The 144179-nt window shown below is 32.5% G+C and overlaps 1 protein-coding gene across 1 annotated transcript; it reads right to left on the bottom strand.

Annotated features, from left to right (window-relative positions):
• Positions 1-41411: 41411 nt before the first annotated feature.
• Positions 41412-118205, bottom strand: LOC143640985 (cadherin-12-like). The gene is made up of 7 exons (XM_077108461.1): positions 118043-118205; positions 99385-99572; positions 87700-87953; positions 66737-66873; positions 49651-49772; positions 46069-46186; positions 41412-41668 (listed from the first exon to the last, which is right to left on the bottom strand). The coding sequence occupies exons 1-7, from the start codon at positions 118182-118184 to the stop codon at positions 41412-41414; spliced, it is 1218 nt and encodes a 405-aa protein (XP_076964576.1). The 5' UTR covers positions 118185-118205.
• Positions 118206-144179: the final 25974 nt, after the last annotated feature.

The following is a 144179-nucleotide window of genomic DNA, read 5'->3' as shown; positions in this document are numbered from 1 at the left end:
CAGAGGACTTTATTGATGGAACATGACCAAGTAATTCTCTTCTTTAGGGGATCTGAAACAGAAACTGTGAGGGGGAAAGAGTTTATGTTTCATGAGAGCTGACTTAGGTTAGGGACACCTGGCAGCTGAGCTCTTCTCTCTTCCTCTCAATGCTCTTGATAGGCCTGGAATTCTTGGGGTTCATACTTCCTGGAAGCCATGTGGAATGTAGGGTATACCACCCTATTTCTGTTGTAAAATTCATTGTCACATCATTAAATGAAGCTTATAGAGTGGTCATTGAGGGCAATGAGAGACCCAGCATTGAAGGTGTAACAAAGAGTCTCTGTCAAAGTTGCGGTAGACAACCTGGTTCCTTGTGTAACCTAGAATGAATTTTAGGGATCTTGCTGATGTGCTTAATCGACTTCTTATTTGCATCATATTTGGCACCTTTATATAGATTACTGATCATGCCCATAAATGACACATTGGGGTGGGTCCAAAGAAAGCAGCGCCAGTGAGCTTTCCATTTGGCTCAAGGATGAATTGTCTATGGTCTTACGCAGCACCAATGGATTCAGAAATGATATTGTTGGTAGCCCCAGGGTGTTGCACCACAGTTTCGCAGAGGGGCCATTCACTGTCTTATGCATCTCTGCAATGGGAGGAACTATGGTCATGAGTCCCTCTGTGGTGCCGAAGTTGTCATGGGTGACTATTACCATGGAGCTTAAGCAGTTGATAGTACAGTAGCCATTGTTAATGTTCTTGAAGTAGTTGCCTTACTTCTTAGAATTCACACCCATCACAAAAAAGTGGTTCTCAGCAAAAGATGCAGAGATGATGATGATTTGTCTTCATCTTGGAAGTGAATGGCAGTCTTCTCCATGGTAGTGAAGATACCAGTGGACTCCACAATTTTTTCAGCACAAGTACCATACCATGTGATGTATGCAGGATCTTGCCCCTGGAAAGTGAAAGTGAGTTTCTCATTGATGACAAGATTCCTGTTCTTGTATTGACTGGGCCATTAAAATTGGCATTGGTGGAATCATAGTGGAACTATATAGATCATATAGTCGAGGGTAATTAAGAGGTCACTGACAGAAACAATACCCACTTTACCAGAGCTAAAAAGGGTTCTGGCTACCAGAAACACAATATAGTTAAATTTGTATACAACTTTTATCGTAGTGTATTAGGAGCATAGATGGTTCTACATGTCTCTTAATGAGTAGAAGTAGAGCCAAAGTGTCATGATTTTCAAGAAGTAAAACTATAAGCTTTACCTAACATAAATATTAATAAACTTCATCATTGAATTTGAATATTTGAATATAATGGCATTATATAATAAATATAATTTTAAAATAACCCAGAACATCTACTAACATTTTTTTTTAATTTGAAAACTTTTTTATTAGTGCATATAATTATACATCGTAGTAGGGATTATTATGTCTTATTCATATAAGCACACAACATAATTTGATCAATCTCATCCCCCCAGGCTACTTGTATCTTTTCTTTAGTCAGGGGCCCATGAGGAACCCACACTGGTCTTTCTGATTTCCAAGTAATTTTGATTGTCTCAGTGGCCCTTTTTGAAAACCCAATCATGTCTATTTATTTCTTGATTTATCTGAATTGGTGCTGTCATACCTTGTTCTTGTTTTTTTAATCTTTTTTCTTTTCTAAAGCCTTGTCTAGCCCGAGTAGTGGGCGCGTTAGGACTGATGTTATTTGTTAATGTCAAACCTAATTGATCTAGGACATCTCGTCCCCATAAATTTATAGGAAGATGATCCAATACATAGGGCTGTATAGTTCCTTCACATCCTTCAGGATTCTTCCAATCTAATACCATTGCACTTCTATGGGGATTAGTCACCACTTCTAGGCCTCGAAGCGTTTGAGTGGCTTGTTGTAATGGCCAATGTTTTGGCCATTCATGACAGGATATGATGCTAAGGTCAGCACCTGTGTCCAGTAGCCCATTAAATTTATGCCCTTGAATATTTAGTTTTAGCATGGGGCGAGAATCTAAATTTAAAGACAGCATAGCCCAATCTACACCTGTGGAGCCTAATCCCCTGTTACCTCTTTCTACAGCACAACTGGAAAATTTATCATGTAGGCTGGGTACTATTAATGCTGGGAGCCATCAGCCAAGTAGGTATGACAATTTCTTTGCCAGCTTACTCCCATGCTGTCTAGTGGAAAGACTCTTGAAAGGTGACCTTGCTCAAGGACCAGGGCGGATCCTTGTTTAGGGTGTCCCTGGTTTAGCATAATAGATTAGTGTGTTCCCCCTTTAGAATAGGACGGTTTAGCATAATAGGAGATTAGGGTGTTCCCCCTTTAGAAAGGGCATATCCTGCTGCTGAGTTCCTCTTGAGTTCTTAGAGTCAGACAGTATATTTTGGGAGACAGAACCCCAGGAGTAGTGGATTTGGGCAGAGTGTGATTTTGGGCAGAGAACGTGGATTTCCCCAGAACGTGTTTGTAGACTGCCGGTGTGAGATCGGGAATAAAGAATTGCTGTTTGAATCTACAAGCTGTGTGGTGGCTCGTGATTTGTGCCCAGGCAGAGACTGCGGCATATTAATAACTGTGCTATTCTATCCCCTGGTGAAATTACTGATATACCTATTGGAGAACTAGCTATAATTTTTATTTCACCTTTATAATCGGGATCAATTACCCTGGAACTTATCATAAGTCCTTTTAGTGTAGAAGAACTGCGTCCCAATAATAAGCCTACTGTTCCTTGGGGAAGAGGTCCTTTTACTCCTGTGGGAATGATTTGAACTCCCATCTCTGGAGTTAGTACTGTTCTGACAGAGGCGCAGATGTCCAACCCTGTGCTCCCTCTAGTTTGTCTGATGAGGAATTTAATGGATAATGTGTCCTGGGCACTACCTTGATGGTGCTGCTGAGTTCCTCCATTGCCAGGTATATTTGTGGTTTGGGGCCCCCAAGCATTGGGCCCTCGAATCCATTTTTTGGCAATGGAGCCTGATGTCTTTTTCCACGATATTGTGGGGAAACACTTGGTCCTTGTCCGTTTTTTGATAATGGAATACCCTCTTTGGTGGTTTGAGAACGGCATTCATTAGCCCAATGTCTCCCTCTACGGCATTGTGGGCAAATACCTGGTATTCTATTCCTTTGATACCTAGCTTTGTTAAACCCTCCTCATATGGGGCAACTCCTTTTAAAATGTCCTGTTTGATCACAATTATAGCATGCTTTTGGCCTGGCATCTAAAGCCTGTTGTACTGCTGCTAAGACTTGTCCTTGTTCATTAATGTCTCTACATAATTTAATAAATGTGTTTTAATCTTTATGTCTCCATGGTCTAATGACCTCTTTGTGGCAACGATTTGCTTGGTCATAAGCCAGTTGTTTTATAAATGGCATTGCCTGTTCTGTATCTCCAAGTATTTTAGAAGCTGTTTGAATAAGCCTATCTACAAATTCAGCGTAAGGTTCATTAGTTCCTTGTATTACCTTAGATAATTGTCCTTGTAAATCTCCATGCCCCTGTAAAGTTTTTCATGCCCTAACCGCATCTACAGCAATTTGTGTGTATACACCAGGATCATATTTAATTTGTTGTCATTGACCCTCATAAGGTCCCTTTCCTAACAACATTTTTAGATTTTTTTTGAGAGTAACCGGCTGCTGCATTTTGCCTAGCTGTCTCTGTGCAAAATTTTTCATTGGCAACCTTCTATAACAAATATTGTCCTCCATTTAGCACAGATCGAAACATGTTAGCCCAATCTGCTGGTGTCATGTCCAGGTTGGTAATAGATTCAACCATACTTATGGTGAAGGGTGCTTGCGGCCCATAGGTTGTTACAGCCTCCTTTAATTGCTTCTCTGTTTTGAAATCTAAAGCATGGTGAATTCGTTGCCCTCCTGCCTGTTCAAGTACAGGGCATGCTAATCTTTGGGGTCCTGCCTCAGGATTCCGTCCATCAACTATGGGAGTTGAGGACCGCTCAGCTGTAGATGGAGCTGTTGGTTGAATTATGCCCTCTGGTGATAGAACGGAGTTAGTAGCAGCCTCCTGTTGTAATTCCCCACCTTATGGTTGTTTTTGCTCTAAGCTTTCTTTTTTCAAATTTTCCTCTGTCTGACTAGCTCAAGAGACCTTCTCTTTTGCTTGACCTAACATGTTTTCTACCATAGTCTGGACCTCTAACAATTTACTTAACAGTCTTTTGGTTTGTTTTTTACTAGTTTCTAATCTACTATAAAGGTAACACAACCCAATAAGATAGCATAAAACAAAACCGAAACACAATGAAACAAAAACAGAACAAAGAGTAGTTGTATCAATTTTCTCTTTCTCAGGGCCGAACAACTTCATACCTTGAGCCAACCATTTTTCCCAGTTTGCCTGAGAAAATTTTAGGGATAGGCAGCTTGAAACAAAAATAAAATGAATCAAAACAAGAACACACTGTTTTTTGAAATGGTCACACATTCTGTCGCATTCCCTCAGGGGCAAGCAATTTTACTCACCTCCAAGCTTCAGGCGGTCCCCATACGGGCCACCAATTGCCGCAGTCTGGCTGGGCACAAAATCATGAGCCACTCAAGCAGGAACAAACTTTATTTTTTGAAACCACCGCCAATGCTCCCTACGCGTCCGGGAAGATTCCCGATGGACCCACGCCACGTTCTCCCGGAACCCCAGAGGAAGGTCCTCCTCTGGAATTCCCCCTTACCGCACTTCCCCAACCAATGGGAACTCTCCAGGAGTCCTGTAACAGGCCGAGGTGGACATCAGGAGTCCAATATCCATATAAATGCAAATCTTAACATAATCATATCATCTCAATGGCTTGCTGGCGTCACCTAAACCAAAAATGCCATGCATTATATTACTTGGCTGTGGCTCTTAGCAACCATTCACTTTTATCTTTGACTTATTTTATCATTCAGCTCTTGATTTAGGACACCATCTTCATATTTTTTTTTTTTTACTTTAACATATAACATGAATGTGGTAATAAAATTTCAACGGGAGTAAAGTGATTTCCATTTTAATCTTCATTGCTTACTCACTCAGGTAAAATAGTTTAAAAATGCCAATTATACCTTGAATTCAGTAGTTACTTCCCATTGGTTCTAGTAAGATATCTTCATAAAAATCAAGAAAGTTTGCATTCTTTGAATTAATATGATTCCTTCATCCTGTGTGCTCAAGAACTCCTAAGGCAATCATCTTCAAAGTCTTTTCTCTTTTGGGTGGCTATATACACAGCATTTTATAGAGTCTGTGTTCAGTCTTTCTACATGAACCTAACAAAGTACTTTTTGCAATTACAGCCTAAGGTCAGGCTCTGGCTTTCTATTTAAACTTCCTGGAAGTTAGATTTTTATGAAACAACAAATCACACAATTGCAACTCAATCTGAAATCAACTATTTTGTAAGTATAGAAAAAAAAAATCAATTGCCCTGTAAGGGAGATGACAGAAAAAAGCTTGTATTTCTAATGTAATGAAAACAATCATCATGATACGTCATAGAGTGAAATAATTACAATAAAATGTATCCCTCTAGATTTTCTTGGCATCTGTTAGAAGAATTTCTAGTCATGTGTAGTATTTCACTATAATAAAATGGTTTTCAATTAAATAGTTATTTTCATCTCCTAAAGGCAGAATAATAAATATAATATACTATATATGTAACATAAGGTACATAAATCACATTTAAAATGGTACATAAGAATTTTGATATTAAAATGTATGTTAATATTTAAATATTTAATTTAAAATGCATGAGTTCGATTTATTTGTTTATTAAATAGTCATTTTTTAGTTGTAGCTGGATACAATACCTTTATTTTATTTATTTTTATGTGGTACTGAGGATCAAATCCAGGGCCTCACACATTCTAGGCAAATACTTTACTGCTTAGTCACAACTCCTGCCCAAGTTCAATTCATTTTTTTAGCTTGAAATAAATTTAGCATTTGTTTCTAAGAATACCCTACATAAAAAGTCATAGGTAAATAATTACTGGACAAAAAGCAAAGTAATAAATAGCACATACAAACGCGAATTTTTAGGAAGACACTCTCTGGAGTGCTATTTATGGATTTTAGTCTGAATATATTTTGTGTGCCCTTTTAAATTAATGAATAATCATTAATTTTCACTTACTTTCTATAATTTGCAGGTATGGGATGGATTCTTTTGTCACAAACACCTTCGTTAGAATAAATGTTTCTCGAGGGTTTCCATGTAACCTCAATTTTAGAAAATATATTAAAAAATAAATGTGAAAAAATATTATCCTGCAATGGTTTGCTTTCTCTAACATAAACAATATTGAGTATTTACTATATGATACTTGAGACATGCCAACATAGACTAGATAAAGTTTTGTTTTCCACATAGATTATTTTTCCTCTGGAAAATATGGAGGAAATAAGAGCCGCCTTCAGGGACTCACAGTGCAGGAAGTTCTGACTCTTCTAGAGTACAGCTAGGACATAGGGCAGTTCCAGGAGAGGCAGAACAGGTGAGGTCACTAGAAGGAAAAGCACAAAGGGAAACCTAGAGGGAGGGTTATGGGAGAAGAAATCAAAAAAGAGTAAAGAGAGCAGCAGCCAGAGAGCTCTCTGAAGTAAATTCTGCATAGCCTAAAGGAAAAAGACAAATCTAGATATCTATATTTGCTAGAATCAACTTGCATTTGATGTTATCTAATAGTAATATTTCTGATAATGACAGTACCTAAATATTTTCTTAAACATTATGAAATTATTAAGGAATTGTGGAAAAGTGCCATAATATAGGGGGATACTGAATCATGGCATTATTTCCACCTGCACTGAACTTAGAGGCTTGGGGTTCTCCAGTGAGCAATCTAGAAAAGACAGTGCTAAAAACTCTTAGTGGAACAAAGTTTCAATGGTGCTTACATTCTTATTCTCAGATGGAAGGTGAGTTGGAGGTGGTTACAATCAGTGTACTACAGACAAGAAGGCATCAGAATATAGGAAATGATAATCCATCTAAAAATTTGGTGATGGGCTTTTCTGTATAATTTTATCTTAAGTATTGTAGGAAGGAACACATGGAGCTTGGTTAACATATCTCAATTGTCCAATATTGGATCACTAAATTTATCACAGAATTGTGCCTAGAAGAGCAATCTCTGGCTCTGCTTAGGCTCCCCCAGGCACCAGGGATAATCCAAGAGAGAGTCTAAAACCAGTAAATTTAAAAGGAACCTTGAGATAAACACTGTCAGACCATCTAGATTCTTCTGGGGATATAGAGTAGTTTTCAGAATTCAAAGTTAATAAAGTGTAAACTGAAAGGAGTACAAATACCCAACTAGGAAAGAACCATAATATGAGAAGAGTTGTGTTATTCATTAGAAAATTCCAAAGTGAAGGATAATGTAGCGAAGGGAAACAAGTATAAGTCTAATTATAGGTATTATAGTAAAATTGGGAGATAAAAAAAATAATTATTTGTGAAATGAACATAATTATTTGTGAAGAAGCTGGACCATGCAGATCAGAGTAATAAAGATAATGGCCATCAGAGCTCCCCATCTTGTTCAAGAGATCTTAAAGTGCCAAGTTAGCAAAACCTACAATACTTCGTATTAATCCTGAAAGTGTCAGAAACAATCATGCTGTAAAAGTGGTAAACTTTTTTATTATTATAGTTCCATTATAATTATATGTAATATAGTGGGATTCATTGTGACATATTCATTTACACATGTGACAATTTGGTCAAATTATCTCCTGTACCTTCAGTTTTCCTCCCCTCTTTCCTCCCTTCCAAATTCACTCTCTCTAGTTTACCTTAGTACTTTTAGTATTATTATTTTAATTAGTTCATTAGTGTTATATACAAAATATGTATTCCTTGTGATATATTTGCATGTGGACATAGAATAATTTCTTGGATTTTGTTCCCTAGTATTCCCCCATGCCCTAACTTCCTCATTTTCTCTGAATTCCTTCCTCTTCCTTCTATTTTTGTGAGCTCACTAACTGAAGTAACAACATTTCCAGATCATGCAATGTTTTATCAGTAATATTGCTTCATATTTGGTGACAAGATACATTTGAAAGAGTCTAATTGAATCAGATCCCTAAAGATAAGATTATATAAACAAATCCATTGTAAACTATTTGACCTATATGATTGAAGACTAGAATTTAGAGTACATAGTGAAGAGAGTTGCAAATAAATTCAGCAAGTTTTCAATTTTTATTATAATTCATAAACCGTAAGTAATGAGTCAACACTGATAATTAGATTGTCAGGAGAAATTTTTGCATTACAGTTTTTTTTTTTCTGTCCATTGTCAATGTATAGCCTATTCTAAAGTGAACTAGTGAGACACAATCTTCACAACTTTAGTGGGATATATTTGACATGCCATAAATTTTGTCCTTGTTTTAAATGCACTATTCAATAAGTTAAAGGCAATGCTATATTCCATTATGTGTCATTGAACTTTTTAAGAAAGTCTGGACATACACAGTTATTAATGAAAGAGGAGAATTATACCTTAATTGAAGATGTAAAATCTTCTCGTTATTGTTTGAAGTGCAGACTGGAGTCATTCTAATGCATTTTTTTAATGTGGTACAATACTCTTCTTATTAAAAAGAATTAAGGAGAATCCTAAATCCTTTTTGCCCCAAGTTGGATCCACAATGATTTGTGATTTTACTCTCTGGTTTAGTGCCTGGTTATTGTGAAATTGAGTTGAATGCAGAACTATGAGTTTTAAAAGCCAAAGAAAAATCAATGGTAAGGTTAAATTTTTGTTATAAAATAGGACAAGTTGAATAATATTGTTCCTTCAATGGAAATTATTCTACTAGAGAATGATAACTGGGCAGAGTTAAGAGCAGACTTTGATCATTTCACTTAGAGAAATGGCAATTTCAAAATGAAGTTTAAGGATTTAAGATATACATTGTGAAGCAGGTGCATGGTATTCTGGTTTGAGTCCAGTGAGACAGAATACACTTGTAGGTAGCAAGATACACTAAGTAGATTCATTACTTATAAAGAGGCTGCAAGGGACAACAGAAGTTTAGGATTCATTGCATTAATTTAAGGTAAAAAATGTATGTACATGTTTAAAGTATTACATATTTTCTTTGTGATTCCATGACTATCTACCAGTTTCATGATTTAATCAAAGTAGTTAAATGATTTACCCTAAGTCCATATTTACAGATAAGATTTATGACAATAAAATTAATAGGAAAAAAATTCAGGAAAAAAAAATATATATATATACAAAGTCATATATAAGTCAGAGAGGTCATATGCAGTTTCTTTGTCCCTACTCTTATAGAAGTTAAAAGAAAACATCCTTCTCACTTCTTCCAAATGGCAGGAGCATATAAGAGAAATTCCTGACCCTGAAAGTCCTTTTGAAAAAAAGTTGATAAAATGAACTAAGAATCATTTACTTTTACTAAAATGATACAAATATTTATATTTCTCTTAAAAATCAAGGGAAGAAATTGCAGGTTATTGTGGATAAAAGTAATTTATGTTCATTAGTAAATGAAGTATAATATTCTTTATAAAAATACAAGGCATCTCAAATAAAAGTTGGAACACATTCAAAACCAATAGTCTTAGTCTATTATTTTAATTCTCAAATTAGTTAGAAATACTTGCACATGTTTTTGTATAATGATGACCCTCTTCTTCCACCATCCTTGCTATTCCCCTTGTATCTCCCTTTCCATCCCACCCCTATTCCCTATCTACAGATAATCTTATTCCCATGCTCTCCCTCCTTACCCCACTTTGAGTCATACCCCCTTATATCAGAGAAAACATTCAGCATTTGTTTTTTTTTTGAGATTGGATAATTTAGCATAATCTTCATGTGAATTTGGTGTCAACATACCTTATATGCAAACAGAGATCTGATAAATTATGGTATAAAGGTGTATTAAAAATTGCAATGCAAAAAAAATAAGAGAGCTCAGTATAATGGCATAATTTGGCATGAACATACTTTATATACAGAGTTATGAGAAATTGTGCTGTGAATGGATAATGATGAATGTAATACATTTCACTATTGTCATGTATGAAATAAATAAATAAAAAGATAAAAAAATACTTACACATGTTCTATTCCCTATGTTTCATTTTCAAGAGTAAAGTTGACAAGTGAAAATATTTATCCAATGTCACAATAAGATTTAAACCATTTTTCCAAATGTAATATGTTATGTTTAAGGCACTATTGTCGAACAAAATGTCTTTCAATAATTTTGTTCTCTAATACTCCTAGGTCTGCATAGCTATTGGCAAAGAGATGAATCACTGCTATGATGGACAAAACCCAATTTTTAATTTTATATTTTATTCATTTAAATTCAATTAGGCCCATGCAAATAATGCCCCCCATATGGGCAGCACAACTTGCACTTATAGATATGGATATTCTTCTGGACAACCACTTTATCTGGAAACCTGTGGCACATGCTATCAGTGTCCACTCATAGAATATTGTTCATATTGTTCCTGCACTTTCTGTATACTCTCACCCACAAATAGGAAAAACTGTAGGGAAGTTTATTTTCATGAAATATAGCCTTTAGGAAACAAGCAAGTGGATCGATAGGAAAAGACTATCATTCTCACACTGCAGTGGGTGTGGAGATATTCTGAGGACAATGCTATTACTGGTCTGAGGATCTGCAATAGGATTGAATCCAGTTGCTCACTCCAATTATTTATTTATTAATAGTCCTTATTCTTTTTTTTTCCCCTGGTATTCTTCCTTTTCTTAAATGAATTCACTCTTTCTTCTTACCAGTGATTCCTGGAATCATCTCTCATATAAATCCTTGCTTTAGGAATAACTTCCTTATTTACTCGAAACAGGATTAATAGACTGTCACTTCTATCTCTCTATATTCATGATATTCCTTCCTTTTCCCCTCACTAATACATTTGTGAGCCATGTCAATATTTTCATCACCATTGCTACTTAAATATTGATATACTGCCTGACAACATCAATGAATATAAATATTTAATGAATGATTGGTTGGGTAAGTGAATAAATAAATGTATGCATAATCAATAAAAAATTAAACAGAGTAAATTTCAAAACTCAGTGGTAGTTATCCACTTTTCTACTGCCTCTAAGCTGATGTCAGTTTTCCTTTTTCTTATGATTGCTAATTAATGTATTTGTTATCTACTTTTTATATTATTGGGTTTTGTGTTTTTATTTTCTTTTTTTCATATTTTCACTGTTCTCTCAAGAGAGTTTATGCACATATTTTCTTTGCTAGGTTAACATACTTAATCTAGGTCTTATATAGTGCTTTCTTCCAGTTTTATCCTCAGAATCTACCCTGTATTCACAACCTTCTGATTGTTTTGTTATCCAGCACTTTTATCAGTGCACAGTTTTTAACAAGCACATAAGCTGGGAATTGTATTTCCTTAGTTTTGCAAATGAGGTAAAACAATAACAATTTTTAAATTAAATGTTGAGAAAAAATTCAGATATCCTAATGTATCTGAGTCCCAATAGGAAACACACAACACATTCTAATTTGAATAATATTACCGAGTGGTTAACTGCAGAAGCACCTCAAGAAATAATAGTGCATAAACCTGGACCTGATCAAAATTGCTTTCAGTGTCCCTAGAGACATTTTATTGAAGAAATCTAGTTTTCTGAGTTTCTCATACAGGCAGAACCAAGGAAAAGTTACTCTCCCTCTCATTTCTCTGCTTTCTTGCAAGGGCTCCTCATTGGCCAACCCCAGCAGAAACCAGAGGACCCAGGTCTATTTGTCCAAACTATACATATTGCTCTGTCAGGATGGTTGAATAGAGCAGGAGAAGTTACAGGGTAGACCTGGAGTAGCAATTAGAAGACCTAATACATACTCATGAATAGAAAGCTCAATTCAAAGCTCACTCCTATTCAGACAATTTCTACACTTCCAGATCCCCGTTAGCGAATAAATAAAAATATTTTGTAGAACATCTTAATATTTTGATAATTAGTATAATAAAAAATGTGGTAAGAATATCTTTCTATTCTGCTTCAATCACATTTAAGATATTATAAGGAAGCTTACAATTGCTAATAGCATGCTAATGCTTAAAAATAAAAATACAGTTATGTGGCATTTTTAAAGTTCAGAATTAAAGCAGAATTAATAATTCAGGTATGCGATTGCTCAGTAGGGTGACTATATATAATAATAGCATATTGTGTATTTCAAATGGTAGAAGAAGAGGTTTCTTAAGTATTCATTACAAAGAAAAAAATGATAAATATTGGAGAGGGAGGGATATGTTTAATGTGATTCTACAATGTGTACCTATTACAAAACATCACTTGCTGAAACATTAATTGTGTATTTTTGTCTTTTTTAAGTATCAGTTCAAGATAAATTTATTTTAAATAACAAAATATAAGAATAGTAAAATATTTATGCAAAAGATCTAAAATCAGCATATTATAGTGATATAGTATTCATAACAGCACAATACACAATTGCATATTTATGAAAGCACTCTATGTGCCCATGAAAGGCAAATGAATTAAGAAAATGTGGCATATAAACACAATGAAGTTGTACTTAACCATAAAGAAGAATGAAAAGATGACATTTGCAGGTAAATTAATCAAACTGGATAATTTTGCTTAAAAAGTAAAGCAACACATATAATACCATGTGATAAAAACATTTTTCTACCTTCTCAATATCATATGAATATTTTTATTAAAAAATGTAAACTAATTCCCAAGTATGTGATATTTTTATGTTTTTACTGTATTATTATATCTTTGTTATGTAGTGAAAAATGAATGTATTTTTAAAAATCATTTTTGTGTTCCTGATATTAAAAAATTATAGTTAGTTTTTTGGCTCTTTTAATTGTCTACTCATTCAATATATTAATTTTTACTATGATCATTTCAGAAATTCAATTCTATACTAAATACATTCAAAGATTGAATACCATTTTCAGACATGGTAAAGGCGAGATTCAGTCATGCTAATATAGTTTGTTTAGTAATGGTGATGTTTAACATCACTGTGAATTATCCTAAGGAAATGTTAGGATAATATCTGATGCTTTAACACCTGCAGCTAAAATTTCTAAGAACAAGGCCATTGTCTCTTTAAAGTTGAAAAATATTACCTTTTTCCCCATATAATCTTATAAGTACATTTTCAAAAGCAATTTCAAATATTTGGACATACTTTTAAAATTTGTTGTAGTTGATAAAATACTTGCCAGATTCCCACAACATAGTTTTAAGTAAAATATAGAATTTATTTTCTTTAAAATATTGACTCGTACATAATATTTTTGAAATAAAGTTTTAAGAAATTTGATTGAAAAAATCCATGATTAAACAAATAAAACAAATAACAGTATCCTCAGAAAAATACAAAATAACTTATTTCTTAAAACATTAAATATATACTAACCTCAATATAAAAGTGTTGAGAATACACATTACTTTTAAAAAATTGAGTTTTATTTCTTGGAGAATAAGAAAGACAAAAATATGTTTGAATAAATCACACACTGAGAGTAGACCTTGTGTTAAATCCAAAAGGAAACTGATTTCTTCTCATGATAAAGGTCCATGTAATATTTATAATTCTCATCCATTCCTCCTTCTTGCAATAATCCTTGGCATCACAGTCTTTCTCCAAATGACTAAATGGTGCTGCATCTACCCTGAAAACATTACTGGCTTCCAGTTCAGCTGCTTGCACTCTGTTGTATTACGTTTTTCACCTATAAAGTCTGAGTCAGTTAGCATCAAACACACAAATTTCCTCATTGAGAAGGAACATTTAAATCAGAAGTGTAAATATCCCTTTGAAGGAAGCTCTGATTAAGGCAAAGCTCTTGATTAGGACTTATTTTATTAGTATTAATTGATATTAACATTAGTATATTACAAAATATTTTTCATGCATTACTTGACTTACAATATAAAGATTATAGTATATGTTATTATGAAATAAAAGATAAAACAATACTATGCTTATTTAAATTTTGTTTACTGTGGTCTTATTTTGTAAATTCCTCCTACAGGATGGTAAAACTCAATGTAAACACTTTTGAACTGAACACAGATTATGGCTAACCATATAATCAGACTTCTGCAAAATGTGGGCGTGTGCTGTGATATGTCATATTGCTTTTCTTTCCTTTAATATGAAGATACTACAAAGGCTTTTCTATGAAAATATTTTATTATAGGATTCTGTTTCTCCTAATGTTAAGTAAACTGAACTTTTCTAAGGCTGTGTGGTATCTTGGATGTCTTTGCAAGTTAAGTACATTCATTTAAAATGTTTTATAATTGTGTAAGTTATAGGCAATGAAAGGTTCTAAATTGTGCTATCTGTGTTTTCATTTAACAAGATATAAGTTGTAAGAAACTTTAGGAATATCAATAATTTTTTTGCACATCTGAGTCTCTCTTTGCCAAAATATCTATCATAACAAAAGAGAAATCTCTAAAACTTATGTAAGTAAAATTGTTTCAGTTTTGAAACCTAAAAAGAGCTCAGAGAATTGCATATTCTGAACATGCATCCTTTTAGTATACTCTACCATGCTGGGTCAACAGGTGGAAAATGGCATGGACAACCAGAATTTTCTCTCTCACAAATCACATTAATTTTGCAATATGTCTCTTTTCCTACAAAAATATGGTTTATTAAATGTTCTGCTAATTTGATTGGGGAAAGATCTGTAATATTTATTTTCCTATATGTACCATTGGTAAAACCATGCTTTGTCCATCAAAGGTGCTTAATAAATAATTTGATAATATTTTGTAAAGTGAGATTGAATTATGTGATAAGGCCTCAGGAAGTTCAGACGTTGAAACAATTTAAGATAATCAATGATGAGAGAATCCCCCAATATATTTTATTACACACTTCATAAAGTTAAAAAAAATAGTTTATATATTTTTTTCTGATGGAATCCAGATTCTAACACAAACATTTATTGAAATATATTTTCAAAATTCCAAATACTAAAAATTAACTCAGATATTGCTGTCACAAGTGAAATAAGAAGTCAATATTCTTACATGTGAATTTATTTTTTAAATTATGGTGCTTTTTTCAAAAATTGCACAATCTTAAATGATTTTATTTTTAGAATATTAAATATGAAGTACCCTTTGATATCCTTATTTTGGTAGAAAGATTCTTACTGTTATTTCTGACAAAAACACCCGTGAGGCATTCCTCCTCACTTCTACTCTGGCTGGAATCCACATGAGCATTAAGTGGGCTCAGAACTTCTAGATAGCACCATGATACTTATAAACAGGCTGAACATGTCAAAGAGTTAAATACATCATACTCCAGAAGTTAGTCTATGTTCTCAAAATAATATCTGGTACAAATACTGGGAACTGAGACTATTTCTTTTTTCTTTCTTCTTTTTTCTTTATTTAATTTATTTATTTACTTGTATTTATTTAAACTTCTTGTTGAACCTCCAGGGAAAAGGAGGTCAAAAATGGTCTCTTTGGAGAATCTTTCATTTGATTACCTTTTTAAACTGAACTTTTCTCTTTTTTTTTAAAGAGAGAATGAGAGAGGAGAGAGAGAGAGAGAGAGAATTTTAATATTTATTTTTTAGTTATCGGCGAACACAACATCTTTGTTTGTATGTGGTGCTGAGAATCGAACCCGGGCCGCACGCATGCCAGGCGAGCGCGCTACCACTTGAGCCACATCCCCAGCCCCTTAAACTGAACTTTTCTAAGGCTGTGTATTATCTTGGATGTCTTGGCAAACTTCTTATTTTCTCTAAATTTCAGAACTAAAATTGTGTTGAAGAATAATTTCCTGAATGTGTTTTGCAATACAACTTACTAAAGCTCCATTTTTCAGCATAATGTTCAGTTATAAACCATAAATAGAAAAGTTCTAACTGGAATTAGACTTAATATTCTCATTGCTTTGCTAAAATTTAAAGGCCCAGGTGCTGTTATTCTTAGATCCTATCACCTGAAAACCTATTTACCACTGCTGAAATCAAATGCAGAATACTTTTACTATCAAAATAGCACAGTTTATTAATAATTTTCTTTCAAATAAACTTCTGTCCCTGGGATATTACTTAAATACCAAATAATCTTTATTCAGAGCTTTAAAAGGCAACAAAAACACATTGAGAAATGGTTTATTTAGCACAGGTTGTACTGGAACACATACAAATAAAGTCAGCCCCTGGTTCTCATGCATTGCAGTAATTCCCACTGTTTCTCCTCATTGCTCCTATTCAGAGATTACGAACATGTATAAACTATTTTCAACTAATAAGATATTCTCTCTGGAAATGCATTGACAATTACAATGAAATATAAATATTAAAAACAATTTTAAAAACAAGACATGATTATATAAAACAGAGACTTCAATCTTTCTGTGTTTCTCTAATCCTCACTGAAGTACTTTAATCATGCTTGTAATCAAATTGGATGCATAAATTTGCTTTATCTATATACTCTATTTTCTATTCCACATCAAGTCACTCTTGTTTCTGGTATTTTCCTGCCGTTTACATCAATAAAATCCACACTCATCCCTGCGGAGAGCATTTTATTACCAAATACATCTAATTTTCTAAAGTGTAAACAGCTTTGTATCAGTGTTATCCATGCTGTCAACAATTAGCCTGTGAAGCAGCACTATAAAGCACATAGGGCTGATGTTGATCAAATTTCAGTACTTTGACTCAGGATATAATTTTGGAACTAAGTGCCTGACTTGCACTGATAAAGAAACACTATCCTTATTTATCAATGTCTATCTGAGGGGTCAGAATTCCAAATATTCTCAGATGGGAAGTATAGTAGTTAAGACTGGGAAAAAAGGCTATCTTTACTAATAATGTTAAAAATAATATGAGTTTCTTGGAGGTGTTACTCAAAATGTGAGCCCTAATGAAAAGGAACTTATGCTATTTAGCTCTAGTTAATTTTTCACATACGGTGCTGGTAACCTACAGCAGCATCATTTTTTCATCTCTATGTATTTTTAGGAGTCAGAAAATTTAAATTCTTTTCTGACTTCTCCAATAGTTAAATGTTAGCAAAAATACTGACAGTTCTCACAAAAGACTAAACACTATATAACTACTCTTGTGAGCTCTCAAGTAGAATAATAGTTTATTATTTAATACAACACATGTCCTTAATTGAGCACTGGTGGTACAACCAGTATGGAAAGTGGGATGGAGATTTCCCAAGAGACTTGGAATGGAACCACCACTGGCCCAGTTATCCCACTCCTTAGTATATAGCCAAATAACTTAAAATCAGCATACTACAGTGATGCAGCAACATTGATGTTTAGAACAGCTCAATTCACAATAGCTAAACTAGGTGCCAAACTAGGTGCCCTTCAACAGATGAATGGTTAAGAAATGTGGAATATATATATATATATATATATATATATATATATATATATATATATATTCCACATTTTTTATATAATGGAATATTACTCTGTCATAAACAAGAGTGAAATTATAGCATCTCCCAATAAATGGATGGAAACAGATAATACCATGCTAAGTGAATAAGCCACTCATAAAAAATTCATAGGTCAAATGTTCTCTCTGATACATGAATGCTAACCCACAATAAGGCAAGGTGTGGTGAGATGAATGGAAACTCATTGGATTATATAAAGAAGGATAAAGGGAAGAGAAGAGGGATGGGAATAGGAAAGACAATAAATAAATCAGACATAACTTTCCTATGTTCATATATGAATACACACCAGTGAAACTCCACATCATGTACAACCATAAGAATGGGATCCTAATTTTATACTCCATGTATGTATAATGTGTCAAAATACATTCTACTGCCATGCAAAAAGGGAAATTGCATGGAAATGGAAGGAGATCCTCAGTGTTATACAAAATTACATATAAGAGGTTGTGAGGGGAATGGGAAAAAAACAAGGAGAGAAATGAATTACAGTAGATGGGGTAGAGAGAGAAGATGGGAGGGGAGAGGAGGGGGGATAGTAGAGGATAGGAAAGGTAGCAGAATACCACAGTCACTAGAATGGCAATATGTAAAAACGTGGATGTGTAACCGATGTGATTCTGAAATCTGTATTTGGGGTAAAAATGGGAGTTCATAACCCACTTGAATCTAATGTATGAAATATGATATGTCAAGAGCTTTGTAATGTTTTGAACAACCAATAAAAAATAAAAAAATAAAATACAATAAAATAAAAGAGAAAAATTTAAAAATATATTTTAAATAACAAAACTAAAAAAAAAAAAACTTTAAATAACATAGAAGTAACCTTGTGAGTTTCTCTTATTTTACATACAGTATGGATCTAATCTTGTAGGTTATTTGCCTTGAAGTCAAAAGAGTATATCAAATTATGCACACCAGCAAGGGACATGTCTCTCTCTTTCTTTCTCTCTATCTCTCTCTCTGATTTCATTAAAATGTGAACGAATTAAAACAATGAAAAACTTTCTTTGTTTTAATGAAAATGGGTGAATGTAATGCATTAAAAATAAAATTGAGTCTGGGGTTGTGGCTCTGTGGTAGAGTGTTTGCTTGCCTGGACCTACACATGCAGGGCACTGGGTTTGATGCTCAGAAGCACATACAAATAAATAAATAAAATTAAAGTATTAAAACAGTTTATTTTATTTCATTTTAAGTCACATAAATTTTTAAATGAATCAATATTTTAGGAAAAGAGTAAGACAAAATAAAGCAATAATAAATTTTATAAACATCTTTTAATCAAATCAGTATTTGTTACAAAATTGATAGAATTCCTTTCACCATTCATATATAATACATTTATATATTCGTGCAACTAACATTGATATTTGTAATTATGAACTTAGAAAGACCTAAAGAGAAACAGAAAATTTGACTAAAATCTCTATCCTTCGCTGTTAAAGCACAAATAATTTAATGCGGTTAATCGAATGAATTTCTTATTGAAATGCAAATTTAAACTACATTGAGGACTGGTATTGTAGCTTCGTGATGGAATGCTTGCCTTGCAAGTATGAGGCATTGGTTTGATCCTCAGCATCATTCATAAAATAAATAAGATAATAAAATGTATTATATCCATCTACAACTAAAAGTATTAAAAAACAAACAACAACAACAAAAAAAACTACACTGAGATTTTTATCATAATCCAGTCAGAAATGCAATTATCAAGAATATAAGTAACAATAAATGTTGGCAAGGATGTGGGAAAAAAAGATACATGCATACATTACTAGTGGAACTACAAATTTGTGCAAACACTCTAGAAAGCAGTATGGAGATTCTTCAGAAAACTTGGAATGAAACCACATTTGACTCAGTTATCCCACTCCTCAGCATATACCCAAAGGAATTAAAATCAGCATACTATAGTGACTCAGCCACATCAATGTTCATAGCAGCTCAATTCATAATAGCTATGCTATGGAACCAACCGAGGTGCCATTCAACAGATGAATGGATAATGTGGTACATATATATATAATTTAATATTACTCAGCCAGAAAGACAAATGAAATTATGACATATGTCAGTAAATGGATGGAACTGGAGACTATCATGCAAAGTGAAATAAGCCAATCCCTGGAAAACAAATGAGTGTTCTCTCTGGTAGGTGGATACTGACTTACAATAGATTTGGGGGTGGGCAGGGAGAGAGGAGTGAAGTTCATCAGATTAAATGGGGGAGGGGGGATAGGAGGAATGGAAGATTGATAGGAATAGGAAAAACAATAGAATAAATCATACATAACTTTTCTATGTTCTTATATGTATATACCACCATTGTAACTCCACATCATGTGCAACCACAAGAATGGAAAGTTATACTCCATGTATGTATGAGATGCCAAAATAACATTCTACTGTCATGTATAACTCAGAAGAACAAATAAATATTTTTCAACCACTGTAAATTCCTAAAAACTCAATTTCAACTTTTTTAAGAAAATAAGGGATTAGACTTTAACAAATTAAAAAACTCAAAAGCATGGCACTGAGATTTAGCTTTGCCCGTTTTACTTCTGACTTTCCTCTCCCTTAGTTCTGTGAATAAATTCTTAGACTCTATTGTGATCAAGTAGCTATTTGTTGCTTCCAAGTTCATCAAAGTAAAGGGATTTTTTTTTTCATCTACCAAGAATCTCAGTTTTTTTTCCATGTATTTAGTCTTGTTTTTATATTTTAAGTGTTCTCTGTGGGGATCTGACTCACCAGACAAACAAAGCAAGGTTGTCACTGGTCTAGTGGGTGTGTTCGGTGACACCAGAATCAGAGGGCCAACAATGTGAACTGTATGTAATTCACAATTTCTTAGGAAGAATGAATGCTGACTGGGTGATAAACCCTTCTTTATTGAAAATATCTTATGAATTGCATATTTGAATAATTTGATAGGGAAATGGAAACTGAATAAATAAAAATCAGTGAATTATTTAAGTTTCTGAATAATTTAAATCCAAATACAAGTAAAATATGTCAGTCCTCCAATGAAAATTCACCATCTTCTTTTCACCTTCAAGCATGTTCAAAATGTCATTGAAAGTCTATAGTCATGCTACAGCTGTTATCAGTGGGTGGTGGGCTTACCACTGTAAATATGTCCCTACCTGCTGCTGCTTCTCATAGTGACTTAGATTTTTCTTTATTTTGGAGGTCATTTAAAATGTTAATTTAAAAGATATTTTAAATTTTATTTCTTGGCAAAATGTTGTTTTAATAATTTTCCATACATGCTATGAAAAGTTACATTTGTTGGATTTGAACAACAGTAATTTATGTTTGCACAGGTCTGGAGGAAGAAGTTTGATATTAGTTCCAGTAGATCAAAACTGAAGTATTGGCAGGGCCACATGCCCCCCAGAGGAAAAGTTGCTCCATTCCTGTTTGCCTTCTGATGATTGGCAACGTTTTTGGTCTGTTGGCTCCGTGCAGCGTTCAAGGAGAACATCTTCAGATTTTACCTTACTTTGTATTGACATCACCTTCTCTCCTCTGTTTATCAGACACCTTTTTTCCCTCTTTTATAAGGTCACATGTAATTGTATTTAGAAACCAAGCACAAGCTGAGATAATTTCTCTCAAAGTTCTTTTCCTTATCACATCATTTTGCAGGGAGACATTTTCTTTTTTTAAATATTTTTTTTATTGGTTGTTCAAAACATTACAAAGCTCATGGCATATCATCTTCCATACATTTGATTCAAATGGGTTATCAGCTCCCATTTTTACCCCAAATACAAGTTGCAGAATCACATCGGTTACACATCCACATTTTTACATAATACCATATTAATGACTGTTGTATTCTGCTACCTTTCTTATCCCCTACTATCCCCCCCTCCCCTTCCCTCTCCTCTTCCCTCTCTACCCCATCTGCTGTGGTTTAATTCTCTCCCTTTTTTTCCCTTTCCCCTCACAAACTCTTATATGTAGTTTTATGTAACAAAGAGGGTCTCCTTCCATTTCCATACAGTTTCCCTTCTCTCTCCCTCTCTCCCACCCCACTCGTCTCTGTTAAATGTTAATCTTTTCCTCATGCTCTTCTTCCCTGTTCTGATCTTGGTTACTCTCTTTATATCAAAGGAGACATTTTCTAGCATACCACAATAAAATCTGATTTATCAAATATCTGAATGTAAACCTTTGTAAATATACTATTATTGTCTGTAGATTTAAACATTCATATTTTCTTTTTTTTTACTAAATACACTCAAGCACTATGATTTTGAGTTATTTGAATATATAATTACTTGATCAACTATATGAATTAAAATATATAATTTAATTGCATATAATTGTAATATTTGTTTTTTTTTTCAAGATAATCTTTTGTCTTTGATTCTGCTGATGGTCCACTGCTCATTAAACACTTTCTGGACCTTTGCCATATGCTACCCTTAGTTCCATAGGTATGTGGTATAGCAGAAAACAAATGAATAAAAACAATAAGAAAGAAATTTTAAAGCCATAAAAACTTAGAAGTCTGTAGGAACAAGCAAAAGAGTAACTGTGAAGGCATATTGCCTCTAAATTGCTATGCAAATATTATATATTATTTAATAAACCCCGCACTAATCACATAGTCCCTATAGCTAGAACAATATCAACATATATCTTTGTATCATGCTGTTATAGAAGAAAATTCTCTAAAATGTAGGGGTTTAAAAAAGCATTTCTTCTGTCAGTCAACAGTGTGCCTTGGGCCAACTTTTGTGGTTGTTTGCTGGTCTTCTATGATTACTCAAAAGGCTGTGATCAATAAACATGGCTTGAGCTGTATGATCATGAGGGCCACGTTTAGGATACTCATGATTTTCCTTCTGGCCATGTGTTTCCGTAGGATCAACATAGGCATTCTCATAAGGTGAATAAATCCAAAGCAAAAATGGAACAGAGCATGCCCCAGGTGCAGTCACTTTTAACTTTTTACACTGCAAGTTTTGGCTCCCTATTTACCCAAATCATGTCACATGATGATGTCCTCAGGCAATGTTCAGAGCATGGATATAAAGAAGCATGTATCATTGATTATTGGTGTTATAATATTCTCCCACATTTCTTGTTTTTTTAAGCAATTTATGCAGTGTCTTTAAAAATGCTTGATTATTCCATACCCGGGACCTAAGGGAATCTTTAATTATTTACAGGAAAGATTTTATGCCCTTGAAAATGCTCAATTTATTAGTGTCTACAGCTTCATACATGAAATATTATTACATTGTTTTAAATTAAAAAGGGTCTTCTGTTTACCCTTTGGAAATTCAAAATATCACTGAACAAAATATTTGGAACAATGATATTACCACTGTACAAGAGTTACTAAATTTCTTAGACATGTAAGCCAAAAGAAACCAGAAAATGTGGATAGAAAACATACTTGCATGAGACTGTAGAATGAGATGCTTTCAAATAATGTACTTTCATAATATCTAACCAAATAGTTTCTTATTAAATCCTCCTCAAATTTCTCTCATATCTGAATGTTCTTGTTAAAATTAACTACCTGTTCATTATTTTCTAACATGCTAAATTTTGTGTTAAGCATAAAGAAAACAATTGAATAGTTTATTACTTCATTTATTCTTGTAAGAATTTGTTTCCTGCTTTATGGACAGAATACTAAGATAAGTCTATACATGCCATACTCTGGACGGAAAAGTAAAACAAATCCACATGCGATTAGTTAAAGAGAATTAGGCTACATAATAAAGTGAAAGTGTCACCTCATTAATTTTACAAAGATAAAATTCATGAATAATAATTATGTTTCATGACATTTATTGACTACTTTGCATGGATTTCAAGAAGGTACACTAAGCACTGGGAAAATGTGCAATTGATTAATCCACCATAAGATTAAAGAATAGAAACACAATTTCCTTCAGATATATAGCATATATACATACAATCTGATGGAATTCTTTTATTTTAATAGAATGGAAAAAATAAGAATGAGCCACATGTGGTGGCTGGAATGCCAGTGACTTGGAAGGCTGAGACAGGAGGATCCTGAGTTCAAAGCCAGCCAGCAAGAATGTGAGGTACTAAGTAACTCAGTGAAACCTTGTCTCTAAATAAAATGTAAAATAGGACTGGAGATGTGGTTCAGTGGTAGAGTGGTCCTGAGTTCAATCATCAGTATCAAAAAAAAAAAGGAAGAAGAATGACTTTATAATTTTTACATTTCCTTGTATAATATAACATCTCAGCCTACTAAATTATCAATAAATATTTGTTGCAAAAATAAACAAAATGTTGAATTATTGAATATAAAGCTACCTGCCTATTTAATAAAATGCTAAAATTTATAAAAATTATGACTTGAAATAGTTTAATATTGTTGTAGGCTATTTTTAAAATGAACCTGTTATCTGATTGGATAAATGAGTTTTGGTACAGCTACTGTGAAAAAAGTTATTTGTTTATCTAAAGCAAAACATTTCATATAAGCCCAAGAAAAAAATCATTCTTAAATACTTCAGTAACTTTTAGTGATAATCTTAGTAACCTGAGCCTGAAAACTTGCAAAAAATGATGGCTCTATTAAAGAAGCTTTATACCATGTATTTTTGTGTGTGTGTTATCTAAAGAAAAAACAATTGAATATTTGTTACTTATGTTATATGGATGTATTAAGACATGTACAGTTTTGTGTCCAAATTATTTATTGTTTATCCGGCCTAATTCATGTAAAGACATATAAAAATGCCATGATTTTTCCAATGTAGCTTCTTTACTGACTGGCACAAAATAGATACACAATGAATGGTATTTCTTGAAAGAATGAATAAATGACAATGACAGCACTCAAGAGAATATTAACATAATTCTGATAGTGATCTGAAAACCCTGACAACTTGATAATCAGCAAAATAAAAGATAGATAAATTCTTAGAAGAAAAAGATAAAAAAAATGTATAGTGACTTGAAAAATATCTTCCTTGGAGCTTTATCCGTTAAAATAATTTTCAAGAGTACAAGCAGTATAGTATGCATTGGCTCAGATACTATCAAATTGACACTACTGAAAATTGTGCAAATGCTATCTATAAGAGACAAGGGAAGAAGGATGAAGTGGGAAACTGTGGAACAAAGAGAATTACTAGTTACTCTATAAAGCTGCAAGTATGATTTTCTGCAGAGATTAGCTAGAAGGGTGGGTGTGTGCCAGTGAATGTAAATGAAACCACCAGATAATTTTTAAACAACTTCTATAACAAATGACAAGAGAAACCGGCCAGGGATAAGTAAGTGATTATCAAACTTAGGGATGTCAAGAAGAGACAGAGAAATGAAACTGGAAGAGCTTAACTAATGAAGGAAATTCAACAAAAGCTCCTATAAGAGTTTTCAAAATTATTAACTTTGAGGCCGTGGAAAATTGTATAACTTCTAGTGTCTCAGTTTTCACACGTGAAAAAAAAAATTAGACGTTCAAATCTGACCACAAACAAATTGACAAAACAGCATATTTTGTTTTTCCTTCAGAGTGAAAACTGAATCCTAAAGCAAGACTTTTGTTAGGGAAGAGGTTTGCCTGTCTAATTGTACTGATTGTCAATGAGAGTGGCTTCTTTTGATAGAAGGGTCCACTTCAGAAGTGAAGTGCCTGAGAAGGAAAGGAACAGGCATCAGAGCAGATGAACTTCTACATCTTTATGCAGAAACAATTCTTTGTGGAGTTTAAAACTGAGAATTTTTTTTCTGATCTCATTTTTATCATTTCTGTTTTTGTAAAACTGGGCTTTTATTCTGACCTTTGTTTTTACTGTTGCTATTTATATTTTACCTTTTTTAAGAGAGAGAGAGAGAGAGAGAGAGAGAGAGAGAGAGAGAGAGAGAGAGAATTTTTTAATATTTATTTTTTAGTTTTTTGACGGACACAATATTTTGTTTGTATGTGGTGCTGAGGATTGAACCTGGGTCGCACCCGCACGCATGCCAGGTGAGCACACTACCACTTGAGCCACATCCCCAGCCCACTGTTATCATTTTTATTGGAAATACTTTTCTCCTCAGAAAACTTGTCACGTAAGAGTTATGTAACTGTAGGTGCATTTTAAACTCAAGCTGATAATTTCCATAAGGTTTTTGTGTAGATTAAATGAAAAGATGGCAGTAACTGAAACATGAATGTTATTGCTTAATATTCATTCAAATAATTATTCCAGTCGAAAATTACATGTCTATATTTTAAAATGCATTTCACTAAGTCCTAAATATTTTTAAATTATGAATTGTGCTATTGTTTCTTTATGAAGTTTTCTTAGAACTCTATAAATTAATCATATTATTTGAATATCTACAAGGTAGCATTCCTTGAGAGATAAATTCTCTGAAACAAAATACAGCATACTTATGAGAACAAAGCTTTAAGCATATCTCTAATTTGCTTTGTGAATTTGACTTAATCTTTTCTAGCCATTCAGAGATGCCATAATGAGGCTGGATTTTTAAGGGTAATAATTTCAGATTTTCCTCATTTTCTATCTACAGCTGGAACATTCATATGCTGTGTGCATGATGTATTTTTATCATTTTAGTTTGCATATGACCTTTTCATTTTTCAAGAATTTAAAGGAGTTTATAATAAATGCTCATTATTAATCACTAATGAGCAAAGCCTAAGGTTTTTCTCTGCTCATTCTTTGTGTCCATAGTTTAATAATTTGTTGAGAAATGGCATCTTCCATGTTTTATTCCTAAATAACAACTTGGTATGTGATATTGCCATAATTGAACAAGTGTGTATAAAATAGCCAGCCATAATATACCAAACCCTACTTTCATTTCATAATGTTGAGGGGTTTAAGAACAGTACATCCACCATTTTTAATATTTAGAGGAATGTGTATATGTATATACACACACATAAACAATAGTATTTCAAAAATCATCTGAACAGGCTATTATAATTGAATGTTCAGCAAATTTTACTTGTTTTTTTCTCATGTATCATCAGCAACTCACTTTTATTCTAGTATATATTTAGGCAAGTCTAATTTTCACTTTTTATTTTAACTTTGCATTTTTGTATAGAGAAAATTTAAGCAACAACATATAAAAGTATATGTTGACAATGAATGAAAAAAACATTTCTGAACTACAAATAGAAAGAAAAATAGTTTGGAAACACTAAAGAGAGTAAACACCAGATAATAAAATAAAATTCTTTGTCCCAGAAAAGTACTTTGAAAAGTCATAGACTTGAGATATATTTTTAGTGAAACATTGATATTTAATCAGAAGAGTAGAGAAATCTCCTAGTCCCTCACACTCCCCAAATGCAAATGAACTGTAGTATAATATTTCATATATGCCAATTAAAAGTCATAGATGATCAGAGTAAAGAAAAAAGAAGTATTGATATTTTCTATATAAATACTGAGTATACATAAATAAGAAATGGATGCAACAAGATGTGTTTCAGATTTTGGTTTATTTTTTGTATAGTTGAATATTTGCATGTGCATAATGAGATATCTTGGGGATAGAACCCAAACCTAATCATAAAATGTTTCATTTGCAATTTATATTAATAATCTCTTGGTATTTTTGTACCATATTTTTAGAGTGCATATAATTTGACTGTGACTTCTTCCATGAAGCCTATTATGACATTTCAACTTGTGGTGTCATGATGGTAATCATAAGATTTTAGATTTTGAAGCATATTGAATTTGGTTTTTCAGATAACCTGCACTTAAAAATAGGTTTAAAATTATTAAGAGGTAAAAATAAAGAGGTAAATGTATGCAATGCTAGCATTAATCAAAAGAAAGCTGTAATAGCTATACAAAATTTAGAAAAAACTAATTTCAAAACACAAATTTTCAGGCATAAAGAAGGACATTTATCAGGTGTTAGGAAGGTATCAACCCTCCAAGAAGAACCACAATGATAGATAAGTGAATGAGGCAAAAGAAACAGACATTATGGGAGAGATAGAAAAATCCAAAATTTTATTAGGAACTTCCACATCTATTTGTTGGATAGATATTTACAAATCAAATTGGTAAAAAAGTCAGTGAAGATATGAATGAGATGTACCTACCTGTCCATTTTATGTAATTGACATTGAATATTCCATCCAAAGACAGTACCATGCACATTCTTTTCAAACAGGTATGGAACATTAACCAAAATAAACCATATTCTTGGCTAAAAACTTGCCCGAGCAAACTTATAAAATTAAAAATAATACAAAATAAAATGCAGAAGTCAAACAAAATATTTTCTAGATTTTCAGTGGAATTAAAAGTATAAATCACTTGAATCAAAGTGTGAAATATGATATATCAAGAAGTATGTAATGTTTTGAACAACCAACAATAAAAATTAATAAAAACAAAAATAAATAAAAGTATAAATCAATAACAGAAACTTGGAAAAAACTTAACTGTTTCTACATTAAAGATTCTTCTCTAAATAATACATAAACTAAGGAAGTTTTCAGAGAAGTTAAAAATATGTAGGACCCAATGGAAATTAAAATGTATCCTGTTAAAATTTCAGGGACATGGTGTAAATTCTCTCTTCAGAGAAAAGCATGTATAAAGTTGGACCACTGTGGAGTGTACCTGCAATCCCATCTCCACATAAACAGAGAAGGAGCATCAGGAATGCAAGAAAAGCCTGGAAAACATATAAAAACCCCACCTCAAAAATGCATATATTTAAAAACTAGTTAAACTGATGTTCTACCTAAAACATCATAGAAAAAAGATTAATATAAACCACATAAGGTAAAAGAAATAGTAACAATAAGAACAGAAGGTGGGAGTGGTTGCTCAAAACTGTAATGTAGCTACTAGGCATGATGAGGCAGGAGGTGCAGGAATTCAAAGTCAGCCTGGGCAACACAGTGAGACCCTGTCTTAAAATTTTGAAAAAAGGTGCCCAGGGATATCTCAGTGATAAAGTGCTCCTGAAGTCATTCCCAGCCCTGCAAAACAAAAACAACAACTATAAATAAAATAAAATAAAATAGAGCAGAAATAAATGAAAATAGGAAACAGTATAATAAAAAATCTGTTTCATTGAAATATATAAATGACCAATTTATTTTTATTTAGCAATCAAACTAACCATGAAAAAAGTAATAAGACAAAGATTAGCAACACCAGAAACAAATTAAAATTGATCACCATTCTTGTGAATTTGAGAGGCATAGAAATTATAACTAGTGAATTCTGTGACCAAGTCTAGGGTCACAAATTTTATATCCTTGATACCAGAGTTCTATTGTAAGACACAAACTAAAAACAAAAACAAACAAACCTCCACCTCACACAAGAAGAAATAGATATCCCTGCACCTATTAAATCAATTAAACACACAATAAGTTTATACTAAAAATGTAACAGGTCCTGATTATATCACTTGGGATTTCTTCCAAACTTCAAGTAAGAATAATACCAATTCTAAATAATATGTTTCCAAAATATACAAGGATATATAATACTAGCTAATGTATTTTATGAAGCTAACATTACCCTAATATCAAAACTAGAAGTGATATTCAAAGAAAGGAAATCCAGGTTATATGTATATAACAAACACAGGTGATTCATTTCAAGTCTGCTTCGATATTCAATATTTGTAAATGTTATCTACAATGCCAATTGATTTACCAAGAAAAATCATTATAATCATACAATGAAGAGAAAAAATATTGACAAAGTCCAACAATCATTCTCTATTTTTTAAAAAGTCTCAGCAAATTAAAATAGAAAGCAATATTCCTAACTTGATTTTACCTAAAAAAATTATCTAACATCAATCACAATACAGGAACATCTGCCATAACTATTTCTTCAACATTGCAGTGAAATTCTTACCTAGAACAATGAAATAAATAAAAGGATATATTGATTTTAAAGGAAGAAATAAATATTTGTTTATTTGAGTATGACATAAATGTCTATGTATAAAATTTGCAATGTACAAAAATCTCAAATGATTAGCAAATATAGCAATATTACAGGATGCAAGTTCATTTAGAATGAGTCAATTTCTTTCCTATATACCAGTGAACAATTAAAATTTTAAAAGTTTTATATGCCATTTACAATACACACCAAAAAAGAACCATTTGTGTATAAATCTAATAAATTATATACAAGGTCTTTACACAGACTACAAAAACTATTAAATAAAGTAAGAGACATATAAATAAACTGAGAAGTAGTCAATGTTTAAGGATTAGGATATTCATTTTTGTTGAGAAGTGAATCCCTTCCAAATCAATTTAAAGATTTGAGTCATTACAATGAAATTCTAAGAAAATTACCTCCTGACTATCAACAAATTTGTTCAAAATGAGTATTAAAAAGCAAAAACCTTCAATGACCAACACAACATTGAAAAGAAAAACAGGAGTACTCACATTCTCTATCTCAAGACTTAAAGAAAGTGATGGTGATCAAAAGACTGTGGTTTTGTGAAGGAGTAGACACAAAGATCAATAGCACTGAACAGAAAGTCCAGAAATATACTCCTAAAAGCCACTGGACTTCTAAATATTTTCCCAAGTAATTTGAAACTGATGTTCTACCTAAAACATCATAGAAAAAAGATTAATATAAACCACATAAGGTAAAAGAAATAGTAACAATTAGAACAGAAGGTGGGAGTGGTTGCTCACAAAGACCTGTATGTGAATCTGTATAAATCTTTATTTACCATCTCTGAAAGCTAGAAGCAACCAAGGTGTCCTTCAGTAGCCAAATTGATAAACTGGTACATCCATACAGTGGAATGAATTCCATAAAAACAAATGCATTATCACATCACACAAAGTCAAAGATGACTCTTAAATTCATATTGCCAAGAAAAACATCCAGTGTACAAGGGCTACACAATGTATTATTCTATTTATATAACATCATGGAAGTCAAAAACACAAAGATAGTTCATAATTCATGTTTCACAATAGTCTAGAGAAGTCTCTGGAGATTACGAGAAGTGCAGCAGATTTTCTTTTTTAAAGCAGTAAAACTATTTTGTTGAGACTAAAATAGTAAACTAACAACACTATAAATGTGTCAAAATCTATAGACCATTATATTACAAACAGTAACTTTTAATATGCAAACTAGAATTTTTATTTAGGAGATAAAATGATCTAAAAATTGAAAGAGAATGTGACAAAATAATCTCACTGTTTGACAAATGGTCAAAACTGCATCACTGGTAAAGTTATGATGAGTGACATTGAAAAATCTAAGACTGAAGGCTAAAGAATTCTGATAAAGTCGTCTTATGGCTTAATAGTTCTTAAACACTATACTGGGATTGAAGAATTCCTAAATGGAGGACCGATGCTAAGAGGTAGATTTCTCAGTAATGGAGTGAACGTTTTTCATAAACAAGAAAGACTACAAACAATGATGTAGGTGGTAAAGAATTATAGATGTGATGTTACCCTGACTCATTCTGAGCCTAATGAAGCCACCACAGATGGTTACACACTGCAACACTTACAGACAGATTCTGATGCTCACACATGTATTTTCTTGTTCTATTATCTGAAGACCTGAAACACACACCTGGTAATGAGAAGCACTTTTACCTTCCCACAAATTTGTAAGATAATTTCCAACAAAAAGAAATAAGCCTTTTTGAAGAAATGGCTAATTCCAGAACTCTGTCAAAATAGTTTATAAGACAAGACTGGAGATTGCAGTGGCAGACTGTAAGACAGTGTTCAGAATATACTAAGAACCAAACACACACACACACACACACACACACACACACACACACACACACACACACAAAACTATTGAGGATATGCAAAGGGCTATACGAATGAATGGAAATAGGTTTATGAATAAAGTAACATTGAATTATAGGCCAAAATATCAAATATCTATGAGTCCATTGTCACATAAATAGATGACTAAATATATAAATTGAGAATAGACACATATCTCATGCAAAATTAAAATGTTTTATGATGAAACTCTGCTCTTAAGTCACAGAACATAGCTCCATGCCTCTTACATGTGGGCAACATGAAGAAACTCTCTTGCAAGAACTGCATAAGTATTTGGGGAAAATTAGCAATGTACAATAAGAAAACGTGAAAAACTAACTCAGCCAGAGGATAAAAGTTAATATCAACAGTGATGTCATTTGAATAGCATATCATTCTGATCTATGTGAAGAGAGTGGCACTTTATCTCTCTGTTCTTCCCCAGAACACATCCTCAGTCAAATCATGAAGTGAAAATATCTTACCAATACCCAGTGAGGGACAGTCCACAAAGCACCAGATCAGTAATCCTTCAGACTTCCAAGAACCTGTGAAGTAGAAATCTGAGAAACTGTCACAGCCATGAGAATCTTAGAGTGACCATATGCAATGACAACCCTGCATGGGATCCTGAACGGTGAAAGCACATTAGGTAAAAATAAGGAAAAATACAGATTTTAATTGACTGAAAATTATCAGTAATGGTTCATGTCTGTAATCCCAGCAGCCCAGGGAGCTGAGACAGGAGGATTTTGAGTTCAAATCCAGCCTCAACATAGTGAGGACTTAAGCAACTCAATGAGACCCTGTCTCTAAATAAAATACAAAATAGGGCTGTAGAAGTGGCTCAGTGGTCAAGTGCCCCTGAGTTCAATCTCTGGTACCCTAACAAAAAATTATGTAAGAGTAGGGGAAACTAAATATAGGGTATTTATATGTATATATATACATATATGTTCATATTTATACATATATAAGTTTTCTGCACTTAGTAATTTTAAAAGTTTATTTTTAACAGTTGTTTTATTACTATAACAGCAATACAATGAGAGAGTGGCAATAGTATTGGAAATAAAGATTATTTATATCTCGGTGGAATTATATTGACATAATAGGGCAAGTGATAGGAAGGTTTTGTGTGTGTGTGTGTGTGTGTGTGTGTGTGTGTGTGAGAGAGAGAGAGAGAGAGAGAGAGAGAGAGAGAGAGAGAGAGAGAGAGAGAACAAAGAGTTTAGAGTACATTAGAGTCCATTTAACAACAGAAATATTACATTCAGAAAGTGGAATATATAGATTTGGATCTAATGAATTCAAAGCCAATGAATTGCCAGGAGTATATATTTAGAAAGTAGCAAATACTACTACTTATGAATACGTTTTATATATAAATATATATATATATATATATATATATATATATGCTATAGGAATTATATGTATGTATATTGTGTATATAGATATACACACATAAATTTAAGAATTCTTTGAATGCTATTTTCTATAGAGATAAAAATTGCTTCATGAAAAAACTCCAAATGTTGATGATACCAAAACAAAGAAAGAAATGAAAACAGAGTGAGAACTCAGTGGAATTACCTCTGTAGAACATGTGAGGGTATAAAATACTTAAAAAAAAGAATGAACCGAGGGGTGGAAGCAGAATTTGAAGATGAGAGATGACAATGTGCTTAAAACCATGGAAATCACAGGAAGATGAAAGGAAAGGTCGTTGAGGGTTTCAATTTTGAAGTTACTAGTGAGCTTCAAAAGAGACAGACTTCAGGCTGTTAGTCATGAGTGAGTGAGGTAAGAGAGTACAGTACACTGTACCTCATTACTGACTGAAGTGTGCATTTCAGAATTCTGTTAAGGTCCTGGCTCTGCCACTTGCTTTTGTCTAAATAGAGGCCTTTCGTTACATTTTTAAATTTGATATACTAATTTACAAAATAATAATGATAATTAGTGTCTCATCAATGTATTCTAAGAATTAAATGTTTATAGTATAATTGTTAGCATAGTGTGTGCTCAGTAGAAACTATATTTTAGTTGTTGCATTTTTTAAAAATGGTTACAGGGCAGAAATTTGGAAAGAAAAATTTGATAATTGTTACTGACCATCTTAAATCATTCAGTGACCATATATATATAGTAATTTTCAATCAGGTCAAGCACCATATTCAGTGAATGATGTATTGGGAGAAATATAAGGTAAATAAATTACTTTTGGAATTTGTATCTTTAGTGTTGCTAAAGGTTAAGGTAGGAGTGCACTCAAGGCAGCTAAAAAGAAGTGACATTGAACATAACTGCATTGAAAAATAAAGGCCAAGGTTGTATTTAGATGACTTATGTGAATGCAGTAAAAGGTATAATGCAAGGTGGTTTCCTATATTTGGATTACTGGTAATACACACATGGATATCTTCAATTTTGTAATAGAGTTCTATTTGTACTGGGGAAAAATCTTGTGTCATTCAGTCTTGACTCTTGGGTAAGATATTGGATATCAGAAACAATGGTGTTATTTTCTTGATTAAGTATAATAATATGTTGTATTATGAACCATAATTCCAAGAAGTTCCTGTTGTTTTCATTTTTCATTGTAGAGTAGTAAATAACAGTGTTGTGGTTGGAAAACCATTGAGAAAATACCAAGAATGGAAGTTAACATTAGATTTATTTAACTCTCCATGAATAAAGAACTTTACTTCCTATTCATTTTTTATTTCTCAACTTTGCACAAGTTGTTTGGGTATCAGTACATCCCATAACATTAATTTTAAAGTGAGACAATAAAAAATGTGATTAAACATAAATACCTAAGGAATTTCAGAACTTTGGAAAAAATAGAGATTCAGACTGACTGTTATAAAAATATGTGCACTAAGAATTTCAAGAAACTTGAACAATGTGGTGGTTCATAAAAAAATTTAGACTTATTAACATGCAATGGCTAATATATAAGTGTATTATTTATATAGTGTAACATATATTAACCAACCATGAGGATTTAGTCTCACTGTTTTATAACAAATGTCAGAGACAAATTATTAAGGTTATCCAAGTCTTTATATAATTGTGACTGTTTATATGTCTCTGCCATAATTAGACAGAGTGATGAAGATAAATAACATAATGTTAAGGAAACAAATATTTATGAATCATCTAGAAATGCTATTTTTATATTATTCGTATATGCACATCAGTGTATTTGTATTTTTACACAATAAAGAATGTGGCATATTGTCTAATAGCAGTCAAGAGTTTTGGGTAAATGACTGGAAGTTTGGTGGAACAGGGATGTGTGAAATTATAAACTCCAGAACTCATATTGCTGCTGTTTGAGATTCTATCTTCTCAACAGAACACTTAAAAGTTTCAGAATTTGTTCATATCATGTTTGGCAGAAAACTGAAATGAGATCTGAATTTGAAATGGAATACATTACAATTAAATCTATAGTTCTTTTTCCTGTACTCATTTGAAGCTCATAATGTATGAAAGAATAAAAAAGTGTAACTATTTTTAAAAAGAAGCTACAATTAACATCATCACAGAAAATGAAGACTCATTTAAATATGACTCATCTAAATATAAGAGCAGAGCAAGCAGGAAAAAAAGAGAACTACCAAGAAAATTATTATCACGAAAATAGGATAAATTATTAAAAGATACAAAATTAAATATAAGACAATGAGCCATTACATCCAGACCACCAAACAAACAAACAAACAAAACAGCAACAAAATAATGAATACCAGAAAATCTGCCAGAAGTGAAGGTTCTGAGGCTGCATATTTACAGAAGCCCTCATATATCTAGTCCTAAGAATTAGGAAATTCTCATCCTTGGCTCATTAGTATGAAATTTTGTAACTCCGAGGGTAAGAAAAAAATTTTAATATCATCCAACACAAACCATTTCACATACACATGAAAGAGTAGTGCAATCATATTTGTCTCTTCAGCTGAGTTGTATGCCAGAATATGATAGAATACTTAAAATAATGAGGAAGGAACGATTACAACAAGAACTGAATATCCGGACAAGCTGCTGCAGTTCAGGAGGCAAAAATAGATATTTTCAAGCAGGGGGTGATTTATACAATGATCCATTGTACAGGCATACTCTTTGGAAGGATACTGAGACTGTTTACTGATTTTTTTTATCACCTCGTTTTTATTTCTAGTCACAGTTTGACCACCTCACATATAATACATATGCAGTTACATCTGTTATTAGTAATTCTCAGTTTTATACAATAGCTATTGAAAATTTTGCAAAGATTTCTATAGGGAATAGTGAATATCTTTTAATCTTTCCTTTCGATAATTTATTTTTCCTCTTTGCCTCAAGATCTGGGCTGTAGCTATTTTCGTACTATTTTCTCTCTCTTCCTATGCACACCTAAAGAACTTCCGCATCTGTATTTTAAAAATGGCTCCTTTCTGTGATAGAAGTGGAAAATTTTAATGTATGATCAATCAACGACATACTTCAAAGATTTCTGTGATTTATGACTTAAAGATCTCTATGAGTCTCAAGATTTTTTTGTAATCCACAAATGATTTAATGGACTTGTGATTATAGCTAGAATTTAATAGCCAATAAATTTCAGAGGAAGCTTACAAAACATTAGGGTGCAACAAATTAAATTTACCACAGTGACCACTAGAACATTGAGAGATGAAGAAGGAACTTGCCTCCTTGGACATTAATAGCAAGAGACAGAATTTGGTACAAAAGCAATTTTATATTATTTCTAGTGTATCAATCACAAAGTTTCAGTGCTAGATGTTGATAAATATTCTTTGAATAAAATCAAAGGTAGTATATTTAAAAATTTATAAGTAACATACTTACTTATATATAATATGTACATATATATTTCTATAAAGATACATATGCAAGACAATAAAATTATAGTTTAATTATAGTTAATAGTCAATATTTACCCATATAAATATAAATTATTAATAGTTTTATATTGCTTATAGCTTGAATGAAGTTTTGTGATTGTTAATATAAATTTTTAAAAAAATTGACTGGGTTTCTGGTTCAGTGAGAGAGTGCTTGCCTGCTACATTGAGGTACTGGGTTCTATATTCAGCAGCACATAAAAATAATTTAAAAATAAAGGTATTGTGTCCATCTACAACTAAAAAATATTTAAAAATAAAAATATTGATATATTAAATCTCTTTTTTGTCATAGCATAAAAAGTATTCTGTAACACTTCTAATTAGTTAATACTAACAGATCTCTTTCCCCATATCGATTTTTCTAGTTTCCCATTGTAATGAAGATTATTTTCATCACTTTCTTTTGACATAATTGGGTGGTTGGCTATTAGAAATCAAATGTTTTTTTTTGGTTAAAAAAAAGGTTGCTGTGATGATCTGTATTGTTGTTATATGCCAAATCCCTATGCTGAAATCTATCTCCTAATTTGTCTTTGCGACTGCATTCAATGCTAGGGACCTAGAAGAGATAAGTAAGGTAAAAAAGAGGTTACATGACTAAGACCAAATCTAATATTCAGCAGGTTCTTTTAAAAAAGTAAATAAAAACATAAACACAGAGTGAAGACAATGTAAAAACACAGAACAAAGAATTTATCCTAAAGCAAAGAGAAAGGCCTCAGAAGAAACCAACCCTCCAGAACTGTAAGGAAAAGCACCTCTTGTTAAGCATTTCAATATTTGATATTTTGTTAAAGTAGTCCTACCACACAAATAGTGTTGAAAATGTAAAAGAGATAGATGTCCTAAAAATAAAATTTATTAATATGATTAAAATAAGATCCACAAGTTTCATACTTTGGCTTAGTATTTTAGTCACATGGTTTCACATAATCTGCCCCTCCTAATTTTCTTCACATCACATGGCTTCTGTTGAATTTAGATCCAATGATATTCCTTTACAAAATGTCAAATGCAATAATTTCTGCCAATAATAATCATTTCAAAAGGGAATGATATTGCACATTAACCTTCTTCAGGAGGTTTTTCTTCATTACATAGTGAATCATGTTGTGTGGGCAAATCTAGAAATTATCTTAATTTTTCTCTTGGGAAAGATGATGATATTATAAGCTTCCTAAAAAAGTATGTAAATATTTCCCAAAGTGTACTATATTAGAAAGTATTATACTACATGAATATTGTAGTTCTCAGGAATGAGACTGAAGTAAAAACTGGGTGATGAGTAGAGGAAAGCAAGTTCATCAGTCATTCCTCAGAAGGAGAAAAGGAAACTATGCAACTGGTAGAAAGAGGAAAAAGATGGGAAATGCAGATTTGAAGGATCCCATTGCCATAGTATCAATAATAGATAATTTTAAAGTAAGCATTTGTGTGTGCATATGGCTGAGTATAATTTACCAGTTATTCATATTTCCACGTGATTTTCCCATATGTGAATTCTTGGTTTTATGATCTTGTAAATGTTAAATATATTCATAGATATTTTAAAACTAAAGTTAGATATTGATCTTAGATTTCAGATGGAACTACAACAACTTTAATTTTCTAATTATACATAGTGTTTATCTTTCAGAAGACACATTTATAGGTTTAATAATGAGAAATATACAACTTTAATTAGTTAATATCTGTTATGTGTATTTCTAAATAGTATACAATCCAGTTGAAATTAACATGAGTGAAGTTTACTAATATGCTCATTAAATTGAATATTTCTTAGGAACTTGTATCAAATTAAAAATCTATTTACAGGGAAGTTGTAAAGGATGATGAATCTGAGGATTGTTCTTTGTGAGATAACAAAGAGTTAACTCTGAGCTGTAGTATAGAATGGCATTCACAAAGTACATGTTAGTAAGTGCATCAGCTGACTGATTTTGCATTTGTGTCCCTTTTAAGATTTAGTCATTGGATTCAACATTCTGAAGTCCCTGACTTATTTGTTCAAAAACATAAAAAATATTTAGAGATGTATTGTGCATCTAGCCTATGTTATTTGATATGTATTTTTTTCATTGGCCAAGAAAGAATCACTAGAATGTAATAAAAATCTAAGAAACTGTAATGAATTGCTCTTTCTCTATTTAAATTAATAGTTGTTGTTCCCTTTGAAAATATTCATAGAAATAGAAGCTGGTATTTTATCTACAACTGAGAGTTTAAATGATTTAGTGACTTTTTAAAACCAATTTCCACACACCACTACAGTATAAAACAAAACCAATATTTATTTTAATGTAGAATTTTAGCCCTGAGGCCTCCCTTTATAAAGAGGGATTTTTTTCCATTTCTTTTTTAAAATTTTATTTTTTTGGAAAAAAACTAATATATTAATTAACATTTTTTAATATGAACTGATGTTACGATCAAACATTGCTTTTCAAATTCATGGCTTACATATTTAATTTGATATTATTATATTTATTTCAATTTTCTGAAAGGGTAGGAAAAGCAAATATGTCGGGGATGTTCTAACCATACAGAGTTGTAAGAATTGATAACAAAAAAAAAAAAAAAAACTTAAATATCATCATCATCTGCAAGATGTAATTATCATGGTTAGTTTCCAAATTGTAGTATTCTCATTTGGAAATTGGAAATTTGTGTTTTTAATGAAATAAATAATTTTTTGAGGTAATCAATTAAAAATAATTAGGGGAGCAAAATCCTTTTGATTTACAATGGAAGAGTCTGGAAGACTCTTGTCATAAAACTAGAGAGTAGAGAAGAATACATCATGATGAAACTAGGTTATTTCACTTTCTCCAAAATTAGAGTCAGGGGATTGGAAGAAGGGAGGGAACCTAGGGAGGACTTCTGTACACTGGGACTTTGAGAGAAGTTTAGCAGCTCTGCACTTTCTCTATGACTTAGAGAATCCCCAAACCTAAGAGACTGTTGTTTGATTGCCTGGGGAGTATGTGAGAGACTGAAAGCCTCATAGAGAATTCCTGAATGCAAACTGGTTTAGGAGTCATCATGGCAATAAAGCAGACTATTATAGACTTCCCTGAAGTCCACCTAAAAGAAAATCAAGTAACACTGAATTCTTGGGCTTCCCATCAACTCACAAAGGAAATGAAAATGGCAGACCTAGTGAAGTCTGTGATTGGTTACAGAAGTCAAAGAATAGTGGATATTTAAGCAGACACCATGGAAAGATGAAGAGTGCCAATATTCACTACTCTGTTCGAGTGAATTCACAGCCTCTAGAATAGCACAGGTATTTTGCAGGCATTAGGAAGCATAGAATGAAGGAGTGCATGGTAGATTTCAGGGCTTTGTAATGATGAGCAGACATGTTACTTGCTACCCTGTTTCAAGGTAGCAATACAAATAGACCAATACACTCCCAATGTGCCTTCTCATTTTAATCAATTAGAAATAATTAGGGGAGCAAAATCCTTTTTACTTATATTGGAAGAGTTTGGAAGACTCTTGTCATAGAACTATAGAGTTCTTTCATCATGATAAAACTCAGTTATTTCTCCCCAGGCAATCAAACAAGTCTCCTAGGTTTTGGGATTCCCTAAGTCATAGGGAAAGTGCAGAGCTGCTAAATTGCTATGGAATTACTCTGGCATTCTAGTAGTCACAAGACAAATGAGCAGAATGAGAAAGGAACACTTGATTTGAACTTAAACCTAATTGATTATGTTCAATTCCAGATGTTAGAATTTTTTTGAATGTGCTCTTTTAAGTTTTATATCAACAGCACAAATAGATACTAATAATTATTTATTATAAATTATAAGGACATAATATTTCATTATGCTTATGAAAGTTATTTAGATGTAATTAATAATACACATGTAAATTGGACTACAACTTTATCATTCAAGACAGCATGAACATTTGTCTCAAGGCATGTTCCCACAAGGTATCATCGAATTCCTTACTCCATGTTCTACCTCCTACAAGTGGTTTAACAGTTTTGCTTTCTATCCTATAGTTACTAGAAAGTGTTCATCTTTTTCAGAATATTTTTTCCTGAATGGAAAATATGCATATACAAACTTATCCCACAGTGCCCACCAGTGTATCTGTTGTAATTTGATTTTAAAGAAGTGATGCAAAATTGAAATCTCTCTGTACTAGTGTGAATATGGCAATAAATTAGAAAGTGAAATAGAAAAGCTGAACAGTTGATGGGAGAGGCAAAGCCCTGAAATTGGTTGACAGTCACTATCACAGAGATGGTGAACACATTTTACTTCAGTCCTTTTCCTTTGTTGTGTGCCTAGATATTTTAGTCAGTTTTCTTCAGAGTAGGAATAGTTAAAATTTTGATGTGAGGGGATGTGGGAAAATTGGAAGAAGAATTGCTTCTGAAAGGCAGTTTTAACTGAAGAAAATAAAATTTGGGGATTCCTTTATATTCTATTTCTTTACTGCCCTTTTCTTTCTTCTCTTTTCAGAATTTGAGAGCTTTTGTTCACCTAGTACATTTCTTAGAAGACTATAGGATCTTTTATTCAATTGTAGTAATACTAGAATATAAAATGAATTGAGAAATTGTTGCCAAAAAATAGATATTTTTAGAGAGAATCTCATTTTGCAAAGGCCACAAACTTGAAAATCCAGTTTTATATTTTAAATTATGTGATTTATGAGGGATTAAATAAAAAAATATATCTCACAAAATATTGTAATATAGATAAATTATAACAAGAAGTGACAGCTCACTGAACAAAAATCTATTTACATGGTAAACTGAGAGGGAGAGCATGCCCGCTCTAGAAAGAGAGAGAGAGAGACAGAGATAGAGAAATTGTTGCCAAAAAATAGATATTTTTAGAGAGAATCTCATTTTGCAAAGGCCACAAACTTGAAAATCCAGTTTTATATTTTAAATTATGTGATTTATGAGGGATTAAATAAAAAATATATCTCACAAAATATTGTAATATAGATAAATTATAACAAGAAGTGACAGCTCACTGAACAAAAATCTATTTACATGGTAAACTGAGAGGGAGAGCATGCCCGCTCTAGAAAGAGAGAGAGAGAGACAGAGATAGAGACATAGGAGTGTGTGAGAGAGAACTTGATCAATGTTGAAACTAACCTAAAAGTATAATGAAACATAGTAGGATTGCAATTAAAGTGCCAGTGCTCAATCCAACAGGCAGAAAAATTGCTTCCACATTACAAGACAGGATGGTACCGTCAGAGTCACACCTACAAACACGAATAGTCATTGTGTTTGTACTGCTCTGGATAGGGTAGCTGCTGTCTTCTATTACAACAGGGAGGAAATACAACTCTTGCTGTCTGTGGCTGTATCCATTTCTTCTGGTTTCAATTCCAGCTGTGTTGTCTACAAAACAGGACATTCAGATAACATGGTTACTGTGAGTTTCACTTCAATTCTTTAAGTTGGTATCCACTAAGTATAAGAAGACCTTCTTGAATTGGTAAAATGCAACCTTATATTAGTTATGTCATATATCATCATGAAAACTGTCAGAAAAATAATCCTTAAAGAAGGAGGAAACACTAATCTTGTCTGCTGCAAGAATTAGCTTTCGTATTTGGAAAAAAATACAGAATGTTTTATGAGAAAATAAGTCGTTGGGTTACTCTTTTTTCTTTTCTTATATGAAAATGTCATTGAGGAAAAGAATATTTCCACACATATTAGCATAACAAAAAATTAAAGCATTAATCTGTTGAATATCTTATATAAGAATCTATTCTTTAAAATTCATTAAAAATCTATTGACGGAGGCTATGGTTGTAGCTCAGTGGTGGAGTTCTTCCTTGCCTAGCATGTGAGGCATTGGGTTCTATTTCAGAACCACATAAAAAAATAATTAATTAATTAATTAAAGGTATTGTGTCCATCTGCAGCTAAAAAGATTATTTTTTAAAAAATCTATTGACTCTTTCAGATTAAACTTGTGATTTGTCCTGTGTTTTACATGGATCAGTTATACATAAACAAATAAACATGTTTATATACGGACCCCCCATATTCACACATTCCATAGCCATGGATTGAAAATTTGAGAAAACAAGCAATGGAAAAAAATTTCCATTGCTATACATAAAGAGTAAAATTGACTGTTTATTATTGTATCGTTTACATTGTGTTAGGTATAATAAGTAACATAGAGATGATTTGAATTTTTCAGAAGGCTGTGCACAGATTATGTGTAAATACTATGAAATGCTTTATAAGAAATTTGTATTTCTGAAAACTTTGGACTCTATGGGTGTTAGGGTCCTGGAATTAATCCGTAACATACCAACAGACAACTGCAGGTATGAGTGTGTGTGTGTGTGTGTGTGTGTGTATGCATGTGTAGGTATTTAAATGCTTTCACTCTTGCACATCAGATAAAAAAAGAGAGATGGAAAAATACATTCCAATTATAAATGTAAAAATACATAACAATTTGTGAAAATCATGAACTATTACCACTTTAATGTAATTACAAAGGAAAATCATTTTAACTTGAATAAAATTAATAGTAGTGATATTTGTAGAAATAAAAGACACCAAAATTCCATTTCATATAAATTTAATTAATGTTTCAATTGAAAATATTATTTTGCATTCATTTGCTCTTTTCTTATATGTTTCTATACATGAAAGCATAAATTTTAGTTTATTTGAAAACACTTCATTATTATTTCCAATAAACTCCCCCCAAATGTTTTATTTTTACAAATAAATTGACATGTTGTTTATTATTTATCAATATATTAACATTCATAATTCCCACTTGAAAATAGATTTAAAAATTAGAAAAATATATTACTCAATAAAATATAAGTCTGTTAAAAATGTTATCATTTCCATTATGTTACATTGTACTGTTTGTAGATACTCAATGGAGCCAACAGAAGTTACTGAAAAATGGAGTACCTTGATGAACAAAGTATACATGTGATAAGATCAGGGTTTGTTTTGGTAAGATTACTTTGTTAGGTGTCTACTAGGATACTCCCAATTAAATTTATGTGTCAAATGATTGTGGGGACAATAAGGATAGAAAAGTGGAGACTAGTCGAAGCAATGCTAAAATCTTCAGCACTTGATGTTTTTCTACATGAATCTGAGGAAAAGGAACAAAGATTAAGTGTTGTAACCTGAGTGAAAATAATTAATAGTTTTATTTGTGTAGCAGTACTGAGGATTGAACTCAGGAATGTTCTACCTCCCAGCTACTTCCCCAGCCTTTTATGTTTTTATTTTGACACGGGTCTCACTAGTTTGCAGAACCTCAAACTTGTGATCTTTCTGTCTCATCCTCTCGAATAATTGGAATTACAGAAATGCACCACAGTGTCTAGAATCTTTTGGGATATTTAAAATATTTATTTTCAGTTTATTATTTTTTGAAAATAGATTGCATGAAAATTGTACATTGTCAATAGTGAGGAAAAAAAAGATATAGTAAACCTCATTTCCCCACTTAAAACATTTTCTGTACCCTAAAAAGTGTACAAATATAGCTTGCAGTAAAGAAGAGCAATAATTGACATTAAATTCTGTAGCAGGTATATGTGCAGTCTATAAGCAAACACTGCTCCTGAGACCAGTGGGTCTGGTCCATATTATCACGATTATCTTGGTCTTCCAACAAAGATGGATTAGGGGGGCATAGCAGATACTCAGAGTGAGTAAGTGATATGAGCGTCAATCTTATGATCTGGAAATCTGATTTGTCTGCATTATATTCATGAATTAAACCAAGGGCATCCTGCATTGGGCTCTATGAATTCTTTCTCCATCCTCTTGTCTTCATCTTCACAGCCAGTCTCACACGATAATGCAAAGGTGCCAGGACTAATCTTTTCTCCCTCTCATGTCTTTTCCATATTACATAAGACTGATCTTCCCAAAATGAAAATCTGAACATGTTATACTGTTGCATAAACTTTTCAATGACTTATAAAATTACTCTATTTGAATTACTATACCTTTAGCTTATTTATAAATAGTGTGAACATAATGACCTGATTTGTTTTGGACAGCTCTATTTTAGATGGGTTGCTCTAACTGAAAACTATAAATATTGTCTACTTCTGTTCTCAGAAGTGTTACAATTTTCATGATAAAACATGTGCTTGTTTTATTCATAAAATCCTTCAACTTTGGGATGCTGTTTCATGTACAGCTGTTCTTCAGTCATTCTCACTCAACTTTCTTTGGTGACAATACATGGGTACTCCAATTTCTTTCTCTAATTATTTAAAGCAAACCCAGTTTTCTCAAAACATCCTTGGGCGTCTACCAATAATCACCATCATTATCATCCCATTATAATTTAAGTACTTAGTTCTAGAAACAGAATTTATTAAAACTTTAGCTTCTCACTACCCAATATTATAAAAATTGGCATTTTAATTCTTATTTTTTAGCATATAGAAATTTTGAAGCCAGGAGCAGTGTGGCACATGCCTGTAATCCCAGTGGCTCAGGAGGCTGAGACAGGGGGATAGCAAGTTCAAAGCCAGCCGCAGCAAAGGCAAGGCTCAAAACAACACAGTAAGAACCTGTATCTAAATAAAATAAAAAATAAGGCTGGGGATGTGGCTTAGTGGTCGAGTGCCCCTGAAGTTTAAACTAAAGTGGTCACTTTATTTACAAAATCAAAAAAAAATTAAGAGATAAAAATGTCAAAGCAAAAAACAAAAACAAACAAAAAGGCAAAAAGCAAAACTATAATTTGCAATTACTTAATAGAGAACACATAAACCTTAATATAGACAGTTCCCAACTTCATGGTTAAATATTTTTAGTCCATATGTTGTATGAAAGCATACCCATAGTATGAAATTGTTACCCTTTTCATTTTTAGTATGATATTTAAAAATTGCATGATATATTCCAAACTTTATTCTAATATAGACAATCTGTTAGATGATTTTGACCAACTGCAGATTAACAAACTGTTCTAAACACATTTAAGATAGGATATGCTAATCCCTGATGTTTAGTAGGGTAGGTATATGATATGCATTGTCAATTTAGTATATTTTCAACTTTATGATGAGTTTATGGAGACATAATCCTATCATACATTGAGAAGCATCTGAAATCCAGTATTCTTTATGTTTTTTGTAGTGGATATAATCGTGTCACATGCAATAGTAATAGCAGAAGTAGTAGCAATGTTGGCCAGAATAGTAGTAGAAAGTAAGTGTAAACATGGTATATGAGGGGATAACTAAAATTATAGTGGCAGAAATATATTATAACCATTATGTTTTATACTTCGTATACATGAATTTAATACAAGTAGGGTGAAGTTCTCATCGTTTAGTACAATTTTCTGAGCGTCAACCATTTTGGTATGGCCTGGGAATCATTCTGATTACAATATCTACATTAGTAACCAGTGCTATACTGAGTGTTATTAAAATAAAACAGATACTATAGAGTTACCTATTTGTATGTACAAGAAATATGCATGGGAGCCAAAGGATATATTTGATAGGGACGACTTTCAATTTGTCTGGTAGCTTTTTACATGCATGGCTCATTAAGAGACATTCCTTTGTATGGTGGAAATACATTGGCCTTCTAGATAGATCCATATAGATTAAATATTTAACTTATTACTATTTAGGCAATGTTGGATTTCTCATATGTGGATTTCTTTATTTTACAAAATTGAATGCTTTTAGGAAAAGTATTGATTCCTCTATGTGTGCCCTGTGAAAAAGCTACTTGAAAAAGGTAAATCTTTAAGTGTTTATACTTACTTCTGAAGTCACGGACTGTAAAATTTGGTTTGATGGCAGCCTCAGGGGATAATCTAAAGGAGAACTGCTGCCCAGCAGGTGAAAGATCACGATCTTCAGCACTGACTATCTGAATTATCTGAAACAAAGTAAAGATTAAACTTGAAGTCAATCAGTTTTGAAAGGAACTTTACATAACAGGTTTATAAATCCATTTAATGAAGTATGCTACAGAAATTATACTTTTTGAATTTATTTCAACAGGCCAATTACTCACACATAATTTTTTTAACAATTTTCTAAATGTTTACAGGTTTTAATAGCTGGCTCAATTATAGGACACAGGTTAATTCTAAATCAATATATGTGAAACTGAAAAGCTTAACAGCATTGAAAATTCTCACTAATAAGCAAAATGAAATTAAAATGTACTTGTTTGCATTTTAAATTAGATGAATTAAATTCTTTCCAGCCTAAATCTGAAGCTGCTTACTGGAAACAAAATATTTGATTATCTAAAAGTGCTAGAAATAGCAAAATTTTAGAACTGCTGTTTGTTAGAATGAGTTTTATTTTCATGTATAAAACAATGGGAAACAAAGAAAGAATGTGTATATTGTTTCTGTTGTTACGTTAATTTTCCTTCATTGGTTAGGAACAAAAATATGTTTTTATAGATTTCCATAATAAGCATTACAATCTCTATTTCAAAAAATGTTCTTCACTGTCATCAAAAGTAGCACATAGTCTAGTTAAATTCCTGATATTTCAGTAAGATGCTCTTAAATTTGAAAATAATCAATAAGTAATTTCTCAGAGCCAAACTATAACATTCATAATTCACTACATAGATAAGCAAGTTACAATGGCTTTAAGTGATTAGACAGTCAGCTCAGTGGTAGAGTGCTTACTTAGCATGCACAAGAATATGGATTCCATTTCACCAAAAACAAAACAAAACAAAACAAAATCAGAATGGCTTCCAGGCACTTTTGAATCAACATATCCAATAGCTGTGTGCCAGAAAGACTAATTTCAGGAAGCATGTGTGGGAAAAGACAAAGGATATGTGCTGATCAGAGGATCATGCTTTTGAACTAAATTTCAATCTGGCAGAGGAAGACGTTATATTCAATTATGGTAACCTGCCATAATTGTGTAAAATATTCATCATATGGCTGATGCTATTAAACTGATGCTTTTGATATTTTTGTTTTATTTCTGGTTTTTATTCCTGGTTAAATCCAGTCTCCGGACTACAATTTACCTTCCCATATATTTGGGCACACAGAGAGATACCTAAATAATGGATAGATGAATCACAGTTGTTATTGGCATTTATGTATCAGTGCAGCATTAGTAACAAAATTAGGGATTTTGGATTCTGGATTTGAAATTTTAATTTCTTACCATAGTGCAAACTCTTTGCACAGAATTTATTTTCCTTGTATAATTGTCATAAATGAGACTTTTATAATTCATCATTAGACAATGGAATATAATAATTTAGAAAGAATCTTGATACATATCCTGAAAAATTAACTTTTTTGACTCAGACCAATGTACTCCAATCATAGAATTTCACCCCTAAAAGTTCTGTACATTACTTAGGGACCAATATTTGATTGTCAATTTTTATTTTGTTTTCTTAATGTTGTTAGCTAGTGCCACTATTAAATTAAAAAAATATTTAACAACAAAATATCAAGAACATATTTTTGAAGAAAGAAAATCATCTTAGGACAGCATATAGAAACTATTAAAGACATTCATTTATCTGGAAACGTTATTTGGATAGCACTGCCCTGAAGAAAATAACTCTCACATAAATTTTCACAGGCTTACATAAGACCAACTTATTCCCTACTATTTCTCTCCTTTTTAGAAAAGTACACACGCACACACACATATAATATATATATATATATATATATATATATATATATATATATATATATATATACATATATGTATTTTATATATATTCAAGAATAATCCAGAAGAGAGAGCTATTTGCTATGCATGGTTTGTAGGCCAGGGGCACTATAGTTGGGTACCCAAAGCAGAAAATGGCAATATATCACACACCCTGCAAACTCAAGGGACATTTCAGCACTGTGCTTTGAACATAAGTATTGAGGAGTAGGACACAAAAACCCAAAAGATATTTTTTGATATAGAGTTCGCAAGAACACAACAGATTTTTCACTACTTTGTCCACAAATAAGAAAATCTGGTTGATCTCTAGTAACATGGACTTGTATCAGTATTTCAAATCTTTTACTTTATTAGACAAATAGAGCTAAATAGAGCTCTGTTCCCAGAGGCTAATTTAATTTGGAGCATTATAAGATTTTGATTAGTCTGATATTATTGATATTCCTATGTATCCAGAAGACAAAAAATGGCTTTTTTATATACTTTGGCACAGTGGAGCTCCTCAAAAGTGAAAAAAATAGTTAATTTGTAGAAGTTTTGTAAACTTCTTTTAATTTTCCAATTATCAAAAAAATTAATTTATGCTCAAATTCTTATGTAGCATCTACTATTAAAAACATTGGAGCAGAACAAGCGAAACAGACATCCATATTGTGGATGCTTTCAAGGTGATAAGGTTTAATCCATTCTGTGACTATTATAAATTAATGATGCAGATTTCTTATTTGAGGTAACATGATGAAAATATGTAGTAATGTAATTCATTTAGTGATTTCCTCACATCATCTATGAATGATTGGGACAACACAGTCAATCTAGAAGTCTCCATGCTTATGAAAATGTAACTTTACTCACCAAAATGGTGTCTGCTTGACACATACAATTACTGAGCACTTGAAATGTTACTAGAGTGAACATGGGCTCTAAATTTTATTTAAACTTCATATAATAGTTATATTGATAGTACATATCACTGGTGCACAGCTTTTGGACAAATAATCTACTAAGTAGTATTACATGCACAAATTGAAAGACAGTAAATTTTAAAGCGTGCCCTTTAAAAATATTGTTTCAAATGTAAAATTTATTTCAAGAATTAAAACTCATTCAATTTACCTAAGTAAGTGGTTATGTTATTTAAAAGTGATTGAAGTTTACATCAATATATCAGCATAGAGTGTTTGCTCACAGTTAAGTTCTTTAGAAAAGCCACAGTAAGAGAGTACAAAAATGGAAGAATGCATAATCCAAAGAACTTACTAGGAAATCAAAACTTTATTTCCCATGGGATTATTTTCACATCCATATTCACCATAATCCACTCAAGTTTAATATCTCTTATGATTTATTTTATGAGGACTTGTTCTGAAATATGAGCATATGCACATGTATATATGTCTGGACTTAGAGTTGAAAATATACACATATGATGTGTCTTTAAACATTTTTTTTGGCATGGGGCAGTGGGTTCTGGGATTGAACCCAGGGTTTTTTTACCAATGAGTTACATTTCACTTTTCTCTTTTTGAAATAAGGTTTCACTAAATTTCTGAGGCTGACCTCAAACTTGTTATCTTCATTTCTCAGCCTCACAAGTCAATGAAATTACAAGTGTGTACCACCAATAGTTTTATATACTCTTGATTCACACTATTTCTAAGATACCTGTCCTGGTTTTGCATTTTCACAGACGGCTGTCTCATATGGCACAGATATTTCTGGAGGAAATTCATTGGCATCTAAGACATTAATTAGTATGTTGACTTTGCTGGTTAATAATGGATTACCTGTTGAAACATAAAAACATAAATTATGATTAAAATTGTTTTAGTTATTCTTTCTTCAATAAAGAACATCAGTGCAACACTGATGCTTAGGTGTCAGAACACAAACAATGCATATTACCAGGGTTCATCCCTGAAACTCACCATTAGGTAAGACCAACCACTTAGCTGGCATTTTATAGGTTTAGGGCATTTCTGGTGGAATGACTTACCTATCTTACCAGGATTAGTTCACAAGAGTAATCTTTGCCATTAGCAATATTTTTATTAGATTAAAAAATATAGTTTTCTAAGTTTTATAAATGTAGTGAAAATTTTACTCTCTGCCATGTTTTACATCATAAATGACCCTTTTGAAATTAATCATCTCAGAAGTTTCTTCCTGAATAAAACAATGATGAGTATCAAGAAGAAAGAGAAATTGATTTACATAAGTTATAATTAGAAAAATAGCTTTAAGGGAGTAAAATCAAGGAATATCATAGAAAGCTAGGATATCCTGAAATTAATTGTTGATTATATGAAAGAAAAGAATAAGCAAACTTTTGTTAGAGAACAGGTTCTTTCTACAGTATCAAAATAAATCTCAACTGAAAAGGTATCAGTTAAAATCCCATCACAGGGTTTGGGTTCAACCTAATAACTTACCCTTTGCTACCTGTCATTTGCTGAAGTATGCTCTAAATAATTTATTACAAAACATAAAAGTATTACTTACAAAACATAAAAGTATTATGTTATAAATAATTAGTTTAATAAATTATAACATAATACTTTAATATTTTGTAAGTTTTAGCTTACAACATACAAAATTTACCTTTAAGAATTTAAAGATGAATCAGTTGTCTCAAATTTTCAAAGGCCTACCCAGATCACACAGCTAGAAGAATGGGGAGTTAAAAATGTAAGTCCAGGAGTATGAAAATTGAAAGACGTATATATTCTACCATACATTCTGTCTTGATTCTTCTGTAGAAGAAGTTAAATTCTTCTATAGTGTTATTGAAAATTCAAAATATTCTTATACACCTCTATCTGGAAAGCTTTAAAGAAATGAGTACACAAATATTTTGAATGACTGATTGTCATAAGTCTATAAAATTCAGTAGAAAGAAATTTTAAAATGTTGAATGTTAACACAAAAAATATCTACACGTTGCCATATGTCACTGTGAAATCTACTCATGTATACCAGTATGGACAGAAAATATATGAAATGAGGATACTTGGTGTAATTATGAAAAATATGTTGTTAATCTTGAAGAATGATTGTGAAAATACATATGATGTAGACATTGATATTGGTGAAAGCATACTAACTTATTTGATAAGAAAAACTTTGGCTTAGTTTTCAAAAGTTATTGAACCTTTCTTATTCAGTTATTTCACTGAGTTTCCCCATATAAAACACAGGATATCAATAATTCCTACCTCATAGATTTGTTGTATTAAATAAGATGATGTTTTACATAACTTTCAATGTTTTGGTGAAATTCTTATTATTCTTATGACCAGTTATATTCTGTGGAGATTAGCTAGAGACAGTTATTTTATTAGTACTTACATTTATGTAGTGCAGAATAGGGATAAAAGTCAGTAAATTTGCTAAACTTGGTTTAAATTTCTAAAGAAACTGTATATCAACAATAAAAATAAAACAAATGCTTAATACTTTAAAAAGTAAACAATGAATCAACAACATTCTAAAACACATTATACAGATTAACTCATTTATGGTTCATGGTAACTATTATATAGACACTATCATCAACCCTATTATGCATATGGAGCTCTTAAAAAAATTGGCGAGTTGTGACTTTTCCAAAAACCACAATTGAAGGTAAAAATGCTGACTTGGAATCAGATGTTCTGGCTCCTTAGTGCTTCTCAATTCTATTATTTATTATTATTTTTAAAAAGCACACTGATAATTATACAGCCACTTAAAATAGATAAATAATTTATATTATGTCTTAGATTTTGCTGTTAAGAAGAATGACAACCTGTTCAACATCTGGACAATGGGAAACAGTCTACTTCCTATTTTACACAGTAAAGTGGGTTCAAGTCCAGAGCCCACATGAAGAGGAGAATTTCTTTTCCACTTTTTTCTAGGGTAGGAGTTTTATTTCATTAGGTTAGAATGAGAGGGAATTTCTTCAAGAGGAGACAAGTCTTATCCCTCAATTGTATTTATCTTAACAATCTACTTTTATAATATATAAAAAGATTATCAAAATGAATTCAGGCCTACATTCATTCATCAAAAGTTCTGGGTATTCTTTGAATTATTGAATTATTGCCCTAAAATGTCATTTTAGTTGATGTTTTCTATGAGTAAATTTTCACAAAAAAACATCAATACTGTAATAACTTATTATTAATAATGTTTCCCCAGGGGATGCTTTAAGCGTTTTAACTAAGACAAATCTTTGTTGTGTGAAACAATTCTGTGCACTGCAGGACACCTAGATTTCCTGAAATTAAATGTCAGAAGCCAGCATTGCAAAAGCCATAAAATAAATGTTCAGTCAAAGATAGAGGAAAAACAATAAAAACAGCATGTTTATATTGCTGAAAATGAGTAATGGGTTTATGGATTTAATTCTGTTATTTTTTCTCTATTAAATACATTTTTAATTTTTCATAATAAAGGGCTTAAAAACAATATACTGAATTCCTTAGTGCCAAGCTAGGTAGGAAGAACATCTCTGTTTGAGAACTACTGAAGTCTAATAAGCCTTGAAATTTTGCCATACTATATAATTTATAAAAGTAATGCAGCATTCTTTCATTTAGGTATATAATTTACTAAAGTATGTTGACAAAGTAATGACATATTTTCTTTCTGACCCATCTAATCTATATTACACAGAGCAATAATGAAATTTCATTTAACTTTGATTCAGCAAGAGTATAATGACCAAATATTTGACAACAAAATTATACAGGGTTTAGTTATTATTTAATACTTAAAAAACAAATTCAATTGTTGGCTTAGTAAACATTAAACAACTGATGTCACACATAATTGTGATGTTCCTAATAGACTGTTTAAATTTCCATTATCATTAGTCTACTTTGTTTATATTTTAATTATCTGCTAATTAATAATTTGTGGTCCATTTATGATAACCAAGATATAATTCTGGTCAGGTGCAGGGTGCACATATGGCTGCTTTGAAGGCTGAGACAGGAGGGTCAAACAAGCCTCAGCAATAGCAAGGCACTAAGCAACTCAATGAGACCCTCTCTCTAAATAAAATACAAAATAGGGCTGGGGATGTGGCTCAGTGGTTGAGTGCCCCTGACTTTAATCCCTGGTACCAAAAAAAAAAAGAAAGAAAAAGAAAGAAAGAAGAGAAATAAAAGAAAGTATTCTGTATTTGTCTCTCATGCCTTCAAAATATTTTGTCAGATGTTTGTCCAAATCCTAAACGATATTGCAGTCCGTTCTCATGCTCACTCAGTGAATGAGAATTAGAATTGCTTATTCATATTTAAAGTACAACTTTAAAATAAGGAAAAAGAAAAAAAATTACCAAAATCAGAATAAAATAAGAAATATATTTTAATCATAAACAAAACAAAATATTGTAAAGAAATATGATAAGTTATTTTATTGCAAAAATAGTAAAAAAAATATGGTCAAATTCTTATAAAGATTCAAATGATCAAAACTGACAGAAGAAATAGGAGACATTTGTGTTCCTAAAACAGGTATGAAAATTTAGGTATAATGAAAAATCTCTTCACAATTAAAAGCCTTTTTCCAGATGTCTTTACTAGAAATTGTATCAAACGTTTAAAAACCAAATAGTGTAAATTCTTCAAAATAGAGGAAACATTTATCACTTGATAACAAAGCCAAACAGAAACTTCACAAGAAAGCAAAAGTACAGACCAGTATATTTTATAAACAAAGGCCTTTACCCCCTAGCTCAGCAACAGAACCCACTTCAAGCCCTACCTGGGCATTACCTAGTGGGAATGGGCAACCCCTGAAACCCAATCCTTGCCTTATTTGGGTGGAATATTCTTGAATATCTTTTCCCCAATAAACAGAAAGTTTCCCGTGTGCTCACTCTTTTGTCTTTCCAGGGCTGGAGCTGACCCTTGGGTTCACGGAGCTGAGACATCCTGTCTTATGTTTCTGTGATGTGTGGTTAATTAACCATTTTCTTAGTTATTGATAGAGTCAGCTCCTTTGATCCCTGTTCATCGCCAGTCCATCTAGGTGGTGATAGGAAAGGGGAACATTCTCAAGGCAAAAGCTGAGTTGGTCCTCTCAGAGAATAAGAATATTTCCTTTCCTGTCTTTAATTTTATTGGGGATCCCAGGGAAGTTTCCAGAGAATCCTACCTAGGTCCACCTCTTGTCTTGACTGATAGCAGGATGACATTGGACTTTCAAGTCCTCACTGTCATCACAACTGTAGGTCACTTTGGACCAAGCTGCCTGTACTCACAGGAAGCTGTTCTTATAGATTCTATGATTTGGGTGGATCATACTTTTCATCCTGAGTTATAGGATCTGGTATGTGTAAAAAGCCCCCCTTTTCAGAGAGAATAATTTGTATTCTAATTGGCATTTGGGTCTGCATTTTTCCTTTATATAATAGATAGTGTGCTGAGGACTGTTAACATATTCTGTCAACTTAAGCCAGGAAGGACTGCAGGTAAATTGGCTTTTAAAAAAGAAAGCATGTAGGAATTAACACAATTAGTACATTTAATAAAACTATTCCCTTCATGTTCCCATAACTCTAGTCTGCCTGTTATCAATTGGAAATTAAATCAGAAATCTTTTTTAGAAACAGGTCACTAGTGACTATTCTTTATATATAACATTGATAATCCTAGATAAATAAGACTGTTACCTAAAGAGAATGTAAAATTCATGTAACTGTACTATTCTCTCCCAGGTCTTCTCAGTGCCAAGTGGTTTCATAGAGAGAAAACCGAAGGCGATACATTTATGGAGAGCTCTCTTTTACATAGTACCTTGAGACTCTGTACCAGATTTAAATTTGCCATAGTGTCCTAGTGATCTACAAAATTTTAAAATTTTATATCTATGAATAGGTGAGAAAATGGGCAGAATCTTCCCTAAGATTTCTGCAGAAGCCAAAGCAGAATTCTGAGTCTCCTCAGTGTTTTTATCAAATCCTGAGATCTGAGATGTCTATGAAGGAACTGAAGAGCAAGAAGGCATGCTGCCTGAGATTGCCCAGGCAATTATCACCTCTCTTCCACAAGTCACCTCATAATGCACTCCAGCCACCATGCTATGGGGAAACCCCTTTCAGAGCCAAGAGAGAGTTTTGCAGTATTCAGCTCTGTAGATACTCAATAAATATAGTCAAATAATGCAACATTTCTTAGAACCAAGTGAGAAGTCTAATACAAAATGTTTTGAAAATTGTAAAGTTCTAACAAATACCAGGTTCTGGTTATATTAATAAACATGGGAGCTACTTTGCTTCCTTATTTAAAAATGACAAGAGCTTGGAATAGCTATATCAGTGAAAATTCCATTTTGTGATTGTGTACTAAATTATAACTACAATCACTTCAAAATTGGAATTGTAGCCTTTTATACCAAAAACTGAATTATAATTGTACAAACTGAGTATGATACATGTAAATGAGTGAATAGTAAAGGCTTTCTTTGGCTTTCCTCTTTAAACCAGTTCACTTCTAAATTGCAAGTCAAGTTAAACTATGTTTAATAATAGCTCTGTTTAGTGGTGTGATCTGCAACTAGACTGAGCAATCCATAAAAAGGATTTAAATTATTCATAGATGCCTATGGTAAAGTCAAATATTACCTTTTGTGCTTCTGGTTACAAAATGTGATCTCCAAAGGAAAAACAAATCCCTAACAATACCACTAATCTTTTTATTTTTCATAATGAAAACTGTATGAAGAGTAATATATATATATATATATATATATATATATATATATATATATATATATATATATATATATATAAATTTAAAATAATATGAAGTATTAGATACTTTGAATTCCTTGAGGACAAGAACTGTGCCATATTTATCTTGACATTTAGAATATAACACAGTGCTACTACATGATACTCAATTAAATATACAAACAAATAAATATAGTATTAAAAACAGACTAGGCTGAAAAGCTAAAACAGTTTCTATGGAGTTGACAAGACAAGAAAACTGTATGGATCACGCCCCACTGATTCCTTGGTTCTCAGTGTATGTTCCCTGAATTAATCCATGCTTAATAAAATCTATACACCTATCAATTCTATTTTACTTTTTGTAAAACCATTTGTAATATAAAAGGTTATTCTCAAATTACTGCCTCTATAATAATTACAACAACATTAGATTAATATTTTATGGTCAACAAAGAATAAGAAAAAATGCTAAACATCACTAATCATCAGGGAAAAAAATCAAAACCACAATGAGGCATTTCATCATCCCAGCAAGAATGCTGTCATCAAAAGACTAAAGATAACAAGTGCTGGGAGAAAATAGAAAAAAAGGACCCCATGTACATTGTTGGTGGGAATGTAAACTAGTACAGCCATTTAGGAAAACAGAATAATAATCCCTCAGAAACTTCAAAATTGGGCTACCATATGATATAATATTTCCACTCCTGGGTATATACACAAAGGAAATGGAATAAGTATGTCAAAAAGAAAAAATACACTGCCACGTTTACTGTAGCCAAAAGAAACAACAGAAGTGCAACACTTGATAAATAAATAAAGAAAATTTGGTAGATATTTACAATGGAATATTATTCAGCCATGAAAACAAAATGAAATTCTATTACTTATGACAATAAAAATAGAAATAGAGATAATTATACTGTATACTTCAGAAAGCTAGAGAAAGGATTCTGTTTTCACCATAAAGAAATGATTAATGTCCAGGCAATAGATATAGTGATCCTGATATAAATATTACATAAGTTCAAAGATTTTGAGATATTACTTGTTATTCCACAAATATGTATACTTTTTAGACCTTAATGTATTAGTTAAAGATAAATGTAAATAAAATTAATAAATGAACAATAAGTAATTTGAAATATTTGAATTTTGAAAACACATAAAATTCACTAATATTAATTTTATAATAAAGATGATTTTATACCAAAATTAATGAACAAATGTCCTTTGGAAAGTAATTAAATTTCTGAAACACCTAGTTACAGAGATTTAATAAATCATTAATAGTTTATATTTCTATGTAGTTTTCTTTCATTATAATCAACTAAGATGCAAAAGCAATAAGAATATAATGCACAAAATAATCAGTTGTGTTTTAGCCTCTTCTATAATTTCTTGATTATTCAAAATGTGGTTTATAGCTCCTAAAAATATTTGTTCATTTCTATGCATTCATGTCTTGTTTGTCCTTCTACCTCCTCATCATCTTTTTCTTCTAAGGGCACATTTTCAGTTTACTTAACTTTTCTTTTTCATACTCACTTATAATCTATTTTGTTGATAAACACATATATCTACTGAAATCGAACACAGCACCTCATACATGCTAGGTGAGTGTTCACCACTGAGCCTCAACCCCAGCCCCACCAAATATATTTTTCAAAGCTAAATTGTTACTGAATTATGACAAGTATACACAAATGATGGCAATGATTTGTATGAGGAGCAAGCATATTCTACCCTTTATGTTCAAAACTAAGCTCAGAGTTTGCAAAACACCATTATTTCTGTTTCTCTGTTCTACATCAGTTTACTGCACCCCTTACTCCTATCTCCTACCTGAAACCTGACCCCTAATACTGATGTCTCACTCCCCACCCTGTATTTTAACATTAAATGAGTTTCAATTTTCATCATTTTAATCTTTCCATTTTCATCCACTGTCAACGCTTCATAGAACACTCAAGTTTTTGTCTTAAATTATAACAAAATTATTTATTAGCTTTTTCTACTGTTCTCCAAACCTGCTTTTCTTAAATCCTTTTAATTATTCTTCAATCAGCATACATTTTCAAAAATACAATTCATACATCTATTTCATTTTTTCAGCTTTTACCTCTTCATAATAATATTGAAATATCACATAGGCTGGAACAGAACACAAACCTTAATTTTTTCTCACCTTGATTATCTTTATTATAGGGATGAGAAAAGTATAGGGAAAGAGACAAAGACAAATACAAAAGAGTGTCACCTTTTACTCACCCTAAATATTTTCCATATACTTATTTCTTTTATATTCAATTACTTTATTCTTAGTATCAGTGCTTTTTCCAATCAAGAATGAAATAGATGATATTTCTAGTATCCAATATACTAAAATTTTAATATCTTTTCCCTGACATTATAGTTAACATGCAGCAGTATTGTGGAGGTACTCCCTGATACCTCTCTCTCTGCTCCTACGGCACCCTCCTTCTTTGCTTTCTTTTGATTGACATTTTAACATGCTATTTTTTTACAGTATACTGTGCTTTATGGTCATTATTCCATAAGCCCATCTAATGAAGTTTTTTTTTTGTTTTATAAACATTAAAAATGGCATGTTAAGATATACTAAGGAATAAATAAATGAAAAAATATTAAAATATTGCTGTCTTATTTATACTCATGATGAATAGTTTTGAGACTCTAGTGAATAGAAGGTATAATGTAGTGTTGGTGACTTAAATTGTTAATATGTAATATATTTCAAGAAAGGTTGAACATTCACAATATATTAATTACAAACATATCCATGTAGTTCATAATGAGTAATATACCTTGGAATCAAAGATGTATAAGATAAAGACATTTCTTCTAAAAGTTCATGCTAAATTGATAATATCACTCTACAAATATATTAGATATGATATATCATGTCAATGTAATAGTTTTGATATTTTTTTTCTATTCTTGAACTCTGTCAGGTTAAAGGAATATTTCTGTGTTAATGGAACTTTATCATATTTGTATAAATATATATTTGTTTATGGATTTCAGCAATTAGGTGAAAAGTTCATCATGTAGTTTTTACTTCTTGAGAAAACTGATACTAATTAAGTAAAAAATAAGGCTGACATTAATGTTGTACATGTGATTTTGTTGAAGCAATTATATTGATTTAAAGTACTCTTTAGCAGTTTGATTATTTTAGTATAATCATAAGCAGTTGAAGGTTTAAAATAAAATATAAGCTCTCACAACATAAATTTGGATTTTATTATATTTGCATAGCATATAATAGTGAGCAAAATGTAAACATTTCTAAATTAAGTTGATGATCGAGATAACATTAATGATTATTTTTTCCATGTTATATGATACACTGCAGAGCTTTATGAAATAGTTTGAAAACTTTACAAGTGATTCATTCTTCACAGTATCACTCTTAGAACTACTATTGAAATGTTGCCAATTCTAGTATAAATAAAATTTATTTTCATTTGAGAATACAAATTAGTTTCAAATAGTTACTTGGGGGAAGAAAAAAAGAAAATTAGAAAATGGTAGACAAACTACCTAGATTCTACCAGGAATCTATGAAAAGGCTTCTATGAAAAGTAAGAGAAGGTTAATTATCTGGGCAACTGAAGGAAGAAAAAATGACATGGGCTTAGAATCATAAGCAATTGCTCCATGCCATCATCAAACCTCATCTCTGCTGAGTAGTGACAGGTTTCAAATTTTTATTTCCCTCAATTTGTGCTCATCTTTTGGACACTGGAGAATTTGGCAACATTCCCTCTGTACATCCAACTGTCCCACAATGGTTGCAGTATCTGATCTCAACATGAACTTTGATGCCTCTATGACTTTGCTTAAGCAGTTTCCCCACCTGATGTTTGTTTAATGACATAGGGTGCTTGTTTCCAGTACAGGTTTCTTGACAATAATCCCAGAAATTCTGATCCAATGTGACTTGAATGTACCCAAACATCTGTCTTATAAAAAAAAAAATTATCCCAGATGACTGTGATACTTGTGATCATAGTTGGGGAGTAGAGGAACAATAGTAGGAAAAAAAAGGCAACCCAAGGATATTACTTTTCAACAGCATGCATAGAAATATTATAACTTTTTTGAAAAGTGATCCAATCAATGGGGGAAGGAGAGTAGGAGAGTACTGCTGGTCAGACACCACAAAGAATTCCAACTCACCCTTGTCACCAGCTCCCTGGTCAATCACAGTGAACCAGATAATACACTGTGAGGCAGTCAGTGCTGGATTAAAGAAATGCATTCCAAATCCACCAACAAAAAAAAGTTGGAGAAATACATGCCTTTTAGAAAGGTGTTAAGCAAAGGACATACAGGTAGAAACAACAAAATGAGGGTAGACTCAAACATATTGGAAAAACTAAATTCTCAGTGAAGCTTTGGATGGCTGAATGAGACTACAGACAATCTTTCCCCTCTATTCCCTCTGTACATCCAACTGTCCCACAAAGGTTGCAGGATCTGATCTCAACATGAACTTTGATACCTCTACGACTTTGCTTAAGCAGTTTCCCCACCTGTAATCCCCTCTTCTCCCTATGACAAGGTACATTTTTCCGTAAGTTTCTTTAAGCTTTAAAGTTTTATGTGGTGGTAGGACTTATTGTTCCTTGTTCTTACATGCACACAATGTATGTGTGTGTGTTTTAATGTTTTAAACACTCAGTTTAAATTAAAAGTTATATGGGATATAGTGAGAACACTTTTTATTTTGATTTGGCATTTAAATCATTTCACCAGATATTTGCTTCTCTCACAAAATTTTCAGGACTTAGAGGCCAGATAATATGGTTCCTAAATTTTCTTCTTTTTAAAATAACTTATTTAGTTGCCAAGAGTCACATAAAATAGTCAACCTTTTTAAAATGGTCTATAATTATCACTGCCTTCTTTTTACACACTTGCTTTACTCTCTGTTTTTACATGTTGTTTAGATTTAGTAGTTTGCCTCTACTGAACCAAAATGTGGCAAAAGCAATGTGATGCAATTTCTCAGAGTAGGTTATAGAAAGTTCAATTTCATGGAGTTCAGGTTGAGGCTCAGTGGTAGAGCGCTTACCCAGTATATGTGAGGCACTGAGTTCGATTCTCAGCACCGCATATAAATAAATAACAAAATAAAGACCCATCAATGTCTAAAAAAATTACAAAAAGGATTAATTTTGATCTTTCACACATTCTCTGTCTCCTGTGTTTGTTTTGATCGCACTGACTGAGAGTTGTAAACTGCCCTAGAAGCTCTCATTTACAGGAAACTGAGAACATCCTGGGAACAACAGCCTCTGAGATTCAAAGTCTCAAGTCCATCATCCTACAAGAAACTGAATCATAATATCACTTATGGAGTGAACTTAATTAAGGTCTAATGAGAGACAATTTAGAGGACTCATTTCACCCATGAATGAATAAATGAGATAATAAATGTTGGTGTTCTATGTGACTGAATTCTGATGCATTTGGTAACATAGCATAATTATCTAATATCCCAAAGTTAACTAACACCACACCTTTAAGGAGAGGTCTCTTTTCTACTTTCTCATAGGCTTCCTCTGCAAAGACTGAGAACCTGCTGACAAACAGCAGTGATGTGCTTGAGAACGCATTTCAAATCTTCCTCTCTTAATGTGTAAATATGATTCCCAGTCTCATGTCCATCTATTTTTGGAAAAAGTGTTACTGGTTTGTTTTTGTAGCATAGCCAGCTCATTTACAGAACATCTGTACTATATTTTTTATTCAAAATGCATTTGAAAATTACCATGACTATTGTTATTACTCATTTAAAATAAAGGAAGGAAGCAGAAGTTAGTGGATATGCATCCCAAAATGTATTTTGGAGAGTCAAAGGGTCCAAACCCAGGTTTGTCCTCTTTAGCTGTGTGGTGCTGGGCTATGAAGAAATGTCTCAAAGCATTGATTTCTTCACTCCTACATCATGGATAGTAATACTAACCTTGAAGTATTATCAAAGGGGATCATATGAGTTAATGGGTACACAAGTATTAGAATAGTTTAACTATTTTATTATTACTTCACCTTGTCTGAGAATATAATTTCATAGCTAGTTTTTTGGCATACAGAGAATCATTTCAGAATATTCTGCCAGGGGCTGGGGCTCAGTGGTAGAGGACATGTGAGGCAGTGGGTTCAATCCTCAGCACCACATAATAATAAATAAATAAAATAAAGGTATTGTGTCCATCTACATATAAAAAATGTTTTAAAAAAGAATATTCTGTCAAAAGGTCATTTATTTTTACTTAAATCCTTCATCACTTTAAAACCACATAGTGGTCAGTCAACCCTTTGCAACTTCTTTCTAGTGTTTATTTAAATATGAATTTTATGGAATTAAACACAATTTTAACAATTATAACTTATTTTAATTCATTAATTTGGTTAATTTCTATCTATACTTTCACTGCAATGTCCTTAAGTGCCGCAGTCTCTGGCTGGGCACAAATCACGAGTCTCCACACAGCTTGTAGATTCAAACAGCAATTCTTTATTCCTGAACTCACACCGGCCGTCTACAAACACGTTCTGGGGGAATCCATGTTCTCTGCCCAAATCCACTCTCCTGTCCAAATCCACTTCTCCCAAATCCTCTCTCTGCCCAAATCCACTCCGCATGGGCTTCTGTCTCCCAAAATATACTGTCTGACCCTAAGCACTCAAGAGGAACTCAGCAGCAGGATACGTCCTATTCTAAAGGGGGAACACCCTAATCTCCTATTATGCTAAACTGCCCTATTCTAAAGGGGGGACACCCTAATCTCCTATTATGCTAAACCGCCCTATTCTAAAGGGGGAACACCCTAAACACGGATCCTGCCCTGGTCCTTGAGCAAGGTCACCTTTCAGAAGTCCTTCCACTAGACAGCATGGGAGTAAGCTGGCAAGGAATTTGTCATACCTACTTGGCTGATGGCTCCCAGCACTTAAGAATTAACATTATTTATAGTTTTCTCATAACCTACAACAAATGATGTTTGCACAAATGGTTCTTAATATAGTAAATAAAATAAATGCATAATTCATGTTGAGCTTGAATTATAGTAAAAAATCTTATAACTTGATTTTTCTGTACATATGAAAATCATATCACATGTTCTATATTAAGTAAAATATGTTGTAACATAAAAATATCTTCATGCAGACACCTTAAAAATTGATTACCAAACAATTAAATTTCAACTCATGAACTTACACAAATATATGAAATTTCACAAAAATAGCATTTAGGAAAAGAGTTCATTGATTTTTTTTTTACTTATTTCATAATAAATGAAACCAATCCATGTTATTATTTGAATATCAATAAGAAGAAAATTGTCTCTTATGTAATTTGTATATATTATAAATATGAAATAAATTATAGGACTTCAGTGTCATGGTCACTTACCCTCTTTAACTAAGGGCATTTGTTACATTAACACCAAAATATTTAGATACATTGGCCTTTTGAAATTTTCTGATAATTTGAATGAGGTGAAATTTTGAAGCTTCCCTCTCTTTTAAAATTCTTGAGAATTATTTGGACCTCTGACTATAGCAACACTGATAAATGATTGATTTTTAATTAATTTAAAGTTGTTCTGTCATTGTACCATTTCACTTAACCTGAGAGGTTTTAATAGAAGAGTCAGGTCAAAACATATACTAGTTCAACCTGAAGTTTGGTCTACTTAAACAATTTCATTCTTCATGCAAGAGCAAGTAATGGGTATTTATTTCTCATCCATTCACTATGATACTAATATCTGATCAGTGGGATAGCTTGATCAATGAAGTCAGCTTAAGGAATTGGAATATGAATCATGTTTACTTTAAAAGTTCATTTGCAAAAAATAAAGACTCAAAATTACCTATTTTTATGGAATCTCTAATTATCATGTGATGATATTTTGGCATGTTTATTTTGTCCTAGAAGACTTCTTTGATGGGTCTAATATCCATTCAATCATCTTTGAACAGATACTGAATTCCTCAAAATGGAATTGATGGTCAGTCTGTTTTAGGAATATTAATTTGGCATCACTCTCATATTGTGTGTGTGTGTGTGTGTGTGTGTGTGTGTGTGTGTGTGTGTGTGTGAGAGAGAGAGAGAGAGAGAGAGAGGGAGAGAGAGAGAGAGAGAGAGGAGTATATATAACCCACGTAACTCTCATGAATAAGCATGGCTATACAACTGTTGGTACCCAATCCACAAAATCTACTTTGGTAAAGAGTCCAGGGCTCTAATCTTAGGTTTGTCATCATTAGCTGTGTGACACAGTGCTATAAACAATTTGAATTCCTTTACTCCTATACTGTAGATAGTAATACCTTGCAGGTTTATTGAGGAAATTGATTTCTTGGACACATGAAATACATATGTACAGATGTATCTTATATACCTAAGTTCAAGTGCTGACTATTAGGGCTAAGAAACTACTTGTTATTCATAAACTAGGATTTCCTTACTCGCATTTTGCTAAAATCCACAGCTTACAATTTGGGAGAGCATGTGCACTAATTATAGAGATAAGTAACCAAATATGGTTCTATAAATTTAGGAAATCTAATTTTTCAGTGACTGAAGACTTTTATTTTCACACAAGGGTTTATACTTTCTTCCCTGTTTCAAGCAGTTGAAGCTAAAGGCTCTAAAAGGAGGCCCTGGACATTATTTTTATGTCTATTCTCACACCATTACCATGGTTTTGTAGCTACTGGGAGAAAGAAAACTTTTATAGTATGGTAAAGAATACCAATGGATTATCCACAAACATTTAGCTTGAAGTAAGGCAGGGGTCTATTACTCCTACTTCAAAGTGATTTTAGCAAGACTCACAATGGTTTTGTATTAAACAGTTTAGGAAAATAATTTTCATAAATTAATTGTCCTCAAAATTCTATAGAAATTAATCATTGAACGTTATCAAGAGGAAAGAATTAACCTATGCAAGTACAGCAGATACAGAACAGAAAGGAAGAAAGATGTCCACCACAAGCGAGACTACAGCAAACAGTGTACAGAGAATGCAGGTGGAGGGTCCACCAAGACTAGCTGACTGGTATTCAACTCTACAATAGCACATTCGCTCAAGTAGTTTACTTCATAATCTTGTGTCTGAGTCTAGCTGAGCAAGAAGGTCCAATCTGAACAAAAATGACAAGAAAAAGACATTGTGGTAGCACAGCCTGTAATTTACCTTGGCAAGAGTTTTTGAGTTTTCGTAGGGTACAGTGGACATAGCAGATAGGAACTGGCATGGAGAAATTATACTGTTATCAAGAATTATACTGTTATCAAGAAGGCTGCTTGACAATCAAGAGGAAATTAAGAAAGTTTAAGGTTTACCATTGTGTGGTGGTATCTGATTCCTATGCAAATGTCTCCAAAAGCTCCCAACATTAAAGGATCAAATCACACAAGAAGATAATTGGCCTTCAAACATTTACCTTTACTATCAGTGCAACTCAATGCTAAAAGTGGTGGGACAGATAAGAGGAATTCATGCATTTTTATTTCCTTCACTCCCAACCCAAGAGACCTGAATGTCTATATCCTTATCCCCACATTCTCAAATATACAAATTATGGTTTCTTTGGAATCTTCAGTGATTTATTTCCATTTTACCAAAAAACAACCTTGACATGGAAAGTAAAAAATAACATTTTCATGTTTCTCACAATTCCATGAGTTAATATTAGTTTCACAAGGCAATGGGGAGTACACTGTGGTACTCATCTAGCAAGTGGAATTCATCTAGAAAGTAGATTGGATGAGGGGTTTCAAGACTGACATAACCATCAACTGACATGTAGTGTTGGAAGGCTGAACTGAGCCCCAGTTGTAATCTGAGCATCAACAGGCGATCTCTCTTTTATGGCAGCCTCAGAATAGCTAGACTTTCCACATGACAGGTTAAAATTTTAAGAGTTAAGTATTGAAACAAACAAGGCAGTAGTTATTTAGCAATCAAGAGTTACCTGAAAGTCGTGAAATTGGCTAACGATATTCTAAAAACATGGGGTAAGGTATCTGACTGTTTATGTTGAGCCACAGTTGTTACAGATAAAAAAAATTGTTCCACATTTATGCCCCCACCGAGTTGAGACTGATCAAAACCCCTCCACAGAACTATTCATAGCTTCTCTCTGATCTGAAAGGTGAAATTAGCTGCAGAAGTGTTATAAATTTGCACCAGATGCACAAAACAAATGAGAAAACGAAATGAAAGATACTTAGGGATTTTCCAAAAGTTTTAGGAAATCATAAGCAGAAGAACTAGGGGAATGCATTTCTGTTGAAAACAACCAAGTAAAAAGAGTCAAATGTCACATTTCCACTCTAATTGATTACTTAAAGAAATTTTTATCACATTCTCTATTATACTGTTAAACCATAAGAACTACAATTAAGCTCAGTTGACAGGATTCTATTTTGGACCAAGCAGAAATGAACACAAGGAACAATTAAAAACAATTCTAGGGATTCTCTGCAGCTCTTTGCAGAATCTCACTTAAAAGTGTATTCCACAGTTACATTTATTAAAAATATATTCTAGTTACAGGAAAGAGACAGGGAGATGATTTTTTAAATGCTTTTCTTGATTTCAAAAAATATTTTAGAGTGAGTAATTTTATTTGATTATTATTTCTTCTTGACCAGCCTATGAAACTCTTAGGATCATGCATGGCAGAAAAGTTGTCACTCTGGTGACTTTTTGAGAGTACAGAGTAAAAACGATGAGACCTCACAATGAAATGCTTTTCTAGGTATTCATGCGATACTGCAAACAGGGCTCATTGGCAGCTGTCACAATACCTCTGGACTTATGCTAGGAGGAAAAGGAACAGGTTTCTGAGTTTCCCCGGGAGACCACTCAGCTGTTATTGCAAAAATGAAAAACATCTCAGCAGGGACTCATTTAAAAGTGTTAAATCCAAAGAACTGTGGTATAACATTGATTCTGTCCATGCCATACTTACTAACTTTACTCGCAATTATGGAGAAATTATACTGTGCAGTGCTTTCTCTGTCTAGTAATTCATTAGTGACGATGGTTCCTTCTGTTCCATCTATTGTAAAGTAGCTGTCCCCATCACTCTTCCAATTTATGAAGTACCTGCATGTGAAAAGAGTAAATGCAAATGTGCAATGATTACACATTAATCATAATGGCAGTTAGGCTAACTTGACACAGTTCCTTATTTTTCTCCCTGTAGCTATTACCCACCTTGCAATAAAGAAGAATGTAAATGACAGCTTCTTTATTGCAAAGTCAGTATGCTCAAGGGGAAACTGGAAATAATGAAAGATTTAGTACTCCTGCTGTTCATATTATTTTAGGGTCTTGACACCTTGAAAGCTCAGCAGAGACTGAAATTCTAAAGCTGACCATGGGTTTCCTTAACCTGCTGAATACTAAACTTTTTTGAGCAGTAAAAAAAAAAATCCTTAACAGTGGCTGTGAAAGGGCTTTGGATGAGGGAGACTTCTGCAAATAATAACAAAAATCTATGCCAGAACTGAGGTAGAATCATGATTTTAACACAGACAGGGGAAAAAATCACATTATGGAAAATGAAGGAAAAACTTTGACAATTTGGTGATTGTACAAAAATATTTGTCTTTATACAAACATAAAAGAGCCATTGCTGTTTTATTATACTATATGTCAGGACAACTTTCAAAAAGAAGTGGTGACCTTTGCTAATGATATCTTTTTTATCGTTTTTATTGTCTGACATATTTGGTAATAAATGTTGCTGACTTATGTGAAGCAATAGGAGTAGAACATCCAAAAAAATGAATAACAAAACAGAAATTTCATTCACTTAAGTCGTTAGGAAATGGTGAACACATGAACTGTATGTTATCAATTATAATAACAAGAGTTAGCATTTTTAAAGCTTGCCACATTTCTCTCGATGTTGATAAATATTATCATTAATTCATACAGTAGCTCTAAAAATATATTATCAATCTCCCCACTTATGAAATTATAGAAATGAAACCATAGAAACAAGAAAAAATTTGTCCAAGTTTCCATAGATTCAATGTTTTATGCTGATATTTGAACAAGTCAGTAATGATCCCCATATGATCATCACTCTGTATTATTACCAAATTGACAAGGGATATTATAAGGAAGAGCTCTGCTAATCATATGGTGTGATGCAGAGAACATTTACAAACATTATGTTTCTGGCAGGGGAACAAAAGATAGGTTCATAACAGTGGCTGAGAGCAGGTGACATTATTGCAGCTGGCCCATTGAAATACCCATGCCACAAAAAGTGATCCTGTGTTCATCATGAAAATTCAGTTAAGGGAAGTGTATCTCCAAAGAGCAGGTTATTATTCTGGCAAGCTTGTTATTATTCTGATAAGTTTGTAGTTCTCATGTCACTGCAGTCAGAGATCAAAACTTGTTTGCCTTTACAAATGAGATTTATGAACTAAACTTGTCAATATTTGTTAGTAATTGATTTTCACACCTGAAGTTACTGAATGTAATGGAACAGGGTATAAACCGTGCAATTAATCTTTTTATATCATGGCTGTTGATTTGAGGTGTGAGAATGCATTGAAACCATGTGATTTCAATATTATAGCTTATCTTTTAGGAATGCTCTCAAAAATATAAATGAAGTTAAGTTACATTTAAAAGTCAGGAAGCATGAGGATATAATAAGTCTATTTCTCTCTGTAGCATGTTCATTTTTGAACAAGAAAGAATTGTCTCACAATAGTCCTTGTAAGCACTTCTATTCAACTAAATATATGCCTAATTGAAGAAGAAAATTGTGACTGAATGTGTTTATCAGCTAGCATTTTGAAAAGAATTTTCAATGCATACTATGTTCAATCATGCAACTCATTATATTTGCTGAGTGTACATCATGCAGTAGACACCTTGCTAGAGCTAAAACATGAAAAATAAGTAAAATAAACAAGAATTGGGGTTACACATATCAACACATGATCTTAATTACTGATAGAGGGATAGGGAGGACCATAGGAGAGCCAAGAAAAGGCAACAAGTGTAAAATCAAATGGTTCAGGCAAGACATCCTGTGCCTGATGTTTGGTGGCAATAAAAGGATATGGAGAAATGATCTTGAAAAAGAGACTGAAAAACCCAAAGTGAAAGGGAAAAGATGGTATTTTAGAGAGCAATGCAACCACACTATCAGACCTGTGAAAGTAGTATAGAGAATTATACATTGTTAGTAATTGCTACAGAAAATACTTGAGAGGAACAATAATGAGAAGATGAGTGATTTAGGTCAAAGAAGACCTTAGACATACTATTAAGGAGGTAGGCCACATGCTAAGGGAGATCAACACTGCTGAGCAGGGTCACAGGGGCTTACATTTAACCCCTAGAAAAGTAACTTGGTGGATGTATTTGAAGAGGATGAGACTGTGAGCATTTCTGGATCTCCAAAATCTTGACAAAAGACGGAGAGTAAGCAGGGTTGTAAAGAGACTTGATTCAACAGGCTTTGAGGAGTGATGAGGAAAACTAGGGACACTTGCAGCCCAAAGAAGACACAAGATACATTAGCTGACTTTAAATTGGTAGAAATGGACACGTGCAGGGGTGACAGAATTCCTTGTTATGTTTTGAGGAAATAGGTAGGACTGAAGAAGAGAACATATATAAACACAGATTTCAGATACTTAAAGCAAATATGTTTATATTAGAACTGTAAACATTTATAAGGGGTTTCCTCAGGAAATAGTACACACTGTGGGCGATTTTGGAACTGCTCCAGTAAGTTCCCACTTTGCTAAAATGTACTTCACCTTCCATAAACTTTATTGAGATATAATTTATATGCTAAAAATTTCACCCTTTTCATCCGTAAAATTCATTCATTTTAGGTATCATGAATGTTGTGCAAGAATGTGGTAGTTTTTAGAAAATATTTTAAATTTATTAACTCTATGTGTATATATTGTTATGTGTTTAATTTTCTGGAAATTTCATTTTTATGGATAAAAATTGTGATGGGGTCAAGGAATAAAATAATTTTGTCCCTGAGGAGTTTTTAATGATAAAAGACATTCTCTTGCCTCCTGTTTAAAAGTCATTTGTTCTTGTGTAGGTAGACCTTGGTGCATGATTTATATTAGGTACTCTCCAACATGACAGACAAGAACTTCTACTTTATGTTATTTTTAAATTTAAATTCATCATACATTTCTAAGAACATTTTAGAATACCTCTCCAATATATTACTTGATAATACTTTCCACATTCATTTTTAACTTCATGTACACACATGTATTAATGTTTTAAAAGACATATTTGAGAGTACCTTACAGGTTTTATATCCCCTGGATCCTAAATATTAACATGTTTCTCCAAAATCAAAGACAACTAATTTGTCCCAATATTGTTGAGGGTTAATGTTAACAATTTGGTTAGTCCAGAAATAAATACTTACTCACACACTTAATCTCAGAATAAAGTAAAAATAAACAGAGGTGTGTTCCCTGTAATTTTAGGCAATTCTGATGCCCAGCCTATGGGAAACTACAAGTCAAAATTAGTGGCTTTAACGTTTTTATGGTTTAGATATTAGGTATCGCCCAAAATGTTATGTGTGAAGCAATGCAAGAAGGTTTAGAGAAGAAATGATGAGGTTATGAGAGTCTGAACCTAATCAGTGAGTTAGTCCCCTGGTGGAATTGGCTAAGTGGTAACTAAAGGCAGGTAGGGTGTGTACGGAGGACACAGGATGTCTTTGGGGTATGTATTTTGTATTTGGTAAACGGAGTCTCTCTCTTTTCTTTTTCATCATCATGTGAGCTGCTTCCCACTGTCACACTCTTTCATATAATGTTCTACATGACCTCGAGGCCTAAGGAATAGAACAGGCTGTCTATGGACAGGACTCCTGCAACTGTGAGTCCTCAAATAATCTTTTCCTCCTATAAAATTGTTTTTTATCAGATATTTAAGTCACAGAAATGAAAAAGCTAACCTTTATTGAAATCCTATGCTAAGCGGCAGAAGGAGACCCCCTTACCAAGAAAGGTCACTGACTAAATGTTTTCTCAGGGTCAATTAATCTGTGTTTACAGACTGACTTCACTTCACCCACTTTCATATTGCCCCACACTCCGTGGCAGGCCCAGTCTGATAGGAAGAAACTTTCTCAGCTCTCCAAGATCAATATCCCTGAGCCCTTCCCCTATCTATGATCATTGAAGTCCCACAGTATCAGATTCACTAAGGGAAAGATGGGATATACTGCAAAATGATATAAGTGTGTTATCTATACAAAAAAGGGTTGAGACATTTGTGAGGCCCAAAGAAGTAAGGTTGCCTAGTGTAGTTACTTGCTACAAAATGTTGAAAAAAAATGCGTGGCCATTTGCACAGAACCAAGGACTCAAATTGGATAACTTTGCTACCAGAAATTTATAATCATACAAATCATGTTTCATCAGATTTTATGTAGTTTTATATTTTCTGCCTTTTGATTAGATTGTTTATTCCTTTTACATATAAGGTCTTTGAATTAATATTGAATCTGCATTTGCCAGTTTATTTTTTTCCATAAGTTTTGTTTCTTTTTTCCTCTATTCCTTCTCTACTGTTTTCTTTTTCATTAAGTGAACATTTTGCATTGTAATATAAATCCTTATACTTTTTTTCATTGATTTATTTTTTCTTATACCTATTCTGAGGTTTGACCATATACACCTTATCAGATTCAAATTCCCTAACTGAATTCCAGTACTATCTAGAAATATTGCTCCTATATATCTATGTGCTTTTATTGAATATGGTATAAACATATTTACACCAACCTTTATGTATCTATGTCACAAGTCTAATAAAACATGGTAATAATTATGAAATATGTCTATTAAGGCTTAATAAAAGCAAGTAATTGGAGAAGAGCTTCAGATCTCTGGGTTCTCAAGGACTCTGTTTCAGCCTGGGCAAATTCTCTGAGCCAGTGCTCTAGGCATTGGGTGTAGACAGCAGCCTGTGGACTTCCTGTTCTGCCTCTCATTGTTCAGGGTGTTTGGGCCCCACATTATTAGTCTCACTGGGGTAGAACCTCCAGCTGTGTGTGATACTGACTGGAGGAGAGATGCTACTGGACCCTTAGTCACACTCACTAGAAATTTAGCTTCTGAAACCTGGAGGTAGAGGGGATGAGAAATATTGGCAGCCTGACCCTCCTAGCAAACCATTATCTCTTGATTGGCTACTGAAGAGAGGGAAGACATGTCTCTTCAACCACAAATACCCAGGGAAGGCATTTCTACCAAGGTAGCTGGGACATAATAAGGAGGGAGGTAGTGGCTTTGGGTCCACTGCCAAAGTCTGTTGCTTTTCACAAGTTTTTGTTGACTTACTTGAGTAAATAGTTCCTCTTGTGCTGTTAGCCTTTAGAAAAGTTATGAGAGACAGTAAATAATTGTTTTTTATTTTGATCATAATTTTTTTAATTTTTATTTGTTTATTTGTTTTACCAAGAAAGGCCTCTGCAGAGTTCCTCATTGGCCATTCATTAAGTGGAATCTCCATCAATTCTTACAATTCTTTTCTTCCTTTATTTTGCACTTAGCCTGCATTTTATTTTTAAAATATTTCATTATTTGAGACTCTACTCATCTTGGAAATGTGAACATCTTTCTTCCATGCAATGTAATATGTTAGGGTCTGTAAACAAGTCAAGATGGTACCTGGCATTTTGCCAGAGGGAGTGGTTTGTGAAGTAACGCCAGAGAGCCATTAAGTGTGGAGATTCCTTATTGGTTGACTGCTGTATCTAGTTTATGTCAATTAAGATACGCTGTGTGGAATGTATATATACCCCTCCTATTCTACAATAAACGTCTCCCACTCCTGCTGTATCAATCTACACAAGTCCCTTGTCACACCCTGGTTATTTTGCTGCAGCCGGACCCCAGCAGATGGTGGCCCATATGGGGAGCCCCAGGACACTCGGGGGTAAGTGACAAAAAAAAAAAAAGCTGCCTGTCCATAGATAGGAAGGGAGCAAATCTGCTTGTCCCTAGACAGATAGGGTGAGAGGACAAATGGCCATTTCGAGAAAATGGAGAAGATTGATACAGTATGTTTGTGTCTTGTTTTGTCTTGAAATGTTGTATTGTCTTTGTGATGAAAATATGGAAGGGGTGAGAAGTAAATTACTAAGAGAAGAAGGCACCCCAGTGGAACCAAGAGCAGTTAGGGCATGTGTTGATGGAAGTCCAGGAACTCTAGTCAGAAAGAAGAAAGTTCAGAGGAGCAAGGATTATCAGGAAAAATGTTGCAGCAAAAGGCTATTACTGAATACTTTTCGTTACTGGAGGGTGCGTGAATTGGCGTGGCATGGTGGCTGCCATGTGCGTGAGCCGGTCATGGCACAGCAAGGACTTTCCAACCGGTGGCAGCAGGCTCTTCCCCGACCCCCGGCCCGGGGAGCAGGACGCCACTGCGAGAACCCAAATCCAAACCTGACCCAGAGGCACAGTCTCACAGGCTCTTGCTCCCTGTGCCCAGTGGCAGTTTGAGTCCAGAACCCTCCCCGGACTCTCCCTGGGTTCATCTGGGGCTGCCCGGGATGCTGCAGGTGGAAGATGGCCCGCATCCCTGAAGTTTGATCATTTCCAAGGCCGGTACCTACAATGGTTCCCCCACACCTGGAAGCTAATGAGTAATGAGCAATATTAAGGCTTATTTCAAATGTTAAAAAAAACCTTGAGATAATGTACTAAATTGTTCAGAAGGTTGTTTTCTTAGCACCTGCTGGAATACTACAGGATTTTCTTTAGCATCATTGCTGGAGTTCCTGCCTTTGTCCCAGTGCCAGTGAGGACGAGGGTGGAAGAATTTCCAGTGTTGCTGAGAACCAAACAAGACTTCGGATCAAGCTAGCTGCCTGCAGAACTTACCTGGACTGTGATTTAAGCTCGCTGCCTGCAGAACTAACCTGGACTGTGATTTACCTGAACTGTGAGTTAATCTATTGAGACACTGCTTTACCTGGACTGAGACAACAAACTGTAATCTACAACAAATTGTAACTCAATATCTTTGCTAACAGTGTCATTGCTGGTATTATTTTTCCAAGGGCTCCTTGCATGGAGCCATCAATTGGCTTGGTATTGTGGCATTTTGTATCCTCCCCTTCTGCTTGTAGCAGATTATTTATGGTGTTTGTGTAAAAACCACTATGGTCATTATTTAAATTAAACAAAAGGGGGAAATGTTAGGGTCTGTAAACAAGTCAAGATGGTGCCTGGCATTTTGCCAGAGGGAGTGGTTTGTGAAGTAACTCCAGCGAGCCATTAAGTGTGGAGATTCCTTATTGGTTGACTGCTGTATCTAATTTATGTTAATTAAGATAAGCTGTGTGGAATGTGCATATACCGCTCCTATCCTACAATAAATAATGGCTCCCACTCCTGCTGTATCAGTCTACACAAGTTCCTTGTCACCCTCAGGTTATTTTGCTGCAGCCGAACCCCGGCAATAATATTCAATTAATACGGTAGATTCCAAATAAGATAACATAGCTTGTATATATTTCCTGTAGGTGATTCAATCTCTTTTCTTTCCCACTGCCTTTTAAATTATTTAAAAGTAGAGACTAGTTTTGTTCATCTTTCTGTTACCAACTGCCTGGGATAGTAATCTCCACAGACAACTTGCAACTTATATTTTGCACTTAATTTGATGCACAGAAACAATTATTCCAGTTTATATGACAGCTAAATATTTCCACTAGAAGGCAATAAGACATTTTAACATGTTTTATTCAGGAAAACCAATTTATTTTTCTGATTTGCAGAAGAATTTATTAGCGTTAATACTCAAATTTCTAAATCCCAGAAAAAACTTCACATTCCCAGACAAAATAAAAATTTACCATTTTACTTATACTTAATACTTGGAGACATGTCATAATTTACAAATTTGATTCAAACAGAAATACAACTTTGTGTAGTTAATTACATACATTTTAACTTTTTTGACAACATATTAAATATTCAATGATTTGTATAATGTATGCATAAAATAATATGTCAGGCTGAGGACTTAACTCAGTAATATAGTACTTCCCTAGAATGCACAAGGCCTTAAATTCAGTCTACAAAACAAATAAAACCTCTAAATAAATAATAATGTGTCTACAGCATCCTGTATCTTGTTACCATAGTAAGCAAATTTCATTTACTTTGCTCAGTCTGACACTGACATATAAGTGCACTGCATAAATTGACTATTACTGAAATGCAATGAAATAGTTTGAAGAACACTTGTTTTCTGGACAGAATGAGTGATGTAAAATATCACTCATACTTTTTACAGTTAGGTGTGGAATCTTTCTTTCTAATGCACACTATTCTTCATTTCTACAAAATTTGGAAAATAATATGTACCTGACTGTGTAACTGTCTTGTTAAAAAGATAAAATGTGTTGCTTAGACCCAGAATCACACGTGTCAACTTGCACTGTCTGTTTGTGTGTGTGTGTTTTCCCTTTCCTCTGTCTGTCAACATTATTTCATTTAATTTCCAGATAAAATATACTTCCATACCCACAAACTTATGCTTAGTTCTAGCATCAAGTTATGCTATACGTTATCTTCAACTTTAAAATACCTGAACTACGAAGCTCCGCACAAATCTCTCAAACACAAACCATGAGCACAGATTCTCAGGCTCTGTATTATAAATGGTTTCTGTGTTTGGCTCTCATTCACCATTTTATGTCACCCAGTTTTTAGATTGTCCCCTGGTGAGATTTGGTACCCTTTTCTCTGGATGTTTTCCTATGAGGAAGCCCCCTGACTTCTGGAATATGGCTGAAACTTATACAGACTAGTATTTTTCTGATGCCCTGCCTTCACATGACTGACTGAATCCAGTGCCCAATGAAAGAGTAAATGTTGAACAAGAGCTATCATTTTTTATTGTGATATTTTACCCAATATAACAATTGGGAGACCAGTAGCAGAAAAAAAATGCCATGATCTAACTGACAATGAAACCACAACTATAATTTTTGAACATTTCCAAGAAGACACTGCATAGTTTCTAAATATAGAAGGGCTTTTCAGGAGATACACCTTTCTAGAGACAACAATCACACACTTTGAGTTTCCAAGAGTCTTCATTAAAATCTAAGGATAGATTGATATTTACTTGCAACTAATCCCAGCAGTGTAACCTGAACTTATAATTTGTTTAAACATACCCTTTTCAATAAACAAGAGACATAACAATAAAGTATGTTTGTACCATCTTCTACTTACTCAATAATAGTTGAGATTTAAATGAAAAACTAAATACTTATGATATATAAAACAATTCATACAATTATTCAATGACTATTGCAAAGAAAACTGGTTTAACAATTGAATAGAAATAAATTTAAAAAAAAAACTAAAACAGTAACCTGACCTGTGAAGGCTACCTGATAGACTACAGTTTTTTATTACTTCTCTGTAAATGAGTTTTTAGAAATGCCTCAAAAACTTTTATTCTCTTCATTAGGTAAGCATTCCCCTTAAAATTGTTTCTTTTAATTTACCTAAATAACTTCGTCTGAGTTAATGGAAATGCTAACTTTGACCCTGTCCTAATTCTCAAAACATTTTGTAAAAAGTACTTGATGGTATTGAACTATACTAAAACTATTACATCTTATACTTAGGTAATAAAATGTAAAAATAATAATTCAGGTCAATGTAGAAAACAGTCTTTTGTTTAGGTAATAATTATATATCAAAATCTCTTCATTCTTATCTCCTCTAAGTTGCTAATATTTTGTTGTTGTTATTGTTGTTGTTGCTGCTTTTGTCTTTGGGCAGCTAATGAAATGAAAGTCAATTGAATCTATTTGCAGAAACATTTTAATGAAAACTTCAGCCATATACATCAACACTCAGAGTGTAATTGCTTCCTTAACAATAACAATTAAGCTTTAAACTTTTTTCTTAGAGATCTCAGTGTTTATATGAACCTTTTTAGGCAAACATAAGTTTAAAAAGGTTCATATAAACACTGAGATCTTTATTTCTTTCATTTATTTTTTTCTTTATCTTATATTTCTCCTTATTTTTAATTTTTTCTTAATAAATTTAAAGTTGTATCTCAGTTTGGATAGTTGATTGTTTGTTTTAGATGTTTAATGAAAAACTAAACACATTATAAAGTTAGAATGGTTAAATAGTTAGCACTCTTGCTGGGACGTGGGACAAAGTGAAAGGGGAGGCTAAGGAAGAAGGATTGTAAGTTTCAGGCCAGCCCAGAAAGTTCATTGAAACCTTGTAAAAACACCCTGGGTTCAAGAGAGTATTAGAGAGTAACACACACACACACACACACACACACACACACAGAAATGTTTCACTTCTTTGTTTAAATATCTCATTTGAATATAAGTATTATGCTTAGAATAGGTGTCTAAAGAGGTATAAATATAAAATGTGTTAATAAAATTATATATATATATATATATATATATATATATATATATATATATATATATATTAGAAATCGAGAGAGAATTTTAATATTTATTTTTTAGTTTTCGGTGGACACAATATCTTTGTATGTGGTGCTGAGGATCGAACCCGGGCCGCACACATGCCAGGCGAGCGCGCTACCGCTTGAGCCACATCCCCAGACCCTAAAATTATATTTGTTATGTATTCATTTTTCTTTAATTTTCTCCTACTTTCCTTTTTTTTTTTTTTTGTTTGGTATTGAGGATTGAACCCAGAGATGCTTTACCATTGAACTATATGAACTATATTTTCATTCCTTTTAAGTTAAGACAGAGTCTCACTAAGTTGTCCAGAATGGCTTTAAAATTGCCATCCTTCTGCCTCTGCCTCCTGAGTACCTGGGATTACAGTTGTGCACCAAAGTGACAGGCCTGTTTTTGTTGTTGTTGTGGTGGTTGTTTGTTGTTTGTTTTTTTCTTAAACAGTCACACATTGTATTCTAACTGTGAAACTTTTGATACATGTACATGTCAGTGTTCAGACTCCCCTGTACTCTGCCATTCTCTTGTTCTATGTGGACCATGTATTTTGTCTTTAGATACTCTCAGAGAAAGATTTTTTTTTTTCTTTAAAGAAAACATCATCTGTTCCCAGAGCTTTATATGTGACCTTTTGTTCAATTTGTTGAGACCTTGAAGCAGCTTGCTGTAATGGTGGAAAATGTGGTTTACACCAATACTGAGCTTGGGTTCTGAACTTGATGTCTTGAATATAAAACACAGATTCTCAGTTTTGTTATGTATTGAAACATACAGATAGCAGGGTTTGATAATACAAATAAAGAATGTGCTTAATAAATGTAGGCATTTCATCCCTAGAAATATTTCTGACTCTGGATCTTATGCGTCCTTCATTGGGCCGTGGTTCTCAATTCAATCCAGCTATTTTCTGAATTCCCTGCAGCACTAAATGCACATTTTGCCTTTGCTCGTGTTGTTCCTATGAAGGGTCCTCAAGTCCTTATGAGTGACATCCATCACTTCTTTCCTACAAAATCCTCCTGTGTTATTTCTTTTGTCTAACCTACATGTTTGAATTGATGTTAATGGTGGTTTCTCAAAAAATGAAAATAGCAAAACAAGAGTTTTGTATTTTGTTTTGTTGAGTACATAAGAAGTTCCTTTCATTAGAGTTCATCAGTGAGTTCCCTGTTCAGTCATAGGGCCTTGTACTTACATGGGTGCACTGTATTATTTTATAAGAACATCTGACTGCTCCTATTAACAATATCCAGGCTAGAGGGTAGACATGGAATTTCTTAATTTATATCAATGAGTGTTAAACATACTTATCCTGAAGTACTTTCCAGATAGCTTCATCATAACTACTTCATATTAGTGCCTTGAAGTAGTATATGTTTGTTCAGGTCATCATTAATTTTATTTACTGTCTCTAGGAGCCACAGCAAAATGGTCTGAATCTGTTTGCTATTTTATCTAAAGCAATTTTCCATTTGTGTCTTAAAAGCTTATATTATGTTTTAAAGAATCTTTTATTTCTTTTATTTCTTCTAAGTAAGCTTGATTTCCTACAAAACTAGACATGTGTACTCTTTAGTTAATTTACACTAAAATTATTCACTTTCTAATAATTCATTGAATGGTTTATGACAGATTATTTCATGGACTAATTTCTTTAATTTTCTAATGATTATTGACTGTTACAGTATTTTTTCAGGAAAATATATGATGATTAATTTACTATGCATTTAAAATAACTAATTATTATATGTCAAACACATACATACATAATTTCAAATTAGTGTGACAAAAGAATTATTCTCCAAAAGCAACTGAAGAAATTATAGAGAGAATGAATGGAGCCAAGTGTTCTGGTACACGCCCATAATCCTAGCAGCTCAGGAGGCTGAGGCAAGAGGAGCACAAAGTTAAAGCCAGTCTCAGCAAAGGTGAGGCACTAAGCAACTCCTGTCTTTAAATAAAATACAAAATAGGGCAGGGGATGTGTCTCAGTGGTTGAGTACCTCTGAGTTCAATCCCTGTTACCATCACCCTGCACACACACACACACACACACACACACACACACACACACACACACAAGATAGAAAAGAAAAGAAAGAGAATGGAAAGGGTTTTTTAAATGTTTGCTCCCTCAGCACTTGGAGATAAAGCAAGTAACCTGAACCACTAGCAAAAGGAAAGCATAGCAATTCAGGTCCATGATACATCCCATGTTCACCTGGGTGGTCAGAACTCCTGAAGAGTTACCTAAGGCAAAACAGGTTGGCCTCTGAAATAAATCACCATCCTTTCCATTACAGTGACACTGCGTAATTGAATGTATTACTAAACTAAAATAAAATTTCTTTGTAAATTAAAGCTAATTCTTTGGCTATTTGTTCCAAGGCTTATAATAATGAGAACTTGGGGATCTAACTGTATTTCTTCAAATCTTTTACCATCATTCCTGAAGACATGATTTGATCTTCTGGTATCTTGATTTCTCTCTCTGTAAAATAATATCAGCTATTCTATTGTGTGTGATGTGAGACATGTGCACATCCCAGAACTAGTAGAAATTAAATATGATGATATCATTATATGTTGATAGGCACTTGCTACCAATATAAATAAATCCTTATTTGAATATAAGGTTTGAGGGAACAGAATTTTTTTTTTCCTAGTGAAAACAAAATAAGCAATGCATTCTTGTAAGAGTGTTGTTGTCATTTTGTATTGTCAACTAGAAATATGGTATATGAGCAAGATTCAGAAGGACCAATAACATGATAAGAGCATGTCTACAACAAGTATACCTTATTGTCTCCCAGGGGCGGGTTCCTGCTGAGTTTACAAGCAATGGTTACCCAAGGTGATTAGGTGAGATCACAGTTATGAAAATCAAATCACTGATAAGTTTTAAAATGCATTTGAACAATTATGAAGACATGATTTAGCACCACTTTTTTATTGTTCAAAAAATCACATTCCCTATCACTAAAATAATTTCTTATACTCCACTTCTTTTCCTTCATCCTAGACTTCTGCTTTCACAGGTACCAAAATGATATGCATATTTCATTGCCAATTCCAAATTACTGGAAGAACATTTAAGAGGCATAGCATAGCGGAAGGAAGTTACCTCCATCATTGGGAGCAAGGCTATGACAAGGATAGTGAGAGCAGGACTTTTTTTCTTTGGTTTTCTGGTCACCCAGAGGTGGACAGACATTCTATGCTCCAATTTTCCCCTGCATAAGATACTGAGATGCCACAAGTCAAAAGCATCTTGGCCAAGAATCTGTGAACTGAAATCGTAAGCCCAAATAAGTCATCTTTCATTTAAGTTTATTTTTCTCATGTATTCTGTGACTTTGATGAAGAGCTGACTAACATGGTACTATTTAACAATAACCCCCAAAATGTGCAAGTGAAAACCTACTTGATTCAATACTTTTATTGAACAAGCTTTAAATGCAATATACAAAGTTAATATTTTTGAAGTAAAACATGTATCCTAATATGTAATGCAATGTTATTAATAAAATGTAGAATGCATATGCTTATGAATATATGAAAGGGCATTTTTCCAAATCTATCATAAGCAGAGGTGTGTGTGTGTGTGTGTGTGTGTGTGTGTGTGTGTGTGTGTGTGTGTTGGCCTTTTTTTCTTAAGGGCTTACATACATGAGGATTTTGATATTATATTTATAGAACTTATGCTCTAATGTCATAGCAAAAGGAAGTTTGATCAATCTCTTCTCAGAAAAATTAATTTCCTCCCCCACTCTTTTTTTCCCTTTGTGTAAAATGATTATCTGTTCTTAGCTTCTATAAATGCAGTTAATAAAAGCTATATGCCATCAGCATATTTGCAAGTAGACTTCATACAAAAACCAATTTCAGAAAAATAATTCTCTTGAGGGTCCTAAATCTTAAGGGTAGCATAGTTGTGACAAATTCAAATAAGGCAAACTCCCCAGAGATTAACACATTCAGCTGTTACTGCAGTTTCTAAATTAGTGTCCCCTTTAATGTTTTGTTTGCCTTGAGTTTCTTTGAAGTATTTCAAATCAAGTCCTGTCTGCTTTTTCTCTTTGGTCCACCAATATTTGTAAACAATATCTTTATGTTTTTCATTTAACATTTTTGGAGTTGTTTCTTCTCATTTGATTCTGCAGGTTTTCAAGTGATGTAAGAATTCATAATATATCTTTTACTGGAAATTAGTTTCAACTATTGTAAATAGTTAGCTCTTCCTAACTTAATAAAATAATCCATGAAGAATAGTTTATGGCATAGAAACCAACACACTATATGTTTCTTATTGTAAACTTGAAACATACTTCCTTTTCTAGAGTCCAGTTGGTTTTATGACTCTAGTAAGTTTTTCCTGTATTATATTTTATCAGTTAGTAGAGGAGAATTATTTCTGTTTTCATGACCACTTTTTATTTTAAAATAATGTGATTCAGATCACAGTATTCAGATACTGTGATCTTAAGGAAAAGTAGTACCTATAAAACTTTATAAAATATTTATTAAGATAAAATATTTAATACTTTTTAGAACTCCAGCCTTATCTCTTTACTTTGTATTTGCAATGTGAATTTTAATTATATATATATATATATATATATATATATATATATATACTTAGAATCATTTAAAGAGTGTATGCACTACAAGAATTTGTTATATATAAAGATATATGGTCATGATCCATAAAAAATATATATGCAGTGTTTCTTAGAAGCAAGTTCTATTAATTAATTACTGAGTTTCCCATGTATTGTTCTATATTTGTAAACAAAATATTTAATCATTTTGATTTTTGCATCATACAGAAAATATTTATAAATGAATAGTTTGCTATTTGGTTGTAGTTTATAATATAGAAATCAAGTCATTAATTTAACCAATATTTATTTATCTACCCCTATGTTCTAGGTAATTGTATTAGTCAGCTGTGTATTGCTGTGAGCAAAATAACTCTCAAGAATAATTTAGAGTAGAAAAAATTATTTTGGGATCACAGTTTCAAAACTTCAGTTTATAGCTGGCCAACTCCATTGCTCTAAACTTATGATGTAGCAGAAGAAAGTCACAAAACCTATGGCAGTCAGAAATGAGGGGCGGGAAGAGAAAGGGAGGGAGGAAGGGCATAGAGACAAATATATTATTATAATTATATATATGTAATATGATGTTATATATGATATAATACAATTCAAGAACCAGGCTTCCAGTGACATTCTGTATTGTATTGTATATAATATTATATACAATACAATATATATAATATAATACAATACATTTTTTATGGATCATGACCATATATCTTTATATAAAACAAATTCTTATAGTGCATATATTCTTTAAATAAATAAATATATATATATATATATATTATAATTACATATATAATATAATATATGTATCATATTATATATAATACAATACAGAAACCAGACTTCCTTTAGCTATGCCCCATCTGCCTACAGTTACCATCCAATAATCCACTCAAATTATTATTCCATTAAATATATTAATCCACCAATTATCTTCTAGCTCTAATCACTGTCAAAAATCCCTACCTCTGAACCACTGCTTCATGGGGTGAAGTTTCTAGAACAAATTATAACATTAATGTTTGAGGTATGTGGGATTCATCAAGACCAATGCAGAAGAGAGGGGATTGGTGGATTGTGATCATATCTCAGCTACTATTAAGACTGATACAGAAGAATTGTGAATTTAGGTTAAGCTTGGGCAACATAGTAGAACCCTGACTCCAAATATAAATAAATAGATAGATAGATATATAGATAAAAATCCAGTGAAGAGCAGTATCTGGCCTTCTGAAGTTTATATGCTGAAGGAAAAGTAACAAATCACATATGCAGCTCATAGAATGTGGCAGATTAATCTAGAAATATTTTATACCACCACTTATTTTAATCATCACAAAATTCCTGCTAAGGAAGATAAAAAAATAGAATGGACATTTTTTGAACATGTAGTATCTCCCATCCAATTTTATCAATAATTAAAATAAATTTTATCTGTTGCCTTAGCATGCCATATGGGAAGCTTGGCTTCACTTTTGTGTCTCTTCCCACATGTGCTTTGTGGATAAATGTGTATTTTTGCCCATCTGATTAATTTCTTGTGTATTAAAAAAGTAGCTAGTAATAGGTACACATGTTGCAGTCAGACTTGACTCACTAGAAATCATTTTTATGACCTTTATTGTAACATGTTCTACCACAAAGGGTAGACAATACTAGGGGCAGAAGAAGAGAGCATTAAAAGGCAAAGGCTGGAAGAACAAAGGGGAAAATATTTACAAATTAAACTAAGACTACTAGGGAACTGTGTGGTAAGTTTGCCAGGCAGAAAATCAAAGCCAATCTTTCTTTGAAGCTGGTTTAGTTCTTGGTGATGGTATTACTTCTGGCTTTACTGTGCTGAGTGTAATGATAATAATAATAGCAGTAATAAAATATCCAGAATAAAAGATTAACACTACTAAATTTTACCTTTCATAGTAACACTGTTAAAAGATATTAAACAAAGAAAAAAAACAAATAGATTGTACCCTAATGTGTCAAATAATTATATATTTGATATTTAGTTTTCAGAACATATTTTCACTATCATTGTTAAGTGAGCAAACCTGTTTTTATACCAAACGAAGATGACTCAACAGGATATTTCCACAACTGGCATGATTCAAGTTTGTTGTTTACTCCATGAACATGGACCAGTTTCATGTTTTCAAAACAATTCTGTCTTCTGACAACTCTCACAGAATCAATTAGATCCATCTTCATCTTGGAAGCAGGCACTACTCATTAGAAGAAAGACTAGGGTGTGACTTTAAAATAAAGTGGCATTGCCCTGACTCCTATGACATAAACAATGAAACTTGAAAGCCCTCTTGTGCAGGAAAATTTCTCTGAAATGTATCCTTCTTTTCCTTCTCATACCAGGATCATGAATTTGACAATTTTCCTGGGTTTGAAACTGTCCCTTTACCTAAGGATGTGTTCTACTTATATAATCTTTAAATTTTTCTGTGTGAAAGGGTTTTGAAGTACTGCATTAGAAGGACAACTTTTGTTAATGTTTTTTGTATCATCATGTAATTCAACAATTAAAAAATTGAATGTGATTTCGACATATGCAATTGGACTATTACCCCAATTCTCTTTTATTAAACTGTATGGAGTTTTAATCAGTGGTTTTTTTTTTAATGTTTTCATTATTTTTTGTTACAATCTTCAGTATTTCTTTAATAGCTTTACACATTTATTAAAAAAAAACTATAATTTTGTTTGCAAGGCATTTTCTACTCATTCTCTTTAGATTAACTGGAACTGAAACATGTTGCAATGTTGACATGCAGAAAAACAGCCTGAGCCCCATGAGTAAACTGGCCAGTACTTGACCTGAAAAGTAAGGTATGCTCATTACTATAATTTTTCTCCCTTTTTTGTGAGACAGATGTGCTTCTTTTAGAGTTCTGTCCTTATCACAGATGTGCTATAGAAAATAAAGAATCTGTTGTGATCTGAGTGGCCATGCTCCCCTTGTATATATATTGATGTTTTAACCTGCAATGTAATGGTATTACAGGTCAGCATTTTGTGGAGTGTTTAGGTTCAGAGGTGAAACCCTTATGGATGGGATTAGGGACCTTTGCATTTCTATAAATTATGGGCATTCAGAGTCATCCTGCATAAGACACAGAAAGAAGAAAAGAAGTATAAAGAAAGTTTCTGTCTACTTAGAGAACAGGTATAAAATCACCAACAAGTGTTGTAGAAGGTAGATGGTAAAACCATTCTGTTGAAGTTCAGAGAGAAAAAAAGAACATACTAGGAACTGGAGGAAAGGCAATATTTATTATCAAAGATCAAAGAACTTGGGGAAGTGTCTTCATATTCTAGCATTTTGTGGAACATAGAACTTTCAAGGTGTGAAACTTACTATTTAGCTGAGTTTTCTACACAAAGTGTTGGAGAAGAAACTTGGTTCATTCCAATTACTTACAGCAAAACATGGAGGGAGATTAACTAAAGATGAAATGGTTAAGCCAGTGGAAATCATAATCTTAAAATGTGGAAATAGCTCATCCATACAGTAAAACATGAGAAAGTGTGTTGAGAAGAGCACAGTAGGGGTTGGCAGACTACTAATTTGATAAAGGGATTCCTGTGGGTGTGAGCAACAGACTCTAACCACCATAACAACAAAAGCCAGGAGTAAAGATGTCATCACAGCAGGAGCAGCTCTGCCAAAAAGGACTGAAGAAACCAGTGAGAAAAATGAAAGAAGGCTCGCAGACTTCCAAAGCCCTACAGTACCTTCAACTGAGAACATGTGCTTTCCTTAGTTCAAAAAAAGGACTCCAACATAATCTAACCTTCCTAAGGCTAGAGTCATGGCTGCCTTCCCAGTGATTTCACAGTGCAATATCAATGCCTGTAGAGCCAAAGGGTGAGGATGCCAAATAGAGGGCTGGGAGGCCACCTTCCTACATGGGTAGGGCCAACATAGAGAGCAACAGCATGTGTAGAGTCCTGCTCAGGAGTAGGGGTGATGTTAGCACCCTGGTGAGTGCAAAAGCCTGGAGCTCTGCCCCAGTGGTCCAGGAGGGCAGAGGACTGACCGAGAGAAGGTTTATTCTTAAATCTTAGGGCTGAAGGGAGTCTGGCCTGCTGCAGTACACATTCACTTAGGACTTGTCATCACTTTTGCATTGCCTGCTTTTCCCTTTTTGAATGGTGATGTCTGACCTAGGTCACAGAATTGTATTTTGGGAATACATAACTTGTTTGGTTTCATTGGTTCATAGCTGGAGGGCATTTTTGCCTCAGCATGAATCTTACCTTGAATCTCAACCATATTTGGTTAAGATATTATTTAGCTAGACTTTGTACTTTAGACTCAAATGATTATGTTGGAATAATTTGAGACTTTGGGAGCTCTGGGGAAGGAATGAACACATTTTGAAGGTGAGGACAAGAATCTTGATATGTCAGAATGGAATGTTAAGGACATAGTGCTTGTGAACATCTCACCCCCTTAAGTCATGATACAAAATCTGAATCTCCAATATGATGGTATTAAGAGATGGTGGTGATTAAGCTGTGTGAGTGGGGCCCACATGCTCATAAACAGTGGACCACAGAGAACTTTCTGTCTCTTTCTGCCTCATGACCACTGAAGAAGATGACCACATCTTCTAAATATTCACCAGATACCAGACTTGCTGGCACCTGGATTTTGAAAGTTACGGCCTCCAGAAATCTGGGAAATAAATGTTTATTGTTTAATTCACTCAGTCTGTGGTAATCTAAGACTACAGCCTAGACTGACTGAGCACCCCATGGGATAGATTCAGATGAATACAATAAAAAAAATACATGCTTTTAAACCACTTCTTCAGATTGTGCTATCTACAGTGATGTGCTTTCTACCACTGAATACATGACACAATTTTTTGGTATTTACTTACCACATGTCATAAAATCTTAAGAGATATGTTTATTCCTCTCTATATCAATAGAGTATTTTTGTTCTAAAAGAATACATAATGTTTTTTTAATTTGGTCCAAAATAGCTTTTATTGCTGTTCTTTATTTGTTCTCAAGAGTTGAAGATGTGTAAGGTCAGTTAGCAAACAACAGAATATGGGAGAAAGTCTCAATCCTATTGCAGGATCAATGTAAGGAAAGGGGATTTTATCATCCTTCCACAGTGCTATTGTAAGTTATAGCTTTATGGGAGGGAGGGAAAGAGGAAGGGAGGGAGAGAGAGAGAGAAAGAGAGAGAGAAAGAAAGAGAGAGAGAGATTAGTGAGGAAGTATCCATAGGAAAGAGCTCCGTGCAAAGTCTGAGTTCTGGGCAATTCCTTAATTCATCTTACTCTTGGACTGACTAAATGTGTTTCCATTGTCTCAATCTCACATTCAGAATGAAAAGTCATTACAATAAGAAAAAAAATCGCTTTCAAATCGCAAATGACAAAACCATCCATTTTTAAACACTAACTTTGGGGACAGAAATTTTAAAATAATTATAACATAGCTGCTACATTCTAGGCACTGTGAAAGTGTCTTAAATTAACTAATTTGGAAAATCATTCTTTGAACTTCATTTATTAAATCTTTCATAGATTAAAAATTGAGATTTGTTAGTTTGTGTGACATATCCAATAGCTTATCTGCAGTAAATGTTGCAAGGAGGATTGATACAGATGTTTTGTCCAAATCCTACGGCATTTCCTCTATTCTTATATATAATTTCTAGCATCGTATTCTATATGTGAATCATGATGCACTTTTGATCATAAAATTGTTATTTGTTTGTTTTTGTTTTGTTTTCAAGACACATAAAAAGAAAATATTTCTTATTCTTACCTAACAGCACTACTGCCCACATCCAGGTCTTGTGCAGTTACAGCACCAATGATGGTCCTGACAGGGGTGTCTTCATAAACTTCCATGGTGTAAAGTGGCTTGCTAAATACAGGAGGCTCATCTACATCCAGAACACTGATCTTCACTGTAGCAGTGTCTTTTAAAGGGCCAGCAGAGTGAAACCGGTGGTCAAGGTGAAGGTTGGAGGCCTCTACTTTAAAAGTATATGCCTTCTTCGTTTCAAAATCTAAAGGCTGTAATGAGGACAAATCCAAATTGAAGTGTTACATTTGTATAGAATGTGGCATAAACCATGAGCATCATTTCAGAGCAATGCAAGTTGGTATTAATTATACTGGTTTTGAAATGTCTCACTTTTATAATTAGTGTGTAAGTAAAGCACAAGGTCAAACTTTCTGGGTAACTCATAAACATAATCTTTTTCACATATTAAATTTACATAATGTACTTATGAGCATACATACTAGATAGGGGTTACACATTTTATAAAAGCAGTTTGAAATCAGTTAATAGTTTAAGGAAAGCACTTCTCACATCTTATCCAATACTGACATCTAGTGGAAGCAAGCAGTGATAAAGAAATGGAACAAAAATGGAATTGTATAATTGAAAATTTCTAGATTCCATTTGTAAATTTGGCATAACAGCACATTTTTAAGCTCATTTTTCCTATTGTGACATTAGTATCATTTCCTTTTAAATAATTATGAATTAATAAGTCATTTTATTAGAAAACATTTGTATCAAGATTCAAAATCACACACAATGGTAATTATGAAGAGTGTTGGTCTTTTGTGTTCTCAGAACTGCATATAAATACTGGTTCTCCCATGCATTGTCAGTAAGTATCACCAAGAATTCAGGCTTCCGACATATATGAACAAATTAAAGAAGGCATTGGAAAAAACATACAAGTCATTTTCCAGATTTTCAGTAATGCTCAATTTTAACTTGCTACTATTTACATTCACCCTCATTGTAAATGTTAGTTTTATGATGAAAGTAACTGAAAATGCTATATTCCAGAAATATGGTGCTACTATGTTGCTTTGTTAAGTGATAAGCTTAAGTGTAATGACTCAGACTTCTAATCTCCAAGGAAAAACTAAGACAACACAAATTTAACATTAACAGTGAATACGGGGACCCTTAAGTTTCTGTTTGCTAAAGCAGTTCCCTATAGTGTGACCACAATGATTTGCTAATTGCCTTGACAGCATCTGTTCCTTTATCTAGCACACCAGAGGAAACTAAAGGAGGTTTATTTTCACTTTTAAAGACATGAGTATTATTTTATGTATTTTTTCTGAGAAAAAGAGAAAAAAAATCACTTATGTATTTAAAAACTCTCACAATTCAATGAAATCTGCTATGGTAAAATCAGTTATAAGTCTTGTATATGCATCAAGTAAGTCTCCTCACAATATTTTTAATGCATGAGAACATACATTTATTACCCTTTAATTATTCCCTTCATTTTATCAAGTTCATTATATTCTTATTCCTATTTTTATCTTTGTTCTATGCAAATAATTGATTTGACTTTCTGATAATTTAGTCATACCTGTTAACATATAACATTGATTTCTTTCAGTTTTTATTACTTTCCTGTTAGAAATGTTTATTTCTCTTAAAACAAATAGAAATAAAATTGACAATATGGCCACTGGTCCCATGATCAGAAATGAAATATCTAAGAAAGCATAGATAGAGGATAATCCCATGATGATATTTTGACCCATCTAAAGCTTGACTCTCATGCTTTGAGAAAGGAATCAGACTCAAGAAAATACAGCAAATTTCCAGAAAAATATGTCAAAATGTTATTTAAAGCAATAAGAAGAAATCAGTACAAATAGTGAGAATGAACAGTTTCGAATAAATAAGACCAAAACAAGACAGGACACATATTTTATATATTAAGGACTATAATGGTGAATATAAGTTAGGATTATTATGTAAGTTTCTGAGTAGTGAATTAGTAATAATTTAAATTCTTTACAACAATAACTTTCATTTGGAAAAAGGAAGAAACAAATAACAAATTAAAACTTTCAGCACTGAATTAGTTAAATATAAAAGGTTCTGGCAAGGCAAGAGATATCCCCTTGGAAAAACAGAAAGGTACAAAGGTCAATAAGATTTTTTTTTCTCTCAGCATTCAATTAATTATAGAATAAAGGCATGTTGTCTAATGGAGAAGTTTGAAGAAGCAATAAATTTCATTTAAAACACCATAGTAGTTGTCTGAAAAAAAGAGAAAAAAAAGTAAGTTGAAAGAGTACACTGGCTAATTCAAATTAAAGAAAATACAAAGTTCTTCTTGCATGTAAAAAAGTAAGTGCTCCATAAATGTTAAACAATGTATTTTCCTGACAGTGAACCCTAACATCTATCTTAGAGCAATCTAATTTTAACAACTTTGGAGTCCTTGATTTCAAAGCAAACTGAGTTGCTCCAGCTCAGACTTACTCTCTTTTGGGCTCCAAATCCACGGCTATCCTAAAATGTAGGCATTCTTACCAACTGTTTCCCATCTCTAATTTTCCTCTAGATGTTGAAATGCCTCTGACTATCTGTACTAATGTGTATATTTGTATATATAGCTTATATATTGTATATATAGTTTTATTTTCCCTCTTAATAATACATTACATCTGTCTGGATGAACTTGACTCTTTACTGGTAAACCAATTTCAAGCCAGAGACAGAAAGAGACTTCTGAAACATTTTTCGCTTTTTTAATTTTACTTTTATTGTTAGGAGATAAGACATGATGTATGTTTTTAAAGAAGTCCTGGCCTATCACAACAGGTAAGAATTTGGCAGTGAGGGAAATAGAGAGTGAGATGAAAGAACCTTTTTGTACATTTAGATTTTTTTTTTTGCAACCAAAAAGTTATTTCCTACGAAGATCAAAGAACAGGAGAAAATTGTAAGAGAAATGCCACAATTATATTCTATGTGGACTTCTTCACGACTCTGACCCTTAGGCAAATTCACAAACTGGTGTAACTCTGAAAGAGCAAAGAATCACCAATCATCTCTACTTGACTGTACTCACCCATCTGACAGACCAAAGCCATATTTGGAGGGAGATTTTGTAATCGAAAAAAAATTCTAACATTTGATATAATTATAGAACAGAAAAGATTTTTTTTTTGGTAATTGCTAGAAAATTGGTTCTATTTTTGATGGGATTAAATAAATTTGAAATATTTATTTTTTACACAGTACTTTGAGAATTTTATGACATTGCTCTGGGCATATTTAATTCAGTGAGCCTTTCTAGAAAAATAAGAAAAAGACTGACTAAAGAGAGTTTAACTGAGCAACTTCTTTGGATTTTTCTGTAACAAAAGATTAGTAAGATCAGAACTTTTGGAAAACAATTCACAATATAGGAAATTGTGCTACATAAGACCGTGACTATGGTGAATTGGAGAATGGCATATTTAGTTTCTCTCTGGTATACAAAGTGAGAGAAGGGTCAAATTATCACCTTTTACTTCTTTTTGTTACATTGCTTTCTTTACTCTTTGCTGAAGTCCAGATAATTAAATATACATAAAATGTTCAGTGACAAATAATTTTTTTTTCACTTAAAAGGAGGATAAGCTATTTTTAATATTAAATATCAGAATAACCCCCTGGGCTCTTTTAGGCCTCCTCTTGTTTCCAGATAATGTTCAGTGGAAACAGGTACCTATAATTACAGATACATGAGAACTGGAAAAGAAAAGCTGTGGCAGACAGAATTCTGAGATGCTCCCTATTTTTGTCCCCATTGCCCCCAACCATTTTATGTAATAATTCTGCTCCTTAGTGTGAGGGACTTGTGAATTAAATGGCATATTACTCTTGTCAACTTGTTCAGTTCTGTGGAAAAATTAATATGAATATAGAACTAAGGCCCTTAATCATTTGACATTGACTGAAGACACATTTTGGAGATGTCTGACCTAGCAAATGGTGCAAATGATTCTGGCTGGACTTTTTTTTTTTTTCTCGGTGGTGCTGGGAATTGAACCCAGGGCCATGTACATGCAAGGCAAGCACTCTACCAACTGAGCTATATCCCTAGCTTCTCTGGCTGGTCTTGAGCAAGTGAATATGTGAGCACAGGAGCCAGTGTGGCAAGTGCCTAAAGGATACCTATGAGGACTGAGACTTGATCTCAGCCAGGAATTAACAAAACAATCATAAAACCTCAGCAAAGTTAATTCTGCAGGCAACCAGTTAGCTTGGTAAAGAGTTCCAACCTTGTATCAGATTGCAACCTCAACCCACACCTTCAATTCAGCCTGAAAAGCCGACAGTGAAGGACCAGGGATGTGGCTTAGCCGTCTTCCCATCTATAATGTTATTGCATCAGTTTTCATGATGAGCATCTATCAGTTTTACCAACACAGTGAAGGGAACTCTCCAAAAATGAACAAAAAACAATGTATCCTTGACATTAAGGCTGTACTCAATCACTTTGTAGGTCTTCACAGTCAAGAGAATAGAAAACTGTGAAGGGACACAAATGAGCGAGGAGTGTAATGTTTTACAAAATGTACTAGTCCCTTTCAAGATAAGGAGTTAGAAAACAGATTTAAATCAGACTGAACCGTGATGAAAATACATTAGAAAAACACTCTTCCAAAGCAAGTTTATATACCAGCTGAACAATAAAGATAAGATGTTCAGAACACATATTATTTTGAAAGAAAGTCAAGTTTTCCATGAGTTAATTTTATGATCAATAAAGTCAATTCCTCTCTGAGAGAAGAGATGGGAAAGCTTATATATATATATATATATATATAATCTCCAGTGAAGAAGGAATTAAATTCAATATTTCACTAAAAATAATCAAAGATTTGATGAATAATTGATGTTCTTGTACCACATGAGAAAGTCCCTATAGTGAAGAAGCATGCAACAAAATAAAATGTGGATATTTTAAATATAGGCTTTACTTTTGACAGTGTTCACAGTATTTCTTATACAATTAAAAATTATATAACTATAAATTAAAAAATTGCCATTTTTATTTAAAGAATAAAATAAACACTACATCCAACTTATCTCTAAAAATATTACAACAGAACTACTTATTTAAAATGCATTTAGTTTTTCTTTGCAAAGTTATTGCATTCCAGTCTTTTGTAATACTGAAAATATTTTGACGGTCATTTAGCAAGTACCTGAAAGACCATGGACATTAGTTCAACGTCTGTTTTTTAGTGACAATAATTTCTGGAACAAATCTAGTAACAAAGACAAAATAAATCAAAACAAAGGCAATAATGTCAGGGCTTCTTGCTACACATTGTCAATAATAATTTTCATAAAATGACAAAAGGTTTCATCAAGTATTATAAATGCTTAAGTGAAATATATGTGTCACATACATGTACAGTATAAATCATTCCTATCTGGAGAGGCCAGTTATTTTTTTTTGTCACATATCATTATTCATTGCAATGAAAGTATATGCTTTTCAAAATATACCATAGTTGAAAATAAGCCATGTGATTTTGAAAAATGTATCCTTCTTCCATGCACTTCAAATTTCCCATTAATGAAATCAATAAAACACTACTTTTCTTATATACTTTGCAAAATATTTTGAACTTTATATAGTACGTAAGTGAACATGAAATGTTTTTTGTCTTATCCAACAAAACATTAATACCCTATATATTTTAGAGATTTTCTTTAACAAACAGGACAAAACATAAACACGATAAAGGACTTCAAATAAGAAAAATCAGATATGTCATAAATGAGTGTCATAAGTACAATAAGTGCTGTTGCAGAAATGCTGAAATTTTGTTAAATAAAGTAAGAGACAACCAGTTTGGGAAGAAGGGCTCAAAAAAACCGTTGATGATAAGCAAGGGAGATAATACTAAGTAACAGGAAAGTATTGAAATTCCTGTGAGCAAGAGACTTCCATGAGAATGTGGAACAGCTCAACAACTCAGGTAGACACCTGCAGTGAATTTGGTGTGGGTGAAAAGGAGCTTGTACATGTGTGTGACAGTGTGTACAGAGGCTGGTAAAATAAAATATGCAGCCTGCTTTTGACCTTTCCAGCAATGGGGACCAGATAAAAGTCTAAGTAAGATAATCAGATGTAGTTCCCACCCTTCATTCACAGGATGAAGGAGTTCCTGAAGGAAGATAAGGGGTGAAGCTGGCAAATACTTAGCAGTGTTGGAAGGGAGTATTAAAGAAGGATATAAGCCACAACATTAATTTCTGCTCAGAAGAAATCACTGGCTAAGCTCATGCCCTGTTTTTGGCAAACAAAGGTCTAAGGGAATGGTAGAAACCTAAGAAGCATTCTGGACTTTTTGTTAAAAAAACTAGAAAGGACAAAAATAAGATAGGTCACATGTTTATTGGGAAAAAAGAAGGAATATGGCTTTATACATTTTGAGTTTGAAAAAAGCATTAAGAAATATTCAAATAGAAAAATCTGCAAAGCAGTAGAAAAATTGGCCTTGGTTTTGTTAATTCGGGGTTAATTTAGAGTTGAATCTATTAAGAAAAGTTGGGCAAGGTATTTAAAGAATATAAACAAGGTTTAGAAATTTAAAAAAAAAACAAGAGAAAGACAAATATTTGGAAAAAAACAGGAACATAATATTTGTAGAAACAACATAAGGAGTACCCCTTTCTCTGAAATTAGGAATGTCAGAGTTACTAAAAATAGAATTTTTAAATTTTATTAATTTTTTTGAGCATATAAATTAGTCTACAATTTATTTTCATTTTATTCCTAAGAGATATTCTAAAATTTACCACATGATGGTGCTGTTACCAAGTCATATAGTGTGGAAATAATTCTCAGTCATATAAAATGATAAAATTAATGAGTTTTACTGATTCATGAGTAAATATAAAATATAGATGCCCAATGGAACCAATTGAGGCCACAGTCTATTTATAAAAGCGTTCTGTTGAAAAGTCAAATATTTCATCTCCTATTTAAAAATCCTTCTACTTTACATTTAATGTGATCTTTAGTTATGTAAGTTCAAAATCAAAAATCTGCTAAGATAACATCAAACTGGTTAAACTTTTTAATTTCAAAAAATGTTTTACTTATTTTATAGTAAATAGGCCACTACTTCATCATTCTTCATTTTAAACAGATGCCACCACTACTTTGTAGTTCTTAACAGACATTTTTATAGAGATGGTACAGGACTCTTTCTGAAATTCTGCAGGATATTAAACTGTTCTTTGTATAACTGAAGTATTCACTCTACTGTTTTAATTACCTAAGTTTTCATTCAGTAACAAGCAAACCAAAGTGTTTCTCAATATATTTATCCATTTAGAGTTTTTTAACTAATGTAAATTCCTATTCATTTTTATATTCAAGGAGTATATATTTTATTTTTATTTTTCTCATAGGGAGTAATTACTAAGATATAGTTTATTTGTCTTTTAAATATAAGAAATTTGTTGAATTTAAAACAGCTGATTTTCTCATTGCAAATATATCCCAGCTCCTAGATTTAAGATGTGATTGAAACTTTCAGAAGCATTATTCTAGTTTTTCTAGTGTTGGTATTGTATATTATTCAAAAACACATAAGAGAATTTTAATTTGTGTATACTTTGTTCAGTGTAACATGCAAGAGTAGAGTAAGAGTTGGTTTGGGTTTTTACCAGTATTGTGTGCTTTGGAGAGATTTACAAATTTTCCTAACTTTACTCTGAATTCAACGTAATACAGTGAAATGACACCTTTCTTCATTCTCCTCAGCTTATATAAACCTGAGTTTCATTTTTATATATCCTCACCCTACAGAGGAAAAAGAGAGAAGTACACAGTAAAATAAAACTAAATAAAAGATTTTGAAGATAAAACAACATTGAAAATATGTGCTTCAGAACATTGAGCATTTGAATGTATTTTAAGTGGGTTAAAAAAAAGAGAAGCTCTGTTAAATTGAAGAATATATTATTTCATTCCTCTACTGCTGCTTAAAAGTTTGTCAGCCAAAAATTTAAAATAACTCATCTTTAAAATGCAGCTATGTATTCATATGTAGGATATATATTTATGGATTTCCTAAATGTATTTAGTATACTTAAAAATATGATTTATGTAGGAATTCATCATTCTTGCATTGCAATTCTATGCTGTGATACAAAATGAGAAACTGTCAAAAAATAATTTTAAGATCATATGGAAAATTAAAATACTACTGTTGATGTTTACATTCACATTTATTTTTTCTAATTTCATTCTTCAAAGACCAATAATAAGTGCAAGATAAAGTTTTCTGAGAACCTACTGCATGTAATGCTTGAAGAGTCTTATTACATGAGCTTTAACCAAAAGGATTCTGTATTTTAAATACAGCTGTCATTTTAATTTATTTTGAGTTTTCCATGAACTTTATTCAGCTGAATATTTTTTCATTATTCCTTTTTCATAAAATCATACCACCATGTTTGATAAAGATATATATATATATATATATATATATATATATATATATATATATATGTGTGTGTGTGTGTGTGTGTGTGTGTGTGTGTGTGTATGTATATGTACATAAGCACATTTCATGCAATCCAACACGTAGATGTTAGATAATTCAAAAATTGTGTTGCAATACTTACTTCTTAGATTTAATAGATGTAGTCTATAGATTGCATTTTTTTCAACAGAATAGGTTACTAGGTAGAGATTGCCCCTGGTGGATCCTTATTTAGAGATCACAGCAAGTTACAACATTGAAAGTGACTCCAAGTATTCTGTCAGGCTTTGTAAGTACTGAATTGTTTGGTGTAATTTTCTACATGATAAAAATAGTTATAACAATATGTTTTGACTGTTTCTTTAAATTTAGCCAGAATCACCAATTCTCACAGTCTTTACTTCTATGAGCATCTCAATCTGTTTCTTGGATTAATTTCAGTGATCTTTTCACTGGGCTTTTCTCAGCCTTACTTAAGTAAGTCTTACTTGCTTAAGTCTGATTTTCCTCAAAGCATACAGAGTAAACTGACTCTATTAGAACAGAGGTGATTTACGTATAACTCCCCTCATTATTACCAAGCTCAGAGTCCTTGACCTGACCTACAAGACCTCCATCATGGGACATTGAATACCTTGTCTTCAATCAACATTCCTTTTATTCACTGACCTTTCCAGTCTCTTTGTCCATCAGTCCCTCCTTAGAGAGAGATTTTGCAATTGTTTCTTAGTTTTTCTGAACACATGTAATGTACACAGTTGTTGTTCATCTGTCTTTCTTCAGAAATATGCTTACATTTCACCATAGCCCCAAAGTCTTCTTGACCTTTACCATAAGACTGCCTTTCACATTCCTGTAATCTCTTTACCTTGATTTATGTCTATCAGCTTGAATCTATCATTGCTGATAGAGATATTTCATGTGTTAATTTTCCGATTTTCCCAATTGAATGGATGGAGCTGGAGAACAGGGAATGTCTATCTTTGAGTCCAAAATGGATCTGGGACATGGTGGCTACACCATAAATATCCCTTGAATGATGAAGGGAAAGGTATAATCACAGATTTATTTGGACAAGGAGTTTTATGCCAGTAAGATGAATGATTAATTTACCTCAGGAGGATACACTGTTTTGTCTTTTTTAGAGACACATTTTTCAGATTGATTATCTGCATTATGTAATTCAATTTTAATAAGGCATTTCCATAGTTTTATAAATCTCAAAGTCAATCCAATAAAAATTTTTTTTAAAATTCTCAAAAATTCAAACAAAAAATGGTGTAGCACCTACTCACTATGAATCTTTCCTTGGACTGAAAATGCATTTTTACTGATTAATAATAGTTAAGTTTTTTATAATTTATAACTGCAACACTTCCTTAAAACATTATATTTTTGACTTCATAAAATAATAAAGAAATATAACACTATTTCTTTCCAAATATATTTAAAAATAAAGATTTTTCTGATTGACATCTAATCATCAGTTACTTACAGGCATGGATGAAAAATAGGTGTCTGTAAAAGTAAATATAAAATATATAAAACTACATTGATGAATATAAAATACTTTTATAATAGCAAGATGAAAGAATATTTAAATGTATATATGCATAATTTAGTATTAATTCTGCAACTCAGATAAACTTTGTAAATCTAATTAATTTAATGGTTAAATTTTAAATTTTAAGATACTATTTATGATCATAAATAGTAAAATATTTTCTACCATTTTTAGTATTATTAGCTTATTAATATTTGTTACAGTTGTTTCATTTGGATTGATTTTGAAAAATATTTAAATATTATACTTTTACATAAAATTAATAAGAATATTCACTGATATGTTACTGAGTAGAAAAGAGAAATACTAAATAACAAAAGAGAAATACACAAGAATCATACGCCTTTTTTCTTTGTGTATTTCTCAAATTCAGCATTAATGCATAATTTTAGATGGTATCATGTGTGTTAACTAACTTCTGGACTAAGTACAATTTATGTACATTTGTGGGAATAAAAACAAAATGACTATCTATATGAAGCTTACATTTACTTTTATGATGATTTTCATTATAATTCATAGTGTTTCTTATTAAAATTCAGAGCTCCTAACAAATATGAGAAGAAAAGACTGATTAATAGCACTTATTTCAAAAATATTTCTTCTGGGTTGAAATAATCATAAATAGTAACAGAAATGACATGTACTGCAGTTTGGGGTTAAGAGAGTATACATTGTACAAGGAGAGGGGGAAAGAAGACCTAAATTTAATAAGATTCACTTTTTTGCTATACTTCACTACTCAAAATTCATTGTTTTCTTCATTATAATGGAAGCAATCTACATGCCTCCAATGGAATCAGGTTCCTTTCTCACATTTACACACTCCTTCATGTGCCACTACCCAATAAAAGACAAAACTACATATTTGGTAAGTAATGATTTCTTTCAAGGGTCTGAACAACTTTGCTGTCCTCCTCCGCTGCTCTTTCCACTCTCCCTTTCTTTCTCTTGCTCTAAAGTTTGGCCAGAATCACAATTCTCTCAATCTTCACTACTATTAGCATCTAAATCTCTTTCTTGTATTATTTCAATGATCTCTTCACTGGGGATATTTCTAGTCTTACTTCCTAACTGATAAAAGTAAAAGTCTCTGTAGGCTTTTTTCTTACAGAATTCTCAAGTCCATTATTATCCTTTCTTATTTCTTCCACTTCTGCACTGAATAAAACTTACCAACAATAGTGTTTCTCCACTGTGATATCAACTCTCACCAATAATGTGCTAACTTAGATATTTATACTCTGTGTTCTCCAAAAAGTCATGAAATGTCAAGATCAACTTTGGTAAGATAAAAGTTATTGATTGTTTTTTCATTTTTAAATTGATCATTTTTGTACATACATTGCTATAAAATTAATTAGAAATTAAACTCTGATAAGAGTGTTAAAAAAGTACATAATCAAATTATTAGGCTTCAATTTTCAATATAAATCCATATTTGTTAAATCATAGAATAACACTATCTGTGGGAGTGAATATTTCATAATTATAACTTTTTTATTTAAAATATTACTAATTAAAGGAAAATTAAAATTGCTAATACTCTTTCATTTTCTTTAATTATTTTTAGATAGTAAACTGTCAAAACCTTTGTTTATGTACCTTTTTCAGTTTGATAACTCCTTCTTGTGTATCCTCATCTGTGACGATGTCAAACAAATTCCCTCCATCTCCGGGAACAATAGTGTACTCAATTTCCGCATTTTGTCCAAAATCAGGATCCAGAGCTCTTATTTTTCCAATAGCTGAGCCAACAGGAGAAGATTTAGGAACTTTCAGATGGAAGATGCCTGATAAAATATATGTAATTTGCATTGACAGTGAACTAGCAAAGGAAGATTATCAGGTTTGAAAAATGTAGACTGCAAAAAGTAAATCAAATTTGGAACATTATAGAGCAAAATGCAAAGGCAATTTGCTGTCAAGGATTATGATTATATGTAATAACTTCATTTTCACTCCAGTAGACCTGCTTTTGATTTTTAAATGGGTATTATAAATAATAGAGTGTGCTATATTAAAATTACTGTGTGGAAATATTTTAATATGATGGATATCAAAGTATACCTTCTATGTGAGGGTAAAAGTCTTCATAATTGTCACCAAAGTAATCAATACCAATAAAATATAATCTAAAACACAATAAGAAGATATATATATATATATATATATATATATATATATATATATATATATAAAATTAATAAATTGATAATAAATAGATAATAGATAGATGGATAGTTATTTATGAATTTGAAGGTTATGTATCCAGAAAGTAACCATTACAATGACTATGAATTTATCTTACAATGAACTGAAATAATAAGCTGTACACTAATACAAAATTCTACCTCGATGAATTTAAATAAGGCATATTGGAGACAAAGATTCAGCTCATTTTTTTAATAGGGAGGGAGAGAGAGAGAGAGAGAGAGAGAGAGAGAGAGAGAGAGAGAGATTTTTTTCAATATTTATTTTTTAGTTTTTGGCAGACACAACATCTTTATTTGTATGAGGTGCATCAAACCCAGAGCCGCGCGCATGCCAGGCGTCAGCTCATTTTTAATACATATTAACTTGGCACACTTTCTAATATTTAAACTGAGTACATAAAGTTTGAACTCCCCAATTTTTTTCTTTTTCTCATTAAAGGAGAAAAAATTAAAATGATCATTTTTACCACCAAATAGAATACTTACATTACATGAAATATGTACTGGATCAGAAAAAAAATGTAAAAAAAAGAATACTTATCTGTGGAAAATATTCCAGAACTATGAAAATAGTAGACATAATTTAAAACCTTTGTCAAAAATTTAAAGTTTAAGATAAAGAAAATAAATAGGACATACTATTTTTTGAACATCTCATCAAAGTGAATATTAATGGGGTAAACAATAATATTCAAATCAAAGTTAAAAAAAGGAAAAGAAAAGGAGGAAATTAAAAGTGCAGATGCTAAAATGAATGAAGAAGTTCAATGTTTAATTTTGATACTGGAATTCCAGTTTCAAATTCTATAAATAAATTTTGAATGTCACTTTCCCATGGACAAACAAAGTGCAGTGATTAAGTTCTTTTAGAATTCTTGTACATATGTGAATATTGAGTAATGACAGCACTCAAGACTTTTCTTGCATGGTGAAGTTCACTCAACAAATTACTTTTTAAAATTATAATTATTTGCTTCAAGATGGCATGAAAAATTATTAAATTAAGTCATTTCATTTTTCATTACCAATTATTTTTATAGAATATATAGTTATTTCACAATCAGTTGGCAAAACTTGGTAATCTCATCAGCCCTGGTAACAGTTAAATTTTGCCAGCTACCCTCTACCTCCCAAATATTTCCCATTTTTTCTTGTAAATTATTTTGAAATCTGCCTTATTTTAACTGACATCGAAAGAACATCACCTCAATAGAACACACATTCTGTCTTAAGAGGGCTAAATATCCACCTATATCTTGTTTATTTGATGCACAAGAAAGAAGGTATATATATATATATATATATTTGGGGTTGGTACCAGATATTGAATTCAGGGGCACTCAACCACTTAGCCACATCCTCAGCCCTATTTTGTATTTTATTTAGAAACAAGGTCTCACCAAGTTGATCAGCGCCTTGCTTTTGCTGAGGCTGACTTTGAATTTGCAATGATCCTGTCTCAGTCACCTGAGCTGCTGGGATTACAGGCATGAGCCACTGTGTCCCACTAGAAGGTATAGTTTATACTGACCTAAAATAATTGTGAGTAAGTAATTAATTGTTTAGTATTATACATGTAAGATGACTTTCTAAAAGAATACACCATATACAGTTTAAATAAGTAAATATACAATACAAACAAATGATAATAAAACTTTCTAATGACAATGTTGGAGCATTGATATAGACTTTATTAAGGAATCATATTTAATGAAAGTCATAGTAATTGATCCAAGTAGCCATTTCTCATAAACTAGTATTGTTTTCATTAGGTTTTATTTGCCAAACAACACAGTTGCTGCCAGATGTTCAATGTTCACAAAATTCTAAGCAGGGTTTGAAACCTAGGCCACCAGATCAACTAGAAAAATAAAAAATGAAAGGATTAAATGTTGCCCAATTGTCTCCAAGAAGGATAAAGTGGGAAGTGGGACATTCAAGGGCAATCTGTCTTTTATCAAAAAGTGACAAGTACCTAGTAGAAATTAATGTGACCATTGTCACCTACATTCTTCAGATCACAAATATTTCTCAATAAGTACAGATTTGAGGGACTCCTGAGTTTTGAGCAAGCATGAAGATGCTTGAATTTATTTTTAGTGTGGCAGTAAGGCATGGGGCATAGTCACTCAAGTTTTACTCAACTTCTCAAAGAGAAATTTCAGAGAAAAGTAACAGAGCACAGAATATATGAGATATTTTTCACTTCCTTTTGAATTTTTTTTTCAGAGTAGAAATTAGAAGTTTATTAAAGAACAGCACAAAAGACTTCTCCCGGAGGAAGAAAGGGACCCAAGAAGTGGAATCCCCCTTTTAAAATTTTTAATGTCAATTAAATATAAATATGATTTATTAGGAAGTGAGTCTACAACATTTGATTCTCACTGTGTGATTGGGATAAAAATCAGTAGAAACAATAAAAGCTTTAAATTGATAGTATGATTAGTCACAGTCCAATCTCATGGTCCATCAGTGTTAGAGTCTTAATTTTTTTGCTGAAAAAATAGAGAAATGGAGGTTTAAGTTGAATGAGTACTATAAATCTCCCTCTCATAGGATATTTAGTTAGGAAATTTATTGTTAAACATTACAAAGTAAAAGGATAAAAATTGATTTGAGAGCAATAGCATGATGCTCTATACAGGGGATTTCTGTTGGGTTGGTGAGGATACCTCCCTGAGGAGTGCAGGGCAGGTGTTGGATGATATCTTTAGGGAAATAGGAGGATATAAAGAGCATAGGGTATTTCTGCAGACACTTTCCAATATATTCAGTTAGAGCAGCTTCAAGTTGCGTATTAGATTTCATAAGGTAGCTTTTTATTTGAAAAGTATAGAAGCAAAAATAAATAAATTGTGTATTGAGAAAAATAATAAAGACTAGAGTCATGTCTACTGGATAATGGTTAGTGAGTATGGAAAGTCTAGCCAAAACTGAGACCCTCTATTGTGAGAAAAAGCACTTTAAACTTTGAAGGGTACCAAATAATGCAGACTAGAGATGAAATAACCCCCCTTGAAGACACTATGCTGAGATGTGAATTTTATGCTTTAAAAAAGAACACTTTATGAGTCCATTAACAATAAATGTGAAGATAGCTATACTTTGTAGTACTCTGTCAATATAAGTTATAAGTTATCTAAGCAGTTCTTTTTGAGAGTTGTCATCTCAGAGCATTCTCACAAATTTCATTAATATTTAATGGCTTTGGAAAACTTGTGGTAAATTCAGAGTGGCATTGTCCATATATGGTTGATGTAACAGCATTTGACTAGTCTGTATCCCTTAAAATTAAGACGTAATAAAGAAATTATTTATCACTTACATTTCTTCTGTGCATCGAGGTTTTAGTGCATGTAAAACTCAAATACACACAACAGTAGATTTTCTGTTCTTTACATAACAGACATATATTTCAATAAGGTGAAAGATGTGCATGTTCATTAAGACAAGCATTGCTCTGTAAAATACTGCAGCTGGTAATAGAAGCTACAGAGTATGGAAAAAGCCAGAGAAACTGTGCATTAGTCACGTCAAATTGTTTAGGTTCTGTCGGTTTATTTTCAATGACTTGACATTTTATCATTTCTAGAATCTCAACAGCATTAAAGCTGGGGTCATTCAGATTAATTCAGAACTCTGAAGTAATCTTCAGCTGTGCAAAAGTTGAATTGTTTATGATGTACTATGAAATTACACTGCCATCATTTTCTGGGTGTCCTACTTTTGATGCATATGAAACATCTTAATGGCACTACCTATACAACACAGATTAAGAAATAAAACAGATGACAAGAGATGGTACCCACAGTAATAAATATATTTACATATTCATAGAATGCACAAATGATGCTTTCCCAAAATCCCTTGGGAAAGAAGAAATATTACATGTAATGATCTAAGGTGGAATTTTAGTGATCAAATTTATATAGTTTCCTTCAATTTTTCCCTTTTAGAAAATTCAGAAGCATTAATGAAACTATCAAGAGAGATATATTTACTTAAAAGAATATAAATAATGTTTTAATTTACTGAGAAAATATGATATAACCAAATATATTAAATGAATGAACAAATTATAAATATCTTGAAAACTTTCAGCAATGTGAAAATTTTTTTAAAACGATGAAATAAATTTTTACAAATTTACTTTTGAAATACATTTTATATTTAAAGCAATAAGTCTTCAGATGACAAAAAAATTGTGTAAGAGCTCAACATTCAACTATTTATAAAGATCATTTGTATATGACAGGTAATAATTGGAGCTTAAAAATACTAGAAGTTCATTGGATTAGATAAATGAGAATGAAGGGAAGGGAGAGATGGGAATAGGAAAGACCACAGAATAATTTGGACATAATTTTCCTATGTTTTTATATGAATATACAACCACTATAACTCCACATTGTAAACCAAAAAAATGGGAAGTTATACTCCATGTATGTATAATATGTCAAAATATATTTTACTGTCATGTATACCTAGAAAGAACAAATTAAAAAATTTAAATACTAGAATGTTAGGGTCTGTAAACAAGTCAAGTTGGCGCCTGGCATTTTGCCAGAGGGAGTGGTTTGTGAAGTAATGTCAGAGAGCCATTAAGTGTGGAGATTCCTTATTGGTTGACTCTTGTATCTAGTTTACGTTAATTAAGATAAGCTGTGTGGAATGTATATATTATATATACCCCTCCTGTCCTACAATAAACGGCTCCCACTCCTGCTGTATCAATGTACACAAGTTGCTCGTCACCCCCCCCACCCGTTAGTTTGGTGCAGCCGGACTGCGGCACTAGAATGCTAGAAATATGAAATGTTTAAGAATAAATTGATATGAATTATTAAACATTTTAAGAACTCAAAATTGTATCCTTGAGCCCACCTAAATAATTATACAATTTTTTAAAAAAGTTTACATTTAATATTCAGAATGTGTATATGCATATACATACACAATCACCTAACTGTAGATTACATAATTAGATTTAGACATAGAATTGTTTAAATAATGATCCTGTATGCTTTTTCCTTGAAATGCCATCTAATTTCACCTAATTGCATATGATTTGATTTCTTAGGCAAATGTAATAATAGACAAATAATGTAGTATGTAAAGAACATACCAAGAGAAAGCAACCAACATCGTTGTAAGTTAAAAAAATAATAATAACTTTATAGAAACTTTACCTATATCTCTGTGACCTTGGGCAAAATATTTAGTGATTCTTTTATTTTTAAGATTGGTGTAATAATAATTTTGATTCATCTTGTAGATTTATTTTCAAAAATTCACTGGTACAATAGTAAATAAAATTTAGTTTTATATATATATATATATATATATATATATATATATATATATATATGTGTGTGTGTGTGTGTGTATAATAACATAATTTATATTTTCCATTACTACTAATTAAATTTTAAATAATATTTTTATTGATAATGTCCCCATGAATATGCATTATAATATTTTTTCTATATGAATAACAATAAGAAAGAGAAAGCTGCGTACAAATGTGTGAGAATGAAAAAAAGAGAATGCTGAAAAATTATTTTAAATTTTACTAAAATATTTATTTTCTTGTTCTGAAAATTGGAGAATTCAGGAATAACAAAATATTTTGATAGTTTAGTAATATTTTAGGTCCTCTGTCTTCAAAATGCTAAAGCAGTTTTTTAATTAAAAAAAAAGTCCACAAGAAAAGACCTTTCTGATGACAAAATTGACTTCAATCTGGGCTTAAACCAAACACATTAAACATCTGTAAATAGAACCTCAGGAATGACAAATCTATCCCTACTCACTCTCAGAATGTCTATGAGACTAGTGACAATAAATTTGAAGAGAACTAGTGTTTATTCTACTCTACTGATATAAGTTTTCTAAAAAAGTTTTGACATTTTTCATCTTAAATTGTTCACAAATTTATCATTACCTAAAGCCATTGAAAAACTTGTATCAATTGAAAGAGAAGCATTTTCTAGCAATGATTGACTTAGTAAAAGTGCAGGTTGAACACGTTTTAAAATGTCAAGGATTGGGCACCAACAACTTTACTATTTTAGTTAAATTATTTCCCTTTTAAAATACAATAGTAGAAAAAAAACAAAGGAAATTCAAAGAACTCAGAAGAGGAAAGGAAAACAAAATGTTTGTAAAATCTAGTGCAATTTAGAAATGTTTATATCTAATACAATCTCAGTTCTCAACAACTAAAAGAGAAAAGAACGTTTACAAAGGTTATAAATGTCCCTTCTAAATTGTACAAGCATGTACATGAATTGTTAAGTATATATCTAAAATTAATGGATTAAGTTTTATAAATTCTATGTAATGATAGCAATAAATCTTTTCTAAGAGTAATAAGAACTCATCCATCTAAAACTTCTGGTTCTATGCAAATAAAACAATGCAAAAATATAGGGCCAGATGTAAATCATATTTATATAGTAAGTTAATTACTTAGCATGCCTGTAATTCAGGTAAAAGATTAGGTCCAACTGCAGCTTCTAGTAGCTTTGTCCACAGGATGATGAAGACAATATAAAAATGGATAAACAGATTTTTTATAGTTTTGTCTATTTCAGAATTCAATAATTTTCTTTTGAATGATTACATAAGAGCATAAATTTATACATATTTATGGGGTTCCCCATCTTACTTTTAAAAATATGTATATATTGTGTAATGTTCAAATGAGTTTAAACATATCTAGGAGTGTTAACAATTTAATGTCATTGAAGAATTTAATTGAAAAATCACAAATATTAATCTAGCATGGCAACTTCGAAGGTCTGAAGCAATGTTTATAATTCTATTCCATGTATGATATTTAGACTGAGAGTGTGAACTGAGCCAACTTGATATTGGGTCTGTGAGGTCATCTAATAGGAAACAATCCACAGAACCATCAATCCATAGAATCAATCCACAGAAACAACCACATGAAAAAGCTAATAGGCTAAGAATTTCCTGACTTATAATTTTCTTTGTTCAGCTACTCCCACTGTGATCTATCAACTCCAATATCAGAAGGACCACTGGTATATTAATCTGTATAAATTCTCATCTTGTTCCTGTCCTTTCCAAATCCACTTGAAAAGTTTGATTTATCATTTCAATAAACTATTAATGTGTGGCCTATATATATTCCCAGTGCCCCCCACCTTTTTTGTACAAGGGATTGAATTCAGGGATGCTTAAACATTAAGCCACATCCCCAGCCCTTTATAATATTTCATTTAGAGACAGGGTCTTGCTGAGTTGCTCAGGGTCTTGCTAAATTGCTGAGGCTGGATTTGAACTTGTGATTCCCCTGCCTCAGCTTCCCAAGCTGCTGGCATTACAGGATAAGCCACCATGCCTGGTTTCTGACATTCTTTTATTACTATATCTGACAAAAGACAACCCTTAATAGTCATAATTAATCTTCTAAAGAGGAGAGATGTATGACTAAGAAAAAACAAGAAAGACAGCTAGATATTGGTTTAAATTATGATCATTAACCTAGAATTCACTTTCCTCATTGCTTGCAAAGTATGCAGATGCTAAAGTAACTACCATTCTCTTTTCATTTCTATTTTAAACCAATCCACTCTCCACAAACTCAGCTTTACTAACTTCACTAATTCTTTTCCCAGGTAATGACTGTGAACTGTATTTCACAGAATAAAATTAGAATGGTGTTATGTAGATTTTTCACTTTCCCAAACCTGCAAACAATCCCTCACTAATATTCCTGTTATTGGAATAGGTACAGCATGTTCATTTTTCTCCTTCTTCCCCTCTCCATTTCCTCAGTGAATGTCTTTCCTTGGATGAAAACAATGTTGAGCCAGAACATCATCTGCAGCAGTAACTACAATATAGTGGTCAGTTTTTTGTTCCCTATTAATTCTCCAAGATATTACTCCCCAACTGTAGGACACAGCAAAGCTAGGGGTTTGGTGTGTCCTTGTTTTAAGGTATAGTTTTGCTTCTCCAGGTCTGAATTATCTGAGTGGCAGTGAGTGAAGAATCTTGGAAGCATCTCATCCTGCAACCCCCAAGAGCAAGGAATTGCCTCTACTTTGATAGAACACTGCCTCACCCTCCAGATCCCTCAGTGATGCACTCCACACACAGATTCTCAATATGAGGAAAATCTCCTTTGTAGGACTTAAAATGACTCTTGGGTATTTTTCCCTTCTGCAGCTACATCTTTACCCTTCCTTTGGTTATCATGTAATTATTTTTACAAACAGCTTTCCTTGGGTACTTCAACATTCTTAAACATATGGAAGACACTATCCCAAGGATTTGCTCCCTGTCTGGGAAAATAACAGCAGCCATTGTGATCTGCCCTGGTTGCTGAGGAGGCTCTTCTCTACATACCTGAGGCTAGGAAAAGAGCAACCACACTACTTACTTTGATTATATGGGAACTCTTCATCACTCTCTCAAAGAATACCTCAGCATAAACTTTTTCTATTATTCCCCATACTCTATAAAAAGTGTTTTTTTTTAAAAAAAAAACACACAAAATATCTTGTTCTGACTAATGACTCAACAGTCTTAAATGCATCCTGACATTTTCATTTTAAATTCTACATTTGACTTTGGACAATACTTGTCTAGATGATATTCACTGAATTTTAGCATCATGGTAAAAATTTCAATAATAAACTTTTATTACATCTGTAAGCATCCCCCTCCCGCTTTTTAGCCAATTTCAATTGAGATATCCTTCATCTTCCCTTCTTACTATTGAACTCCAGCAATATGCAAATACTGGTACAATTTATCACACAGTCTGTTTTCACAATCAATATTCTTCTTAACTGAGATATTCCCAAGAATAGACAGTGTTCATATTTGATTATTTCACAAAGTTTTTCTTTTGCTCCAAACTGACTCCAGGCACTCTTTTAGTTATTGTCCCCTTTTTAACAAAATTTCTCCTTTATTGTCACTGTGACGTATTTCTAGCTAAGAAGCAAGCCACATGTAGACTTAGGCTGGTTTTTGAAGCCACTATTCTGTTAAAGATTTCCTCTGATATTGCCAGTTTTATTTCTTTGTCATTAAATTCTTAACAATTTTTGGGCATCATTCAACCCTCTTCAACATTCCCTCTTTTTTGAAGCACACTTCTAACATCTCTTACATTCTCTATATAGAGTTCTGGTTTCTTCCACTTCACAGCTGTCCCCTCCCCAATGCCCTTTGTTATGTCCTCAAGATCAGATAAAATTCCTGCTGCATGTTAGCATCATATGGAAAGATTTGGATACAATGCTGCAGCCCAAGAATAACCCAAAGAGGGGTTACTTTAGTGGTTCTGTGTTTAGACCTGAATAACAGGATTTTTTACATTCCTTCTGGTTCTATTGACAATCATGGTCAAGAGCCATTGTCTCCAGCCGCCCCTTTGATTTTTCTCTTCTAGTTAATTTCATCTATCCTCTTGACTTCATTTACTCTATTCACACTAATTTTTTTTTATATTTTAAATTTCTCTATATACAACTTCTGAGTTTTATACTTGGCAAAACATTATGATGTTCCAAAACTTCAAGGCATCGATCTTGTTGCATTCCACATAGAGCTTATAGGATTGCCATGTCCTCCAAAAGATATCTAATATGCAATGTCTCAGCAAGTAGTATTTCTCCTGTTCCATAAATTAAAATCCTCCATTGATAGAAAATAAATACTACCATTTTTTGATCCAATAAAATTGTTGAAATCTATACACATATTATCATTTTCACAACTACCATAGTCTTTGCTAACAGAGATCTCACACATATTTCTTCTCTGTATTACTGTTATTGTGTGCTAACTGAGTCTCCCGTAGTACTTCTCTCTGAGGTACCTGCAATGTCTTCCTCATGCTCTTCTGCAAGAAGAGACAGGGTCATGTCTATCACTCACAGGGAGTGAGTACATTATTTTCTGACACAGAAATAACATGGAATAAATGTATAAAGCTTTTAGAAAGTCAATGGACATAAATATGAAGGAAAGAAAGACATTTTAAAATACATATTACCCTTTAAGAAGAATAAATATTTTTAGGAATCATTTCTAAACTGCTTTACATTTTGTAGCATGTATCCAAAATCTTTCCCATCAATAAATATTTTTATCATCACATTAGAACTATGATGTCTATACTGTTATCATAATTCCCATTCATATCCTGGTAGGGTATGACTGTGAACATACATATTGAGTAGGGAAGGAATGCAGGTATAAGCCCTGAGTTTTAGTGTTTGTCAACTTCTATGGCATAAGAACTCCCACCACAGACAATTTCAAGTCAACTATGTGTCATCATTGAACACAGTCCTGGGAGATGTGCCCTATAAGCTCAGATAATCTGTTCAACACCTGTTTCAGGTGTTCTAGGTTATGAGAAGGACCAGTCAAGTGGCATCTCTGACCCACAGAATGATTACTTTATTTGGTTTGTCCACTTGGTCTCATTTTACTACCTGAAATCAATTAAACTGAGGCAATATTTTGTTAGTAAGCAAGCTTTTAAAATACAAATAACTCAAAATTAATACTTTTAGCCATATTGAAGCATGTACATTTCAATAATGTGTGACTTAGTGGGTTAGGCATAAACAGGAGGGTTTCTATTTTCAAAGTTTAAAGAGCACAGTCAGTGAAAATATGGAGAAAAAGATTATCAGGAGATTTAAAAATATTCAAAAGGGGATGAGGCTTTAAAGATAAAATTAATTTATTTCTACACTCTTTCTATGCCTGTAGTGCAAAAAAAAAAAAAAAAAAGGAAAACTGACTACATTTTTTTCTGGACTTCTGATTCTCCTTTCCTTTTTACAAAGTACCTCTATGCAAGTATAAGTTTTACATCTAATACTGCAGTTATAGTAACTACAGTTTCAATAAACATATCTATATTTCCCTACAAATCTAATTGTCCTTTATATTTTTTTCAAAAAATTGCATTGGAATTTCAACAGCCCATTTATATTACTTAATTATTATCAGAATAAAAATCTCTTTCACATTCTATAATATATATATATATATATATATATATATATATATATATATATTCAATACATATGAATTATATACTCACTATTCCTGTTACATGGTAATAAACATGATGTAGATCTTGGCAAGAGTTCACATCCTTTCAAGTGCATCAATAACTTTCCATTGTTCATTCATCTTAACAGAGTGCATTTAATATTCCCTTAAATCCTTTTTTAAATATGTAAACAGTTCTTTCAGTTGACTTTATCCCTATAATTTCTGATTAATCAAATAAGATATAGCACATTAAGAATTCTAACATAAATTGTCAAATAACCTTATCAAAATATTCCACAAAAATAATACAAATTTTCTTATGATTTAGAAAAAAAATTGAGCACCTTTAAACTAAGAGCCTATCTGGGCATGGTGGCAGATGCCTGTAATCCCAGCAGTTCAGGAAGCTGAGGTAGGAGCATCACAAGTTCAAAGTCACGCTCAGCAAATTTAGGAGGCCCTAAGAAATTTAGCAAGACTCTGTCTCAATATAAAAATAAATAAATAAAAATGGCCAAGGACGTAGCTCAGTGGTTATTTGCCATTGGGTTCAATTCCTGGTACCAAAAATAAGTAAACTAACAAAATTTTAATAAATATTTAGACTTTCAAGACTGGGATTGTGGCTCAGTAGTAGAGCACTTGCCTTGAACCTGTGAGGCATTGGGTTTGATCCTCAGCACCACATAAAAACAAATAAAAATAAAGATCAATATAGATATAGATAGATATAGATATACTTAAAACAAATAAATATTTAGACTTTCAAATTCAGATGACCTCATCTATTTATTCAAAGGATTGGTTACTCATGAATTTCCTTTTGAGACTTTAATAAGGTAATCTGGAAGAGATGAAGTTTTGTAATATTCTCTCTCATGTCAGAGTTTAGTTTCTTTTAGCCAAAACCAATTCGTTAACTGACAGTCCAACTAGCTGTCTCTTAATTTGATTTCTTAATGGCCATCATACCATCATGAATCATGTGCAAATGCACTGGCTTTTCTTTTTTTCTATTGCCTGTATTTGACTGTTGGACTTTCCCTGTTTAGTTGCCCGTGCCTTAATGTTTCACTAGCTATCACTACAAATCTCTTCATGTATAAATATCTGACTATCATTTATTTTTTCAAGAATGGTTTCAATGCTCTCTTTGATTTTTTTTCTCTCTCCCCCTTCTCTTTCTTCTTCCTTCTTTCCTTCCTTCCCTTTCTGTCTTTTCACTTCTACTTTTTCATAGTTCTATATATACAAACCTTTAAATAGGATGTCATGTTTTGCAGTGCTGTAAGTATTTCAGTATAGCTTTGGTTTTCCACTAACACTATTATAATAATATTATTTCAGTAATCAATGTAGATATCATTTCTTCCAACATTTCCATTGTTCTGTAATGATATGGATTCCCATCCAGTACATTTATATATATTGTGTTCATAAGTTTATCACTGTTTTTATTCCAAGTTGTGTGATTGTCAATTACTTAAAAAATCTATACTTGGTGCTTGAGGGAAGAAATTTAAAAATTTATTCTCTTTATGCAGGTTCAAATAAAAAATTATATTATTTTTACATTATTCAATTACTTCAATTCATTACTTCAATAAAACTGCAGTTTTAATTATTTTTCTATTGAATGATATATTTTATTACATCAAATATTTGTTAATAAGATATATTTCTTACATATCAGAATTTTGTTTCCAAGGTTTTTACTATTACACTTGGTTCTGTGTTGCTCTTATTAACAAAACAGTTTCAAAATCCAGTTTCTTTGTCTATATAGCTCCTAAGACCAATAATAAAGCAAAAATGAAGTAGAGAAATGTGAACCATATGGAGTTAAAGGTAGCTTTAGGATTCTTTCACAACTATGGTTAAAGACCGTCACTAATGTCAGAAATTTAAGTATTAAAGACTTGATCTGCTTTTTTTCATCTTCTCATAACTTCATTTTCTTTTCAAGATTTTTCATACTCGAATGATAAACAGAGCATGATTTCTTTAATTCAGTTATTTTTTCTCTTTGTGTGAGAGTTCATGTATCACTTCTTTGCTTATATATCTTAGAAATATTTCTTTGTGGCTTCGATTTTGAAAACACTTTTTAAGGATTTTAAAGCCTTTTTCAATGGCCTTTTGCTTTCTCCCCTCCATCAAGCTCATCATATTAACACAAAAGCCATCTTCTTGCTGAAGTCATTTCTTCATTGGTCTTCCTCTTACTTAACTTCCTTTTTGAGTCCAGAAGATCCCCGTGTCCTTTCCACTCTGTTATTGAGATATCTCCAGGCTCTGCTTCACTTACTGTTTCTGTGGGCTTTCTCTACACTACTGTATACTTCAGTCCTTATCACATATCAAAGCTCTTTTATCTAAAAAGCAATACATGGCATTTTGTTTTATGTTACATTATTGCCCTTAATGTAATTTATGTTACATTATTGCCCTTCTGCAATAATGTAACATAAATACATAGTGTATACATATTACAACTTTGTAACATTTGTATCCAACTTACACCAGGCTCAAAGGCTTTGATTAGCCATATTATGGGAGTGTTATTAGGTTTTGTTTGTTTATTTTTTTGTGTTTGGAGAATAAACAGGTCGCCTGCCCTTAGCCAGAATTTCCAGGCAAGATAGGAAGTGAGGTGTAAAAAATGCACTTGGGAGTAACAAGGAAGCTTGTGAAAGGAACTGAGTGATCCTCACCATATCCAGATGAGTAGTACAAGGCCTTCTCTGAACTCAAAGGCCAGGAGATATTCTATTTTAACACATATAACACATATTCTGAGACTGTGTGTATGTTTGTGTATATATAACCACATAAATATCTATGTGCGTATATGTTTATACTCTTGAATCGACCCCATTACTTAAGTAATTTGATTTCATAATATATACTTTAGATCAGCTTGTTAGATGGTTTAGCCACTTCAAATTCATGTAATAGAAATCATTAATATTTTTGTAGCTTACTTACAAATAAAGATTCTCTAGAGATATCCCTGATTGTAATAGATAGGAGCCATATAACTCTCACGCAAAACATTTTTTAAAGAAAATACTTTCTCTTCATATGATTTTAGAGAGAGTTCTTTTTGTAGGTATCACGTTATTTCCACTTCTGATCCAGTATTGTTGGTTTCATTTGTGGACACTTTTCTGGGTTACTTGGAGGAACTTTTTGGGTAAACATAGGCATCAAAAATAAATTTCCACTCTAGAGAGAGAGTTAATTTAAAAATGAAGTTCCTGGATGAATCTCTTTTACTTTTTAAACAAAATAGCATTGCAATTTTATTTCTGAAACTGAGTCATTATAAGAGTTAAGTGAGAAGGAACATCCAAATCATTGTCACACAACAATTTCTATGTTGTGTAAAACATAGTAATTTATTAGTCAATACCATAGTCATCATCATCATTATCAGACTGAGAAAAGTTATAAAATCATGGGGCAATAAATTTTAAATCAACAGTAAAATGATAAACTATTTTCATAAGTTTTATACAAATACATTTGCCATTTATGGTTTCCCATCTCCTTTTATAGAAGAAAATGGATGCAAATGGGGGCTTAATAAGTCATACATGCATATGAATACACATTGCCATAAAGCACTGTGATAAGTAAATTCTAAGAAATTATGTTGTGCATGTTTAAGCAATGGAAAAAGTATTTCAAATTCATCTGAAGCAAGATTTTTTATCATAACTGTTTAAGAGTCATGAGCAAATATAGCTAGTCTGGGGAATTCTCCTTTAAGTTATTTATGTAGGAAATACATGTTTTCTTGACATTAACATTCAAATAGATATCATTTCAGTTCATAATTTTATGTCACATTTGCTGTTTAATTGCTCCATATGAGAAATGTTTCTGCTAAATGAGCACTGGCCTCGAAAGAAATGGTTTTACTGTGTATAAATGTATTCTGTCTTTTCCTCTGACGAATGTAATTCAAAATGATGTTACACTAAAAAAGTTTTGACACAAAGACATGTAAAACTTCAGGCAGTTTGACTAATTTTTTATTCATGCAAAACATGAAAACCTTCTTCCTTCAAATAATTCAACAATATCTCCCACTTATTATAATGCTAGACAGTGGTTCAAATGTGCATGTAATACAATCATAAAATAATTTGATCACAGTGATCTGCTAAGTAATTTTCTATTGCCCTCTCATTTTTTTCTTTATGAGTATAGGCAGTTTAATATATGTTATGATTGTTTTAGAGGTGCATTTAAAATAATATTGTTTTAGAGTGGCATATAAAGAAAACCATAGTTTTTATTTTTAATATCATGTTAAATTAGAAGAATTGTGAACTTCAGAGTTAAAAAACTTGTAACTTCAATTCATTGTTGATAACTGAGTATTTATCTCTCTAAGGGTCCATCTTCTTTATAGGCAAAGTGATAAATATTAATCTAATAATGTTATTGTAAAAAAGAAGATAAGACAGTAATCATAAAGTTCATGGAATAGCTTATAAATGCTCTAACAGTTTCAATGCTCTCTTCTCTCACATACTTTCTTGTTTAATCACCCTTAAAAACACAAATTGAAACTTGAATAAATACCCAACAAGCCTATGGACCTATCCATATTCTTTTACCCCCTACATACGATCTAAAGTTATCTTTCTGTTTCAGTGGGATCTAAGCAGGAATTTGTGTCTCCTAACTATATGTAGCTTCTCTTGAATCAAGACTTTCATTGTGTATTTTCCAGGTCTATTATCCCTGCCCAAACTTCTACAAAATACTCTTCACCCATACCTGTAGGACATGACTTGCTGCCTGCTTCCCGGTCTTGGGGCCGCACATGTGGCTGGGATGGTGCCTGGCAATCAGCCAGTACGTAGTGTGGTGGTGACAGAAAAAACAGACCACCTCCAGGATAGGTCCAGTACTCTTCCACCCTCGTGGACAGCTCATGCCTTCCCTTACAGAACATGGGAAGGGTGTACAAGTGAACTCACCCCACCCCTCTGACCTTTATTCTGATTGGCTCCTGAGCATTATATTAGCTGTGTGTACTTCCTCAATAAACAAGATCCTGCTTTGAAGGTCTCCCTAGCGTGTCTGATTGTCTTTCAGCGAGGGAGGGCAGGGTGTGGGCACCTGGGTGCCGAAGGCCAGTCAACCTTTGCCTTTCTTGGCTCATCCTGGTCAGGGCATGCTTTCCCCATGTCTCCCGCAGGTCAGGAGGAAACCAGGGGCTAAAACCCTGACACATACCCACTAATAGGACATCTTTCCAATGGTAGTGGTTTTGAATTTCTGACCTGGAAACACCACTATCACCCATATAAATAAGAATATCACATTTCCCAGAACATATTTGCTACACTATAGATTCCACAGGCTTTATATACACACAAAACCTGAATCTGAACCCATGTTTAATATCCCACATTTTACATGCAAACAGAATAATCTCTCAATCCATACTGCTCAATAATCTATCACAGTTTGCCGAATTTAAAGCAGACATAAAAAAAATTAAAAAAATAAATAAAACAGAAAGAAAGGAATAAGAAAGAACTACAGAAAAAAAAAGAAAAACATGAATAGCTTTTAGAATTTGAACCATATTCTTTAATGAGATCATATGATAGGTAATCAAATTAATTATTTGTTTCTCCTTTTAATGTTTTTTCTGTTTCCCTCAATAAAAAAGTAAGAAAAAATATTGCTTTAAGGAATTTTGTGTTATTGCTCATAACGTTATCTAGTAAACTTTGTTATATACTTTCCATGTTCTAAAGTTTGGTGTTATCTTTGAAACATATTCATAAATTTTTTAAATTGACAGAAACTATGTATGTTTAGCATGAATCACATGGCATTTTTTAATATGTGTCCTGGTAGAATGGTTCAATTGACTAATCAACATATGCATTAAAGTATGATTTCTAAATGCCATTCCAAACATTTGGCAATTAGACTTTCTGATTACTAAATAAAAATATATACCAATGAAGAAAATATAGGTTGAAACTATATAGAAAAAAGTGACAAAGCATTCAAATATGAAAACATGTAGCCAAAGCAATAAAACATACAATTATTTAAATATTCTTAGTGCTACAGATTTTAGTAGATGAACTCCCTAATTGTCCTTCTGAAGTGGAAAAAGAAAAAATCATTTTGGTTTTTAAACTCTCTAGACAAAAAACTACCTGGTGACTTAATCAAATTTCTTATAAAACTACGACTAAAACCATTCAGCATCAATATTCTAACTCTGAGGAACAGAGAAATAATTCCCCAAAATGCACTGGGAAGTGAATAGGTACTGATTGGTGTTAAATGTAATACTGTAACAGAAAACTAGATGAAATACAAGTGAGAAATACTCATTTTCAAAGGGAAACACAGAGTTATAGAGAGGATACAGGTGTGAACCATTCTATTATCAAAAGAAACTGTAGCAATTTTCACCTATTGCAAAACTAAAATGAAATAACTAGTCAGAACTAAAATAATAAAATATCATCAATATCATCCTATTCACAAAAGTATATGAATATAGTTCCATGTGTATATTTACAAAAATGGAGTCACAGAATTATTATGTTAAATATATAATAAAAAATCTGATGGTACATGTATTATAAATATGATGCCTTATATCAGATTATGTATATTTGTGTTACGTCTTAAGTTAATAATGTATCAGGGTAAGATCCCACCCAAATAACTATAAATATTTTGTTTTAGTTAACATTGATTTAATAAGTCTGATTGTTCAATTATTAACTCTATTTTCTATTAAAATAATATGGGATGTGAAATACATTGAAATTATAAATTCTGATGTCATGCAATTTTTGTCTGTTGACTTATGCTCCCTGAAACCAAAAAAATGTCTGGGAAATGATTTTAATTGCTAATGCATTATATAACATTGTAATTCAATAATTTCATATGGCTCTGCAAATTTTGAGTTAGGGTAAATTACACACTTTTGGGGAAGCGAATTGGATTGTCATTGACGTCACTGAGGGTGATGTTGACTACTGTTGTTCCAGCCAGTCCTCCTAGTTGTCCTCCCATATCTTTGGCTTGAATGAGAACTTGGTATTGTTCTTTGACTTCTCTACCCATGTTTGGCAAAGCTGTTCTAATAATACCTTGAGGGGGAAATAGTAACAGAATACAAACATCACAAATCCTGTACTTTCCATAATAAAATAGATTGCAACCACAATAAAATGATTCTATGTAGATTCACTAGCAAAGTTATGGCCGTGAGAAAACATGTGTTATTTAAAAACACCTTAAATACTCAATACTTAAGATATAATTTAATTTCGGAAACAACCCTACAATGAGATATAGAGCAGCAGTGAGGAATTATTAAAAACTACCATATTAGTTCTAAAATATAACTAAGAACATTAGGTTAAATTTTATTTATACAAATGTGTCTATTTCAAATAAGAATTTTTTTAAAAAATTGGTAAACATAATCATGTGAAAAAATGTACATGGTCAATTTGTGTTGAGTGTTCACTTTCTAATGATTACCATTTTCTTCTTCACTTTCATTTTCTAGGATAAATATGCCACTTAGTTTTTTTAAATTCATGAATAATCTCCTTTGCACATTATATTTTGTCTTTCACCAACTCCCTCAGTTACTTTAGCAATAGATTTTTTATTTAGGTATCATTAAGCTTTATAATTGCTGGGACTTCTGTCTCCTTTGTCACCAGGTCCTCCAGCACCTAGGACAATGCCCAATATTTGGAAGGAACTCAACAGCTGGTTGACCAAATAAATGATTGTTCGAGTGAATTTATCCATAATTACATTTTTAGTCATAAATTTAATGATTCATATGCATATTTATACATGATGTTCAGTTTCTACTTTTGTGTCCAAATTTAGAACTAATTTATATTTACACTTATTCAAAAGGAAGTAAGTAAAAGCTTCCAGCATTCTTTAAAAAAAAAAAAACCTGAATGCATTAACCTAATTCCTATTTTCAGTCAATGGTTTTAAGGTAAGATGGGACAGCCTTTGCCTTCAACCTGTGTGGCACTAATAGTGGTGTTTTGTAAGGGAACAAGTATGTATGACAAAGAGTGGCAACAGGAGCACATAGCATTGAAATCACAAACCAAATATACATCCTCATTTTATCTTTACTTTCTACTTACTATCCAACTACCAAATGCCATTTTGAAGCCAATTCAGATTTAACTGCAATCTGAAATTTCTTTTGACACTTGGAAGAAATAATTATAAAATGACAGCCTTCATTTTGCTACTGATGTTTTATTCAAGAATTGGTACTGACACCATTTTGATTCAATCTGTTTGTCTCCAACTTAAGCTCCTGATGCCTTATTTCCAACTAAATCTTACAACTAAGATTTTTCATCTCTAGTTTTTAATGTCTCTGTCCTGCCTACCTTAATCTGTGTGACTTCTTTCTGAGTTATGCTTTCTGCAAATTTTAGATAAATCCCTGAGTTTGATTCATATGTTCATATGCTTACTGACTTGTTCTTCTATTCACTAAGGCCTAGCTTTGCACAATTTATTTTAAATATAATAATTACAAATATATATAAAATATTTTTATTTGTTTAATTTGTTTGTGTTTGAAAATCCTCAATATCAAATTAGAGAGAAAGAAAAGAGAGAGAAGGCAGGAAAGAGAGAAAGGGAGAGAGAATTTTGGACTTGTTTCTTTCTGCTTAGTGAAGTGTATAAAGAAGCTATGTACTTAAATGAAGTTAGATCAAAACATTAAGATACAATTGCAAAGGGGGTAGATACATATAACTCACTTTCAGAATATCTGTTTTTTTCTGTGATCTTTTTTCCCCCTGTGATTTTTAATTTTGTCAAGTTGTCCCCATGGCATCTGCCACCCTGCCCTCTTCATCTGCCCTGGCTATGATAGGTGACCTGCCTTCTGTTCCTTGCCCTCTTTTGGTACCATGCTGCCTAACTAACTATAAGGTAGTACATTAAAATTTTGGAAGAGCAAGAATATATGTGATGATGAGAATGATGCTCTTACCGCCATCACTTACATTCAAGAAACCATGGTTCCACAAAAATAAAATGCAACATTTGCACATTTTTGTAACTTGTACAAATCTGGGGAATCGGGAAGACTATAATATTGAACATGAAAAGAGAATTTTTCATTACATCACTTTTTAAAATGCTGAAAATTTCTCTTTCAGGAAATTATTCCTCTTATGGCCACTTGTGTATCAATCAATTAAAATATAAAAACCAATCAAACAAGCAAGAATAGATTACATGGTTTTGATGTAGGAGGACTTTGCAAAGAACTGAGCTGCAGTACTTCCATACCAGACAGCAGGAAGCAGAAGAAAATGCTTCAAGCCAACTAAGTTTTCATGTTAGTATTAGTGTCCATCCTATCTACCTTCCTTTTGGTATTTGTATATAGATACAGTGGCTGACTTATAGGAGAGCAGTTGAAAACAAACCAATGAATTTTATAGAACAGTATAAATATTTCACAAAAATGATGCCACTTACTTTAATTCATCCCATAGAATTCCAAAATAAATCATATTTATTGGATAAAAGGAGACAGAGATAATTAATCCTGGGATGATTTTAATATCTTCCAACTGAGGATATTTCTAATGTATTAATCAAGACAACTAGAATGGGAAGAATATTGTTACATAGTTTCTGCCAATATAAATGGACATATATGATTGAGATAGTTTTACACATTTAAAATAATATAACAAAGAAAAATAGTCTTCACAGAGTTTATTTTCTTTGGCAATAGTCCCTCAATCTTGATGAATGCCTGATTATTTTATAAAATACAGTAAATGTTCCAAGAATGCCATTTTGAGATAAAAAATAACACAATATTATATAGGAAAAAATATCATAAACAGCATCTGTGATCATCTAGTATATAATTTTACAAAAGCTAATTTTTGAATGAAGAGGTAAAGTTCAGTACTAAGACATGGGACCACAGATCAGGCAGGCCTTGTACTAAAGTAAACATTTCATTCACCTTTTGTTATTAGAATTGAGGATATAATCTTCTTCTCCTGCTCTTCCTCCCTATCCCATTTTGAGTCACACCCCTTATATCAGAGAAGACATTTGGCATTTGTTTTTTAGGGATTGGCTAACTTCACTTAGCATAATATGCTCTAATGCCATCCATTTCCCTGCAAATGCCATGATCTTGTTATTTTTTAGTGCTGAGTAATACTCCATTGTGTATAAATGCCACTTTTTTTTTTAACAATTCATCTATTGAAGGGCATCTAGGTTGGTTCCACAGTGTAGCTATTGTGAATTGTGCTGCTATAAACATTGATGTGGCTGTGTCCCTGTACTATGCTCTTTTTAGGTCTTTAAATAGGGAAGAGAGATGGGTGGGAAAAGGAGGGAGAAGGGGAATTGCATGGAAGATGAAAGGAGACCCTCATCATTATACAGAATACACATATAATGTTGTGAGGAGAAAAAAAAGAAGAAGTGTGTCACATTAGATTGGGTAGAGAGATGTGATGGGAGGGGAGTGGGGAGAGGAAGGGAGGTAGGAAGGGCAGCAGAATAAAATAGACATTATATTATTATTATTACATTATTATTGCTATCTGTATATACGTGACTGTATGACCAATATGATTCTGCAACCTGTACAATCAGAAAAATGAGAAATTACACCCCATTTGATTCAAATGTATGAATTGTCAAGATCATTTTACTGTCATGTGTAACTAATAAAAAAATAAATATAATTAAAAAAAGAATTGAGGATATAATAGACACAATCAATTGCTGCCTCCCCTCTCCTTCCCCACCCCTCCCCCGCCCCACAGATCTACTTTAATACTTTTCTAGACTTTGCTCCTTGGCTCCAGGAAGCCTTAGGTCTATTGGCAGTGTATTGTCAATTAAAACAGAAATTGGCCTGGGCTTTTATTCCCATAGTAGCCCACATTCCATTTCTTCTATCCCAGGGGCCCTCACTAGATAATGCCTGTGTCCCTAGACCCTCTCTCTCCTTCAGTCTTAGTAAGCTAACAGCACCCTCTTGTTATTCCTTCTCCAGGTACTATGTATGCCTTAGTTATTCTCTAAAGTGTGCATGTGCTTTAGCCAATTGTAGTTTAATTAAACTAATCTCAAACTGTCCCATAGTGGCATATGAGACATATGGGATGATAATTCATACACTCTCTGTACAGTTCCTTTCAAAATTTATATTTAATGGTTTTGTGTTTGTGGGAGTAAAAAGCAGATCATAAGGAAGTACACAGTGATTTAGGCAATTTCATATGGTGATGAGTGTTGTGAAGACTATAAGAGCAAGTGCCTTGGACATGGGGGTGTCAGAATAATCTCCTCTGAGGAAAGACTGTGGAGATGAAATCTCAGAGAAGAGGAGGCAGATCTGGAAAAAAACAGGGTGGGGCATTCTAAGGAGAGGAGACAGCAGAGCGTCCCTACTTCAAAGCCCACTGGAAGAGCCCTCAGGCGCAGCAGATGAGAGAACATGACATGAAACAAGACTCCAGAGGGGCAAAACAGGCAGACAAAAGTGTTATTCAAAGACAAATAAGCCTTTTGAGAAAGCATCTTGAAAATTATGTGATCACTTTTCAGTATCACAAAAAGTCTTCTGACATCTATTTGGTGACAGTCCAGAATAAAAACACAATTTGGGGGACTATTATGCACAATCCCCAAGTTATTACAGATCCTACTGGATTTAATATAGATTTATTATTATTGTTGTTGTTGTTACCATTACAGTTGTTATTATTATTATCTGAGACAGATTGACAGATTCATCCTGCTGTCTTTCTTTTTCAGCAGTGTAGTGACTGTGTCAATCAGGGGGAGACTGACATTTCTAATTTGTGGGTGACCATGGTATAGTAGCATTGACAACCTAACTTTTAGTCTTGGACCAATCATGATATTACACATATATTCAAAATGATGGTGATTTAAAGAAAGGACAAGGTGGTTGGGATTCATTTGAGCAATGCAAATTCCAGAATTGTTATATTCCCTATAAACATAGCTGGGATAGAGAAACTCTCAGGAGAAATGCCTTCACTGCAGTCACACACCACCACCAGTCATAGATTCCGAGAGGGTGGCATTTGAGGTTCACACCTTGGAGCACTCCACCTCTGCTATCCCAGCCTTGCCAGGCTACCTTTGCCCCTGTACTTTTCCAGACATCTCACTCTTATTGTCTCTGTTCCACAGATGGCAGGCTGCTCATCTTTCTTGTTCCTATGTTAGTGTGTTTTTCCTAAGAAGTCATTTCTGCCTCAATGACCAGCTCCATCTCTGACTCATATGTGACTATATCCAACAGGATTCAGGCACAGATGCCCGTTATTCATGGTACACACTTGCTCTTTTTTTCTTATCTTCCCTCAATAGACAGAAGGCTGCCAGAAGACTGAAAAGATTCTTAATAATTTTTATGAATGTATATCTATTTTCCTGTTTCACCTTTATTAATACAACTCTCTATATTTTTCCTATATGTAATAAAGGTAAAATTATTTACCTTCACGTAATAGAGGTAAAATAATATGCAATATTTTTAGTGTACTTGATACTCATTATTTTGAAACCACTTTCCTTTATGTTTTGTTGCCTGCAAATCAGAAAATACAAGCATGTTTTTTTCTTTCCTTTTATTCAGGGAAGATACACAATATCCCCCATATCAATGCCCTGATTTAGCAATTCACTGTGGTCTTTTCCCTGTGTATCTATTTATTTTGCAATAAATATCAAATAAATACATAGAATAAGGTTCATTGCAAAAGCCTTTTACATTCTTCCCAATTCATCTTCATGTCACTTTAAAGCTTAATTCTGAGACAGAAATGTCTATGCTATATTTTAATCAATCTTTATCGTGTCATGGAAGAAGAAAATATTTTCAAAGACAGAAGGGAATCAGGTTAATTTCTTCCCTCCAAGTCCTAGAAATTTAGAATAGCATTATAGTTTGGGTTTGGGAGATGAACAACAAATGAATCCCATCATTCTCCATTCACTGAGTAATCTAGCCCCAAGAAGTCCCCAAGGCCACCAATGTGTTCTCATTAGAGCAGCTATAATGGTGAGTTTCCAATGATCTTCTCTCTGAAGTCTTCAGAAACTGCAGGACTCTCAAAGTTTTCACAAAATCCCCACCTTCCCACTGAGCTCTCTGATTGTCTCCCCTTAACACCCTTCCTGACTCACTGGAGGAATCTACCTTCTCTTCTTGCCTCCTGCAAACGTTATCCCATCGTAGGTTCATGAAAATTTTCTCAACTTCCTTCAGATTTTTTTTTCTCAAAGTTATCTTTTAAAACATTCTTGGTCATTTGATCCAAACTCTCATGCTAAATTTGTTTCCTATTGCTTCTGTCACCAATTACCATAAATATAATGGCTTGATACCATATCAATTCTAGAGGGTCTTGTTAGCCTCAAGTCCAGCTGTCAGCAGTGCTGTGTTCATTTCTAAACATTTTCATCTTCTGGAGGATGCCTAACTGCCTGTATCCTCATCACCATTCACCATCTTCTGAGGCAGCAACAGAAGCAGCTTCTTTAATTCTTTTTTGACTCCTCTGATTCATTAAGAAAGACCCTTGGGATTACTTGGGTCCACTGAAAGGAAACAGGATGATCCCCGTCTCCATAGCAGATTATCTGATGGATAAATTATACCTGCTACTTAGCTCTTCTTTGCATATAGTATAACACATCTGCAAGTTCAAGCAATTAACAACTTTTAATACTCGGGTTGGGTCATTATTCTATGAGAGATACTACTCCTCAGCATTTCATGACCTTTGTCATTTTCTCTTTAGTTCTTATTGCTATTCAAAACCCTGTTTATTTTTCTTAATTATTCTCTTTGGTTTGTGGTCCCCAACAAAATATCAGTTGCTGAAAGCAAGCTTTTTTCTCTGTATTTTTGGAGAATACTTACTTAGAATAATTTCAAGGATACAGTAGCCACTTAATAAATAATATTTTAAAAAGTAGATTTTAATAAAGTAACAGTTAATTTACCATATGGAAAAAAAGCATACATACATTTTTTTTTCAAGAGAGATTATTATTTAATGTGTTTTTAAAAAATCTGGTCACTATTTGCAGAAAAGAATTTCTGATATAATTTTGAATGGGATGAAGGATTTAGTTTGGACTTAGCTGTATTATAATTGCTCTATCATGAGAAACATCTTGAATAAGCATTATTTTTGACCAGAGAGTGATCTCTTTAAGTAAATCATAGGCTCCAGGATTGACCAAGTAATAATCAACCTTTACACAAGTAATAATGTGGAGAAAGCAGTATAAAATATATTTTACATATAAGCCTGTTAAAGATAGATGGCAGGATAGGAACAATAATAATAGTGTAAGAACTAAGAACTTTAGCAGCATAATATATATTTCCATTTTCAATTTCACAGCTAAGTAATTAAAAACACTATATAAAAGATCTGTTTTTTGTTATCAGTTGATTTGAAAAGTTACTGAGTTTCATTTCCTTTTAGACTTAATTGGCCAAAAATGATGCATTTTTTAACCATATTGTTTTGATTTTATCTCTCTGACAGAAATTATCAACAAGAACAAATAAGAAGAAGAACTGTTTATTAGCGTCTCACAATTTCAGAGGTCTAGTCCATCGCAGACTGACTCCATTGCCCTGGGCCCAAGATGATGCAACACATTATGGGGGAACATGTTCGGTGAAGGAAAGCTTCTCCCCTGTGGCTGGGTGAGGAAGTAGAGAAAGAGAAAGCATGTGGCGAGGAAAGGCCACAGGGAAGATACACTTTCAGGCCACATCCTTTAGTGATCTATCTCATCCAGCCACATCCCACCTGCCTGTAGTTATTACCCAGTGATTTAAACTAAGATGGACAGATAAGTTTATAGGTCTCGTGGCCAAATAAGTTTACCTCTAAATATTCCTGCATAAACAGGAATTTTCAGGAAACACCTCATATCCATGCCATTATAGATATTAGTAAAAATTCTGCATCCATCACTGCATAGATGAAGTTTATATGAACTTCTTGTATGCAGTGATGGATGCAGATGTAAATGTTGTCAACAATGTATTTAGATAATAAGAAGAATTAACAAGTTATTTTTAACAGGGAACTCCCACTATAATAGGCCTTAACAGTTCCATAGGACTTAGGAGTCATTTTCCCCAGGAGATGTTCCTCAAGAAGTTTCACCCCTCTAATCAGTCTATATCTGTAGTGTCCATTAGTAGCATTATTCATCATAGAAAATTGTGTCTTACAAAATTCAAATATAACCTTCTGAGGACTTGATGGGCTCCACCCAGTAGATGGGAATCTACTTGATTCATCTCAGTATCACTGTGGCCAAGAACCTGCCAGACCATAGGTTATAAATAAATGTACATTAAAAAAAATTTAATTAAACACATTACCGATTATGGTATTGATCTATGATACCAAATCCAGTGATGTCAAGCTCATAAGATTATGACACATCCCCTTTTTACACACACAAACAGTGTATTTAGATTAGAGAGGCATTGAGAGAGCTTCTCCTCGAAAGCAACACAGAATGAAACTAATTCCTACCGGCATATTTTACATCCCTCTGGAGTATTGTCTTTTCAAGGTCAAACATTCTTATATCTTTCTGCTTATTCTAAATCAAGGCTAGTGGAACTCAATTACACTTCTCTTAAAGAGGGACAATGCCCAATACAAGGGAATCTTTTTCTATGATGCATTCATGGCCAGCTAATATTGTTACACATATGCAAAACATTGCAGAATAGCTAAACATGTGTGCTTTGTTATCTTAATAAGGTGTGTTTCCTTGACACATTTTTCTTCTTAATATGTACTGCATCTATTGATTTTCTTGCCCTTGGTGTGTCCATAATGAGTCCTTGTTTTAATGTTTCCTGGCAATTCACTCACTCTGGCCAACACATATTGAAAGAATGGCTACTTTGTGTGAGCACTCTTATCCTTGAAGGATGGAGATATTAGAAATTTAAGTTCGACAAAATTATATTATGAATTAATATGAAAATAATTTTCAAGACACAAGATATCACAGGCATTTGCATGGTCTTATAAAGTATTGGTTCAAAACATATGGTATGGTCCATGCTGCAATATTAGTATGAAGTTTAGAATACCAAAACACTTTAAAACCTAAAAAAAAAGTCAAAACATAAGAACACATAGGATATAGACTTGAAGATTATTATATCTGAATGAACGATGATAGACTCAAGAACAAAAATCTTGGTAAGGTCACTGAACTAAGGAGGGTCACACAGCCTGGAATATCAGAACAACAACAACAACAACAAAAAAAAAAAACAAAGTAGCTCATGCAACTGCATTTTCCCTTAACTGTTTTGGTATAAATTATATAAATAATGTATACATACACAAATTCTAAAAGAATTTAGAAAGGACACATGTTTCAAATTTAATGTAAATAAATTGGCCAAAAATTTCTGGATATAGAATACTAGTTTTATATCTATACCTTGTTATTTATACAATATATCTGTCCATTGTTGGTTGCATAACAATGTAAATATACATAATACTGCTAAAATTTGCATTTAAAAAGTTAAAATGTTGATTTTTTTATATCTTGTATACAGACAAAATTAAAGTTTATGGAATAACAAATATATTGAAATTGATATCAATAAGCTTCCTCAAGTAGGGCTCAGATATTTTAGAAAAGTACAAAATATCATCACCATATGATACTCAATGTAGATATACAATGTGGAAATCACTAGTTAATTAATGCAGACTAGTTACTTGGAATCATTTGGAAAAAAACTAAATGCATTAAAAATGTTAAACATTAATTAATGCATTAGATTCAGTTATTAAGAGTAATATTTTTTGTTCTAACTTGAATATCTCTATTATTAAGGTTACTATGTTCAGCAGTATTCTGATGCCATGCATTAGATAAAATACTACATTATTTTGCTTTTTAAAAAATATTTTATAACTTATAAAGGCTTTTCATTGCTCTTTAAACATTAAGTGTAATTAAGCATTATGATTTATATAATTAGCTGATAAAAGCTTATGATATAATAATAGATCATTATATGATATAATAAATAATTCAATGTCTTATAAATATTAAATATAATAAAATAATGCATGTTTTATAGATGCACTTACATTTGGATTTTTAAGAATATTATTGATTTATAACTTAAGGCATATATATGAACATGCCTATAGCAAAGTATTTCTTGGTTAAGACAAAAAATTATCAAATAAATAAATTTTAAAAAGTACCATTTCTTGATTTATTTCATTCAATAAATTAACTTATACTAAGGTCATGTGTTTATATTTAGAAAAAAAATTTTGCCATATCTACTCAGAAATGTTAGGAAGGCTTATCAAAGTGAAATATCAGTACAAACATCAATTTTATTTTCTCATGTCTAATAAATAAAATATAGAAATATTAATCTCTTCCTAAGTATTTATGCACCAGAAGTTTTGATGAGACTCTTCCTTTAAGAATTGTTTTAAACTGTTCTCTACACTCAAATGTGGAAAATTTTAGATAATATTGGCTTTTCATGCATTTTATTTAATAACAGAAAGAGGAATCATAAAAAGAAGGTATATGGCTGGAACAAATAGAAAGTATTTCTGAGAAATTGCAATTATCCTTGATTTTTGATTTATTCTTATCTATCACAAGGTGATAAATTTGACAAAAATTCTTCTTAATGGTTTTTGTGCATGAAGAACTAGTTTTCATTCTCTTAATGAAGTGGCTCATCATCCACTCTTTTTCTGTCTAGTGGTCTGAGACATGGCTACTATGAAGACTTCTGTCTCCAGTGAAAATCAATGCTTCAAAAATCTATTATGTACTTTGTGCCAGAATTGTTTCACATTTAGTTCTATATAATAAGCATTATACAAAAATATATACATGAAATTATGAAGTCATAATGTGTATTCATATATTATGGTGTAGTGTAATACTTTTGAAATGAATTAGAATTTATTTAAAGTTAACACTGTCCAAGTAGACTCAAAAGGAGAGCATTTGTCTTGACTCACATACTTGATATCTGTATGGCATTAATTTGACTATAGCTAGTATATTCTTAACACAAGTATTTAGTTTATCTCTGTATTTTTTTTTCTTATTTTCAGTTAGGTTTTAATTATATCCACATCACCTACAGTTTTTCTTAACAGCATGAAGTCATTCATCTTTTATTGGCCACCCTGCTTAGGATATAAACACACGCAGTCTATAAAGTACATAATTGCAAACCCATGAAAGTATTCTAAAACTGACCCTCTTTCTTCACAAGTTGCTATATACTTTTTTTTTTCTTTCTTTTGTCTCTCAGGAGTGCTCCTCAGAGACTGAAGTAATTCATATTTTCATTTCTTATCAGATTTTCAATAAAAGTAAATTTGGATATGATTTAAAACTCTTTAAGAAAAAAATAGCCCAGGGGCTGGGGTTGCAGCTCAGTGGTAGAGTACTCACATAGTACATGTGAGGCGCTGGGTTTGAGCCTTATCACCACATTAAAAAAATAATTAAATATAGGTATTTTGTCCACCTACAACTAAGAAAATCACATTTATATGTATATATGAAGAGAAACTAATGACCCAATCTAATGAAAGGATACATTTTAGATGATGTCCCTTCATCAATCCTTTATATATTCTGCCCATTTTCCAAAACTCTGTAATTTCTTGGAAACTTTGTGTCAACATAAACTTCATTGAACAGCATCCTCAGCTTTTTTCTTCTTCAATTTTCCGCGTTCTTCTAAAATAAATAATTTTCCCATAGTTAACAATAATCAAAAATCTTGTTTAATAATGTTATTGACATACATCTTCCTACATTCACTGCCATGTTTACTGTAAAATACCTTCTAAAGGTTACTTCCCCATTACACACTCACTGGTAGCATTTCATGGTCTGAGTTTTAATCTACAATACTCTGTCTAAACCAGAGGAGGTTTTCACCTTCTGGATTCTCTTCCCCTTATAATTGCTTCTTGTTTTAGTTAGCCTTTTATCTCTGTCCCACAAATACTCAACAAGAACACCTTAAAAAAAGGAAAATTGATTTGAGGTTCACAGTTTCAGAGGTCTCAGTCCATAGATGGCCAATTCCTTGCTCTGGGCCCAAGGTGAGGCAGCATATCATGGGGGGAAGGGTATGGTAAAAGAATCCTGCTCTTCTTGCACTAAGGAGGCAGAAGGTGGGGAAAGGAAGATGTACCCTTGCAGGGCACATTCCCAGTCATATGTCTCCTCCAGCCATGCCCAACCAGCTTACAGTTACTATCTAGTTCTTTCAAACTAAGATGAACTTTAGGTTTCAGATCTCCCAATCCAATTACTGTACCTCTGGACATTCCTTCATTAACAGAGGAGTTTTGTAGCAATACCTCATATCAAAACTATAACACTTCTCAAAGGAATTCTTAAAGGAAAGATGTGTTCTCTTTATTCTCAACTCTTTTTTGGGGTCTAGACAAAGAAGAAATTCACTATCTTACTCTCAGCTTCAAAATTTCTGTTTTCCCCATTGACTTCATCACAAGGGAAAGAAGTGAGCATTGATGGTAAGTTCTGTATGTCCTGCATTTGTTTCCAATTTAGTAGAAAAACAATATGCTTTGTTTCTAGGCAACATTAGTAGATGGCTAATTATTAATAACATATCTGATTGGCATACCAGATTTCAGCACATACCTCTTTTAGGAAATATATTTGGATTATATCAATAAATTGTATACAAATATATATATATATATATATATATATATATATATACACATAGATATAATGTGTCTTAAAATTTATAAATTTAATATTTTTCATCAAGAGTAATTGATCTGCAAATTTTAAAGATAGTTTATTTTAGTATATGTTGACAATTCCCATTATCTTAAGCTAACATAAATAATAGTGCCCAATTTATTTTGCAATTTTATTTAATTGCACTATATAAGAGGGGATAGAATGGCTATCACCTGGAGTTCCTGCTTTAACTCTGATGTGACATGGAATACCTTCTTCATTCACTGGTTAGAGTGCATGACTCTCCATAACAATGTATTTAGTGTTCAAAAACAGACTGCTTAGAAGAACAGAGATCTCATGTCATATATCAGGGAAAATAGGGGTGAGGGTTTCCTCAGTGGTAGATTAAAACAAAAGAAAATCTACTTTTATAATATAGAATATGTTGGTTAGTACATAAAATCTTACCTGCACAAAAAGAAATAATTCTGAAATTGTATCGAAGATGACATGAAATGATCAATAGCAAATCACCAAATGTGAGCTAATATAACAAAAGGAAAAAAATTACAGATTATGACCAGAGTAGCTCATGTCTGTAATTCCAGTGCTATGGGAGGCTGAGGCAGGAGGATCACAAGTCGAAATTCAGTCTTAGAAATTTTATGAGAACATGTGTCAGCATAAAAATAAAAACATCTGGGAATGTAACTCAGTGGTAGAGCTCACCTGGACTCAATCCCTAGCACTGTTAAAAAAAAGGAGGGGAGTAATGTATGAGTCATTAAAAAACTATGCTTTTGCTAGTCTCAAATGTGAATATCATGATGCAAAGCTCTTTAACTTGACTTCTCAGTATGATCTGCAAGGCAGTTTCCACATGTAAAATCCTGTTACAACTCAAAACTGTGTAACTTTTCTAAGAAACACACTTGAATGTAAAGACTTATTTTGAATTTTATGCTTTTTTGTATGTTAATTGACATTCAATTTTGAGTAATACATTCTCCATATTCCTAAGTATGTGACTGTGCATGCAAATTATTTTGAAATAGGCTTTCCCAGTGTTCTGTAATTATGATATACATGTAATATTGACATTACTGAATCTCTTCACAAGTTTTTGAGGCTTTTGGGAGTGATATTCTCTGTCTTGGTGTTGTTTTAGAATATTTACTAAATACAGTACTGTATGTTTCTCAGTGATTATTATTGACAACATTCAGTAGCTTTTTTGTGTGTTCACAGAACACGAAACACTGTTTTGTGTTCCCATTTAACATGTCTGATTTTAATTGTGGAAAACGACCTTTGCCATCATGGATGTGCAGTCCTCTCAATCCATCCCACCAATTTCCCAAAGTCAAATAGTATAATTTATTTATTTTAAATCTATTTTTAAAAATTTGTTCTAATTAGTCATACATCACAGTAAAATGCATTTTGACACATTGTATACAAATGAAGCACAATTTCTCATTCTTCTGGCTGTACATGGTGCAGAGTCACACCAGTCATATAATCATGCATGTACATAGGGTGATCATGTCTGTTTCTTTCTACCATCCTTCCCATGTCCACACCCCGTCTTCTTCCCTCACTCTCTTCTGCCCAATCCAATATGCCTTCATTTTTCCATATCCCCCACGTTATAGACCAGCATCTGCTTATCAGAGAAAACTTTTGGCCTCTGAGGTTTTTTTTGTTTGTTTTGGCTTATTTCACTTAGCATGATATTTTCCAGCTTCATCCATTAACCTGCAAAAGTCATAATTTCATTCTTCTTAAGGGCTGGGTAATATTCCATTGTGTATATGTACCACATTATAGCTCAAAAAAAAAAAAAAAGACAAGCATTGAGAAGTGTCTGAAATTTCTCTGGATAACTTCTACCATCTCTCTGTACAAACTAGTGTTCATCATATAAAACGAGTTCTGAAAGACACCAGCAATTTGCTTAAACAAAGCATAAGTGAAACATGGTCATAGAGGCATGATTTGTTGTTCTAAATTGAAAAGAGAAAATAAATGACTGTGTTTAAAAAAAAGAAAGTATTAATATAGAATCAATGAGGTTTCCAGTATAGAGATATTTCACATTTTAAAAACTTGCTTCCAAATTTCCCATTTTGACAATTTTTCTTTAATTTGTTCTTTTTGTTATACATGATAATAGAATTTATTTTGACATAATTATGCAAGCATGAAATATATCTTGTTCTAATTCAGTTATTTTGTCAGTTTGCTAAATATTTATTTTTAAAATTAATTTCTTGTGGATACACACAATGGTGAGATTCACTGTTGTATATTCATATATGTGGTAAGAAAGTTATATCAGATTCATTCCATTGTCTTTCCTTTTCCCTTCTCCCCTCGATTCCCTTCGTTTACCTTTGTTTACTCCATTAAACTCCTGATCCTTCACCCTGACTTATTCTGTGTTAGCTTCCACACATCAAAGAAAACATTCAATCTCTGGTTTTAATGGATTGCCTTATTTCACTTAACATGATAATCTTCAGATCCATCCCATTCAATGACAAATATCATAAAGTCAGTCTTCTTTATGGATGATTAATATTCCATTGTGTATTATATCATATTTTTTAATTCATTTTTCTGTTGAAGGGCACCTAGGTTTGCTCCATAGCTAAGCTTTTATGAATTGTGCTGCTAGAAACATTGATGTGTCTATATCACTGTAATATGTTGATTTTTAAAATTCTTTGGATATATACCAAGGAGAGGGATAACTGGGTCAAATGGTAGTTCTCTTCCTAGTTTTTGGAGGAATCTCCATACTGTTTTCCAGAGTAGTTGCACTAATTTGTAGTTCCGGCTACAATGTTTGAGGGCAGTCTTTTCTCGTTATCATCGCCACAATTTATTTTTACTTGTATTTTTGATAATTGCCATTCTGACTAGATTGAGATAAAATCTCATCATAATTTTAATTTTCATTTCTCTAATTGCTAGAATTGTTGGACATTTTGTTATATACTTGTTGACCATCTGTGTTTCTTACTTTGAGAAGTATCTATTTAGTTACTTTGCCCATTTATTGATTGGATAATTCATTTACTTTTATTTTCTACTTATACTTCACATAACCTATCCTGTCTTTGAAAATTAAAAATGGCACTCATGGTCTTTTATTGTTTTCATGAACAATTCAAACAATATAATCTAGTATTTTAGCTTGACTGAAGAATTATAAAGATGTAGGTCCAAAGGTTGCTAATTTATAAAATGACCAGTTACCTTATATATAATGTGAAAGGTTTAGAATTAGGAAGTCTGAAATCCTAATTATATTTAAATTTATAATATAAAATGGAATTAAAATAATAGAAACTAACTCTGAAAAAATAAATAGGTACTTTTGTTTTTTCTGTTAGTGAAAATTTTAGTTGCTTTTCTTTCTCAAAGATTACTTACAAAATGTGTATTAATATTTATGCTTTAAAACATATTAATTATGAGAAAATAAATTCATAATGAATATACTTGTCTTCCTTTCATAGTTAGAAGGAAGACTCTAAATTATTTGTCTTTGAATTTTATGGAATTCTTTTTAAAATTACGTTTACTTTTTACACCTCAAGTGCATGTCTGAATATGAATAAAATCTAGGATATTTTGAGTCAGACATATAAGATCTTACAACATTTGTTTCATTGTCATTTGAGGTTGGATAGAATTGATAAAAGAATAGGTACAAAGGAGACATAAAGGAAGAAGAGGGGAAAGACTTTAATTCAGAATTTTCTTAAATTTTTCAGAGCTGTCACTCCCCAATTCAGTCTCTCTTTCCTGCCTATTACATACAAATTCCTAGTTATTCTGTAAATCTCCCTGAGCACTATAAAATAACTCCCAATAAATAGATAAAAGAGAGATGTAATATCTTGAGGAAATTATAATTTTGGGGACTTTTCAATGCTCTTTATTGATCAGATAATGAAGACAATGTCAGCCTAAGAATTTGGAGATTTGCCAAGAGCACCAGAACCCATCTTGAGAGCACCAAACTGATATCATCCCTGCATACATTTCCATATACACCCCTCACCATGTTTTCTTTAAGAGATGAACTGGGACTCCCCCCAAACTACATATCCCACTCTCAAGATCACCCATATTCTCCCTTGAATGTATATATCTTGTAGTTTACACCAAAAGGCATTTCTGTCTTGATATTGCCCTCATTCTCTCTTCATCGTGTATACGTTTTCTTAAATCAGACTCGATGCCTCTGACTGGCCTGTACTAAAATTTTTTCCCATCATATAAGCCAAGAACCCTAGATGACAACTCCCTCTTCTCTCTGGCTAGTCCATGGACTCTTCTGCAGAGACCCCTTCTTCTCCCATAGCAAATTGACTCTTCTCCAAATTTTTACATGTCAAATCTTATTGATTATTTATAAATGTGTAGGATGAATTTATGTATATAGATATGTTATATGGAAATGAAAATCTTGTCTAATGACAATTATCAGTCACCTTTAACATCAGTCATAAACTGAAATCTGGTAGACACAACAGAGAAGATATTCTTTTACATTCTTCAATAATTTGAATATTTGCTAAAACTGTTATGATCAAATGTTTTGACAATTAAAATCAATTATAGTAATTGTGGAGGATTGAAAACCCTGTGATTTGCTATTTCAATTGCAATGATTCAATATATTGATCAAAGTGGCCTTCATATTAAAACAAGCAAGAAAAAAGAACCCTTCATGTTGTTTAATATATAAAACTTTGTAAGTGAGGTTTCACAGCAGAAAACCACTGCTTCATTGGCAAAAGTAGCATCATTCTTTAGGTCCAGCCCAAGTGTTTAAATCGAGGGTGGTTTGCAGTGCCCTGTGAGTTGGCAGGCCTGTGAGGAAACATCTGCAATGACTGTCTACAGCATGTTTCTATTTAGCTGGTGTCACCATGCTGTCACTTTCATCCATTCCACAATTTGTATGAAAAGAAAACATTCCACAACAACCCTTTAAATTCTGGAAATGTATGGTAAATTGTCAGTTTCTTTTCAATGTAGTTGTTTATCTCAGGATGCTTCTTGACACATAATTTCTCAGTAGATGTAATCCTCTTTCCCAAATGCAGCAGCAATTCCACTGATTGATGCAAGTTCCAGCACTTTTCAACATCAAAATGGAGACAGTTTAATTCCTTACATTAGGATTTGCCTCAAATCCATAGTTTTCCTGATAAATGACTATTAATACATTTAAAAGTATCCAACTTTTCTATCTTGTTTTTATCGGCTCAAAATATAAGCCAGTGCCATGTGGCTGCATCTTAATCATGCTTGAGCTGGAGAGCCATCCGCTGAAAGCCTGTCTTCGTTCATAGATATGAGAGATTGTAATATTTTAACATTTCCTACTGCCAAGTTGATAAGCAATAAAACTATCTTGGCACTTTCCTGCCAGTTCATCATGAAGAACTACTTTAGTTTTGCTTAGTCTCTTGATGAAACAAATGTAAGGCAGCTGCACCAAAAGGCCTTTCAGAAATGTGTTGCCAAACAAATCCTTGGAACTTTCACCCCTTTGCATAGCTAATTGAGATGGCTTGAAGCAGAGAAATCCCGCATATGCATCAGAATAGAAATCAAGTCTTAAATGTTAGTGATTAAGATTATACAAATATTAGCTCATTACCATTCTAGCATCCTGTGCTCCTTCCACATGTGCCTTCTCCAAGGCATAGAGAAGTATGATGGTTTCTTAGATTACAACACATTTTTCAAACTAAAGTCAAGCATACCTATCAAACTATATTCTAAGTGAAATACATATTCTACCTGATATTTACTAATCTTTTTAAAGTTATAATTACACAATTAATGTCAAAAGGTATGTGAGATTGATAAGCAAACAAGAGATATGTATAAAGTAAAAAATATATAAAGTATAAACAGACTGTATGAAGATTTTCCATCACATGCAGCCAACCTATAATTTTGTATGTATTTTTCAGAACTTTCTCTCTGTGTATTGGGGTTAATATATTTGTGTGTATGTATAAACTAAGAATTTTGATCTACAAATTCATAGCAAAAGTCAGCATATTTTTATTATAGTTATTGTCCTTAAGAAAATTGAAACAGATTTTGAGTCCTCAACCTGACATCATATCAACTAATTTCTCTCCATCTCAGAGGAATCAGAAAGTCCCAGAAGTCTTGATTAGAGAAGAATGTTTTGAGAGAGCCCCTTGGGCTTACAAGATATGGGTCTCATGGGATCCTCTGTGCAAACTCACACTATCCACTGAACAAGCCACTTGCCTCCCCTTTCCACAGAATGTATCCTTCTTGGCCTCAGAGAGTGTGCAAAGGAGTTCTTCCTCAGCCAGTCCATATCCTTCACCTAGCTACTCCAGCTCTCCTGCAATCTTAGCCTGAATCAAGCTAAGGCTTGTCCCCATGAAGTAAAAAGACACTGTGTATTTCCCTCATGATACTTCTCCCACTTGCTTTTGCCGACTCTCATTTTCTTATTAAACTCTGATCTCCATAAGAGCAGGATACAGTGCTGGATATTTATTTCTCCACTGGAAAGGTGAATTAATATGCTGGATGCTAAGGAAAGAGTGCTGTATTGAGATGCCCTGACATTCTCTCTCACTGTCCTTGCCACTGAGATAGAGGTGAACAATAAAGTTCCTACCGAGTTGCTTAGCTATAGTACTGGTCATGTTTATGACGGGGAGTGTGGTAGTCAAGTGAGTGCTCAGAGTAGGTTAGTCTGGTTTGAGAGGTGTGTGGATAGAGAAATGCCCCAGGAGAAGCCATCTTTGTATTGAGGGGCTTAGTAAACAGTGCTTCATCAAGTAGAGATGGGAGTCCTTTGCTACCTGGGGAAATGGGAAGTATGTGGAGTAAAATGATTAGAGATCTTCAGTGGATTCATACCTTCCTGGAAGGAGAGGGAGTCAAAGATCAGGCACGTGAGCCACTTACATATAATATTAGTCATTTGCATTCCTCATCCCCTGAGAAAGCTGGGAAACAACAAAGCAGTATTAAGAAAGGAAATTATATAAGTAAATGTGCAACAAATTACCTTGTTAGATTTGCCCAACTTCTGGAAAGCAAAGAGAACAGGATTCAGAAATATTTTGGATTTAGAACTGGAGGAACTTAGTGACTGACTGAGTCTGGAGGGTCTGCATTGAGGAAGATAAAGGTAAAAAAATAAGAAGAAAAGCATCCACATAGTGCATGTACACTACCAATCATTATTTAAGTGTTTCACATTTTAACTTTGCAATAACCACATGAAGCGGGTACTAATATTACACACATCATGGATGAGGAAAGTGAAGGGCAGAGATAGGAATAACATTAGGTAGGACAGCTGTCATTCAGTTTTTTGTGGTTTGGCTCCAGAAACTTTCACTTGAAGTTGCTCCTAGTCTTATATAATGAGAAGTCAAGAAGATAGTGCTGCCATAAATGGAAGCAGAGTTCACTGGAAAGGGTACAAACCAGCATTAAAGAATGACTTGAATTTTGGACATCTAGAAATTGAAGTGCCTCTAGACATGCTAGTGAAAATGGTGAGTCTGGTATTCTACAGTTGAATGTGAGCAGAAAACATCATTTGGGGACTTAATGAAGTGTATGTGAAAACTAAAACCAAGGAATAAATGAGGTCTTCAATCCTTCAATAGCCAGTAGGAGAAAAGAAAGCCCACGTTGACTAGAAAAAGGGTACTGTCATAGGACTCTAAAAAGGAGTTTTCCGAGTACTAAGAGAAATATGGTGGGATTATGTTGTTACAAGAGATTTCTGTCAAAGAGAATGCAACCAGCAGAGTGTAGGTTCTCAGAATGAGTATTGAATTCCTGATTATTCCTTAGACTGTGTGCTGACATCGATATATTTTATCCGTGTTTCAGAACAATTTTACCCATGTATAAATCTGAGATGTGGTCTATGAAAGTCAGTCCTTTTACTACTCTATTAAGTATAAATTTTAGAAAATAATAAATTATTTTCTCTAGAAATATAAAATGTTCTTTTTTCAAAAACCTTCCAATGTGTAGTTCAGAAATATAATTAATTTCTATTCTGTAAAAAAAGAATAAATCTTGAAAAATCATATCTATGTTTAATCTAATATATTTAATATATCTCTAAAAATAAGTAGATGTTAGTTAATTTTAATTTCATCCAATTACTACTTGAAAAAGGACATTGCTTTATATCACTGCCAGATTATAACAATTTGAATGAGTATATTATTAGTTACAGCAGCATTAGCTTCAATTTTCCATATAGACACAATGAAGATGCACAGGAAGAAACTCTTTTGATTATTGTTTCCATCATGGTAAATGTACTATGATAAAAAAATCAACTAAGATTTTATAACATAGGCTGGAGGCATTACTCAATAGTAGGCCATCTGCCAGGTGTATGTGAGGTCCTGGGTTCAATCCCAGGCACCACCAAATACATAAACACAAATATATTTTTCTCTAAAGGTAAAGTAGAAAATTGGGCTGGAAAAGTGAAGTGTGTTTTATTTGCAAAGAAACATCTTCTTGGTAATGACATTTAGTTTAATGAGAATTATATAAACATTTCTTCCCAATTTTTCACCTTGTGATAAGATAAAAATTTTGGCATAGTCTTATGCCAAGTTTTGATTGCAACACAACCAAAATCAAATATTCATAGTTAGATATATAAATTTAGGAATAAGTATCAGGTACTTTTTATGGCAAATGTAGATAAATATCTTAAATGTCATTTAAATTGAATTATATTTACTTGACAGTAGGGATATGAAATCATTTGACAGTGCAAACACACAAGATTTTAAATTCCTTTCTAAAAATATATCCCTTTTTAACATATTGACATCCAAAACAGTACCTCAATCTTATGTGAAGTGAGAGTTGATTCTGAGCTATTTTCAACCATTTGAACACATTGATCAATGAATGATTGATTTTTAATATAAATTATTTTATTTTTGAAATATTTTTGAAATTAATTTAAGTAAACAGATTTTTTTCAGAGATGGAGATTTACTTAGGAAAGCAGATACACATTCAAGGGGGAATGCAGTGTGGACTCTCTTAAGGGAAAGAACGTCTTGGTAAAAAATGCACATTCCAGATAGAATGGGTATCATTTCCAGAAGGATAATCTTAAACATATATTTTTTATATGTAGAATTTAACATTTTATCTAGATCCTTGGGAGAATAAGTTTTAAAAAGTAATATATTAATAATTTATAAAGGTTATTTTCTCATATAATATCCATTAAGTTTCAAAAGTGATACAGGAATACAAGGTTTTCATTTCTTCTTCAATTATCCACTTTCTCCTTCATTATCATTTTGCCTCTTTATTCTAACTTATTCCCAAAAGCTTTTAAAGAATTATGAGATTTTTTTCTATATATTTTTAAAATTTATTAAAATTTTATTATTAGGAATAATAAAATATTATTAAAATATTATTCCTAATCCAATAAAGCACCCATCTGCAAACTCTGCTGACTTTTCTCAAAGACATATATGACCACTCAGCCCACCTGACATTCTACCTTTAAGGCCAGCTGCCACCATCTCTCCCACCTGGATTTCTACAGTGGTCTTTTACAGTATCTTCTGCTTTGCTCCTTATAATTATTTCTTCCTGCTGCACCCAGTAATTATTTTAAAAGGTAAATCAGGTTATATCCTCTCCTGCTTACCATTATCCATTGACAACCTATCACACATTGAAAAAAAATACAGATCTTTATTGTGACTTCATTGTGATCAGCTCATACTTGTGTCTGAACTGAGTTACTTTCTCCTTTGGCTGGCACTCCCCAGTTGCTGACCCTCTCCCTTTTGCTTTAACAGTTCAAACTCATCCCTTCTCACAGCAAGACTTTGGAATATCTTCCTTCAGCCAGGGAAACCCTTTCTCAACTACTTAATCTGTCTGTTTGGACTCTTAAGTGAAACTCTGCCACTTATTTCTCTTGCTTTTTGTTTCTACATAGCTTTTTATTTTTATATATAAAATTGTAGTTGTAGATGGAATGCATACCTTTATTTTATTTGTTTATTTTTATGTGGTGCTAAGCAACCAAACAAGTGCTTCACACATACTAGGCAAGCTCTCTGCCACTGAGCTACAGACCCAGCTTTACATAGCTTTTCATCAATATTTACTATCACACTTTCTCTTCTCTCTTTTTTTTAAAGAGAGAGAGACAGAGAGAAAGAGATAGAATTTTTTTAATCCTTTTTTTTTTTTTTTTTTTTTTTTTTAGTTTTCGGTGGACATAACATCTTTATTTGTATGTGGTGCTGAGGATCTAACCCAGCACCGCGCGAATACCAGGCAAGCGCACTACTGCTTGAGCCACATCCCCAGCCCTCTCTTCTCTCTTTCTTCTATCCCTCTCTGCCTTTCTTTCACCCTTCCCTCTTGATTGTCCTGTTTTGTGATTATGATCCTTCTATCTTTCAATTCAAGGAAAGGCAATCTTTCCACATTTGAAGCTGAAATTTTGGAACTTTTTTATTTTTCTATCTGGAACATAAAATTAAAAACAGACAATTATTTCTTATTCTAATTCAAATGGAAACAATTTTAAATCTTGTATTACACAGGCATGATCAATAGTTAATAGAAAATATTTTTGTGTTCCATGAATATATATATATATTTTTTGGTAATGTTTCATTATTATTTTATTGAACTATATGTATTATATATTATATAGTTTTCAAATTAAACCAGATTATTATAATTTTATAGAGTTTAGCTGTATTTCCACCTTGAGAGACTATGTTTATATTATCAAAAGAGGGAAAGCATCCTAGAGTTGATGTAGCAGCTTCCTTTGCTATTTTACAAAGTAAGATGTCAAAACTCTCAGCATTTAAATTACCTGTCATAAAAGATTGAGGATTCTGGAAAAAAGGTGACATCAATCAGGGTTTTTGTAAACCCATATCAAGAAAATTATATTTTGTGAGAAAATGTCCACTGCCATTTTTAATTAATAAAATCATAAACAATTATGTAAAATTAATTGTGTACATTTGTATTTTTACATATACTATATGACCTTAAATTTTTAAGGTTTTTATGGCTATACAACTAGTTGTGTAGGGATATGGGACCAACCCCCTTCTTATGAGATCTCTGTTCTTTCCATTGCATTTGTCAGCTTGTTCTTGAAGTAAGAGGTTATTAACTATTTACTGAAGTACTGTGAAAGTGATGGCAAAAGAAGTTGCCACCTGGATCCTTTCTGGTACTAGACAAATTCACATTGACTCCTAACAACTTAAACTTCAAATCAGTTTTTGCCAGTGTGATGTTCTTGTCCATGATATTTTGCTATGGGTTACTGTTCCATCTATATATGTTCCAAAGAACAAGAATACCTGCATATTCATCTCTTATTTCATTTAAACAAAAATTGGAATAAATAGAAGGGAAGAAGTCCAATTGTGGGAAATGGCAAAACATACATGGGACTACAAAGTATTTTCTTTGAAAATGGTATAGACTAGCAGAAAGCACTTGTTGAATCAATGTAGTTTGAAGGCATTCACACTTAGGGACAAATTAAATAAAATTTTCATTAAAATAAAATAGACATATACATATACATATGTGCACATATATCTGTGTGTACATACATATATATATATATATATATATATATATATATATATATATATACACTAACATACTAACATAGTGAGACAATGCATTAATAAAGGAATGAATGATTGTTCTGAAAAAAGAGATCTAAAATTTGAGAATATGGATATTTGTTAACCATAACATAGCTCAGAAATTCATTCTGAATATATTCAAGTTCAGTGCCTTGCAAAAGATGCACAGTGATTGCTGATTCTTTCTCTCATACAAAACTAATTCATAGAATTTATACACTTTCAAGCATGGCAATGTACCTAGGTTATGCAATAAACACATTACCTAACTATGAATATAGTGATTATAAGCTCTTGATTGCAATAACCTGCAAACCAAGCTGTATTTATAACTCAAGAATTCTGATCAACAGTACTTAATGAAATATGTGACAGTTCATAACAACTTTTAAATACTTTTTGTGGCCACAATGATAAGAATTCTCCCACTTGTGTTAAATCTAAATTTTAAACAATGCATTAAGTTAGATAAAATACATCTGAAGAACATTACATGAAGCAGTCAAAGAGAAGCTGCTCTAACATGTCCTTAAAATGTTGATCTACTGAGAGAACCATAAAAGCATTTTTTCCTGTAGTTATTACTATGATATTCTTTATGTCAATCAGTATTATATTTTCAATTTTTCATATACTTTTACAACAGGTACAATGAAAGGCTTAAAAAAGGTTTTTAATAGAAATTAGGAAATATTTTCTATAATTTAAAGACAGAAGAGATACAAACAATAATTTGGTAATCTAAATGTTCTTATGTCTGTGTTCCATGGCCCCGTTCCATTATGTTATTTATTTCCCTATAATTATAGATCTTTGGCTACCAAATATATTAAGTGTACCAGATACTTGTAACTAGGAACTAATCATGTGTAGGACTCTGATTTGGTTTTGACTTTGTAATAAAATATATTTTCATTAATTTAAAATTTGATATATTGAAAAGGCAAAAAAAATCATTACTTCTATATTTCTTAAGATATATGGAGAAAAATAGTTACATATCAATCTTGATACAACAGGTGTTTTTTTTTTATCACAGTGCTGTGATAATTTCTCCTTGAAAGGTTATCTCAACTTTACTTTGTATCATATTAAAGAAATAGTCTCCCAGAAAGCTGTGAATTATCTATTTCCACATCTACAAAAACTAGCCAAGACTGTAAGAAATAGAGGACAGCTTAGCTATAACCTTCAAAAAGTTCCAGAAAAGATGTTTATTGCAAATAGATATTTATCATAAATGTATTTAAAGTTACATCTTTGTGATATTAATTAAATGTGTTCTTATGGAAACTTAAATTGTACATCTGTTCTTAGCTTTTCTGAAATTTATTTATTGTTACCATTAAGTGAAATCTTAGCATCCTACTCTTTTTTTGCTTTTTATTCCTAGTCTGTCACTTATTTTACTTACTTAAAAGTCCTTTCAGCCTATCCAGTGCCATTTTCTTAAGGAACTAATGCCACTTAAGGAATGATTACTATTTGATGTTTC

The sequence above is a fragment of the Callospermophilus lateralis genome, unplaced genomic scaffold (genome assembly GCF_048772815.1).
Source record: "Callospermophilus lateralis isolate mCalLat2 unplaced genomic scaffold, mCalLat2.hap1 Scaffold_82, whole genome shotgun sequence".
Classification (NCBI taxonomy): domain Eukaryota; kingdom Metazoa; phylum Chordata; class Mammalia; order Rodentia; family Sciuridae; genus Callospermophilus; species Callospermophilus lateralis.
This window is presented reverse-complemented; position numbering and strand designations above follow the sequence as displayed.

Excerpts from the sequence above, each read along its gene's own strand:
- LOC143640985 (XM_077108461.1), bottom strand. The coding sequence starts at position 118,184 with ATGGGTAGAGAAGTCAAAGAACAATACCAAGTTCTCATTCAAGCCAAA. Across the intron at positions 49,773-66,736 it reads CATAATTGCGAGTAAAGTTA|GTAATCCATTATTAACCAGC; the intron begins GTAAGTATGGCA and ends ATGTTTCAACAG. Across the intron at positions 46,187-49,650 it reads AAAATGCAAAACCAGGACAG|ATAATTCAGATAGTCAGTGC; the intron begins GTATCTTAGAAA and ends ACTTTGTTTCAG.